This window comes from Podarcis cretensis (assembly GCF_951804945.1).
Source record: "Podarcis cretensis genome assembly, chromosome: 8".
Taxonomy (NCBI): domain Eukaryota; kingdom Metazoa; phylum Chordata; class Lepidosauria; order Squamata; family Lacertidae; genus Podarcis; species Podarcis cretensis.
In genome coordinates this window covers 7,933,274-8,047,311 of record NC_137177.1, presented here as the reverse complement: position 1 = coordinate 8,047,311, position 114,038 = coordinate 7,933,274, and the positions used below count along the sequence as shown (strand labels likewise).

The 114,038-nt window shown below is 49.9% G+C and overlaps 2 protein-coding genes across 5 annotated transcripts; both read right to left on the bottom strand.

Annotated features, from left to right (window-relative positions):
- Positions 1 to 4,473: 4,473 nt before the first annotated feature.
- Positions 4,474 to 37,570, bottom strand: PPP5C (protein phosphatase 5 catalytic subunit). The gene is made up of 13 exons (XM_079985575.1): positions 37,410 to 37,570; positions 30,965 to 31,206; positions 28,953 to 29,100; positions 25,788 to 25,909; positions 22,712 to 22,777; positions 20,882 to 20,980; positions 19,336 to 19,441; positions 15,311 to 15,453; positions 15,128 to 15,215; positions 12,104 to 12,144; positions 11,040 to 11,218; positions 7,676 to 7,757; positions 4,474 to 6,500 (listed from the first exon to the last, which is right to left on the bottom strand). The coding sequence occupies exons 1-13, from the start codon at positions 37,540 to 37,542 to the stop codon at positions 6,438 to 6,440; spliced, it is 1,512 nt and encodes a 503-aa protein (XP_079841701.1). The 5' UTR covers positions 37,543 to 37,570; the 3' UTR covers positions 4,474 to 6,437.
- An 8,818-nt stretch (positions 37,571 to 46,388) lies between these two features.
- HIF3A (hypoxia inducible factor 3 subunit alpha) lies at positions 46,389 to 108,742 on the bottom strand. 4 transcript variants are annotated; one of them, XR_013841314.1, is made up of 16 exons: positions 87,218 to 87,512; positions 82,911 to 83,101; positions 79,096 to 79,241; positions 75,018 to 75,102; positions 73,559 to 73,668; positions 72,488 to 72,702; positions 70,131 to 70,237; positions 67,668 to 67,815; positions 63,843 to 64,003; positions 63,491 to 63,732; positions 60,866 to 60,961; positions 57,519 to 57,901; positions 55,841 to 55,952; positions 54,659 to 54,764; positions 52,443 to 53,379; positions 46,389 to 52,351 (listed from the first exon to the last, which is right to left on the bottom strand). XR_013841314.1 is itself a non-coding variant. In XM_079985405.1 (15 exons), exons 1-15 carry the CDS (start codon positions 108,625 to 108,627, stop codon positions 53,228 to 53,230), a joined length of 2,280 nt encoding a protein of 759 aa, XP_079841531.1. In that variant the 5' UTR covers positions 108,628 to 108,742; the 3' UTR covers positions 46,389 to 53,227. The 4 variants fall into 4 exon arrangements, 3 of the variants coding, with proteins under 3 accessions (XP_079841531.1, XP_079841529.1, XP_079841530.1); XM_079985405.1 differs by lacking the exon at positions 87,218 to 87,512 and adding an exon at positions 108,602 to 108,742 and having other exon boundaries at positions 46,389 to 53,379; XM_079985403.1 differs by having other exon boundaries at positions 46,389 to 53,379.
- Between the last annotated feature and the right edge of the window lie 5,296 nt (positions 108,743 to 114,038).

Below are 114,038 nucleotides of genomic sequence, written 5' to 3'. Positions count from 1 at the left end.
AGGTGTTGTGGCACAAACGGCTGCAAATCCCAGGCAACCAAATGAGGATCCTCCAATTTGTGGGTCAAAGTAAACCTCATAGAATCATAGAATCATAGAGTTGGAAGAGACCACAAGGGCCATCGAGTCCAACCCCCTGCCAAGCAGGAAACACCATCAGAGCACTCCTGACATATGGTTGTCAAGCCTCTGCTTAAAGACCTCCAAAGAAGGAGACTCCACCACACTCCTTGGCAGCAAATTCCACTGTCGAACACCTCTTACTGTCAGGAAGTTCTTCCTAATGTTTAGGTGGAATCTTCTTTCTTGTAGTTTGGAACCATTGCTCCGTGTCCGCTTCTCTGGAGCAGCAGAAAACAACCTTTCTCCCTCCTCTATGTGACATCCTTTTATATATTTGAACATGGCTATCATATCACCCCTTAACCTCCTCTTCTCCAGGCTAAACATGCCCAGCTCCCTTAGCCGTTCCTCACAAGGCATGGTTTCCAGGCCTTTGACCATTTTGGTTGCCCTCCTCTGGACACGTTCCAGTTTGTCCGTGTCCTTCTTGAACTGTGGTGCCCAGAACTGGACACAGTACTCCAGGTGAGGTCTGACCAGAGCAGAATACAGTGGCACTATTACTTCCCTTGATCTAGATGCTATCCTCCTATTGATGCAGCCCAGAATTGCATTGGCTTTTTTAGCTGCCGCGTCACACTGTTGGCTCATGTCAAGTTTGTGGTCAACCAAGACTCCTAGATCCTTTTCACATGTACTGCTCTCAAGCCAGGTGTCACCCATCTTGTATTTGTGCCTCTCATTTTTTTTGCCCAAGTGCAATACTTTACATTTCTCCCTGTTAAAATTCATCTTGTTTGTTTTGGCCCAGTTCTCTAATCTGTCAAGGTCGTTTTGAAGTGTGATCCTGTCCTCTGGGGTGTTAGCCACCCTCCCAGTTTGGTGTCATCTGCAAATTTGATCAGGATGCCCTTGAGTCCATCATCCAAGTCGTTGATAAAGATGTTGAATAAGACCGGGCCCAAGACAGAACCCTGTGGCACCCCACTTGTCACTCTTCTCCTCCCCAGTGGTCTGCTTAACTTTGGCCCACCGTTTTCCCACCATTGCACTCACCTGGTCCATGGGAGATGATGAACTGGGCAGGAGTTTGGGATCCATAATCAGTTAGCTGCATAGACTCAGTATCCGGACACTGTGTATTTTCTCCCAACTTCCACTGATTCCCTCATAGATTTGGGGGCAGCAGTCCACTGGTTTCTCTTCCTCGGCCTTCATTGGTTCATTGGCTGGAATGTCAATTTGCTCAGAGCTCCCCCACTCCACCCCCTTTTAAATACTCCCCCCCCCCGGATGCGAAAGGACAGTAAGGGGAGGGCTATCTCAGCAAGAAGGGGACGCGGGTGGCGCTGTGGGTTAAACCACAGAGCCTAGGGCTTGCCAATCAGAAGGTCGGCGATTCGAATCCCCGCGACGGGGTGAGCTACCGTTGCTCGGTCCCTGCTCCTGCCAACCTAGCAGTTCGAAAGCACGTCAAAGTGCATGTAGATAAATAGGTACCGCTCCGGCGGGAAGGTAAACGGCGTTTCCGTGCGCTGCTCTGGTTCGCCAGAAGCAGTTTAGTCATGCTGGCCACATGACCCAGAAGCTGTATGCCGGCTCCCTCGGCCAATAAAGCGAGATGAGCGTCGCAACCCCTGAGTCGGTCACTACTGGACCTAATGGTCAGGGGTAACCCTTTACCTTTACCTTATCTCAGCAAGAAGTCCCATTCCTTTCAAAGGGAAGCAAAACAACCATCCCAGTTCCAAGGCTTTCTGTGCATACTGGTGGAACCAAAGACCTTTGCCTTCCACCCCTGGCAATCCCCCAGAATAATAATAATAATAATAATAATAATAATAATAATAATACAGTGGTACCTCGGGTTACATACGCTTCAGGTTACAGACTCCGTTAACCCAGAAATAGTGCCTCGGGTTAAGAACTTTGCTTCAGGATGAGAACAGAAATTGTGCTCCAGCGGCGCGGCGGCAGCAGGAAGCCCCATTAGCTAAAGTGGTGCTTCAGGTTAAGAACACTTTCAGGTTAAGAACGGACCTCCGGAACGAATTAAGTACTTAAACCGAGGTACCACTGTAATTTATTATTTATACCCCGCACATCTGGTTGGGCTTCCATATTTGGCTTCCAATCAAATATTAAAATACAGCAATACATCAAACATTAAAAGCTTCCCTAAACAGGGCTGTCTTCAGATGTCTTCTAAAAGTCTGGTAGTTGTTCTTCTCTTTGACATCTGCTGGGAGGGCGTTCCACAGGGCGGGCGCCACTACCGAGAAGGCCCTCTGCCTGGTTCCCTGTAACTTGGCTTCTCGCAGGGAGGGAACTGCCAAGAAGGCACTTGGAGCTGGACCTCAGTGTCCGGTCTGAACGATGGGGCTGGAGACGCTCCTTCAGATATAGTGGACTGAGGCCATGGCTCCTTTATGCCCTCCCTGCAAGCAGGGCAGCCAGAGCAGTTGCCCCTCTTTGCAGGTGAACGTCCCTCTCCTGATAGGCTGGAGGAACCAGATGCTACCTATTTTAAGGCCCACCCTATTCTTCTGACTGTAAACTGTTCTAACTTATTTCAAGGTTGCATTTTTATATTGTTGTAACCTCCCCTCGGACCGCGTGGTGAAGGAAATAAATTTCACAAAGTTTGCCAAAATAGACAAGTCAAAATCCAATCTTTGTTGGAAATGTAAGGAGGTGGAGGGTACTGTGATACACACATGGTGGGGCTGTGGAAGAGTTAAAAATTTGGGGAGTTGCATTCATGAGGAATTTAAAAAGATGCTCAAAATCTCTATAGGAAAAAAACCAGAGGCTTATTTATTGAGTATACAGTGGTGCCCCGCAAGACGAATGCCTCGCAAGACGAAAAACCCGCTAGACGAAAGGGTTTTCGGTTTTGGAGGTGCTTTGCAAGACTAATTTCCCTATGGGCTTGCATTTTCGTCTTGCGAGTTTTTCCGACTTCCCCCCCCTTCCCCCCCCCTTTTTCTAAGCCGCTAAGCCGCTTATCTGCTTATCCGCTAATAGCGCTAATCCGCTAATGGGCTTGCTTTGCAAGACGAAAAAACCGCTAGACGAAGAGACTCGCGGAACGGATTCTTTTCGTCTTGCGAGGCACCACTGTACTGGGCAAGGATATACCACAAGACATGAAAACACTATTTTTATATGCTACTGCCGCAGCAAGGCTCCTACTGGAAAGGAAATCACATCCTCACAAAAAAAGATTGGATAAACAAATTAAAAGAATTTGTCGAAATGGCAAAACTAACCGCAGCAGTAAGATAATCAAACAAACCAGAATTTAAGGCAACGATGGAAATGGTTTGAACACTCTATGAGCAAACAGTGCTCCAAAAACATGCTGCTCTGTTTAGATTAAGTTTGTAAAGTTGATTTAGAAAATAATAATAGTAAAACAAGATGTTTAAGGATCAGAGATAAAAACTGCAGTGTGAATAACAAAATTACAGGCTAAGTGAAAACGAGCACTGGTGGAGGGGAATCACACGGGTGTAGGTAATTTTAATTTTTTGTATGTTTAAGTAGGTTGTTCAATGTTTCTATTATTTTTTTCTTGGTATGTAGTGTTTGTGTGTTCATGTTTGTTTGTATGTAAATAAATGTTTAAAAACAACAACTATGGGTCCCCGGTTCTCGTTTGACTACAACTCCCATCACCCCTGACCACTGGTCCTGCTTGCTAGGGATGATGGGAGTTGTAGTCCAACAACAGCTGGGGGCCAAAGTTTGAGAATCCCTGATTTAGGGGCTGCTGCAGAGAAGGCCCTCTCCCAACCTGCCCCACTGAGCTTCAGAGAGTGGAGGAGCCCTCCTCTGCTGATCTTAACACACCAGAGCACACCTGTGGGGAGGGAGGCCACCTTCCAGATATTTGGAGCCTGTAATGGTTCTAGGGGGTTGCTCATGCGTAAGTTGCCGCCACTCTTGGCTTGGTTGCCTGGTTGAACCCTTTCTGTCTGGACAGCCCTTCACTGTGTGGCTGTCTCAGTCGCTGGCAGAATCCGTCAGTGGGCGTTTCTTAAACTTCTTCCAGCAAAAAAGTTCTTTGACGCCAAGTCTCCTCCTACTCTCCCTGCGCGGAAGTCTTCTGCGCAGGGAGGGTGTGGGCAGCGGAGCACCTGTGCTCTCCCCACTAGTCTCCGTTGAAGAGACCTGGAGCCTTTTCTCCGATTCCCCCATCTGCCCCCCTTCTCTCCTGGTGTTACGTTGATTTCCTTCCCCAGCAGCTGGGCTGCCTCTCTCCCTGCTGGGACCCTCTCCAGCATCGCTCTGGAGCCTTCCCTCCACCTCTGTCTCTGATGGCAGTTCCCTGACAGGGCCCAAGTTGATTGGGGTTTTAAGAATGAAGCGTTTGGGAAAGAAAAAACTGAGGCTGTACCCAACCTGGCAGGTCTTTCAATAGTTACTTTATTTTAACATCTTTTGTTTAATTACAGACAGTAAAATAGCTCAAATAGGTAGGAGGGCGAGTGGAGAGGAAAACCTGGATGTATAAAAACCCTCCATGGTCAGCATGGAAATAAGAACATCCAAAGTGCTTCTGGAATATTCGCTGGTTTCTCTTTTCGGCCACAATAGGGGAAGAAAGCAGCCTCGTTTCAGTTTGGAAAAGCCGAAATGACGATGCCTTGCCAGAGCGGGAGCAAGAAGGGGAGGTCCCAAGAAGGTGTGAGTGTTTTTGGGGGGGCGGGGAGTAGGAGCAACAAAAAACAAACAAACCACCAAATTTTTCCATTTCCCAGTTCTTCAGCCCTTTGGCAAAGCTGGTCCCCTCAGGCCTGATTCCCCCACCCCCAGGCAGTTTTATCCTCTGGCGACGAAAACTTAAAACGCTCAAGCTAGGGGAAGGGAATAAAACCATCCAGGAGGAAACCAGGAAGCACAAGGCAGATTCTGCTCATCTCCACTGAGACTGAGGTCTTTCTCTCTCTCTCTCTCAAGCTTGTGCAATATCAGAATTGGAAGGTCCCACCTAGAGAGAGCACCCTGACCTTCCCGAGATCCCACCAGCAGCGTATCCTGGACTAAAAGAGTGATCCCTCCAAATCAGTCACAGGGAAAAGGCTGAGAAAGATCTCGAGAGGATCAAAGCCCCAGAAGCGGTGTTAAGTCTCCCCAACCCCTGGACAAACGGATCCCCGAAGCCTGCAGATCTCAAGATGGGAGAGTCGTCAAAATGCCCTGATGAATTTTCCCCTCCCCGGAACGCGTAACAATCCCTGCGAGGCTGGAATGAAGGGGGCCCGAAAGCCAAGGGTCAGCCCTACACAATTCCCGAATCCCCTTCCCCAATCCCCTTCCTGTCTCCACCCCAAAATTACCAGAAGCCCCCTCCCCTGCTCCGTACTGAGCTGGGGACGGTGGCCAGTAATAGACCAGCTGAGGCTAATTCACAGCTAGCATCAGGATGGAAAAATTCACACACACAAACATGCAAACAGGCTACACGCTCTCCTGGGGTTTTCGGCTTAGGCTAGCTGGGAACATGATGATAGGACCAACAAAGTACCCAGGAAGAGATTAGAGCTGGCGGGCAGCTAGGCTGAGAAGCCATCCTCGTCCAGAGACGGAAGACCCCTTGTCGCTATGACAAGGCGGCGCAAGAAAGAGGCAGAGGTAACGGAACAGCTCTTCCCCTTGAGCTTTGAGCGCCTGGGCAAACCGAACAGTTTCTCTGCGGCGACGCAAAGCCCACCGGAAAGGTGGAAGGGGTTGGGTGTGTTTGCACACACCTAACAGAGTCAAGCTCTGATCTTCCGGGACAACAGCCATCAGCTGGAGGAGCGGAAGAGGGGAGAGGCTGGCAAAGGCAGCCCTCAACCTCTGCCCCACTCCTCTAGGCTGCTGGGTTGCAGAATCGTGAGTGCTTTCAAGCTGGGAAAAGATGAAGGAGAGTCTGGGGGGTGGGCAGGGGAAAAAAAAAATCAGAGTAGGTAAGGAATAAATACAGTCTTCCAATATATTAAAAAAAAAAATGTCATCTAACGTTCTGGCTGCAGTTTTCTCGTGTTGCCTGTGCGCATTACACAACGCTAGCAAAGGCGAGGGTCGCCCTGGGACAGTATCTGCCTTCTGGGGGTGGGTGGGGGGTATTACAGACACAGTCCTCAGCACACACACACCGAGATGCTCAGGCTTAACCACCAACCCACCTGCCAAAATATCCCTTGCTTTGTAGTGAAGGCTGATGTCGGAAGGAAATGTAACCAAAAAAAAAAAAAAAGGAAGGAAGGAAGGAAGGAAGGAAGGAAGGAAGGAAGGAAGGAAGGGGGATTTGTTGTTTGCCTAGTGCAGGTGTCTCCTGGCAAGAAGGTGGGCGGGGGTGCGAGCTGGCAGAGCTGGAGGGCAGCTTACATCATCCCCATTTGCAGCAGCGAATTGGCATACATCATTGGCTTGACGTTCGGATGAGGCTGGGGAAGGAGGAAGAGAGGTTTGGTTAGCAAAGGTGCACCCCCCCCTTCTAGAGCAGGGGTCCCCAAATCAGGTCCCCGTCCCCTTGGTTCCATAAACTCCTCCCCGGTGCCCCCTGTCCCATCAAAAGCACCACTCAGAATTGTAGCAAATTGTTCCAATTAAAGCTTTTTGGTTTAACTGATTCAGCAAAACCGACGCACTTGATCCAGTGACACTTGCGTGAAAAATATTTTTACACCTTCTTACAAAAAGAAGGGAGAAGGAAACTGATTGCATAAAATGTTTCTACATGACGGCTTCCTGAACATGCACACACGTCTTCACCTACCACAGGTGTTCAGTAAGTACCATATTTTTCGCTCCGTAAGACGCACTTTTCCCCTCCTAAAAAGTAAGGGGAAATGTGTGTGCATCTTATGGAGCGAATGCAGGGGGGAGGCAGGAAGGAAAAGCCCCCAAGAGCTGCACACAAGCTCTGCGCGGCTCTTGCGGGGCTGTTCCCCAGGAGGGAGAAGGGACTGACGCAGCCAGTCAGTCCCTTCTCCCTCCTCGTAGAAAAGCCCGCAGGAGCCGCGCACTCCTTAAAGGGTGTGCGGCTCCTGTGGGCTTTTGCAGGAGGTGGGGGAATTGCCGGAGAGGCTGCGCAAGGCTAAAGAAGCCAAGACAGCGAGCGGGATGGATCCCGCTCGCTGTTTTGGCTTCTTTGCTCTTTGGGACTGGGGGGAGGGGAACCCGGGCTTCCCCTGGCAGCCCCAAGAAGCTCTCTTTGGGGCTGGGGGGGGGGGGAATAATATATTTTTTCTTGATTTCCCCCTCTAAAAACTAGGTGCACTTTATGGTCCGGTGCGCCTTATGGAGCAAAGAATACAGTAATTCATAGGAAAATCAACAGCTCTTGCGAATACGGCTACCTTGTGACTTCTGCCAACTCAGGATTGTGAATACAAACAGACTTAGCCAAATGCAACATCCAGGGTCATCCAGTCAAACTTTCTGCAGGGCAGAAATCTTTTGCCCAATGTGGGACTTGAACCCACAGCCCTGAGATTAAAGGCCTGTTTGCATGGCAAGATCCCAGGAAGGGGGCCGAGTGGGAGTTGGGGCATCGGTGCAGGCGCACTTGAGAGCTGCGTGCGACCACTAAGCGCATCGTTCCAGTGCTGTGACTCACCACTGCTGTGAACTGGTGGAATTCCGGCCGCAAGTCTGAGCCTTGTAAGTGGATGTAGGAACCCTTATTGCCCATCTGGTCACTGGGAAAGAGAAGGTGGGGGGATAGAAGAGGGTTAGGGCAGCATTTTCTCAGGGTTTTCAGAATTCCCCCCCCCCGTCCCCCAGAAAAGGTGGGGAGCACCATCAAGGGAGGGCATGAACAGTTTTTGCACATTATGGGGGCTAACAGGCCGACAAAAGGCACGACAGGAAGACCCAAAGCAGAGGAACGGTGGATCAAAATTTGGGGCAATGCCAAGCTTAAAAGTATGGTTAGGGTTAAGGCATGTGGTCCCTGAAAGGTTGCCCAGAAAGGAACATGGCCCTTTGGCTGAGAAGGATTCTCTATCCTTGATTTAAAGGCTCTCAAGTTAAGGCCTTTCTTTGCCTGAGAGCCTGGAGAGCAGCTGCCTATCAAAGCAGACAGCAGCTGGCTAAGTGTCCCACCGACCTAAGGCGGCTTCCAGGGTCCCTCTCCGAGGAAGGCAGTCTGCTCCCAACCTCTCTCTGTCTGACAGGAGCGAGGCAGCAGAAAACCATAAGAGCTGGAGTTAACTTTTTATCAGCACGAAGAGGATAATAATAATAATTTTTCCCCAGCCACTCTGGGCGGCTTCCAACAAAACATTAAAATACAAAATACAATAACCTATAAAACATTAAAAGCTTCCCTAAACAGGGCTGCCTTTAGATGTCTTCTCAAAGTTTGGTAGTTATTGTTCTCTTTGACATCTGGCGGGAGGGCGTTCCACAGGGCGGGCGCCACTACCGAGAAGGCCCTCTGCCTGGTTCCCTGTAACTTGGCTTCTCGTAGTGAGGGAACCGCCAGAAGGCCCTTGGCGCTGGACCTCAGTGTCCGGGCAGAACAATGGGGGTGGAGACGCTCCTTCAGGTATACTGGGCCTTTGAGGCTGTTTAGGGCTTTAAATGTCAGCACCAACACTGAATTGTGCTCAGAAACGTACTGGGAGCCAGTGTAGGTCTTTCAAGACCAGTGTTATGTGGTCTCGGCGGCCACTCCCAGTCACCAGTCTAGCTGCCGCATTCTGGATTAGTTGTAGTTTCCGGGTCACCTTCAAAGGTAGCCCCACAAAGAGCGCATTGCAGTAGTCCAAGCGGGAGATAACCAGAGCATGCACCACTCTGGCGAGACAGTCCACGGGCAGGTAGGGTCTCAGCCTGCAGACCAGATGGAGCTGATAAACAGCTGCCCTGGACACAGAATTGACGTGCACAGGAGGGTCAGGCCTACATCTCTGGCAGTTCTTGCCCCCACGAAGCAGTTGCTGAGGCTTAAGGTCCCTGCCTCGCCACAGCTGCCTAAGTCCCCTCCACTCCAGGGCCTTCCCAACCGATCTGAGACTACACCTTCGTGATGCTAACTTCTCCGCCACTCTCTTCATGCCTCTGCTGGTTCTGGGAGACAAGGGTGGGGGAGGAGAGTTTGTCACAGCAGGAGGGGGAAAGACCCCCTGGGTCCTTCGCCATTCTGACTCCTCTCTGCCTCTTGGCCTCCTGCTTCAGCTTCTGTTAACCCTCTAGCTGCCAACACTTTCTCCTCCTAGCCTTCTCCCTTGTGACCCTTCGACGTCGTCCCACCACCGCTCCCCAGGCTTCTTTCCTTGGGGGTTCCCCAGCTGGTTCCTGCCCCCATTCCTCTGCATTCAACCAGTCTGCCCTCCGAGCAGCACCCTCTGCTTTCCGGTCAACGGCTGCCATCACCCTCTGTTGGCTAAGTTCCACCTCCACTGTCGGAGGCAGGAAATGCTTCTGAATGCTGGTTGCCAGAAACAGCAGCAGAGATTGGCTCTTGTGCTCAGGCCATGCTTGCGTCTTCTGGTCGGCCGCTGTGAGAACAGGATCCTGGACTAGACAGGCCAGACTGGACCCAGCCGCCAGGCTCTCCACCTGCCCCAGCTGTCCAAGCAGGAATTAGAGCACCACCTACCAGTTAACTCTTTCCCTAGGCTGATGTAATTATATTGCAATTACAACTGAGAGAACGGCTGGAGCGATATGGGACTTTTTGGAATAACTGATTAATATTTGGTAAAGAAAGAAGAAAAAAATACGGACAAATAATTATTACACGTAGCAGGAAGGATATACAGTGGTACCTCTGGTTGTGAACGGGATCCGTTCCGTTTCATGTTTGCAACATGAAAAGAGCGCAACCCACAATTGCGTGGGTTGCAATTCACTGCTTCTGCACATGCGCGTGACGTCATTTTGCACTTCTGCACATGCGGCAAAACCCGGAAGTAACCCTTTCCAGTACTTCCAGGTCGCCGCGGGACATAACCTGAAAGAACGTAACATGAAGCAAACGTAACATGAGGTATGACTGTAGATCTTCACTTGTGGACTAATAAATTGTTGGATGCGTTAATACGAATAGAACTCATAAATATTGCATTTGTTGAATATGGGGCTATTATTATGATTGGAATACAACTAGATTAAGTAAGATTTTGGAAGCAGATTTTTTTAAAAAAAATATTAAACCTGTAATTCTAGTATGTGGCGTGCCACCAAAATTATACAATTGGATATTTGATTAATTGATACAGTCATACCTCGGGTTAAAGACGCTTCAGGTTAAATCCTTAAAGGTTGTGTCCCGCAGTGACCCGGAAGTACCAGATGGGTTACTTCCGGGTTTCGCCACTCGCATATGCGCAGACGCTCAAAAGGACATCACGGGCATGCGCAGAAGTGGCGTATCGTGACCCGCGCACATGGGTTGTGTTCTGCTCAGGTTGCGGACAGGGCTCCGGAACGTATCCTGTTTGCAACCAGAGGTACCACTGTATTTGATTTGGTATTGTGATTTGATATGGATATAACAAGGTGTATTTTGGATTTTTAGGGAAGCGGGTGGCGCTGTGGGTTAAACCACAGAGCCTAGGACTTGCCGATCAGAAGGTCGGCAGTTCAAATCCCCGCGATGAGGTGAGCTCCTGTTGCTCGGTCCCTGCTCCTGCCAACCTAGCAGTTTGAAAGCACGTCAAAGCGCAAGTAGATAAATAGGTACCACTCCAGCGGGAAGGTGAACAGCGTTTCCATGCGCTGCTCTGGTTCGCCAGAAGCGGCTTAGTCCTGCTGGCCACATGACCCGGAAGCTGTACACCGGCTCCCTTGGCCAGTAAAGCGAGATGAGCGCCGCAACCCCAGAGTCGGCCATGACTGGACCTAATGGTCAGGGGTCCCTTTACCTTTACTATTTTGGATTTTTGTAACTGAAAACTAATAAAAAATTGTTTATATATATAAAAATAGGAAGTAGAGCACCACCACAGCAGCGTGCCCCCTCACTCACTCACCAGTAGTTGGGGGCAGAGAAGACAGTGACGCACTTGCCATCGTGAGCCATCTCATACCCTTCCGGCTTGACTTCGTGGCTGCGGATGATGTAATCTAGGTGGTTGCGTTCAAGGAAGCTTTTGGTGACGTCGGGCCCGAACTGGCAGCTCACGCCACGCTTGCTGATGGACCGGCCGTTCTGGGTGGAGGAGAGAAAGACACCCTTGGGTGCAACGGCAGCCTTATAAACATGAGATGGGGGTGGGTGGGTGCCCAGTATGCAGGCGACACCAAGAAATCCACTGGCATCCATCTGTCTCGGGAGACAGAATCAGGCAAAAAGGAGAAGAGCTCTTGATATATACTCTACAGCAGAATTCCCCAAGCTTGGGTCTCTTGCTGTTGTGGAACTACAAGTCCCATCATCCCTAGCTAACAGGACCAGTGGTCAGGGATGATGGGAACTGTAGTCCAAAAGCAGCTGGACCCAAGTTTGGAGAACCCTGCTCTATAAGACAGGATAAGAAGAAGGAGAAGAAGAAGAAGAAGAAGAAGAAGAAGAAGAAGAAGAAGAAGAAGAAGAAGAAGAAGGGGAGGAGTTTGGATTTGATATCCCGCCTTTCACTCCCCTTCAGGAGTCTCAAAGCGGCTAACATTCTCCTTTCCCTTCCTCCCCCACAACAAACGCTCTGTGAGGTGAGTGGGGCTGAGAGACTTCAGAGAAGTGTGACTGGCCCAAAGTCACCCAGCAGCTGCATGTGGAGGAGCGGAGACGCGAACCCGGTTCCCCAGATTACAAGACTACCGCTCTTAACCACTACGCCACACTGGATAGAGAAGGCCGTACTAGCGGTGGTGCCGCTATGTATATCGAAGACAGCACTCAGCCCAGCAAAGGGGCAGACTCCTCCACAGAATCATTGTGGGTGGGGATACCAGGCCCCAAGAGTAATTTAGTCCTGGAGAAATGCCCATGGAGATCTTGAGATGAAGAATGAAATCAAGGAAGCATCCGAAAGAGGAGACGTTGTAGTCATGGAGCAATGGACACACAGCTCATGAGTCTCACCAAAGCAAGACCTACCTGGGGTTGAGGGTCTGACCAGAGTAAGTCGCACATGGGACCTGCAAATGAGAAGGAGGCGAGTTCAATAAATGAGCGGGGAGGAACGCAGGCACAGAAAGTGAGGCCTCTGGCTGGTGGAAACCAATGGTGGCTGCCTGGCTGGCACTGAGTTGTAACAGGGCCTCTCCTGTGGCGGCCCCCCAGTTGTGGAACGACCTCCCTAGAGAGGTGTGCCAGACTCTCCATCACTGTTAACTTTCAGGAGGTATTTGAAAACATTCCTGTTTAATAATAATAATAATAATAATAATAATAATAATAATATCTTTATTGTCATTGCCCCCTCTCAGGGACAACGAAATTTACATGCACCCAGGCATGTGGTGGCTGAAGACTACTGTTCTGGGCAACCCTAAGGTCACTGGGCAGAAGAATGGCTCTTAATTGTAACTGCTTTTAGCTGTTTTTAATTGCAGTCGTTTTGAGAATGCTTTCATCAGTTTTCAAATGTTTGCTTTGGTTTTGTTTTAAATGGTGCTTCCGCTTGCTATCCTGGGCTCTTTGGGGAGTTAAGGGCAGGATATAAATTCAATCAATCCATTAATCAGAGAATTAAACCTGCCTTTGCCAACCGACCTGGTGCTCTCTAGCGATGGTGGACTGGATTCTCCTTTATTGAAGGTTTTTAAGTACAGGTTGGGTGTCCGTCTGCATGGATGCTTGAGATTCCTGCATGGCAGGGGGTTGGACCAGAGGACCTTTGGGGTCCCTTCTAACTCCAACAATTCTATGAGTCAACTCTCAGGCCTTCTGCCCTACCCCTAATCTGCTCAGATCTAGGGTTTACACCTCTTTCTTCTTCTTCTCCTCCAAGCATGGCTTCTCTTTCTTAACAGCAGAAGACTGGCAGCAGTCTTCCCCATCACTTTTTTCTCTATGCCAGGGAAGCTTCACCTGCCAAATTTCTGCTTCTCAAAAACAGGGGAAGCAGTGGTTCCCTGTCTGTAGAATGCTCTCCCCAGGGAAGTTTGCCTGGTGCCTTCACTATACATCTTTAGGCACCAGACAAAAATGTTCCTTTTTAACCAGGCCTTTGCCTGACTTGATCTACATCAAGGGTCAGCAAACTTTTTCAGCAGGGGGCCGGTCCACTGTCCCTTGGACCTTGTGGGGGGCCGGACTATATATTTTTTGGGGGGGGGAATGAATGAATTCCTATGCCCCACAAATAACCCAGAGATGCGTTTTAAATAAAAGCACACATTCTACTCATGTAAAAACACCAGGCAGGCCCCAGAAATAACCCAGAGATGCGTTTTAAATAAAAGCACACATTCTACTCATGTAAAAACACGCCGATTCCCGGGCTGTCTGTGGGCCAGATTGAGAAGGTGATTGGGCCGGATCCGGCCCCTGAGCCTTAGTTTGCCTACCCATGATTCTATATCTTATACCCTTTTTACAATTCTGGCTCTTTTTTTGGGGGGGGGGGTTTGTTTTGATTTTATGTATTTGATATTTTATGTGAACCGCCCTGAAACCTTTGGGTATAGGGCGGTATAGAAATTAAATAAAGAAGAACACCAGGACAGTAGGTGGGTGGGGAAAACAGAAAGACAGCTAAGCCTAAAACTTTTAGATGACTACATCGGTCAGATTCGCCCGTCAATCCCAAAAGGTTTAAGCTAACAAAAAGGTACCCTTAGTGAATTCAGGCAGGAAATTTGTCTTTTCCCCTTCTAAGAAGGGCAACCACAACCTGCTAGGCGGGAAGGAAGTGAAGGGGGGGCAGGGCTGTTCTCCCACACAGGGCGGTAAGTATGTCCTAATTTTCAGAAAGCGTCCTAGTGGAGTTTGTGGGAGAGACAACCCATCCAAGATCCCCTTCTCCACGGCAGGAAAAGCCATCCTTGTTCCCTCCCAATAATTAGCCATAAATTAAGTGCAAGTGGCAAGTGCCATCTTAAAAGAGGTGCTCTTGGAAGAGAAAGGGATGTCTCTTCTCAGACGGTGCATCCTCAAAAAATAGAGAGCTGCTTTTGCTGTGGCTCAGAACTGTTTCCCCCCTCTTAGCTCTGCCAAAAAAGCTGCAAAACATCTTCATGTATGCGACAACAGCCGCAAGAGTTTTAATAGCACAAGGATGGAAGACTGAAGAAACCCCAACTAAAGAATCACGGCAAGAAAAATTGACGGACTATGCAGAACTGGCAAAACTGACAGAAAAGCTACGGGACAAGGATAACTGTGACTTTAAAGGTGAATGGGAACCCTTTACGAAGTATTTGAAGACACAACAAAGCGAACTGGACATCTTGGCTGGCTTTGAATAAACATTCACAAACTTTTTATTGATAATAATCAGCTAAATAGTTTGTGACATGCAGAAAATAGCATTCTTGGAGAAACCAAAGACTGGAACTGAGGGAAGTCGGGGGGTGGGGGTGGGTGGATTTTGTGTGGGAGGGTGGGGGGAGGGAGGGAGGAAAAATGGGGGGGGGGGAATAAGGATGATATGTTTCTGGATAATATGTTTTGTTTTAATTTTGAATAAAAAAAAGAACAGTTTCCCCCTTCTTGTGCAAATTTATGCCCGTTTAAATCGCTTAGTCCACAGTTTCCTAAATGTGGTGGATCTCTGACTGTTTTCGGACTACAATTCCCATCACCTCTGACATGGGTCCTGCTAGCTAGGGATGATGGGAGTTGTAGTCCCAAAACAGCTGGAGACCCAAGTTTGGGAAACCCTGGCTTGGTTGACCAAAACCTGGTGCAATGAATCAACAAGTATTTCCTTTTGTGACTATTCCCTTGCTTGTAGCATTGATAGCCATACCCTCTGGGACACAGCACCAGGAAGGTCCCAGGTTCAGCATCTCCAGGTAGGAGAGCAGCTGCTGCCAGTCAGTGCAAACAATATGGCGCTATATGCACCGATCGTCTGGCTCATTGTAAAGCAGCCTGCTTTGATCCTATGGGTACACAAGGCTACCCAATCCCTACCAGACAAATCATTCCACCCCAGTCCCCGCCACCGCTCACCCGAATCTGGAGGTTGCCGATTCCTCTCGATCTTCCTGATATCGTCTAACGTTATGCCGTCTTCACTGAAGAGGCCACCGTGCATTATCTATCCAAGGGGAGAGAAGAGAAGAAAGAATAGAAAGGGTTAAAAAGAGTGCTCAGCTGAGCTGCAGCCCCCCACCCAAGCAGCCGGCTGCTCACCAAGACTTTGCCGTTGATGCACTGCGCCAGAGGTAGCCACTCAAAGACCTCGCTGAAAAGCTCAAACATCTGGGCTGTGTATTTGGCTTTGACCTCTCCCTCAAACCCATAGATCTGGTTCATATTGTCCGTTTCGTGGTTCCCTAGAGAGGAGGAGGAGTTAAAAGGCCAAAATGAAGGGGGATTTTGGTTCGAGTTTGCAGGAAAGGGCTTCACCCTCCCTCCCTTCCCTAAACTTCCAGGGCTGGGGATATTACAGTCGTACCTCGGAAGTCCGTTCCAGAAGTCCGTTTGAATTCTAAAACGTTCGGAAACCGAAGAGCGGCTTCTGATTGGATACAGGAAGCTCCTGCAGCCAATCGGCAGCCGCGGAAGCCCTGTCGGATGTTTGGCTTCCAAAAGTAGTTTGCAAACCAGAACAGTCACTTCCGGGTTTGCACGTTCGGAGCCAAAACATTCAAGAACTAAGCTGTTCGAAAACCAAAGTATGACTGTACAGTGGTGCCCCGCAAGACGAACGCCTCGCAAGACGGAAAACCCGCTAGACGAAAGGGTTTTCCGTTTTGGAGGTGCTTCGCAAAACAAATTTCCTATGGGCTTGCTTCGCAAGACGAAGATGTCTTGAGAGTTCCTGCGGGTTTTTCCCCCCTCCCCCCCTTTTTCTAAGCCGCTAAGCCACTTAACAGCTGATCCGCTAAGCCGCTTAACAGCTGATCCGCTAAGCCGCTTAACAGCTGATCCGCTAAGCCGCTTAACAGCTGATCCGCTAAGCCACTTAACAGCTGATCCGCTAAGCCGCTTAACAGCTGATCCGCTAAGCCGCTAATCAGCTGATCCGCTAAGCCCCTAAGACGAAGAGACTCGCGAAACGGATTCTTTTCGTCTTGCGAGGCACCACTGTATTATGATTATGATTATCATGCCACTCATCTGATGGGGTTGCACCAGCCACTCTGAGTAGCTTCCAACAAAATATTAGGGGAAAAAATTAAGGATGCTGAGAGTTGTTTGTGTTGGGATACTGCCGGGGAGACAGGGGCATCAGGCAGGCCCCCAGCTGGCTCCAGCTACCGGCCGGCAGCCGGGCGATCACCAGTCTCCCATGGAATAGCATCAAACAGCGACACGAGCCTCAGATACGTTTAGAGACTCGGCACGCTCTAGCAGCAGAGTGAATAAATCTTTTCACAACGGAAGTGGCCGACGGAGAAATGTGTAAGCATATTTACAGCATATTTACATGATAGAATGATCTCGATACGAATCCAAGGCAGACCTTTTAACATCACAGGAATCCAAGTTTATGCACCAACCACTGGTGCTGAAGAAATTGAAATTGACCAATTCTATGAAGACTTACAACACCTTATAGAAATGACACCAAAGAAGGATGTTCTTCTCATTATAGGGGATTGGAATGCTAAAGTAGGGAGTCAAGAGATAAAAGGAACAACTGGCAAGTTTGGCCTTGGAGTTCAAAACGAAGCAGGGCAAAGGCTAATAGAGTTCTGCCAAGAGAACAAGCTGGTCATCACAAACACTCTTTTCCAACAACACAGGAGACGACTCTACACATGGACATCACCAGATGGGCAGCGTCGAAATCAAATTGATTATATTCTCTGCAGCCAAAGATGGAGAAGCTCGATACAGTCAGCAAAAACAAGACCTGGAGCTGACTGTGGCTCAGATCATCAGCTTCTTATAGCAAAATTCAAGCTTAAACTGAAGAAAGTAGGAAAAACCACTGGGCTGGTAAGATACAATCTAAGTCAAATCCCTTATGAATACACAGTGGAAGTGAGAAACAGGTTTAAGGATTTAGATTTGGTGGACAGAGTGCCTGAAGAACTATGGATGGAGGCTCGTAACATTATACAGGAGGCAGCAACTAAAACCATCCCAACGAAAAGGAAATGCAAGAAAGCAAAGTGGCTGTCCAGCGAGGCCTTACAAATAGCAGGAGAGAGAAGGCAAGCAAAATGCGAGGGAGATAGTGAAAGATACAGGAAATTGAATGCAGATTTCCAAAGAATAGCAAGGAGAGACAGGAAGGCCTTCTTAAACGAGCAATGCAAAGAAATAGAGGAAAACAATAGAAAGGGGACGACAGAGGACGAGATGGTTGGACAGTGTTCTCGAAGCTACAAACATGAGTCTGACCAAACTGCGGGAGGCAGTGGAAGACAGGAGTGCCTGGCGTGCTCTGGTCCAGGGGGTCACGAAGAGTCGGACACGACTAAACGACTAAACAACAACAAAATTTACAGCATTTATTCAACATAGTTCAGGAACAAAGGAAAAAACATGTCTGCTTCCCTTCGTGTCCAGCAAACAGCAATACTAGCAAAAGCAATATACAAAATGGAAGTTCCCAGCAGACTGTGCTGGGAGTAAACTGGCATGTGACACACAACAGTCATGCCTGTTCCCTTTTAAGGTGGAACGGAACTACCGTATTGTTCGCTCCATAAGACGCACCTAGTTTTTTAGAGAAGGAAAACAAGAAAGCAACGCAAAGCCTCTTGAGCAAAGAGGGAGGAGCACTGCCGCTGCACTCAAGAGGCTTTGCGTGGCTATCCTTGAAGGTAGAAGAGCAAGAGGGATCGGTGCGCACCAATCCCTCATGCTCTTCTGGCTTCTGGGATAGCTGCGCAGCGTCTTCAGGGCAGCGGGATGAAGGCTCCCCGCTGCCCTGAAGAGGATGTGCATGGCTAAGCCAGAGCTAGAACAGCGAGAGGGAGTGCTGCGCAGCAATCCCTCTTGCTGTTCTGGCTTCTGGGATAGCTGCACAGCCTGCATTCGCTCCAAAAGATGCACACACATTTCCCCTTACTTTTTAGGAGGGAAAAAGTGTGTCTTATAGAGCGAAAAATACGGTATATCCTAACAGTTTGGAGACCCCTTGATTCCCCTCCCAGAACTAACATTCCCAGAGTGGTTAACCATCAATCCCTCTTCACAGGGAACTCTGGGAACTGTAGCTCTGGGAGGGGAACAGGGGGGGTCTCCTAACAACTCTCAGCACCCACAACAATTGACAGCTCCCAGGGGTCTTTGGGGGAAGTCACAGCTGTCTAGAGCGCCAGGGAGGAAAGAGAGTTGATACAAAGTGACTTTTCTGCAACATCTCAGAAGATGGAGCCTGGTGTTTTTTGGGAATGTGTAGTGCAGCAAAATGCGGCAAACCGAAGACCCACCTGCTCTCACATTCTGCTTTTGCAGTAGCCCACCCGATGCATGTGGGAAGCTCGCAAGCAGGTTGAATGAGGGCCATTGGCCTCTCCACCCTACCTGCGTTTCCCCACAGATGGCATTCAGCAGCATGATGCCTTTGGGAGGGAAAAGGGAGCACCAAGGTCCCCCAAGAACGAAACAAAGCTGAGAAGCTAGAGCCACTCCCTTGCCCTGGAGAGACACACAATCTCAAGAGAAAAGCGTCAGGGATGCTCTCAGCAAGCAGCTCAGGAATGCGGGTTCGTTACACTAAAAGCTCATCACGGAAAGCCATAGGGTGGCATGGGAGGAGTGCCAGGCTTTTAAAGTCATATACGTGGGGCAGGGCGAGTGGCAAGAGGTTTCTAAAAGCATTTGATAAAGGCAGGAGGAGGATTCAAATCACAAGAAACAAGATTCTGACTTCTGAATACCAGATGCTGGAAACCACAGCAGAGGAGAAGAAGAGGAGGAGTTTGGATTTGATATCCCGCCTTTCACTCCCCTTCAGGAGTCTCAAAGCGGCTAACATTCTCCTTTCCCTTCCTCCCCCACAACAAACACTCTGTGAGGTGAGTGGGGCTGAGAGACTTCAGAGAAGTGTGACTGGCCCAAGGTCACCCAGCAGCTGCATGTGGAGGAGCGGGGAAGCGAACCCGGTTCACCAGATTACGAGTCCACCGCTCTTAGCCACTACACCACACGGGCTCAAATCCCGCTTGCGGTCATCCGACAGGTATTTGGCTGGGCAGATGCTGGACTAGATGGGCCAATGGCCTGATCCGGCAGGGCTCTTCTGATGCTCTTACCTCGAAGTAGGTGGAAATGATCTGGATATAGCAGCTTAAAACCGAAGAGCGTCAGGATCACCTCCACGGAGAAGGAGCCACGATCAACAAAGTCCCCGTTGAATATCTGTGGTGGGGAAGCAGCTGTGCTCAAGGGAAAAAACCGTAAAAGGCAGCCTTTCCATGGCAGGTACATGTGGATTTCACGCCCCCGCCCTGTGATTCCTTCTTGTCATCTGATGCATCTCTTCCCCCAAAAATGCCAGGCCTTGTCTAGAGTTCTTGGGAGGGCCAGCAAGACAGGTAAACACAAACTCAAGGATAGATTGCCGTGATGGGGGCAGAGGGTGACAATGAAAGCAGGCGTCAAACGTGGCTTCAGAAGAGCTCAGGGAGCAATGACAGAAGCAGGTAAACGTTGCTATGCAAGGATCCTGCCCTCAGAGCAAAAAGACAAAATGAAAGGCAGGGAGGAGAGAGGTTCACCTGGAAGAAGTTCCAGAACATTCCAGCTCCTGTGGTTCTAGGGAGGTTCTGAAAACAAGCTCCGAAAGCATGACCCTAGGCATCTTTACACAGAAGTAAGTCCCATGATGGGACGCAGCTGGCACTGTGGGTTAAACCACAGAACCTAGGGCTTGCCAATCAGAAGGTCGGCGGTTCGAACCCCCGCGACAGGGTGAGCTCCTGTTGTTCGGTCCCTGCTCCTGCCAACCTAGCAGTTCGAAAGCACGTCAAAGTGCAAGTAGATAAATAGGTACCACTCCGGCGGGAAGGTAAATGGCGTTTCCGTGCGCTGCTCTAGTTCGCCAGAAGCGGCTTAGTCATGTTGGCCGCATGACCCGGAAGCTGTACACCGGCTCCCTCGGCCAATAAAGTGAGATGAGCGCCACAACCCCAGAGTGGGTCACGACTGGACCTAATGGTCAGGGGTTCCTTTACCTTTACCTTTACTAAAAGTGGCTTAAAGCAAGTAACAGCCACTGGAATCGGCCTGGCCCTGAAAAAACACAGGCGTCAAAGAGGTGTGTCTTCAGCATCTGCCAAAAGCTATATAGTGAAGATGCCAGACGCGCTTCCAGGGTGGGTGTGTGGGTGGAAGTCACACAACTTAGGGGCTGCTGCAGAGAAGGCCCTCACCTGGGCCACCACACACACGCACACACCCCTTGAAATTTTGGGGGTTTCTGAAAGTTACCAAGATGGCTCCCTCTGCTGATCTTAGCACCCGAGAAAAGGTCTGCAGGGAAAGTGGCAGCCTCCAAGAACTTTTCCCCAGATAAATTCAGGTGCGCAAAGAAGTTCTACAAATTGGCCTACAATTTTCCCGGCTGGAATGAAGTGTTTGCCCCCAGCAGGCCGGGTCCCTCACATCTAGATGTGCGGAGAAGGGGGAATTGCTGGAAGTCCTTGCTCCCCATGTCTCCTGCCATTTCTCCCTTTCTGAAGTCCGTCTATCTGTCCCCTGCCAGGAACCCACCAGCGCAGTTCCCTTTCCACCCAAGGAGGAGGAGAAACAGATGAACAAGGCCTACAGCGGCCCTGGAGGAGCGGCAAGAAAGGATACATATGGATTCGTTTCCGACGGCAGCCCGTTCAATTCAAATATATTCAGGAGGTCGTAATACTGTCCGTGGGTGTCTCCGCAAACAGTTATTTTCTCTGTCTGGAACAAAAATGAAGCAGGGTGGTGGTGGGGAGGCAGAATAAGACAACAGAGGGAAGAGGCGTGAAGCTCAGCCAGATAATGCTTATTTATAACCAACTATTTTGGGATGCTTCTCCTCCTCCCACTCTTTGGATTTCCCCACACAAGACATCACGGTCTATCCCACAAGAAGGAATCTACGCAGGGCGCTATAGGGCTGGCGTGGTGAGCCTGCGCAGAGGTGCCCTGCTCCAGAGGTTGCTGGACTCCGACCATTGGCCATGCTGGCCAGGGCTGAGGAGAGCTGGGAATCCAACAGTGCCTGAAAAGCCCAGGAGACTCCCAGCCCCTGCTTTAAAGGGATGGGTTGTCCGCACAATTTGCAGGCGGTGTACGCCAACCCAGACTCCTTTAACCGTTCTGGCCTCCTTTGCAGAATGACAGCGCTGCAAATCTGCTGGCAAACCCCCAAAAGAGCCCTAGGCTCTCATGATTATTCCCAGTACAGTGGTGCCTCGCAAGACGAAATTAATCCGTTCCACGAGTCTCTTCGTCTTGCGGTTTTTTCGTCTTGCGAAGCACGGCTATTAGCGGCTTAGCGGCTATTAACGGCTTAGCGGCTATTAACGGCTTAGCGGCTTTAAGAAAAAGGAAACAAACTCGCAAGAACTCGCAAGACGTTTCGTCTTGCGAAGCAAGCCCATAGGGAAATTCGTCTTGCGAAGCACCTCAAAAAACGGAAAACTCTTTCGTCTAGCGAGTTTTTCGTCTTGCGAGTTTTTCGTCTCGCGGGGCACCACTGTATCTCCTAGGAAGGAACAGCAGAGGTGACAGCAATAAGCAATCTGAGCCTGTAACGTGGATAAACTTTTGTGCTGCCGTGGTGGCTCATGGGGACAGCAGTCACAAAGCAAGGCATGGCTGCACTCTGTCTGTGTGTGTTTGTGTGTGTGTGTGTGTGTGTGTGTGTGTGTGTGTAGCGAGAGAGATTGAGAGATCACTTGGGGATCCGTGATCTCTCTCAGAATCCCCATACTCTCAAGCTAATGGAACGTTAAAAGTCCTTAAGGATGGCATGCAGCACAAACACTTTTGAAAGAATGACTGTTCAAGGAGTTCTGAAAAACTGGAGATCTATTTGCAGAATGGATCTCCCAGGCCTTGATGGAAAAATAGTAAGACTGCAGGTGATTTTCAGATTATTTTGACTGGTTTTATGTCTTATGCAATGACTGAAGAAGGCATGGTTACTGCCCTGCACATCTACAGAGCAGTATTCTGGAGTGGAGTTTTTTTTGACAGCTCCCTGTCTGAGGAACTTCTTTGGAGATACAGTGGACGCTCAGGTTGCGAACGTGATCCGTGCGGAAGGCACGTTCGCAACCTGCAGCGCCGCATCTGCACACGCGTGGGTTGCAATTTGGTATTCTGCTCATGCGCAAAGCGTGATTTAGTGCTTCTGCGCATGTGCTGAAACCTGGAAGTAACCTATTCTGGTACTTCCGGGTTCAGCGCAGTGCGCAACCTGAAAACACACGACCTGAAGCGTCTGTAACCCAAGGTATGACTGTATTATTCTTTGTATGTTTTCCCTTCTGGTTTGAATTTTTTATGTTATTTAAAAATCAATAAATAACATAAATTGTCCCCCAAATGGGGAGTTCTGAGAAGAAGAAAATTGTCAAGGAGGGAGGCAACAGACCTGCAGCTTTCAATTTAAGTGTTGTGGGAGCACAGAGAGACACGCACCTCTTTTAACGTCGTTTCTACTAGGGTGGGGAGTTTTGATAGCACCTCTTTCACTTGCACCAAGATCTGCAAGGAGGAAGAGAGAAGTCAGTCAGAGAGAGAGAGAGAGAGAGAGAAAGAGAGCAAATAGAGGCACGGTGGCAGAGAAGAAAGATGAATGCAAATTATTATTACACATATATGTCAGCATCGCCCTTGAGCCAGTGCCACCAACTGGACTCATCCCCTTCAGCCCCAACTGGGCTAGGCGAGCTGGGGTAGCACTTCCAGAGACCACCTTCTGCACAGGAACAGATCAAAGTGCTGTGGAGTCACAGCTTAGAGTTGTGAGCACCGGATTCACTTCAACAATAAGACAGTCGTCGCACAGCAGAGTATAGCAGAGCATAAACGACTCGGAGAGCAGCTCTGTAGAATATCTTCTTTATTCTATCTACAACTATAATACACAACTATATGCAGAGCTAAACGAGGTCTAAACGAAAAATGCTGAACTGCAATGAGTGTCTGCGGCTGCTCTTAGCAGCAACCTTATCTATACAGAGATCACACACAGTCTCTCTCTAACACTCAGTCTCTCTCTCTCTCTCATGTGAGGCTGGAACGGAATAAGTAGAGAGCAGAAACCGCCCCCTCCTCTCTGGAGAATCAGCAGAGAACATCAGCAGATTCTTGGATATGGGAGGGGTGAAATCTCCTCAATATACACTACCTTTCTTCCAAGGAGTTCAATCATGCGGCGTACATGATTCTCCCTCTCCACGTTTTATCCAAACGACAGCCCTGTGAGGGTGGCTAGGCTGAGAGGCAGCGACTGACCCAGAGTCATCCAGGGAGCTTCAGGAACAGTGGGGATCTGAACCCTGGTCTCACAAGCCGTCTAACCCAATGGTTCTCAAATGTTTTTCCTCTGGGCCAGAGTGGCTGGGGCAACACAGCCAGATGGGTAGGGTACTACTACTACATAATAAAAGTTTGCTTGCGCCACACTTGCTTGCGGCCTAGGACCCACGTACCTACGGGACCGCCTCTCCTGGTAGGCCCCGCGGAGGACCTTAAGGTCCACAAATGACAACACCTTGGAGGTCCCAAGTCGCAAGGTGGTTAGATTGGTCTCAACTAGGGGCAGGGCCTTTTCAGTACTGGCCCCGACTTGGTGGAACGCTCTGTCACAAGAGACCAGGGCCCTGCGGGACTTGACATCTTTCCGCAGGGCCTGCAAGACAGAGCTGTTCCACCTGGCCTTTGGTTTGGACTCAGTCTGACCCTTATGTTCCCCTCCCCTTATGGTTTTGATCTATGGGCTACTATTAAAATGAGGCTACACTTTAAATTGCATTTTAACCTGTATTTTAAATTGGGGTTTTTCCCCTATTATGTTTTTACTGTAATTTTACTGGTGTTTGCCGCCCTGAGCCCGGCTCTGGGCGGGGAGGGCGGAGTATAAATAATTTTTTATTATTATTAAATCTTAAATTGATAAGAAATACATTGGAGAACAAGAAGAAACAACTCCTAGCAGTGCTCAGTTCTGAAAATATCTCTATCCATATTCTGCAAAAAAATCAAAAAATTACACTATCCTATACTACACTGAAATGTTTAAATGTTTCTTTAGATTGTCCTTGAATCTTCCCACCATCCTCACCTTCCACACCCTTTGAGAACCACTATTCTAACCACTATTCTAACCGTCTAAGGGACGCAGGTGGCGCTAAGGGACGCAGGTGGCGCTGTGGGTTAAAGCCTCAGCGCCTAGGGCTTGCCGATCGAAAGGTCGGCGGTTCGAATCCCTGCGGCGGGGTGCGCTCCCACTGCTCGGTCCCAGCGCCTGCCAACCTAGCAGTTCGAAAGCACCTCCGGGTGCAAGTAGATAAATAGGGACCGCTTACCAGCGGGAAGGTAAACGGCGTTTCCGTGTGCGGCTCTGGCTCTGGCTCTGGCCAGAGCAGCGATGTCACGCTGGCCACGTGACCCGGAAGTGTCTCCGGACAGCGCTGGCCCCTGGCCTCTTAAGTGAGATGGGCGCACAACCCCAGAGTCTGTCAAGACTGGCCCGTACGGGCAGGGGTACCTTTACCTTTTACCTTTATTCTAACCACTACACCAAGGGGGGACGGGATGGGGAAGAAGAGTCGAGGCTTCCAATGGGTATGGCTTGGATTAGCTTAGATCAACCTTTGCCATTCTCTTGCCCTCCAGAGGTTTTGGACTACAACTCCTATCATCCCCGGCCAGGACTGCTGAGAGCTGACCTAGGACAGGGCCTTCTCCGTAGCTGTTCCCCATTGGTAGGATGCCCTCCCTAGTAAGGTGCGCCTGTCTCCCTCATTAATGTCATCCAGGAAGAATCGAAAAACATTTCTGTTCACTCGGGCATTTGTGGGCTGAAAGATACCATTTCTAACCCTGAAATTATTAGCTGGGAGTATATGCGCAACTGTTTTTAAATGTCCTTAATGATTTGAAAAGCCTGTTCTGCTGCCTGCCATCCTGGCCTCCTTTGGAAGAGCAGGGGATGAATTTAAATAAACACGTACTTGGCGGAAACGTCACGTGACTGTGGTCCACAAGTGCCAATGGCCTGCTGCAGTATGTACTGTGCATGAGATATGCCTTCAATAACAGGCAGGTTGCAATGATCCCCTTAGAGCAGGCATGTCCAACTCCCAAGAGATCTACAGTGGTACCTCGGGTTAAGTACTTAATTCGTTCCGGAGGTCTGTTCTTAACTTGAAACTGTTCTTAACCTGAATCACCACTTTAGCTAATGGGGCCTCCTGCTGCCACTGTGCCGCTGGAGCACGATTTCTGTTCTTATCCTGAAGCAAAGTTCTTAACCTGAAGCACTATTTCTGGGTTAGCGGAGTGTGTAACCTGAAGCGTATGTAACCCGAGGTACCACTGTACCAGGATCAGCTGGGGATCTACCACTAGATCGCGATCTACTGGTTGGACATCCCTGCCTTAAACCTCTTGCAGCTCCATGCCATAGCATAGAGAACCCAGCGTTTCTGCAGCCCTGGGCTCTCAAGGGAGGAAGAAGAGGAGGAGGAGGAGGAGGAGGAGGAGTTACCTGATAGGCACATTTCCTGTGGAGCTTCTTTTGATCCTTGTACCACTGCATTAATTCCTTCATGAATGCAAGCGTCACTTTCCCGTTGTCCAGCTTCGGGCCACTGTACTCGTCCTCAATGGCTGGGGAAGCAGGAAGATGGAAGTGAGTGGAGGGGCAGAACACAAACACAAGGCCAGCCTAGCATCACACGGGGGCAGGGGGCATAGCTGTCAAGCGTCCCTTATTTGGCGGGACAGTCCCTTATCCCAGCGCCATGTCCCACTGCTGTCCCTTATTGATGACGTCCCTTAAATAAGCTACTGAAGGTAATGGGGCCCTTTCTATGTCCAGCTGTCCTTTGTCAACAACAAATTGTTGCTGGTTTTTTTGTGTTGAATATATGCCATATGGTAATTTATGGACCTAATAGGTATCTAAAGCCATTTGCACGCAACAAAATCTGTATTTTATCAAAGTAATTGTTGATCCCTTATTTTGGCTGCTGATCCCTTATTTTCGAGGCTGCTGGTCCCTTATTTTCAAATCTGTAAGTTGACAGCTATAGCTGGGGGGGGGGGAGTCCGCCGGCACCCCAAGCGACCACCCAGGTAACACCCACTGCATTACAGGTAAGCAACTGCGGGCTCAATACCTTTCACCCCTTGCCTTTCACTAATGGCTTCATCCCAAGCTGCCCCGGGAGCCTTTTTCCTTCTGGCAGAAGAGATTTTAAAAGTTCCAAGTAGACAAAGCTGGGCACCCCATCGCCCTCCCTCATTGCTTTACCAGTTTTCCAGAGTGTGGGCAGGACACCTGATCCCCAGAAACAACCACAGAAATGTAGAGTTGGAGGGGTCTGTGAGGATCATCTTTTGTCCAAAGCGGGGTTCAAACCCACGACCCTGAAATCATGCTCTACCAACTGTTTGCCCGAGATGGAGGCAGGCAAGTGTCTGCGTGTTCACCTCAGAACAGTACCGTTTCTGCAAAACCAAAGTGTCTTGCCAGGGTTCCCTTCCTGTAATTGAAAAGCCTGCCACTGCCTTTCCGCTAATTGGGCTGAACTGCCAAACTCGAAGGACAGCAATAAGAAATAAGCTTTGAATGCAGAATCCACAGACGTCCAGGATGAAAGCGTGCGGTGGCTTAGTCCAGACAGTGAGATTAAGGGACGCAGCTCGTGCCAGCAGCTGGCCCGCAGAGGAGAAGACCAGTCTATTTATTTTTCCTGATTAAGCCTCTCCACGCCAGGGACCTATTTATGATCAGAGATCTTGATCTATTTCGGGCGCTGGCAGAAAAACCTTGGCGCAGCCTCCCGTGCGAAATGGCATTAGTCACCAGCCTGAGGATGGCAGGGCTCCCTCGGAAAGGAGGGATGCTGGGATGAGGAGGTGGTGCTGCCCGGCGATGGCAGCGGCCCCCAATCCAGACCATAACAAGCAGGGGTCCAAACTAGCTAAAAAGGGGTTCCATCCAACAGAAGCTTGAAGTGGCTGCAAGCAGCAACCTTAGCCTTGCACCAAAGCAGAGACCTCCTCATTGCCTTTGCTTTTTTTACTTCTAACAAGCCTGATCTCTTTCCCTCTGGTCCTTATCTCAAGCCTCTCTTGAAACCTCTTTCAGACAGTGTTCTAGTCCCCAGGATTTCCGAGTGAAAAGATCAGTAATGGCAGATTCTTTGGCCAGTACGTTTCCGAGCACAATTCAAAGTGTTGGTGCTGACCTTTAAAGCCCTAAACGGTCTCGGTCCAGTATACCTGAAGGTGCGTCTCCACCTCCATCGTTCTGCCCGGAAACCGAGGTCCAGCGCCGAGGGCCTTCTGGCGGTTCCCTCACTACAAAAAGCCAAGTTACAGGGAACCAGGCAGAGGGCTTTCTCGGTAGTGGCGCCCGCCCTGTGGAACGCCCTCCCACCAGATGTCAAAGAGAAAAATAACTACCAAACTTTTAGAAGACATCTGAAGGCAGCCCTGTTTAGGGAAGCTTTTAATGTTTAATAGGTTATTATATTTTAGTGTTCTGTTGGAAGCCGCCCAGAGTGGCTGGGGAAACCCAGCCAGATGGGCAGGGTATAAATAATAAATTTATTATTATTATTATTATTATTATTATTATTATTATTATTATTACTACTATATTTGGCCTGCCATAACCTATTTTTTCTCCTGCAGTTTCTGCCAGGGGTGAAGGCAGTGGGCCTCTTCTCAAGCACATCCACTATTTACTCGAGGTGTCAGGGACTGAGTGGAGGAGGAGGAGCGGTTGGAGGCACCAGCAGGAAAACCCCCAAGGGAAATTCCAGAGGAGGATGGCTCAGAGCCTTGGGATACTGAAGAAACAACAGGGTTTAGTGAGCAGGAGGAACCCGTGACAGGGAGCAGTTCAGACTCTGAGGCTGAAGCAGAGGAGAGGGGGTCAAGAGGCTGCTGGAGAATTCAGGGAGTCTCCCCCTCCTGCTGCGACAAGAATGCACAGAATAATGAAGAGGACAGAAGAGAGATCAGAGGTGCGCAGACACAGTTTGAGACTGCTTGGGAAACGTCCGGGAGAGGAGGAGCCTTAGAGTGGGTGGAAGGCAGGAACCTTCAGAGCAGTTGCCAGGACTGAAGGTTCCTGCCTTCCACCCACTCTAAGCACCTCTGATTTTGTGCATAGCAGATATGCAGAGACTCCCGAGCACAGGAAGTTTGAGAACCACTGGGCTCGAGTCCAGCAGTTAAAAGATCTACTCTAGCACACAGCCTTGGGAAGAAACTGGAGACAAGCAATTAAGAACAGGGAGCACAGGAGACGATGCATACGGTCATGAGCCGTGCCCCAAATCAGAGACTACACAAAGCATGCTGGGTAATTGGGCCCTGTGGCACATCTTTCAGGCCATCAGAGGGCTTGTTCCTGCCTCTTCCAGCCCTCTCTTGGCCTGTGATCATTACTATGAGGGTTTGGTCTCCGCACAGAGCATGTTAAAAGACCTGTCAGAACGGCTGATGCCTGAAACTTTAGCAATGGGGTACTGATTAGAGCCTCGCTGAAGATGTCTCATGTGGATTAGCAGGAAGCTTGGAAATTCCCCTCTGTGTTTCAGCTGCACTTCGAGCACCTTGCCCCAGTCAGGTCGCAGTCAACCCCCCCAGTATCCACTGTAACAGCTTCCCCCTGCCACATCCTCTATGAACTCACTCATGTTCTCTATGTCCAGGGAGTCAACCACAGACCGCTTGTGCTCATCACTGGCGATGGCCCGCTCAAAAGCCTTTTGCTTCACAATCTTATTGCACTCCTGATACTTCATCTTAGCATCCTTGTCGTTTGGCTTCACCTTGACAACCTGTGGGCAGAGGAGGGAATTTATATATATTCATCATCTACAAGTTGGGAATCTCGTAAATTCAGGCCTGAGCCTTTGTGTGCAACACCAATTTCTCAAAATGCGGTTTTAAGCGGATAACAATTTTATTATGCTGTATTACAATTATTACTGTGTATTTACAAGATATTGTAAACTGTCCTGAAATGTGGCCTATGAAGTCAGGTAATAAACAAGCTACTTTGACATGTTTCTCTCCTCTTTTTGCTCTCCATCACAAAAAACCTACAATGTCCTCACATGCACTATGTTGGCACACGGAGCTGTATCCATTTTTTGCCGCATCTGCTCCATTTCTTGCCGAAACCTTTCCAACCAACAACACGCAGCTCCCCTTGCCCATAGGCCTTGTCTGCCACACACTCTTAAAAACTTATGAGCAAATATAATGCTTATGAACATTCCTGAGCCACTGAGCTACTGGATAAAGGTAAAGGTAAAGAGACCCCTGACCATTAGGTCCAGTCGTGGCCGACTCTGGGGTTGTGGCGCTCATCTCCCTTTATTGGCCAAGGGAGCCGGCATACAGCTTCCGGGTCTTGTGGCCAGCATGACTAAGCCGCTTCTGGCGATCCAGAGCAGCGCACGGAAACACCGTTGACCTTCCCGCCGGAGTGATACCTATTTATCTACTTGCACTTTGACGTGCTTTTGAACGGCTAGGTTGGCAGGAGCAGGAACCGAGCAACAGGAGCTCACCCTGTCACGGGGATTTGAACCACCGACCGTCTGATCGGCAAGTCCGCGTCCCCCGAGCTACTGGATAGGGTGGGCTTATATCACTCTGCTGAAACTGGAAGCCATCTACATTTACCTCGGGGTTTTGCCTCTCCCCACTCTTAGCACCTCTGAGGGGATAAATTGACAGAGCATTCCCCACCCCAAAACCCCTGCATATTCTGTCCTTAACCTGATATTCCTTTCGTCTCTGACCACTGTCAAGGCTGGGGACACGGGTGGCGCTGTGGTCTAAACCACTGAGCCTCTTGGGCTTGCCGATCAGAAGGTCGGTGGTTTGAATCCCCGCAATGGGATGAGCTCCCATTGCTCTGTCCCAGCTCTTGCCAACCTAGCAGTTTGAAAGCATGCCAATGCAAGTAGATAAATAGGTACTGCTGCAGCGGGAAGGTAAACAACGTTTCCGTGTGCTCTGGTTTCCATCACGGTGTTCCGTTGCACCAGAAGCGGTTTAGTCCTGCTGGCCACATGACCCAGAAAGCTATTTGTGGACAAATGCTGGCTCCCTCGGCCTGAAAGTGAGATGAGCGCCGCAACCACATAGTCGCCTCTGACTGAACTTAACTGTCCAGGGGTCTTTTACCTTTTATTGTCAGAGCTCCACAAAGCCAATTGCTGGGTGGCCAATCGCAATCACCCTTCCCCATCTTGCCCAGAACAATAATGCCATCCGAAATGAAGGGGTGTGTGTGTGTGTGTGTGTGTGTGTGTTTGGACATGTGTCTTCTCTAACTCTGTCCTGGAGCTTGGAGAACATGGAACATCAGGAATCTGCTATGTTGCTCAAAAGAGGTTCCTTTGTTACTTTGCCACACTCTCGTGCGAATGAGAGAAGGACACACTCCTCCCACAAGTCTTCTGTCTGAGTAACGGGACTGGGGAGAGGAACAGGGTCGTGGTGGTGATGGTCTGGCATCGTCCACAAATAATGGCTGGCTAGAAAGCCGAGCCAAGATTTGTGGACTTCTGAGGAATTATTCAAAGCTGACGCTGGCTTCGCAATCTTAGCCCAGTGTGAAGCAACACCCCCCCCCGCCATTGCGCCAACCCTAGATGCTCAAGAGGAGAAAGCCGCCACCCTGCTTACCGTCTCATAGTCCCGCAAGGCTGCCTTGAACTTGCCCAGGGCCATGTTGCTGGTGGCCCGCCTGTAATAGCCTTTGATGTACTTCTTGTCCAGCTCGATGGACTTGGTGGCATCGGCCAGGGCGTAGCCATAGCATTCCGTCCGCAAGTAGGCCAGGCTCCGGTTGCCATAGTAGATGGCGTTGCTGGGGTTCAGTTCAATGGCCTGGGTGTAATACTTCACGGCGTTCTCATAGTCCTTTGCTGGGAGAAGAGGGGAGGACAGGCAGGAAACGGCTGTTATTAGGGAGCCATTGCATGCTGCCAGAAGCACCCCTTTGGCTACGGAGCCCGGAGGTGCAACTAAACAGACGCCAAGCTTTTATTAGTTCATTAAATTTCCAATACTGCCATGACAGGGCGCTTTAAAATATAAAAGCACCAAAATGCACAACAAAGCAACAAACAAAAACTGTTATTCACACAAGGAAGAGAAGGAAGGCGAGGTGTGAGAAGCTAATCCGTGGAAGGCTCACCTGTGCCGTTTACACGCAGGAGTGGGCTATGCACAAAATCAGAGAGCTGAAAGGGACCTTGAGGGTCATCTAGTCCAACCCCCTGCAATGCAGGGATCTCAACCGTACCGGACCCTGCTTTGCTTTGCATGAGTATGTCTAAACTGCTTTTAAAGTCATCAGAGTTGGCATGAAGAGGACAAAGAGACTGGGGAAAAGCAGGTCGGGATATCCCAGAGTTCTCCTCTCTTCTGTCAAGAGGAAGCAACATTCCTCCATGACAGGAAGAGGCACCCTGGGAAGGGGGACCTAACTCTGGTGCAATTCACTTAAATGTTCAAGCAGAAAGGCACACAGTGCATATAGCTCAGTCGGTAGAGCCTGAGACTCTCAGGGCTGTGGGTTCGAGCCCCACGTTGGGCAAAAGATTTTTGCATCGCAGGGGGTTAGACTAGACTAGACTAGACGGTTCCTTCCAATTCTATGATTCTTCTATAAAGAAGAATCCACATTTTAGCTCCCTTCTGGTGTTACCTTCTTGGCCAGCGAAAGACATTGACCTCAGCCTGAACATGACCCAAGGTCACCTCTAGATGATACGTTAATAGCTTAGACCAGCTTCCTCCAAGCTGCTGGCCTCCAGATGGGAGTATCAGGTTGGTGGAAGCTGGTTTAGACCAAGATGATAGCTGTATGGTAAGCAGACACATGTCTGTGCAGCCGCTTCCTTTCCTACACAAGCCCCGAGGCACCTATGAACAACAACAACCACCCTGTTCCTTATTGCCTAAGAATCAGAAACACAAATGCAGATCCACAGGTGCTCCATTCATCATGTGTTTCCGCTGTTCCTATTATGTCCACCCCACAGACTTTCCCTCCCCACACTGCAATGCTGGTAAGATGGACTATTGGCTACTCCCAAAGTGCAGAGGTGGGTGGGTCTTTGGGGGGAGCATTCCCCAATTCAGCTTCACTATAAACCTCCACAGCTTCAGCCCCTCCCTCTTGCATGAATGTAACCTCAGTTTCTTTGCCCTCGCCCATCTCAAAGCAGCCCCCAGACATGGTTTTAGGGTTCCCACAACCCGATCTGAGATGGACAAGAAAGGCATAGCTGCGTGTTATCGGCACGCTGGTGAAATGGAAGCCCAAACCTTTGGATGACTCCCCTCTGTGGTTCCATGTAGATGTCAGAGCGCGGGGGACGATACAGACCCCCTGGAACGCTGTAAGCTAAGGGGCAAAAAGCAGGAGCTCTCCCTCACAATCATCTGGGCATGCCCGTCCAGGAAGGAGCAAAACCACCAAAGAGCCTCTGAAGTCTAGCCAGAACAGACAATCCAGGCAGATACCAACGATAGTGGTATCAAAAGGAGCTGAGGTTCAGGAAAATTAACAGAGCAGCACTCCTCACTCCATCCTCCTGGCCCACTCTCAGGTGTAAAGTCATCCGCTGGCAAAGTAAGCCTTCTTCTGTCTCATAACTGGGCCTGAAGCCAGACTGCAAAGGATCCAGGTCATCAGTGCCCTCTTAAGGCTGAACAACCGTCCTCAGGCCCCCTCCAGACAGAAAGGGGGATGAGACTGATCCACCACGTCTAAGCCACAAACCTGGGGAGCTGTAAAACGCCAACGGATGCAGAGCTTTGGACAGCACCGCAAGCAGCGTACCAACTTCCTGTGCCCAAAACACGCTAGTTAAAAGCATCTCCTTGCTTTGCTTTTCCGCTTACAGCCTGGAAAGGTCTTCAGCTGGGCACTCCATACAGAGGGGCGCTGGTTCCCCTTCCTCAAACAGGTCTCAACGTAGGGTGGGACAGCCTTTTCTATTGCTCTCTCCATCGCAAAGGCAACCAGGACCCAATCCTGCCCCCAGAGCTTATTTTTCCTTTAAAATCTTTTTTAACCATGCACACGAATACCTAGGAGCAAGTCCCACTGGGTGCATGCGTAGGAAGGAGCTGTTAAACAGACCTTGGAGGCCCAATGAAATTATGGAAGGATCATAGAATCATAGAATCATAGAGTTGGAAGAGACCACAAGGGCCATCGAGTCCAACCCCCTGCCAAGCAGGAAACACCATCAGAGCACTCCTGACATATGGTTGTCAAGCCTCTGCTTAAAGACCTCCAAAGAAGGAGACTCCACCACACTTCTTGGCAGCAAATTCCACTGTCGAACAGCTCTTACTGTCAGGAAGTTCTTCCTAATGTTTAGGTGGAATCTTTTTTCTTGTAGTTTGGAACCATTGCTCCGTGTCCGCTTCTCTGGAGCAGCAGAAAACAACCTTTCTCCCTCCTCTATGTGACATCCTTTTATATATTTGAACATGGCTATCATATCACCCCTTAACCTCCTCTTCTCCAGGCTAAACCTGCCCAGCTCCCTTAGCCGTTCCTCATAAGGCATCGTTTCCAGGCCTTTGACCATTTTGGTTGCCCTCCTCTGGACACGTTCCAGTTTGTCCGTGTCCTTCTTGAACTGTGGTGCCCAGAACTGGACACAGGACTCCAGGTGAGGTCTGACCAGAGCAGAATACAGTGGCACTATTACTTCCCTTGATCTAGATGCTATACTCCTATTGATGCAGCCCAGAATTGCATTGGCTTTTTTAGCTGCCGCGTCACACTGTGAAAGGAAATGACTCCTGTCTCTTGGGGCAGCTAGGAGAGGACATTCTCATTGACAATAATACTCCTCTTTAAATAAGCTCTTCTGCTTACTTGCTTAAGAATGCTGGAGAGACCAGCCAATAGTCAATATCAATAGTCAAGATGCCATCGAGAAATCTCAATGTGGTCACAAATAGACCCATGCAAGCCACAAAATGAACCTAGAGCCCAGCTAATTTCTAACACTGCCAATGCGGTTTACTTCTGAGTAGACAGGACTGTGCCATTAAACAACTTTCTGTACCCAGAATCAGGGTGATAGAGTGACAAAATGGAAAGGTTCCTGTAAACCTTTAACAGATATTTTAGCAAGAAGCAAAGATTCTGATTTGCCTTAAGGATTTAAAGTTAGAACTTGGGTAGAAATAACGCTAGACTGACGACACAATCAAATTTCCCCCAACAAATTACAAGATATGCGTTTTATGTATGCAATGCCAGTGAGGACAGAAACCAAGAGTACATTATGGCTCTGCTGAACTGAAATAACCAAACATGTGAATGTGGGGCAAGTTACCGCAACTTATTTGACAAAATATAAAGAGACAGAATTACTCCAGAAAATAGAGAGAAATGTGCACATTTCCATATATGTGAAGCTGCCCTCATTTGTCTCCATGGATCCGTAGACGCCAGAATTACGAGGCTATAAAAACATCTTGTTTCAGGGCATGAGTCAACATCACAGGGGATTAAAGGAGAAACATGTTCTGAAAGTTGGCAGAGGTTCTACCAAATGCAACAGAGTCCAAGAGGCCTGGATTGTTTAATTACAGAGTTGGTCATCATGTGACCCGAGGGCACAACGAAAGGTTAAGCATCAAGGCAGAAAAGCCTCCCAAATCCATCTTTAAGAGCCTGGTGTCAAGGAAGGTGTTGGAGGCTTAAGAACAAGAGCTGATAGAGGCCTACTTGAAGGAAACCCCATTCTGCCATATCCCAAAATGGGAAGATGGACCAAGTCAGATCATTGGTCTATGTAGCCCAGTCTTGGTTGGCAATGGCAATCCAGGATTTCAGGCAGGAGACATTCCCAGACTCACCTGGATTTAACCTGGCAGCTTCTGCATGCCAAGCAGATGTTCTACACCTGAGCTATCACACTTGCTCGAATAATCTGGGTCACTCCTTTACACTCTCCTAAACAGCACACCTCCACCACTTACTCAGCCAAAATTTCCCCATTCATCTTAGATTCAACCCTCCTAAGAAAGTTATTGGGGAGAAAAGCTCTTCAACAAGGCCATCTACTTCCTCACTGGGTGCTGTGGATCCAGCCTGCTGTTCAGCAATGCAAAAACTCTGCAAATCTGCTGCCACCTCCAGAGATTAGGATCCCTTTGAATGCTAATCCTGCAAATTGATCACAATGCTTCCCACCCCTGAATAGATCATTCTAGTGGACAGACCGTGTGTCATGGGATGGAAAGTAGAAAGTCTACTTGCTTGCAACTAATAGCTTTAATGTAACAGGGAGGAAGGAAGACCATTAACCTGTAATTCGCCTGGCGTTTTTTCTACCTAGGAGACATCAATAACCCAAGTATGGCTAATTTCACACGTTCAAGTCACAGAGAGTTATTTGTTCCCTTGCGGGAAGCAAGGGAAGTGGTGGCTGCCCAGCTGTCCAGCACATCTCACCTTTAACTCCCCATGTGAAGCACATACTTCTGCACATGTTTCTCCAATATGACATGGTCCCCTCAACTACCCTTCTTCTCCCCCATGGAACCACAGATAACCCACCAACAACCCTAAAAAAAAAACCTTCCAAGAAACCCACTGTAGGCAGAGCTGTGTTCCCATAAGTCACTCTGCTCCAAGAGGACTCTTCTTCCTTCCAAGCCAAAATTAAGTCCTTTGCTTTGCTGCAATATCCAATGGGTTCCAATTACAAACATGGTTGACTCCAACTGAAGACTGGAAAGCGCCATTTGACAGCAGGAGCTTATTCCACAGCAGAATAATGTACTTCAGAAGGTGATAGGCTCCCTTTTACTGCAAGTTTCTAAGGCAGGAGCTGTCTGGCTTCCTATCAGGGGCAGCCGAATTCGCCGCTCAGCCAAAGGGGTTGAGCTGGATGACCTTTGGGATCCTTCCCAATACAGTGGTGCCCCGCAAGACGAATGCCTCGCTAGACGAAAGGGTTTTCCGTTTTGGAGGTGCTTCGCCTTCAGATGTCTTCTAAATGTCAGGTAGTTGTTTTTCTCTTTGACATCTGGTGGGAGGGCGTTCCACAGGGCGGGCGCCACTACTGAGAAGGCCCTCTGCCTGGTTCCCTGTAACTTGGCTTCTCGCAGGGAGGGAACTGCCAGAAGGCTCTCGGCGCTGGATCTCAGTGTCCGGGCAGAACGCTGGGGGTGGATACACTCCTTCAGAGCAGAGGCACTCAGATTATGAGCTCTGGACTAGGACCAGGGTTCAAATCCCCATTTGGTCAGGAAGCTCACTGGGTATGACCTTGGGGTCCAGTGGCAGCCTCTCAGCCTGACCTACCTAACAGAGTTGTTGTTGGGGTTCAACGGAAAGTGTGGCAGGGTGAAGGGGAGGAGCCATGCAGATTACTTTGAGCTCTTTGGAGAAGGCAGGAAATTAATGCAATAAACAAATAATATTTTTGTTATTATTAATGCTCCCCCTCATTAGTCCTCTCTCATGCAACAAGCCCCCATGGGTGGCACAGGAGGCCCCTCCCTCACTCCACCCCCCCATCTCTTTCCCCACATTGTTGTTGTTGTTGAGTCGTTTAGTCGTGTCCGACTCTTTGTGACCCCCTGGACCAGAGCACACCAGGCCCTCCTGTCTTCCACTGCCTCCCGCAGTTTGGTCAAACTCATGCTGGCAGCTTCGAGAACACTGTCCACCCATCTCGTCCTCTGTGGTCCCCTTCTCCTTGTGCCCTCCATCTTTCCCAACATCAGGGTCTTTTCCAGGGAGTCTTCTCTTCTCATGAGGTGGCCAAAGTCTTGGAGCCTCAGCTTCAGGATCTGTCCTTCCAGTGAGCACTCAGGGCTGATTTCCTTCAGAATGGTTTGATTTCCCCACATTGGGACCCCCTGACTCTAATCAAAAAGCCCCCTCCCCACAAGCAGCCCAGCCCTCCCACTGGCCACCTCTTCACTCAGATGCCCCTCATTAGCTCCTCCCCTCTGACAAACCCCGCCCCCTTTCCACGGCTCCTCCCCTCCTGACTCCGCCCCATTTCCTCCCGGCTCCTCCCCCTCCAGGTGCCCCGCCCCCTTCCCCTCACGGCTCCTCCTCCCTGCCGGCCGCTACCTTTGAAGAAGTCGTTGGCCTGCGTCTTGAGGGCCTCGGCCCGCTCCAGCGCCCCCGGCTCGCCCTCCTGAGGCGGCCGCCCGGAGCTCCCGCCGCCGCCGCCGCCGTTCTCCGCCCGCTCTCCCTCCGCCATCGCCGCCGGGCCGTAAAGCGAGCCGCCCTGACAACCAGCGAGCAAAGGGAGGAGGGGGAGAGAGAGCCCACCAGCCGTCAAGCGCGGCGGTCGCAAACAGGCACCTAGAGGGAAAAGAGCGCGGAGCGGGGGGCGGAGCTGACGGGGACGTCACTTGACTGACGTGCGGAGGAAAAGGTTCGGCGCCCATGCGCAGAACCGAAGTTGGGAGGAATCCTGGTGGTTTCCCTTCTCTCGCGCCGAGGAGGCGGGGCCTGAGCGACCACAGAGAGGGGAGCGGAGGGGATTCCTGCCTCATACCCCGGCCTAGAGCGTCCTCCAGGGCGAATGGAGGCGGAGCCAGCGCCGTGATAGGCCGGCAGCCTAAGGAGGCGTTATGCGATTGGCTGCGGCGGTGCCCGGCGAGCCACGATTGGTTGCTTTGTTAGGATAGGCCGGCTTCGAGAGCGAGGCGGAATATCATTGGCCCATGCCTATTCGCAGCTGGCAGGGGACGGCCTGTCGTCCTCTGAGCGCGTCACATGCGTTGGAACACAGCGGAGGGGGAGGATCAGTGCAAAGAGGGAGATCCTGCGGAACGACGTTGATGCATGCGGGGGAATCTAAATCATAAATCGGACTCTGTTTTTTTATTGGAGAAAACCTTCGTCCTAAAGGATTCCACAGCAGCGTACAAAATATGTATTGTGTTGCTTTATTGTTATAGCAATATATTCAGATCATTTTTAATACTATATATTAATATCTATTAGGCATATATCTATTATTATATTCGATAGCAATATCTATATATTATAAAGATATAGATATCTATATAATATATATATATTTTTCCCAGTAGTGATGTATGGAAGTGAGAGCTGGACCATAAAGAAGGCCAATCGCCGAAGAATGGATGCTTTTGAATTCTGGTGCTGGAGGAGACTTGAGAGTCCCATGGACTGCAAGAAGATCAAACCTCTCCATTCTGAAGGAAATCAGCCCTGAGTGCTCACTGGAAGGACAGATCCTGAAGCTGAGGCTCCAATACTTTGGCCACCTCATGAGAAGAGAACACTCCCTGGAGAATACCCTGATGTTGGGAAAGATGGAGGGCACAAGGAGAAGGGGACGACAGGACGAGATGGTGGGACAGTGTTCTTGAAGCTAGCAGCATGAGTTTGACCAAACTGCGGGAGGCAGTGGAAGACAGGAGTGCCTGGAGTGCTCCGGTCCAGGGGGGTCACGAAGAGTCAGACATGACTAAGCAACTAAACAACAACAATAGATATCTAATATATATTAAGTATATCGCTATAATAACAGTAAAGCAACACAATGTGATTAAAATGTAGTAAGAACAGCACCTCCACTGTTTGTCCAAGTTGGTGGCCGTCACAAGTTCATTCTGTTGATGAAGTATGTGTTCTGTGACACATACATTTATTTCCACAGCTGTTAAATCATGCGAGGGGGGAAACCGAACGGTAAAAATACATAAAAGTAGGGCAGATCTTGTAGCCTCCAGGACTCAAGGTGAAAATTGCAAACTAATTAAGTTCTGCCAAGTATTAAGCTCCACCTAAGGCTGCGTACACCCCAAATATATGAAGCACATGGCCTCCCCCAAAGAATCCTGGAAACTACAATTCCCAGCTCCATTAACAAACGATAGTGTAGGCAGCCTTATCCAGGATGGAGAATGACCGGTTCTGCTGTTTGTAAGGGCAGAGGAATGTGGTCAGCTGCAAGAATGGACTAACGACAAGTGAAGAATCAACTGGACATTCAGTAAGAGATGATGCGGCTATGGAAGGAAATGATTGACATGTTTGCAACAGAAGCGGGAAACCTGATTTTAAGAAATTGTATTAAAGTAATCCCAAACAGGAATTAAGATTGCCAGAAGAAATATCAACAACCTCAGATATGCAGATGACACAACCTTGATGGCAGAAAGTGAGGAGGAATTAAACAAAAGTGAGGAGAGTGAGGAGGAGGACTAAACATCAGGAAGAACGTTCTGACAGTAAGAGCTGTTTGACAGTGGAAAAGTCTCCCTCGGGAAGGTTGTGAACTGTCCTTCCTTGCAGGTTTTTGAGCAGAGGTTGGGTGGCCATCTGTCCTGGCTGCTTTAGCTGGGATTCCTGCATTACAGGGGGTTGGACTAGATGACCCTTAGGGGTCCCTTCCAACTCTACAATTCTATGGTTCCTTAGAAGAACCTGTTTCAAAAGAGCACTGGCTGGGTTGTATGCTGCAGCCAGACACTCTCAAGGCCAGGATCAACCCCCCAGCCCCCACTGCATTCAATGACAGTTGCTCTGGTTCAGTTTCTAATGACCCAGTGACTCATTTCCCTTCCTCTGCCTTCCCAAAGCAGGATTTAGATCTGAGCCAGACATGAACCGTGCAGTTACAGAATGTCAAAGCAGACTTCCAGAGTCCCGCACACCAGCCCCACCCCAAAGGGCTGGCGACAGCTTCTGCATCTGTTTATGGTGACGTCATACTTGGAAAATTATGCATCATACTGCTAGCATGTGCTGTTTTGAAAACTGTGGTGGAATATGGGATAGACGGTGAGAATGCCATGTGTTTAACCACAAATCCTACCCCTGCCCCACCCCGTGGTATGCAGGCTGAGACCCTACCTGCCTGCAGACTGTCTCGCCAGAGTGGTGCATGCTCTAGTTATCTCCCGCTTGGACTACTGCAATGCGCTCTACATGGGGCTACCTTTGAAGGTGACCCGGAAACTGCAATTAATCCAGAATGTGGCAGCTAGACTGGTGACTGGGAGTGACCGCTGAGACCACATAACACCGGTCCTAAAAGACCTTCATTGGCTCCCAGTACATTTCTGAGCACAATTCAAAGTGTTGGTGCTGACCTCTAAAGCCCTCAACGGCCTCGGTCCTGTATACCTGAAGGAGTGTCTCCACCCCCATCATTCTGCCCAGACGCTGAGGTCCAGCGCCGAGGGCCTTCTGGCGGTTCCCTCGCTGCGAGAAGCAAGGTTACAGGGAACCAAGTAGAGGGCCTTCTCGGTAGTGGCGCCTGCCCTGTGGAATGCCCTCCCACCAGATGTCAAGGCAATAAACAACTACAGTGGTACCTCGGGTTACATACGCTTCAGGTTACAGACTCCGGAAACCCAGAAATATTACCTCGGGTTAAGAACTTTATTTCAGAATAAGAACAGAAATCGTGCTCCAGTGGCGCGGCAGCAGCGGGAGGCCCCATTAGCTTGTTTTTCCCTTGTTTTTCAGCGTTTTGTTTTGTTTTTTATTATTTTTACTTGTTCTGAGTATGTCTGGTCGGGCAAGAAAGATTTACAGCAGGCAGGAACTTCTGAAGGTCGGGTTACAGTGTGTACAAGCTGTAAGAGCTGATTATTTAGATCTATCATCTATCAACTGTCATCAACTGTCAGCCAAGATGGCGGTGCGCACAGACGCTGTGGCTTAGTGCTCTCCCTTTGTTTTTCAGCGTTTTGTTTTTGTTTATTTTTACTTGTTCTGAGTATGTCTGGCCGGGCAAGAAAGATTTACAGCAGGCAGGAACTTCTGAAGGTCGGGTTACAGTGTGAACAAGCTGTAAGAGCTGATTATTTTCGCCCAGATACCGTTCCTGTGGGAGTAGCCAGGCCACCGGGCTCTCCATGGATTACTATGCCTCCAGGGAGGAGGCGAAGGCGGCGTAGAGACAGGAGGCAAAGGAGGGGTTGTCGGGCCGGCGTCCTGGTAAGATTGCAGAGGAGTCCATCTAAACCACCACTCCCTAGCATATTTCTTGCTAATGTGAGATCTCTTGCCAACAAAATGGATGAATTGAGGCTGCAGGCAGCAAAGAACAGCCTTGTAAAAGATTGCTGCGTTTTATTTGTCATTGAAACATGGCTTCAACCGTCCATACCAGACATAGCTATTCAGTTGGAAGGCTGTGCGGTACATCGTCATGACCGAAGCATGGACTTCGGAAAAACCAAAGGAGGGGGGCTGTGTGTATATGTGAACAAGTGCTGGTCTAAAAATTCTAAGACTGTGGGCAGTCACTGTTCACCAGATTTGGAATTTGTAGCTGTTAAATGTAGACCAGCCTATCTCCCTAGGGAGTTCACAGCTGTTATGCTAACTGGTGTGTACGTGCCACCAGATGCTAATGCCAACTTGGCTTTGGGATGCCTGCAGAGCCTTATCAGCAGCCAGCAAGACAAGTATCCTGAAGCTGTGCACATCATTGCGGGAGACTTCAACCATGTTGAACTTAAAACAGTGCTCCCAACGCTCTATCAGCATGTGAAATGTCCCACAAGAGGGGACAAGACACTGGATAAAGTTTATTCGAATGTAAATCACGGCTATAGGGCTTTACAGTTGCCACATTTGGGCCAGTCCGACCATATGTCTCTGTTCCTGGTACCAGCATATATCCCACTCAGGAAACGGGCTCCCACAATATCAAGGACTGTTAAAATCTGGCCTGAAGGTGCTATTCACCAGCTGCAGGACTGTTTTGAGAGAACCAATTGGGATATTTTCGATCGTTCAGACCTGGAGGAGCACACGGCGGCAGTTCTGTGCTATATCAATCACTGCACAGACACTGTCACAGTAAATAAATCCATCCGGTTTTACCCCAATCAGAAACCCTGGATGAATAGAGAGGTCCAATGCCTGTTGCGGGAAAGAAACAGGGCTTTCAGGTCGGGCGAGGTGCAGCTTTACAGTGTGGCAAGAGCAAACTTGAAGAGGGGTATTCGACGGGCGAAACTGGATTATAGACAGAGGATTGAGGATAATTTAAGGAGCAACAACACAAGACAGATGTGGCAGGGGATTCAGCATATTACCAACTATAAACCTAACCTTGGTGCTGTCGACGGTGACCCTTTGCTGGCGGAGGAGCTTAACCTCTTCTTTGCTCGCTTCGAGAGGGAGCCACCTGAGACGTCGGTATTACAGCCACCAGCCCATAGGGGCCCCTCATTCACTGTAGAGGAGCACGAGGTGAGACAGGTATTGAGGATGGTGAATCCGAGGAAGGCTGCTGGACCTGATGGCATCACTGGAAAGGTGTTGAAGGGCTGTGCGGATCAGCTGGCGAGGGTCTTTACTAAGATCTTCAACAAGTCCTTACACCAGTCAATTGTCCCACCCTGCCTGAAGTCGTCAACTATTGTTCCTCTGCCTAAAAAACCCACAATCAGTAGTTTGAATGACTACAGACCAGTTGCACTGACTCCAATCATCATGAAGTGCTTTGAGAAACTGGTGCGCCGTCACATTATTTCCTGTCTTCCACCAATTTTTGACAACTACCAGTTTGCATACAGGGCAAATAGATCCACAGAAGACGCTATCACCACCACTCTCCATGCTGCTCTGTCCCATCTGGAGCAGCCGGGGAGTTATGTGAGGCTGCTGTTTGTGGATTTTAGCTCTGCTTTTAACACTATCCTCCCCCATAGACTGGTGTCCAAGCTAGAGGCGATTGGACTCTCCAACTCCACCTGTCTCTGGGTTTTGGATTTTTTGTCAGAACGTTCTCAGAGGGTTAGAGTAGGGTCACATATGTCCAAAGCCCTTAGCCTTAACACCGGCTCACCACAGGGTTGTGTGTTGAGTCCCCTGCTCTTTACTCTCTATACGTATGACTGTACAGCCATCTATTCCAGCAACAAAATCATCAAGTTTGCTGATGACACTACGGTGGTGGGGCTCATTTCAGGAGGGGATGAGTCCGCCTATCGGGACGAGGTGGAGCGGCTCTGTGTTTGGTGTGGAGAGAACAATCTGGCTCTTAATACAGCTAAGACCAAGGAATTGGTGATGGATTACAGGACAAAAAAGGCGGTCATTCAGCCCTTGTATATCAACGGGGAACGGGTGGAGAGGGTGGCGGAATTCAGGTTTTTGGGAGTGACTATCGATCAGGGCATGACTTGGAGCGCAAATACCACTGCTCTGGTGAAGAAGGCTCAGCAGAGAATTTATTTCCTCAGACTTTTAAAGAAGAACAATCTGAGTGAGAAACTGCTGGTGTCCTTCTACCGAGGCTCCATAGAGAGCATTCTCACATACTGTATTTGTGCTTGGTTCTCCAGTTGTACAGCTAGGGAGAAGAAGGTGCTCCAGAAGGTCATAACCACAGCCCAAAGGATTATTGGTCATCCTCTCCCATCTTTGGAAGAACTGTACGGTTCCCGTTGTCTTAGGAAAGCAAACAACATCCTGCAGGATGCATCTCACCCGGGATACAGTCTGTTTGCACTACTGCCTTCTGGCAGGAGATATAGAAACATCAAGTCAAGGACAAATAGACTGAAAAATAGTTTCTATCCAAGAGCTGTGGCCTTTTTGAATGCTGTAACTCGATAGTGTGACCTGGGAGTTTGATGGGTGTGGGTGTGGGTGTGGCTGGAATGTGGTTTGTTTGGTTGTTGTTGCTGTTTTGCTTTTGTTGTTTTTTTTTTTTTTTAAGGGATGACATCCAATTTCGTTGCACTGTGCAATGTTGCACTTGTGTAATGACAATAAAGAATCTATCTATCTATCTATCTATCTAGCTAAAGTGGTGCTTCAGGTTAACAAGTTTCAGGTTAAGAACGGACCTCCGGAACGAATTAAGTACTTAACCCAAGGAACCACTGTATTTTACTTTTAAAAGACAACTGAAGGTGGCCCTGTTTAGGGAAGTTTTTAATGTCTGATGCTGTATTGTTTTTAATATTTGGTTGGAAGCCACCCAGAGTGGCTGGGGAAACCCAGCCAGATGGGTGGGGCATAAATAAATTATTATTATTATTATTATTATTATTATTATAGCTATCCATGTTAATGCTTATCTATTTTGTGAATTTAAATCAGAGATTGGCAAACTGGCTCCTGTATCCATCTCTCTATCCACACACACACACGTATGTATCCAGTCCTCCTAGAAAGTTATGGAGCAAAATGTGCCGGCAGCTTTTAAGTGATTTCGGTGAACTGCAAGTGTATTTTTGGTACTCTTTCTGTGCTGAGGAATGTTTCCTGTTGCTACTAGACGGCAAAACCTTTAATGTGTGCACATAAAACCAATATTGTGTGGCCCCAGGTTCCACACAGTCAGGATCAGGAGGGCACAGTTGACTTCTCGTGGTAAGCGTGTTACCAGGGATGGTTCTCCCTTAATTTTGTGTTATGCCCACATACGCAACCAGCAGCCACAGTATGTTATGCCTCATCCCCATGGCAGCAATTTTGTGACTGGCACCCCCAGAACTCTCAAAGTGTGCCCAAAGGTTGGTCAACCTCCATTTCTACGATCCGGCCTTTCGATCAAACAATCTCTAAGGCACTTGCAACAGATTATATGCAGTACTAAACAATCAACTCGTATCTTGCTTGCTATTAGTGCAGAATTTGAGAAAAAGCAAGCAAATGAATTCTTTAGTTTTACGCCGTTAAAATGTTGAAAAAGTTAAAACGATTTTATTCTTCTTTCACTTTTTATGATTCAATGCACACAGTGACTTGCGATCTCGATCACACGCAGTCTGTAGTCCGCTGGCAGTAGGAGTACAATATGGGCACATCTTTAAGTTAACATCTTACATTAAAAACCTGACAGTACCAAACTATCGAAGGCTCTTCATCAAAGCCAGACTAAACGTCTTTCCTTCTGCAGTGTTGGATGGCAGGTTAAGAGGAGTTCCCTACCAGGACAGACTTTGCTCGTGCGCTCAAGACATCGATTCCATAAAGCATATTTTGTTGCACTGTGCAAAATATGAGCAAGCCAGAGCTGAACTGATGCTACCCTTCCTGGTACCATTCCCGGGAAAATCAGAGGCTCACTATGTCAGGTTCCTATTGGAAGACCGGACAAATGCTAGAACATTAGCAGTAGCAAAGTTTTTTATTGGTGGTTGCAAGAACCAATGAGCCCTATATTCTGAACAAAATGCTTGTTTAACCTGGAGGTAGGCTGTATGAATTGTGTATTGCTTTGTAACGATTTATTGGGTCTCTGGACCGTAATAAAGATTGTTCTTGTCGTTTTATGATTCATATCATATATTACTTCTTGCAAGCTATTAAAAACTGCAAGACTGACGCTCTGATCGTTTGTTTTCACAGCACATGTACCTGTTCAGAAATGCTGAATTTAGCCACAAGACAGAGCGTCCTTAGCCGGCAACAACTTGAAATCACGAAAGTGAACTGCTCAATTGTAATTCATGAAAACTAAGGGTAAACGCTATCAATTGCAGATTGAACCAGGATAACTGATTCTTATCACACTCCCATGGCTTAATTGGCTTGCCAATGCTAAGATGGCTGTGTTATCAAAGAATGATCGCTATCTAAATGTACTTTCTGCATTTCATTTCACTCCCTCGCCATTCCCAATCCACACCTGCCCAAAAAACGATGTGTATGCCAGCAGGCCAGGATAATGCTGATGTACTGTAGTCTACAAAAGCTCGTACCATAACAAAGAAATCTTTTAAAGCAGAGCTACATTCTTGGCTGTCCCCCCCCCCCCTTGAAATAGAGACACCGCCCCCCCTGGAAATAGTTTAAAGAGGTCATCATAATTATGAAAGAAGTATCTGAAGTATAAATATGGGAAGTTGTTTAGCACACGTCTAAAATGATATTTTTTTAAAATGCTAATCCTAATTTTCCCGTGTGGTTGGTTGCAAAGTTTTGGGATTTTATGGGCCAATTCTTTAATGGGTCGTGACCCAGACCCATCACTCTCAACCTGCCCCCCTCCTCCTTGAAGCGGCTTGCTGAACGGGCACTCGTCCCTTATCATTCGGTAAACCTTTTTTTTTTTGGGGGGGGGGGGAAAGACACACAGAGACTGTCCTGTATGTTACCAGACGTATTTTATGTTTCACAACAGCGATAGATACAGACGAGGCAGGGGGCAAATCTGATCCCGCCACAGAGAGGGGAAAAATTAACCACACACAAGGGTAGAGGGAACAATATATAGATTTCTTCTTTTCTTAAAAAAAAAATTATATATAAACAAATCCCCAAAGCCTTTACAGACGCTGAAGCCTGCTACAATGTGCTGCCCTCTGAAGGACTCCTTCCTACGCCGCTTGTCATAGCCAGTCAGCACTTCCGGCAATAGGCTTGAGTACCGATTTCATGGCCCATGCAGACTGACCTGCCAGCCAGCTGCGGGTTCCTTCTGGGTTATCACCGTGCCTTGAAAATTGCCAGACCGACCGCTTCCCGCCCAAGAGCAGCAGGGACTCATTGGGAGTGGCACCGCTCAGTTCTCCTCTGGGCCTAGGAAACGTGGCCTTGGTTTTGGCGTAAAGTCAAAGCTTGCTGGCATTCTGGATGCGTTTTGAAGCCGGCTTAAGTTCTACTAAATGGACGGGCCCGAGTACGGTTAACAACAGATGCAATACCAGATAAAGGAGTTTTAAGCACCGTGGGCCTCAGTTTTCAAGTCTGCAAGGCCCTGACCTTATCAAAGATTTCAGTTCTGCGATTCCCCTCACCACCACCCGAAAGCTCTCTTCCTTCAGGGAATCCTCTCCACGTCGCCCGCGATTCTGGTTCTACGTCCCAAGGCATGCGACCAACGCCACGCACGGCCCCGATCAGAACTCGTGGGCCTCGTTATCACCGCTGAACCCAGTGTGCCTCAGAAGAGGCGCGCTATGCGCTACTGGTGCAGGGGGGCGGTCAGAACTGGCAGGCAGGTTTTCATTCAGGAATGCTTGTCCTCTTATTATCGCTCTCTCTGAGGGGCCTTTCAGAAGGCGGTTCCTCAGGAGACAGTTTGAACGCCACTGAATTTTCCATTCCGTGCTGGCCGGCCATGACAAACGCTGGGGCAGGGAGCAATGCGCGTGTGTAGGCATGGGGAGGGGAGGCGGTTGTGTCTCTTGCAGAAGTGTGCATTGTGCGCTGCGGCAAAACCCGGCGGGTTCTCCTTCGAGGGTTTCCCGGCAAGATGGCTGGGCCCACGCACGCCACGACTGGCCACGGGGAGGGCACCATTGTGCGGCCCGGTAACCAGCGCAACAGTTCCAGGGAGGGAGGGAAGGGGGCCACAGCCTCTGAGCGGCCCAGCCGCCCCTTCCGCGAACCGGAGGGGTGGAGCACCGGGGCCTCTCCAGCGGTTCTGCAGCTGCCGCTGGAGACAGGGCGTGGCGGTCTTTGGGTACGGGGTGGCCTTCATCGAGCTGCACAGCGGCAGCGATGGACGATTCGGCGAGGGCACACCTTTCCTGGCTGAGGGATGGCCAGGCCTGGACCCTGAAAAGGCGCTCGTGGCGTTGAGTTACACAGAAGGCAGAATTCAAGCACGAGCCGCCTCTTTCTGTCCCAGCCCTGTGATCGCAGTTGAGTTACAGGGCATCATACGAAGCTGCCCTAGCGTTACCAACACTGGCTGGCAGCTTCCTCCTGCATGCAGTTTCCCCATGCTGCAACCTGCAGGCACGTCTCTGGCGACCTGCCGAAATTCTGCCTTCTGCACGGGCTTTAAAGCCTCGCCGGCTCTTTGGCTGGCAGCTGCCTGGCGAAACCCCCTTGAGTGTGCGTGCGTGAGACACAGACGGAGGGACAAGGAAGTGAGCTGAGCACCACGGCAATTGGGTATGGCTACCCGTTGCCAATACGAGGTCAGAGAGCTGAGTGAGGGCGGAGGAGCCGGGTTTGCAGCCATCGCAGGTGGAAGGGAGGCGTGAAGAGAGAGCACCACGGCCACAGCGTGGCCTTCAAAGAAGCGCCGCCGGGGACGGGACGTCACAGCTTTTGCGTGTATAGTTTAGCACCTCATGCGTGGTCCGCATGGCACGTCCCCGGGGAAGCAAGGCGTGGCCCGGGTTTGCCGCGCCAGGAATGCCACTGAGCGGGCGAGAGAAGGCGCCCTGTAGGAAAACGACAGCGGATTGGGGATTGAGGTTTTGAGGAACAAGTGCTGGCCACAGGAACGAAAGACACACAACCCCTCTTGCCCTCCTTTCTTTTCCCCCCCTTCCCTCTACAAAAGTAGCAGGGCTTGTTAAAATTCGAAGGAGGGGGCGGCAGAGGGCGCAGCGCCAGGCTTTGGGGGCAGACGAGGAAACAAACAAAAAAAAAAGCTACAACCCTACCAGAACGACAACATTAATCATAATAAAAAGGGTGGAGCCATAGTCGTTTCACCAAAGTCTCTTGGAAAAAAGGAACACAACGAAAACAGGTTAAGGGAGGGAGGGGAAAACGACGACGGGTCAGGAATCAGAAGAACAACAATTAGAACCATCGCAATAATTAAAAGGAGAAAAGATAGACGCAACATCCTGTGTTCTTCACCCGGCTTGGGAGTTCTATTGTTCTGTGCGTGTGGTCAACTGCGGCTTTCGGAGAAAAGAGCTGCCTGGGCCAAACACGGCCCGTCGTTGTGAGATTGCGCGTGCTTGTGTGCAGGTATCGGTGCGTTTTGTGTCTCTCTACACGTGTGTGTATATGCGATATCTATGTATATACGTGTGCGTGTGTGTCTCTGTGTGTGCGTTTTGCTCGCAATGAAATTGAACAGTCTGCATTGCTAGATCTCGGTGCCTTACGTCTGCAACTCCTACCGACCTCTCCACTCCCACGCCAACCTCCCTGCTTGGAAGTTGGCGTGAGGTTTGTACGCAGGGAGAGGAAGGGGTGTTTGGGAACAGGGAGGCAGTTGCGTAGGGGGCGGTTTCCTCCCCAACCGCCTCTTTCCCCTTGCTCGGGGGGCAGGGGTGGGGGGCAGACCCGGGGAAAACGGCAGCCCGTTTCCCTCCACCCCCCCATTCTCCCCGTGCCACTCACGATTGCCCTCACCAACGCGGGAGATATCGGAGAGGGTTGGGTGTTTTGTTTCTTCCCTCTCCCCACCCCCGTATGATGTGTGTGTTTATCTACGTATAGGACGCTCGCTCTCTTTTTTGGTGCTGGTGTAACGAGAAGGCACAGGTGAATGGCGGACGAGGCAAAAGTGGTTTCAAGGGCAGCTATTCGTCCCTCTCAGACTGCAATTCTCAATGCGGCTCGTCAAGAAAAGAAAGAGAGAGAGAAAGAGAGAAAGAGAGAGAGAGAGAGCGCACTCTTTTGACTCCCCACCCGCCTCGGTGACAAGGGTCCCGATCCTGGCATCGCAGGCGTTCTTGCAAAACGGGCATCACCCCAGCAGGGGTCCCCGCCCAGATACTTGCCAGATTCTCTGTCTATATCAAACTTTCTGAATTAACCCCTACCCCTCCGTCTCTTCCTGGGGTGGGTCAGTGCGAGATCTGTATACAGAGGTTCACCCCGGAGGACCCGCAATGTCCCAAATCTCCTTTTCCTCTCTGTAGGGCAGGGGTCGGCAAGGTGAACCTTGCCTGGGCCGGTTCACTCCAGCGGAGATCCCTCCATGGGCTGGATCGCGCTCGCGATTTCCACCATCTGTTTCTGCGCATATGCGATTTCCAGCGTCTGTGCATGCGCAGACGTGATTTCCGGGGCGCCGCAAAAGCAAGTCTCTGTGGCGCGCCGGTTTAGCACAGCGCACAGGGATTCGCCGAGTGGGCAGCTTGGTTCGTGGGCCGGTTAAACGATCCCCGTGGGCTGCTTGTGGCCCACGGGCCTTAGGTTACCGACCCCTGCTATAGGGCCTCCAACCCACTCCTACCTCTGAGTGGGCTCCCAGGATTTGCTCTGGAATCTTGGGGGAGTGAGGCATGCAGCAGAAAGAGAAGGGAAAGCTTTTTTTTGGGGGGGGGGTGTTGAGAGAGTGGCTCTCTCCCTGGAAAACTGCTACGCCCTCAGCTGAGTCAGGCTCTGAGCCTGGCTGGCATACACAAACACACACGTACAGACACAGACGGCCGTGCGAAACACTGACTTGCACGGTCTCCTACGCTCCTGTTTTCACATCCGAGGGCTCTGGACTGCAGGGACGGGGGAAGTGAGCTGCAGTGATTAAGCCTGGCTTGGGACCGGGGTCTAAAACCCAATTAAAATAAAAAACAGACACGGAACTCCTAAATGTTGTGGTTAAAGTAACGGCGTCAAGGGCTAAGCAACTAAATTGTCAGGGGGGGTTTTAAAAGAAAAAAGAAAGAAGGAAAAGAGAAAGAGGTTTTTGTTTGTAAATTGGAGACTACTGGGAAAATTTTCCCACCACACGGGCTTTCAACTAGGCGGCCGCCAGCATTCCTGTGGGAAAAGGGTTCCTGTGATTTTAAGAATGGTGTCGATGGGGGGAATCCTAGCCAGTGAGGCCTCCCCAACCGGTTAAGGGTTGAAGAAGCTGCACCTGCCAATATTCTCTTTTCTGGGTAATAATTAAAGAGGCAGAGGAAGCCCCATCTCTCCTAAAATGTTTAGCAACCCTACTATGAGCGCCAGCTAACACTACGGTGGCCTTTTATACCAAAAGGGTATAAAAGAGGTAAGGCAATTCAATCTTAGGCGACGTTTGCTAGTGCAGGAATTATGCAAGGTTTCGAGTTACACTGAACTCTTCCTCTTTGGGCAGAATGGAAAAGTAGCTCATTTTTAAGCACGAAAACAGAAAAATTGGTGGCGAATGCGAACGTTTGCGTCGCTTCAAGTCACGGGGTTTTGCAAGTCTTACCGCAAAACTTCTGCCTTTTATTTTTTGCAGGAGCCAAGAATGACCAACCTTTCCATGCTGACAGCGCATGATGCAACTAAGCTGCAATCCTAGGCATGCTAACCCAGAAGCAAAGTAAGCCCAGTGAGCACCATGGGGGCTTACTTCTGAGTAAACGTGCAAGATCAGGCTGTTTTTTTTAAAAAAAGCAAGAGTGAAGGGTGGAATCTCAATCCTGTACACAGCTACTCAGAAGTTAAGTCTTAACGTGTAAACGCGTTCAGGATCAGGGCGCCAAAAAACACGAGAAAGAGGGAGGTTTCCTCTTTCAAATGTCCTTTTTCCTCCCTGTTTTAAGTAGAACTTATTGGCAAAAATGCCATTTCCTGGCAACCTATATTTAGGCTGATTGCAGTTCAAATTTACTTTGTTTAAGAACCAATGGGATCTTTGTGGCGAGATCCCAATCCTATTTTTTTAAAAAATAGGTCAGCCTCCCCACCCCATTTCAAAGTCATGAACTTTCTAAAGATTGTCTTTAAAAGTTTCAAGATTGTGAAAGCAACATCTAGGCTCCTTAAACTTTCCTTTTAGAATTTCAAAATCACCATCCACTGCCCAGCTACCTGTGGCTATTGTCAGGTTAAAAACCTACCTTTTTCGGTGCCAAGGTTTGTGAGAGTGGGGTGGGGGTGGGGAGGGGAGGGGAGTGGCCTGCACCAATCTCACCCATTTTTAGGATTCAACAAATTTCCTCCCCACCCAAAAAAGCAACCCAACCACCCCTAAGTAGTGACAAAGTGCGGGGGGGGGGGGGGAGGAAGGACTTCTTAAAAATTAGAAATATATCTGGTGAGGCAGGAGCAAGATATAGAATCCCATCTCTTTTTTGAAAAAAAAAATAACAGGGTTTTTTTTTTGTTTTTAAGAAGAAAATATTTCTCTGCTCCCTGTACAATACGTTCAAGTTTTTAGACCTTTTAAAACTTGTGGTCGCTCGACCACCAGAAACATTTCGGCCTCTTTTTATAAGCGTAAACAGACCTTAAAAGTGGGTCGAAAAATTCGGCCACAGCACCATGGTTACCTTCCAATGGTTACCTTCCCTCTCCTCTGGGAGATATCCATTTCCATCTCTTTTTAAGTTTTGGGCCACTTCCAGGGGGGAAATTGGTCCGGACGATCGAGAACAAGGGGGCCAGGGGTGCTTGAATAACACCCAAAACTTTCTTCCCCATAAGTGATCCTCCCGGATCTCTTTCACGAGGCAAGAGCTATGGGGAGGTAAATGACTAGGGCGCTGTCGCCAAAGAGGCTCCCCTGAAGGATTCTGGGACGTCAGAGAGGCAAGAGCAGTGATTCACCTGCTCCCTCCCTAAGTCTTGGCGGTGCAAGAGCAAGCCCAGTGTCGCCCAACCCTCCAGTGTTTGGGTGGTCCCAGTTCCTTCTGGAATGGGTGAACTCGTGGTGGAAGCCAGCAGAAGGGTCACAGCGGAGGGGCGGCTTCCTTCACATTCAGGCATCGCCCTGCCTCCCTCGTTTCTCAGGGGAGAGTGACACCCCCGTCTCCAACCCCTGACCATCCCTTCGCCCCGACTCTCCTCTCAATTTTGGGGATTTGACAGAACGGAGTCTTGCCGTGTGTAGGGCCCCCCCAACTCCTTTCCTTCCACCCCACTTCTGATTTCCATCTCAGGAGAAGAGGATACATAAGCACCAATACTTTTTTGGGGGGGGGAGAGCTGGTTTGGAGTGGGGGGGGACAGTCCCTATGAACGCAGGATCCTAAATTCGGCTAAGCCTTCCTCCCTCGCCATCTCCGGAGGGGAGAGGCTGCCCGATGAGGACAGGACTGAGGTAGGAAGAGTTCAAAGGACGCCGGCGGAGATTTGGGGGTGGGGGGAGGCAAAGAGAGAGAGAGAGAGCGAGAGCAGGGTGTTTGGGTGGGGTGGGGGGACGGTTGGAAGAGGAGGAGGGGAGGGAAAGGAGGGCCCCCCCTCGCCTCCTCTGCCTCTCATGGGTGATTTCGGGTGGGGTTTGGTTCTGTTTTTGTCCCATCTGCGGAGAAGGAGTGCGGCGTGAAGGTTTTGCGGCGGCGATGGCAGTTGGGGGGGCCACCACCTCAGGTGGCCTGGTCCAGTTCCACCAAGAGCTCCTCCCCCAGCTGGAAATGCTGCCCACTCTGCACGGAGGCCTCGTCCTCGCCGTCAAACAGGGCCAGCTGAGAGAGGGCTGGTCCGTCCACCACAAATGGCAGCATGTCCCCCAGGAGGCCTGGAGAGAAAGGAGGGAGACCCAGACAGGGAGAGAGAAAAGGCCAGGAGTCAGGAGAGAGGAGGGAGGTTTTTGTCTGTTTGGGGGGCACCTGGCCCACGCGCCCCCCCCCCCCAGCGCAAGGGTATCCACTCACCAAACTCCCCCCTCCTCCCCTTCCCACATCTGCTCTGTAGGGTTGGAGGAACCCCAAGAACAGATTTGGGGGGGCTTTAGGGGGGAGAAGAGAGAAAGCCACGCTGTACAAGCGGAAATCCTACCAATGATACAACCCATTGCTGTTTGTTTAAAAAAGATGGGGTCTTCAGAAGGTATTGGGGTGCTGACTTGAATGAAATAATAATAATAATAATAATAATAATAATAATAATAATAATACAGTGGTGCCTCGCAAGACGAAAATAATCCGTTCCGCGAGTCTCTTCGTCTAGCGGTTTTTTCGTCTTGCGAAGCAAGCCCATTGACGGCTTAGCGGATTAGCGCTATTAGCGGCTTAGCGGCTTTTAGCGGCTTATCAGCTTAGCGGATCAGCTGATAAGCGGCTTAGCGGCTTAGAAAAAAGGGGGGGGAAGGAAAAAAAAGTCGGAAAAACTCGCAAGACATTTCGTCTTGCGAAGCAAGCCCATAGAGAAATTCGTTTTGCGAAGCGCCTCCAAAACGGAAAACCCTTTCGTCTAGCGGGTTTTGCATCTTGCGAGGCGTTCATCTTGCGGGGCACCACTGTAATAATAAATTTTATTTATATCCCGCTCTCCCCAGCCGAAGCCAGGCTCAGGGCGGCTAACAACAATAAAATAGTACAACATTCTAAAATCATTTCATTATAAAATTAATTCAACTCAAATTGATGGCAACCGTTAGGCTAAAGTTCTGTGAAGATTGCCAAAGGAGGGAGTCAGGCTGTGCCCTGACCAAAGGCCTGGTGGAAAAGCTCTGTCTTGCAGGTCCTGCGGAAAGATGTCAAGTCCCGCAGGGCCCTGGTCTCTTGTGACAGAGCGTTCCACCAGATCGGGGCCACAACCGAAAAAGCCCTGGCTCTAGTTGAGGCCAGCCTAACCTCTCTGTGGCCCGGGACCTTCAGGATGTTTTTGTTTGAAGACCGTAAGTTCCTCTTGGGGACATACATATTGGGGGGCCCAAGTAAGCGCCACCCACGTAATCGACTGCAGGACGTGGCATGCACACATCATTTGAATGGCAGTGCCTGTCAACTTTGGGAGAGCCCGGCCCCCCTCAAATATTTTATTGCTTCACCCCATCAGAACTGCACAATACTCACCCATCGGCTCCTCCAGCGACAGAAGCTTCTTGCCCAGGGACACAGTGCCTCCAAAACCCCGCTCGGACCTGGCATCCAAACATTCTTCCACACTCAGCAGGAAACCCTGGGGGAGGGGGGGCATAGGAAGTTTAGGTCAAGCCGGGCCACCGGGCCATCTGGGTAGGCAGGCAGGCGGGCGGTCCGCCTGCCGACCACATGGTGTTACCGTGGCATTATGTAAAAAGTGCTTTGAAATCCCAGAGTTGGGTCTTCAAAGCACCTTGAAAGGGAACGGTTCTTCCACCAACTTTAGCAGAGGGGACCATGGATCCCCTTTGCTGAAACAGTGGTGTAAAAATCCTCTGTTTCAGCTGGAGGTTCTGATGCACCCCTGATTTTGAGAGGAGTGTGTCTCAGAATTGCATGCACAAAGGGAGTATTTTCCCAACCCCATCTACTTAACAAGGGATCCTATACAGCTGATAAATGAGGGTCAAATCCTGCTCGGTCTGACTGCGCGCTGCCGTTAACTGGTGGGACCAGAGGCCCACAGCCAACACAAGATTTAACCCTGCCATAACACCTAATGGAGGGGACGCGGGTGGCGCTGTGGGTTAAACCACAGAGCCTAGGGCTTGCCGATCAGAAGGTCGGCGGTTCGAATCCCCGCGACGGGGCGAGCTCCCGTTGCTCGGTCCCTGCTCATGCCAACCTAGCAGTTCAAAAGCATCTCCAAGTGCAAGTAGATAAATAGGTACCGCTCTGGTGGGAAGGTAAAAGGCGTTTCCGTGCACTGCTCTGGTTCGCCAGAAGCGGCTTAGTCATGCTGGCCACATGACCTGGAAGCTGTACGCCGGCTCCCTCGGCCAATAAAGCGAGATGAGCGCCGCAACCCCAGAGTCAGCCACGACTGGACCTAACTGTCAGGGGTCCCTTTACCTTTAGACACCTAATGGACAAGGTCAAAAGTGACTCTTCTGGGGTTTCAGGCAGTGGATCTCTCCCAGCCCCACCTGGAGAGGCCGGGAGTTGAACCAAGAAACTTCTGAATGCCAAGCAGGCGCCCTCCCACCGAGCCACAGAAAGGAAAGAGGTTCCTCGCAAAGGAACCTTCTGTGATCTGGGCAGGAGGGAGCTTTGGCGGAAATGGATTGGAAGAGGCTTCCCTCCCTCCTACGGACGGGTAATTTCAGCACCTACCAGGCTAAGGGAGGGCATCAGAAAGCCATCGGGCTCCAGGCCACGGGTGCGCTTAGGGAGCCCTGCCTCCAGGAAGACATCTCTCTCTTCCTCCACACTCAGCTCCCGGGCCCTGTTGGGTGAAAAATGGAAGGAGGTGGGAGAAAGAAGATAATATGAGATGATGCCCAGACAAAGTTACCTATGTGTTTATTTATTCATTTATACCCCACCTTTTTTTATGGGACACAGGTGGCGCTGTGGGTTAAACCACAGAGCCTAGGACTTGACGATCAGAAGGTCGGCGGTTTGAATCCCCACGACGGGGTGAGCTCCCGTTGCTCAGTCCCAGCTCCTGCCAACCTAGCAGTTCAAAAGCACGTCAAAGTGCAAGTAGATAAATAGGTACTGCTCCGGCGGGAAGGTAAACAGTGTTTCCGTGCGCTGCTCTGATTCGCCAGAAGCAGCTTAGTCATGCTGGCCACATGATCCGGAAGCTGTACGCCGGCTCCCTCAGCCAATAAAGCGAGATGAGCGCCGCAAACCCAGAGTCGGCCACGACTAGACTTAAATGGTCAGGGGTCCTTTACCTTTACCCCACCTTTTTCCCTGGCGGAACTCAAGGTGGCTCACATATAAAAACAGGATGTAGCGCGGGCACAAAGAACAGGACTTTAAAACTATAATCCAACATCTTCCCCCCCCCGCTTTTTTACGTAATTTTTTATTTATGTAAAAACGAGGTGGTCAGTTAAGTATTAATGCTAAAACACTGCCAGAAACTGAGGCTACATTTAAAGCACTATGACACCACTCTAAACAGGCATGGCTTTCCCCCAAAGAATTCTGGGAGCTGTAGTTTGTTAAGGATGCGGGAACTCCCATTTGGATTGAATTTACGTGGAATATATTAGGTTACCGACAATTATGTGTGTATTAGAATCATACAAATATACACATCTGTATATTCACGCATGGTAATGTATTTTTCCTTTCAGTCTCACTTTTTTCTTTCTCCCCCCCCCCAATCTTTTCATAAATGAAATTCTCTTAATAAAATACTAAAATAAAATAAAAAATATGTTTTTTTTAAAAAAGAGGGGGATGTGCAAAGTTGTCAAAGTGGTTTAACAATCAACCCCTCTTCACAGTGAACTCTAGTTCTGAGAGTGGAGTAAGGGTGTTGGTTTTATTATTTCTGCTCCAATTTACCATTTCACTTGCAAGCCACCGGGGGGGGGGCAGGGGGGAGCATAACACATTTTATTTAAAAATTGCTATATAAAAGCCAACCCTCCCTTTATCTCATGGGTAGGCAAATTAAGGCCCAGGGGCCAGATGTGGCTTAATCGCCTTCTAAATCCGGCCCGCGGTCCAGGAATCAGCGTGTTTTTACATGAGTAGAATGTGTCCTTTTCTTAAAAATGTATCTCTGGGTTATTTGTGGGGCCTGCCTGGTGTTTTTACATGGGTAGAATGTGTGCTTTTATTTAAAATGCATCTCTGGGTCAGTTGTGGGGCCTGCCTGATGTTTTCACATGAGTAGAATGTGTCCTTTTATTTAAAATGCATCTCTGGGTCAGTTGTGGGGCATAGGAACTCGTTCATTCCCCCCAAAAATATAGTCCGCCCCCCCCACAAGGTCTGAGGGACAGTAGATCGGCCCCCTGCTGAAAAAGTTTGCTGACCCCTGCCTTACCTCTTCCTCCCACCCACGGAGGCCGCCTGGCCATTTTGACCGCTCCCGTCCTGCACAGCCTGGATCTTGACAGACGCCACCATCTCCACCACTTGCTCTGTCCCGCATGGGGGGCTCCCTGGGGGCTGGGCAGGGCGGGGGTGGCTGAGGCTGGTGTCGCTGCCCCAGCGGGGGAGAGTGGCCTGCTCGGGCGGGCGGGGGGAGACTCCGTGGAAGCTTCTCGAGCGAGGCCGCGGGGGCGGCGAGGTTGGCCGGGTCCCCGGCCCTGGGACCCCGCCCCGTTTCTCGGCCAGCCAGGGCGGGTGGTCGGTGCTGCTGAGCTGAAAATCGTCGTCCATCGAGATGTACGGAGCCAGCATCTCCAGGTCCAGGCCTTCGTAGTCCTGCAGGGGGCGGCAGAGAGCTGTCATCGGCAATGGGAACGTTTGCGGGGGACGGGTTGGGAACAAGCTCAGGAGAGGCTTGCGGAAATTCACATTCTCAAGAGGCGAAATGTCCTTTGATGAGCTCCCTGCTTCGCCAGCAGACAGTGTCAGGCTTACTTGGCGACAGGCAGACACAGATATGCCAAGGGCATTGCGGGGAGTTTAATGGCGGCTAGACCAAGGTTGTCCATTGCTGCTCACAACACCAGATAATAATAAAATAACAGCAATAGTAAACTCAGGACAAGCATCAGTGGGGGCCAGTGAGCATCAGCTTGTCAAGGACGCCAAATGATGGTGCCGGCCTCATAGATTCCATTTTTTTTTTAAAGAAAACACAACATTCCTAAATTGACAGGTACTATAGAATTTAGGGGAGCAGGGAGAACAAATATTCTAAAAACAAAACAAAACACATGTTAGTGTTTTTTTTATAATTGTTTAGGGATAATTTTACAAGAAAAAAATGTATTTTGTACAGTACAGTCATACCTCATGTTACGTTGGGTTCAAGTTGCGTCTTTTTGGCTTGCAAACGCGGCAAACCTGGAAGGATATACACTTCCAGGTTTCGCTGCACATACGTGCGATAAACGTTCTGCGCGCTTTGCACATGCCCAGAAGCGCTCTATCGCGCCACATGTGTGCCCAGAAGCGGCACTCTAGTTACAGACTTTTCGGGGTGCGAATGGCACCCCCCGAACAGATCGAGTCCGTAACTAGAGGTACCACTGTACATAAAAATTGTACAGATTTTATATTTGCTATATTGCATTCTTTTTTGTAAGCGGCTTAGAGACTTTGTAATTGTTAAGAGGGATATAAATATATAAGGTTTTTTAAAGTAAGTCCTGTGACACCTTTAAAGGCCAACTGGTTGAGGCGGCAAACCTCTGTCCGACCTTCGCCATCTGATGCCCTCCAGTTGTTTTGGACTACAACTCCCATCAGCCCTCAGCTGACCTAAAGCATGGCTTCAATGTCAGTGAATGAACCGCACCTCTTCTCCATTTGTATCCTCAAGAGGAGGGGAGTTTCCCTTTCAAGTGCAAACTTGGGGAACTGAAATTCATGCTAATTCTAGTTAGTGAAAACAAACCAGGATAATCAAACCGTAAGCCGATATCTTGGGTTTGTTTCCTCCCACTAAATCACAGTTCCCCGGGTTCATACGTAGCAAAAAGCTGTGGTTTTCGTCAGAAGTGGAACCGGAAGCTTTCACAATCCTTCTCTCGCTCACGAAGGGAGGAGAGGGAAGGGGCACAGAACAAGTTCGAGACTCCAGATCCCACCAGCATGGCGAGCAGTCAGGAGTGATGGGAGCTGCGGCCCAACATCCCTGGCACCCATCTAAGTCATGTTTTAAGTCACCTAAGCATAAGGGACGTGGGTGGCGCTGTGGGTTAAACCACAGAGCCTAGGACTTGCCGATCAGAAGGTCGGCGGTTCGAATCCCCGCAACGGGGTGAGCTTCCGTTGCTCAGTCCCAGCTCCTGCCAACCTAGCAGTTTGAAAGCACGTCAAAGTGCAAGTAGATAAATAGGCCCCACTCCGGCGGGAAGGTAAATGGCGTTTCCGTGCGCTGCTCTGGTTCGCCAGAAGCGGCGTAGTCATGCTGGCCACATGACCCGGAAGCTATACACCGGCTCCCTCGGCCAATAAAGCGAGATGAGCACCGCAACCCCAGAGTTGGCCACGACTGGACCTAATGGTCAGGGGTCCCTTTACCTTTACCTTTAAGCATAAAGGAAGCCATTTCTATGTTCCGTGCACATGCTGTTGGCACTGAACCGATGCTGAAATACTTGAAGTGTGTGGCACTCGGGACCCTGCGTACCTTGAATGTGACTTCCGCTACCTGGTTACATGCTTTTTCTTCTCGCTGCTTTGCAGCAACTGCTTTATTGTGTTGGCTCCTGGAAGCCTGCTCCCTCTCTGATGACTTAAGGCTCCTACTTGTGACATTTCTATAACTTTAAGGGCTAGAAACTTGGCTTGTGAAAACAAAATGAACGCTGGCATTTGAAGCTCAATGAGTTCAGTGCCAAACTGAATGAACACGCATGGGAATGGACCTGAGTACTCGGTTGGTCGCCGTTGAGGGGCCTGGTAGGAATTTTTCCACTTGGCAAATTGGCACCAGCCACTTGGTTTTTGCCTACCTCGTAGCAAATCGTCACAACTTTCTTGGTATTGGCGGTTAGGCATTGGTATTGTTCTGTAGACGGAAGAGGGGAGGTAGCGCCATCACCTGCCCTGCATATTGAAGTGTATTCCGGTAAAGGATTCCAGGGGCCTGGCCCTGTCCGAAGCCTGGGGAGGTGAGGGCCTAAGGCACGCCCCCTACTGGTGACCCCGGGGGGGGGTTCCTAGTTAATGTGCATCAGCAGGACTCCCCCTACTGGTGGTTAACTCTTCCCAGACTTCAAGCGGACGGGCTGAAGTCGGATGTAGTCGGTTAGGACCAATGCCTAAGCCAATACCGCTCATCACCTGTAACCAATAAAGTTGCGGCCTTTTTTAGCCCATTAACATTAATAATTGTGTCATGTGTCATTATTTCCACGGGGCGGTGGGGGGTGGGAACTCGCCACGCAATGGAGCTGAGGCCTCTTCATCCGAGGCTGGGAGCCCCCAAAGCAGAGGAGGAGTTTGGATTTGATATTCCGCTTTATCACTCCCCTTCAGGAGTCTCAAAGCGGCTAACATTCTCCTTTCCCTTCCTCCCTGCAAAACAAACACTCTGTGGGGTGAGTGGGGCTGAGAGACTTCAGAGAAGTGTGACTGGCCCAAGGTCGCCCAGCAGCTGCATGTGGAGGAGCGGAGACGCGAACCCGGTTCCCCAGATTACGAGTCTACTGCTCTTAACCACTACACCACCCTGGCTCTCACTGGCAGAGAGCCTTCCCTGCCCAAAGATACCTGCAGGGCCGTCTCCATTGACTGAGTCTCCTTGCTGGAAGCAAAGAGCTTCTGCACGTTCTCCATGTCAAAAAGCAGCTCTTCTGGCAGCTCGACCTGGAGGGGGAAACAAAAGCAAAACATGGGCGAAGATGCTCTCGCTTTGCCAGTGCTCCTAGGATCAAGCCTTCAACAGCTCCAAGCGTGGATCTCAAGCAGAGCCCTATTTCTTATGAGGGAAACCTGATCTGTTGTCTTCCCATCTGTCTTGAGACACACAATGCAGTGTGCCTCTGGGGGTGAGGTCACAGCACAGGGTTAAAGCGACCTCCCTGGGAAACCTGGGCAGGCTGTCGGGAGACCCTGGACTGCCCAGATGACAAGACCCTCCTCTCAGCCTCGCTGGGTTGGTCCAAAGCAGCGGTTCTCAACCTGTGGGTCCCCAGATGTTGTTGGACTACAACTCCCATCATCCCTGAGCTCTGGCCTTGCTAGTTAGGGGTGATGGGAGTTGTAGTTCAGCAACATCTGGGGACCAACAGCTTGAAAAAGGCTGGAACAAAGGAATGTGGAGCAAGGCATTTGGCAACAGCTTGGCTACAGGAGTTTCCGGAAGGCGGCATACAAGGCACTCTCCAAGCATCTTAGCGACTCTGGAAACCTGATCACAAGGTTAGGAACGCACTGCGGGCGCTCTGCTTACAGGGACCTGGTTGGCCACTGCAAGAACAAGATGCTGGTCTAAAAGGGATTTTGGTCTGATCCTGCCAGGGACCGGACTGAGGATGAATGGTGGAGACCGCCTCCCCCTTCTCCCATACCTTCCCGAGAAGAGGAGGACAGTATAGATTTACAACGGTGGTTTGCAGAGGGTCACAGCTCACAGAGTGAAGAGGGGCAAAACTGGGAAATAACAGGAGGAGCAGAGCAGCAACAGCTGGCTGACCATTAGAGAGCATCCCAGACCCCGCTTCTCCCAGAAACCAGCGAGCAGCGAAAGTAGGAGAGCAGAGAGCGAAGAGACAATTGACCCTAAGCAGCCACCATAAGCAGGGTGGTGCTGTTGACAACTGAAACTGGAAGGGCAGAGATTATTTGGAGCAACGCCATTACTCCAAGAGGCAGCATTTCTACGCCTCTCTCTGTGAATATGGAATAAAAGGCACTGGTAAGAGCTTCTCGTCTTTCTATTACTGGCAGCATGCTGTGAGGGAGGGTGATCCGATTCCCTGAAGCCTGACAGATCCAGGGCCATTCCGACATTCTTAAATGCACAGGCCTGGTCACCCTTGTCATTTGCACAGTGATACATCCCCATTAGGGACATGGGTGGCACTGTGGGTTAAACCACAGAGCCTAGGACTTGCCGATCAGAAGGTCGGCGGTTCGAATCCCCGCGACGGGGTGAGCTCCCACTGCTCGGTCCCTGCTCATGCCCACCTAGCAGTTCGAAAGCACGTCAAAGTGCAAGTAGATAAATAGGTACCACTCTGGCGGGAAGGTAAACGGCATTTCCGTGCGCTGCTCTGGTTCGCCAGAAGCAGCTTAGTCATGCTGGCCACATGACTCGGAAGCTGTACGCCGGCTCCCTCGGCCAATAAAGCGAGATGAGCGCCGCAACCCCAGAGTCGGCCACGACTGGACCTAATGGTCAGGGGTCCCTTCACCTAAACACTCTCATCACCCTTAACAACTACCGTATTTTTCGCTCCATTGGACGCACCGGATCATAGGACGCACAGGACCATAGGAGGGGGAGAACAGGGGGAAAAAAATTTTCTTGTTCTCCCCCTCTAAAACAAGGTGCGTTCAAGGTACATTCACCAGAGCTTGTGGGGCTGGCGGTGGGGGGAAGCGCTACTTTCCACCACCGCCAGCCTCAAAGATCCCTGAAGCCTTTGGAGCGCAGCGCCCCGCTGCCCTGCAGAGGCTTTGCGCGGAGCCGTCCCCAAGCTAGAGCAGCGAGACGGAGCCCTCCGTCTCGCTGTTCTGGCTTTGGAACAGCCTTGCTAGCTTCTGCAGGACAGCGGGGTGAAGGCACCCCGCTGCCCTGGAGAGGCTGTGCGCGCAGCCGTCCCCAAGCTAGAGCAGCGAGACGGAGCCCTCCGTCTCGCTCTTCTGGCTCGGGAACAGCTTTGCTAGCTTCTGCAGGACAGCAGGGTGAAGGCACCCCGCTGCCCTGGAGAGGCTGTGCGCGCAGCCATCCCCAAGCTAGAGCAGCGAGATGGAGCGCTCCGCAGTGCTCCGTCTTCCTGTTCTGGCTTTGGGCTTAGCGGCGCAGCCTGCATTCGCTCTATAGGACGCACACACATTTCCCTTTAATTTTTGGAGGGGAAAATGTGCGTCCTATAGAACGAAAAATACGGTAAATACAGCTCCCAGAATTCTTTTGGGGAAGTCAGGACTGTGTCAAGATGTAATGCCTTAAATCGTCCGCGACTGGACCTAATGGTCAGGGGTCCCTTTACCTTTACATCTCCATTCCTTCACCAAATAACCTTCCTCTTCTCCCCCTCCGTGCAGGTGACCCTGTCTCTGCAACACAGCCTCAGAGGCACCAAATCCCCCAGGCAGGCCATCCGCCTGCACTCTAAATTCAACTCATATGGAGAAGGACTCCCTTCCCAAAGTCCACAACCTCCTTACTGGGTTCACTGGGCTCCTGCCTCCAGAAGTGTTCTTGGCAACCGGAGCAGGCTTGGGCGGTGCGGCCGGAGGCCTTGCCCGCAGGGTCCCTGGCGCTTGGCTCTGGGCCCCGGGGGGGTCGAAGATGGGGCCCAGCAGCTTCTGGAGGTCGGGGCTGCAGAAGCGCTTGGGGTCCAGCTGCAGCTCCTCTTCGCTGATGTTGGCGGGGCGCAGGAAGGCCAGGACTTTGGGGCCGCGCAGCTCTGGGGAGAGGAAAGAGGGAGCGGCGGCATCACAGGCGAGGGTCCGGCTTGGTTCCCGACCTCCCTGTCCCGCAGAAAACCTCCCGCCCATGACTCCTGCCACTCCATACCAAAGCTGAGGTTGATGATGGTATCTCCCCCGTTGGCGTCCAGGTCGTCAAGGGCCCCGTCGGAGTCCAGCCCCTCGAGGGAGGGCGGGGGCAACCGACGGTGCTCCCCCTGCCGCTCGGTCTGCTCCAAGGAGAGTACCAGGCCCATCTCTTCCACCTGGCTGTAAAAAGGGCGTCGAGGCAAGGAGGTTGTGAACCTAAGGATACCAGATGTCCCCGTTTCCCAGGGACAGTCCCCGGATTTACAAATCAATCCCCATACAAAATCCATTGTAGTTGAAAAATGTCCCCGGATTCATTGAAAAAATCTGGTAACCTTATGTTAACCAATGCAACTGGCAGTCACAGACACCTGAGTGGGCAGGGAGGGTGTGGTTGCCAATATTTTACATCTCTTTTTTTTCTTCTCTCTCTGTGTGTACCCACGTACCTATGGGACCGCCTCTCCTGGTATGCCCCGCGGAGGACCTTAAGGTCCACAAATGACAACATTTTGAAGGTCCCAGGTTGCAAGGTGGTCAGATTGGTCTCAACCAGAGTCAGGGCCTTTTCAGTACTGGCCCCGACTTTGTGGTACGCTCTGTCACAAGAGACTAGGGCCCTGCGGGACTTGACATCTTTCCGCAGGGCCTGCAAGACAGAGCTATTCCACCAGGCCTTTGGTTTGGACTCAGTCTGACCCTTATGTTTCCCTCCCCTTATGGTTTTGATCTATCGACTACTTTTAAAATGAGGCTGCATTTTAAATTGCATTTTAACCTGTATTTTAAATTGGTCCCCCCCCCCATTATGTTTTTATTGTAATTTTACTGGTGTTACCCCCCTGAGCCTGGATCTGGCTGGGGAGGGTGGGGTATAAATAAAAAATATTATTATTATTATTATTATTATTATTATTATTATTATTATTATACACACACACACACACACACACACACACGCACTATTCATATTCATTTAGAATAAAATAAACTAATGCAGAGGCATGACTTGCTACCAAGCAATGTGGGCGCCTAGCTCTTTGTCTTCTTGCCTTGAGAAGGCCTCTGATGCATAAAGTGGCAGCGGGTGCAGATTACCGTATTTTTTGCCCTATAGGGAACACCGGCCCATAGGACGCACTTATTTTGGGGGGGGGAGGGAATAAAGGGGAAAAAAATATTTCCCCCCCCCCGAGCCCCAAAGAGCAAAGAAGCCAGGACAGCGAGCGGGATGAATCCCGCTCGCTGTCCTGGCTTCGTTTTTAGCCACGGGGCTGGGGGTCCGGGAGCGAAGGCGAGGTTGCGCAACCTCGCCATCGCTCCCGGAGCTGGGGGGATAGCTTCCTGAAGCCTGGAGAGCGAGAGGGGTCGGTGCGCACCGACCCCTCTTGCTCTCCAGGCTTCAGCGAAAGCCTGCATTCGCCCCATAGGACGCACACACATTTCCCCTTCATTTTTGGAGGGGGAAAAGTGCGTCCTATAGAGCGAAAAATACGGTAATTCTACTCCCGGGCGGAAGAATAAAAAAAGGGAATGCAGTTGGCATCAAATCAATGACTGGGAAAGCTCCAAACCTCTGCTTTTGCTGAGTAAGCGCTCCCAGAGCTATCCAGTGATGAGGACGCAGCTATGACGTGTTTTGGGGAGCTTTGATTTGCAGTTCTGAGGCTGTCGTGTTAAACTACAGGTAACTCCCCACTTACGTGGAGTTTACGTTCCGAAGCACCGCGCATTTATGTGAAATCGCGCACACTGGGAATGACACAGAAAAAGTCAGCAAGCTACACCTCTGGAAACTCTTGGAAAACCCTTTCAGAAATAGCAAAAATCCACAGAACTTCATCACAATCGCTCCCTCCGAACTTCCTCGCTCAAACTCCAACTCTCCACAGGTCTCAAAGTCAGTGCAAGGGGTCCTGGGATTGCACTTGCAAAGGTGTCAGGGAACTGACATCGGAGCCAAAAGTGGAGGCAGGGCTCCCAAGCGATGCCGGAGCAGGGCCAAGCAGGGAGAGAGGGAACTCATCGGCTGGGGAAGGAAATCAGCGTAACACCAGGGATAAAGGGGGGCGGTTGGGGGAATCGGAGAGGGGTCTCCAGGACTCTTCGCTGGAGACCAGCGGGGAGAGCACAGGTCCTCCTCTGCCCACACCCTCCCTGCGCAGAAAACTTCCGCGCAGGGAAAGTAGGCGTAGACTTGGCGTCAAAGAGCTTTTGTGCTGGAAGAAGTTTAAGAAACACCCACTGACAGATTCTGCTAGCGACTGAACAGCCACAAAGTGAAGGGCTGTCCAGTCAGGAAAGGTTTAAGCAGGCTACCTAGCCAGGTGTGGTGGCAACTTACGCACGAGCAACCCCCATACATTCATTAATTACAAAAGGCTTGTGGGATTGTTTTCTCACATTTTCCCCCTGTTTTAGGGCCATTCTTGCCCCTTTTCGTGCCACACATGCACGTTCACATGTGCCTTGAATGTGCGTAAATGGGGAGTTGCCTGTATTAACTAGCCAGATGCAGTTACATAATAATAATAATAATAATAATAATAATAATAATAATAATAATTTATTTATACCCTGCCCATCTGGCTGGGTTTCCCCAGCCACTCTGGGCAGCTTTCAACAATTAAAATACAATAATCCATTAAACATTAAAAGCTTCCCTAAACTGGACTGCCTTAAGAGGTCTTCTGAAAGTATGGTAGTTGTTTTTCTCTTTGACATCTGGACACAAGATGAGCACTTTTGGATCCACCTATTCCACTCTCCCTGTTTCCTAAAGTGGCCAGAGACAGAATGTGCACAGAAAACCCGGAAGTGATTGTTCCAGTTTTGCAAACGTTCTTTTGGAACCTGAGCGTCCAATCAGAAGCCGTGATTTGGTTTTTGAACGTTTTGGAAGCTGAATGGACTTCCGGGACGGATTCCGTCCGACTTCCGAGGTACAACTGTACTTAAAAACTGAACTCAGTGTTGCCCAACACTACTGTTCAGACTGAAAATACAAAACTTCCCTGTCTAGAGTTGTTGACAAGATCTCCAGGCTACTTCCCCAAAACCAAATTAGGAACAAGGGGGATTCCTCATGGCTGGCAGCTGATGATAAGCCCCTGGCTTTCTTTCCTCCGAAGAAACGTAACAACTGCCACTCAGTAACTTAAAAACAGCACAATCCCCCAAACCTGAGGTTTCACGTTTCTCAGAAGCTTTGCCACAAGATCAGTTCCAAAAATGGTAAAAATCTGACAGTCGCACGGCGTTGCGTAGTTTCTTTTGTTCATATGCTTTCTATCGGGCCTAGGCAAACTCCGACCCTCCAGATGTTTGGGACTACTATTCCCATCATCCCTAGCTAACAGGACCAACGGTCAGGGATGATGGGAATTGTAGTCCCAAACATCTGGAGGGTCGGAGTTTTGCCTATGCCTGCTCTATATGCTAAATCTCTGAGGAAAGCCCGAGTGCTAGCTGACAGTTTGTTGTTCCTTCTGAGCAGTATTATCAGTCAGTTTACATTTTTGGTTCCTTTGTTTTCCTTCTGTATTTCTCTACACTTAAAATTAATTAAAAAACACTCTGCGGGAAAGGGAATGTAAGTGGTAAAGGACTCCACAGTGGGAATGTTGTCAGTTTAGAGAACGTAATGACGAGACCATAGTCATTTTATTGCCAGAAAATTTAAGTCGCTCTTGTCACCACCACGCTAGCAAACTAAACAAAAAACCTTTAGGGCATCTCTATATAACATTCACCGTTCCTACAAGCCACCCAGTCCAGGATTGTTCATTTATCTGGGGGGGGGGGGGACACACAAGAGACACACCACCCCTTCCCCGACTCTGACCTCAAGATGAAGTGTACACAGACGATGCTCTCGGGCTGGGAGTTCTTGCTGCTGGAGATGACCGTGGCTTGAGTCTGGGTCCACAGGTAGCCGCCGTTCCTGGCCAGGAAACGGTACTGCCCGGTTACTGCCTGCCCCTTGCTCAGCACTACCAGAAGGAAGTGAAACACAGACAGTCTAGAACAGACAGACAAACGGATAAGCTGGGAGGTGGAGGCGGCGAGACAGGAAGGCGGAACAGGCGGCTGCCGCACTTGTTTACAGGCTACTTGCTTACGGAACTGGAAATCCCCAACCAAGGCAGATTTTGTCCCTCTTGACGCAGAGCGTCCCACTCATTTTTAAATGCCTGCAAGGCCCTTTTCGCCGCACTGGTGCCCTCCTGATGCGTTGGGCTAGGGCTGCATCCACATTTAAGGCATTGAAACTTTACACAGTCCTGGCTTCCCCAAAAGAATTATGGGAGCTGTGTTTAGTTGTTAAGGGTGATGAGAGTGTTTAGGTGAAGGGACCCCTGACCGTTAGGTCCAGTCGCAAACGACTCTGGGGTTGCGGCGCTCATCTCATTTTATTGGCCGAGGGAGCCGGCGTCCAGCTTCTGGGTCATGTGGCCAGCATGACTAAGCCGCTTCTGGCGAACCAGAGCAGCGCAAGGAAATGCCGTTTACCTTCCCCCCAGAGTGGTACCTATTTATCTACTTGCACTTTGACGTGCTTTCGAACTCCTAGCTTGGCAGGAGCAATGGGAGCTCACCCTGTTGCGGGGATTCGAACTGCCGACCTTCTGATTGGCAAGCCCTAGGCTCTGTGGTTTAACCCACAGTGCCACCCGCATTTAGGGTGTTTAAGAGTGTTTAGGGGAGCCCTATTCCCCTCACAGAACTACAGTTCCCAGGGTGGTTTAGCAATCAACCCCTCTTGATGCTGATAACTGCAGCTCTGGGAGGGATACTGGGGTCTCAAAGCAATTCTCAGCACACTTAACAAACTGCAGGCCCCAAAATTCCTTGCGGCAAGCCAGGACTGCTTAGTGTGAACGTGGCCTACAATTCTGACCAGCTCCAGCCAGCGGGGCTATCTTGGACTACAACTCCCATGAGCCTCAGCCAGCTTGGCCATGTTGGGCGACAACTCAGATGAGCCCCAGCCAGCAGGAACAGGTTTTCTGGAGCTCATGGGAGCTGTAATCCAAAATACCTCAGGAAACACCAGGTTGACAAAGACCTGCTCTTATCTGCAGCAGAAATTGGAGAGATTGTGTCCACTCTTCCCTCACTAAGTCACCCCCTTTTGAAGGAACCACACAGGAGTTTTTGCCCCGCCTTGCCTGTGGCTTGTTGAAAGCAGTGCACATGAACGGTCCACTCTGCCAGAAACATTTCATGTTGGCTCAACCACCTCAGAATCCACCCTACATTCAGTGCCAGCAACAAGGGAAAGAAAGGAAACTGAGGAGTTTGTTGGGAATTTTTGGGGGAAATGTACAGTGACAGGGACTTTGAATGACAGCGTATGCGGGGAAGCAAGAAAAACTGGGAGCCGCGAGGAAGGCACCAGGCAACTCTGTGGATTTCGGCTTCCCAGTTTTTGCCTTTAAAATAATGAGGACTAGGAACTTGCTTTTTAAAATAGAGACAGGCAACGTTGCAAAGAAATCGGCTTCTCTGTATTACGATGCCCGATTAACAGAAGGAACTGGCCCAGGACACAGCAGCTGTCCTGTTGGTTCTCTTTGGTTCCATATTGTGTGTGCTTAAATGTGTGTAAAAAATATACATTTAAGCAGACACGAAAAGCTGAATCCAGAAGCCTGCATGAATCATGCAAATGAAATTAGCATTTATCTGATCATTTGGCCTTTCGTTTACCCTGCTTCCACCAGCCACAGAGAAACAGGCAAAGAATAAGGCAGACCAAGCAGTCCCCAGATGTCTCTGTATTCAGAGGTTCTACCCAACACCTCTTCAAGTTTAAGGACTAGAAACTTAGTTTAGGAGAAGTGAGAGCCATGGCGAGCAAGGTGGTAAGCTTTGATTCCTGATACTATGTTCTGAACCCTGTGCCAAGCCGGCAATAAAGCAAACTGGAGTAAGGCCACATCTGCACACATTTAAAGTGCAATGATACCACTTTAAACAGCCATGGTTTCCCCCAAAGGATTCTGGGAGCTGCGGTTGTTAGGACACCCCATTGCTCTCCCAGAACTACAGTTCCCATAATCCCCTGGGCAGAAGGATGGATTATTAAATCACTCAGGGAACTGTAGCTCTGGGACCAGAGGGGCCTCCTAACAACTCTCATCTCCCAGAATTCTCTGGGAGAAGCCATGACTCTTTAAAGTATGGTGCACGAATGCAGTCAAAGTTTTTCTCTTTTCCATTTTTGCTGCAGGGAACGGTTTTCCCCAGATCAGGATCCCACTCCATGTGTATGCGTGTGACACTCAGGGAAGGTGTAACTTACGGGTGTTGACGCTCTTGCTGACAGAATCAGAGTCCAGGGCGTGGATATACTCGTAAATGGAGCAGCCCAGCAAGTCTTGAGGCGTGTAACCAGCCACCTCTGCAATCCTGCCCGGGGAGATGTCACATGAGAGAGGCAGAGTGGAAGATCTCTACCCAAGGGTGGAGGCAACTCTTCCAGTTCACATGTACCTTTACAAAACCACCACATCAATGGCCTAAGGGCTCAGATACCAAAAAAACAACTCCCTTATTTTATTTTATTTATTTCCAGTATTTATATATCGCTTTTCAGACAGACTTTGCAAAGCGGTTTTTGCGTAAGATCATGACTACAGGAACCACTATGGGCTCTGAATGTCCCTCATGCTTCTTTCTTCACTGCCCTCAAGGCAAGATGGCAGAAAAATCCCGCCCCCCCCCCCCCGATGTCAGAGAAGTCCTGCCACCGTCAATATCTCCATCTTGTCAATCACTTCCTCCTGTAGAATCATAGAATCATAGAGTTGGAAGAGACCACAAGGGCCATCGAGTCCAACCCCCTGCCAAGCAGGAAACACCATCAGAGCACTCCTGACATATGGTTGTCAAGCCTCTGCTTAAAGACCTCCAAAGAAGGAGACTCCACCACACTCCTTGGCAGCAAATTCCACTGTCAAACAGCTCTTACTGTCAGGAAGTTCTTCCTAATGTTTAGGTGGAATCTTCTTTCTTGTAGTTTGGAACCATTGCTCTGTGTCCGCTTCTCTGGAGCAGCAGAAAACAACCTTTCTCCTCCTCTATGTGACATCCTTTTATATATTTGAACATGGCTATCATATCACCCCTTAACCTCCTCTTCTCCAGGCTAAACATGCCCAGCTCCCTTAGCCGTTCCTCATAAGGCATCGTTTCCAGGCCTTTGACCATTTTGGTTGCCCTCCTCTGGACACGTTCCAGTTTGTCAGTGTCCTTCTTGAACTGTGGTGCCCAGAACTGGACACAGTACTCCAGGTGAGGTCTGACCAGAGCAGAATACAGTGGCACTATTACTTCCCTTGATCTAGATGCTATACTCCTATTGATGCAGCCCAGAATTGCATTGGCTTTTTTAGCTGCCGCGTCACACTGTTGGCTCATGTCAAGTTTGTGGTCAACCAAGACTCCTAGATCCTTTTCACATGTACTGCTCTCAAGCCAGGTGTCACCCATTTTGTATTTGTGCCTGTAACTTTGGGGGGGGGGTCCTCAATAACTGCCAGGGCAAAGTAGGGTGGGAAAGACACCCAGCGGAGCCACAAAAGAGATCCTAATTCTCAAGCAGGAGGCGGGCGCTGCATTGCCCATCACCGGAAAGTGCCGGAACATGGTATCCCCAGGCTCCCCACCAACTGCCTCCAACGGACCGCCTCAGCTTATGGCCTGATCCCGGCTTTTGTCAGCCTGGTGTCTTCCAGATGCTATGGACAACAACTCCCATCAGTTCAATGTCAAGGACCCTAAGTTAATTCTGCTACAGTCATACCTCATGTTACGTTTTTTCATGGTACGTCCTGCGGCGACCCAGAAGTACCGGAAAGGGTTACTTCCGGGTTTCACCGCTCGTGCATGCGCAGACGCCCAAATGACGTCATGCGCATGCACAGAAGCAATGAATCACAACCTGCACGTGTGTAGACGTGCCACTGCAGGTTGCATTCCTTTCATGTTGCGAACAGGCCTCCAGAACAGATCCTGTTCGCAACCAGAGGTACCACTGTATTTGTCCAGCTGACTGCAGACTGACAGTCAGCTGGAAATTCGCTGTCAGTGAGGAAGACCGTTCAGATTTGACCGTTGGAGGAGTTGGAGGGGAAAGCCCTTCTGAAGTAAGTTTACCTCAGAAAGCGTGGCTGAACATGTCCCCCGGCCCTCAACTTGGCCTGTAAATCCAATCCTCCTCAAGTTATATACAGTGGTACCTCGGGTTAAGTACTTAATTTGTTCCGGAAGTCTGTTCTTAACCTGAAACTGTTCTTAACCTGAAGCACCACTTTAGCTAATGGGGCCTCCCGCTGCTGCCGTGCCGCCACCATGCGATTTCTGTTCTCATCCTGAAGCAAAGTTCTTAACCCGAGGCACTATTTCTGGGTTAGCGGAGTCTGTAACCTGAAGTGTCTGTAACCTGAAGCGTATGTAAGCCGAGGTACCACTGTCCTGTTCTTGTTCCGTTTGCCATCGAGTGAAGTATTAGAAGTTTCCTTTCTCTCTGGGCTCCGTCTGCTTTACTCCAGTCACTCTGCTTGCCCTGCGAGCGCCAGCCACCATGGCCGTTTTGGATGGCAATTCCCATCAGCCCCACCCGGCGCAATTTTCCAGCCCTCCGTGCCCCAGGCTCACCTCTCATCGCAATAGGTAAACTTCATGTCCATGGTGTGGCGGCTGAGGAAGGTGCCGCTGTCCAGCGGGGTCTCGATGTTAGCGGGGTGCGGGATGGCCTCGCAGATCAACACCAAACAGCGCAAAGGGGGCTCCACAAAGCCGCCTTCTGCCTCCTTCCCCCCTGCTGGCTTGGCAGGCGCATAGGACCGCATATGGCCGGAGCAATGGAGCACCTGCGAGAGGAGAAGAAGAATTGGGGCAGTTCCAAGCCACCAATTCATTCACAGACCCTCCTCCAGAAGCAGTTCTAAGATGGCACTGCCTCTCAGAAACATCCTTACATTTTCATTCATGCTGCTTGGGTTTTTAAGACTTTAATTTTCAGATTTAAAGGTAAAGGGACCCCTGACCATTAGGTTCAGTTGTGACCGATTCTGGGGTTGCGGTGCTCATCTCACTTTATTGGCCGAGGGAGCCGGCGTCCAGCTTCCGGGTCATGTGCCAGAATGACTACGCCGCTTCTGGCGAACCAGAGCAGCGCACGGAAACGCCGTTTACCTTCTCGCCAGAGTGGTACCTATTTATCTACTTGCACTTTGAGGTGCTTTCAAACTGCTAGGTTGGCAGGAGCAGGGACCGAGCAACGGGAGCTCACCCCGTCGCGGGGATTCGAACCGCCGACCTTCTGACCGGCAAGTCCTAGGCTCTGTGGTTTAACCCACAGCACCACCCACGTCTCTCTTTATCTGAACCCTTTTCAGGAAAAAAACAACAACCTATTACTCCATGCCCCCCTGGAAAGCTACATTCTTTAAGAAAACAAACAGAAAGATGTAGGGACAAATTTGTTTTCTTTTATGCATGTATGTTTCTTTACCGCCCCCATTATTTTTATTCAATGCTCCTTCCCTGCCCCCCGCCCCCCCCCGGCCTTGCAACTGAGGCTACTACCCCTCCTCTGGATTGTTCCAGCGCCCCCCCAAGGGGGCCATATTGCCCCACTTTGGGGAAAGAGCCCTCTTTCCCCCATACTCCCAACACAAAACCCATTTGGTTCCATGCACACCCTCTTAAGACGCATTCGCTCACTTTCCAGGTGGCGGACTTGAGGTTGACGGTGCGCCCTCTGGTCGTGAGGGTGCTCTTCATGCGCAAGGAGAAGCTACGTTCCGTCTTCACCTCCTTCTTCTTTGAGAAACCTGGGGGTGGGGGGCGGAATTAGAGATGGAAAAGCCTGTCAAGATCTGGGGCGCACGAGTGGAAACGCCGGTGCAGGAAGGGAGCAGGAATTGGGAGTCTGGGGAGGGAGGGAGAACGTGCTTCTTCTGTGGCAGGAAGGGGAAATCTAGTTCTGGACGCACATTTTAATCATAATAAAATGTAGGGAGGGCAGTGTCGTGTGGCAGACGAGGACCTGGGAGAAGAGGGTTCAGATCCCACCCCTCAGCCATGAAGCTCCATGGGTGGCCTCCGTCTGGTCACTGTCTCTCAACCTAGCCTACCTCACAGGGCTGTTTTTAGGATAGCATAGGGAGGGAGAGAGCAGCATACACTTACCCAAGCTGGTGGGTGACCTCGGGCAAGCCGCAATCTCTCAACCTGAGCCACCTCGCAGGGCCCTTGTGAGGATATTCCGTTCCATTGCATTCCACCCTATTTTTTGCTGTTTCTCCGCACCAAAAGCCACACATTCCATGCCCACTGCGAGGATGCGCACCAAGCAGTTTTTCAGGCCTCCCCAACTCTATTAAAGTTCACCCTCCACCCATTTCTTAAAAAAGCGTTTTTGTACAGTGGTACCTCTGGATGCGAACAGGATCCATTCCGGAGCCCTGTTCGCATCCTGAGCAGAACGCAACACGTGACTGCACGTCTGCGGGTCACGTTTCGCCGTTTCCGTGCATGCGTGTGACGTCATTTTGAGCTTCTGCGCATGCGGCGAAACCTGGAAGTAATGCGTTCCATTACTTCCTGGTCGCCGCGGAGTGTAACCTATAAACGCTCAACCTGAAGCATATCTAACCCGAGGTATGACTGTACTTCTGTTACTCCTGAGAGTCTGCCGACACCTCCCTGGTTGTTTTCATGACAGTGGGAGAATAAGGCCACCTCTACAACATACATAAACAGACATGGCTTCTCCCCAAGAACCCTGGGAGTTGTAGTTTGTTTTGGGTGCTGAGAGTCATTAGGAGACTCTTAATTCTCCTCCGGGAACTACAGTTCCCATAGTTCCCTGGGAAGAGGGGTTGACTGTTAAGCCACTCTGGGAACTGTAGCTCTGGAAGGAGCCCCCGAACAGCTCTCAGCCCCCTCCCCTTAACAAACCACACTTCCCAGAATCCTTTGGGGGAAGCCACGATTGCTTAAAGCGGCAATGTTCCTGCTTCAAACGCACAGTGCAGATGGGGGGGTCCACGTCTGCTATTAGCACACCACGAGGAGTCTGTGAGATAAAGACGCTCTTGTTTGTGTGTGGGTCATGAGGAGGAACATTTCTCAAGGCCCAACGGGCATGCATGGGAGAGGATGGGGGAGAGGCACTCACCTTGCCTTGGGCTCAATACATCTTGCAGTTCTTCTTGATCACAGGGATGAATGAAGTCAAAGACGCTGTGACCAATGAGCTCCAGCTAGCGGAAGGAAAGAGAATCGGGGACATCAGAAAGCAACGCACGGGGCGGGGGGAGGTCGGAGCCAGCACACTGCCTCCGCTAAGCCTAGCAGGTCACCATATGCTAGGAGTGCATGCAAAGGAGCCGAGATCCGCTAGAAAGCAGCCAGTTGGTCTGGGCTCTCTGGAGCCAGCCAATCAGAAATCCCACCCACTTCCTGTGTTCCCTTTCACTCTCCCACGTACGCCAGCAATTCAATAAAGCCGCATCACATATCGCGAAGGGCACATTTCCACCAAACGCCTCTGTTTTGCTTTTAGGTTGCTTTCGAGTCTCATGCAAAAAACTTCTGCAGCCGTTTCAGAGCAGGCGCTTCGCAGGAGAAAACCACCGGCCTCAGTACAACCGGCACCGTCAGAGGGGAAGGCGAATTTTGCCCATGTCAAGAATTCTGGTTGCTTGGGGATAAAGAAACGCATTGGTTCAACTTGGTTTTCAGCAACTTGAGTGCATTCTGTTTCCAAGAGGAAAGTTAAAGAGGAAAGAAAAAACCCCAGCATGATTTGAAAATATATTTTGGAAAAAATGTAATAATTCTCTCTCTGGATTAAGAAGAAAAGCAAGATTTTGGAAGCGAAAACTGGAAAATGCTATTTTCTAGCAACCCTTTCCTGAGGGCAAGATCTCCACTCCCAAAATCACAGGGCTGAGTGAAACGTCAAAGGCATCATCATGCTGTAACTACTTCAATAAAATAAAACAATCCATTCAACAATCAATCTGCCACAGGGGATTTTTTTTCCACCTTAAAAAATGCCCAGAGGAATGCCAACACTGAGTGCGAATCAGCAAGCCTGAAAGAAAAGCGTTGTCCTTAATTTTCCAGTGCACACAAAATAAAGACAATATAAAGCCTTTGTTTCCGGACTGCCAAGTTGCACAAGTAATTTCAAAGTGCATAGCAACCACTTCCACAATGAACACTCTCTTTCAAAAGGTCACAGGCTCTCGCCCCAAACATTGATCTTCATCGGGCTGCCCTGTTAATATTCTGGGCTGCTGCCTTCCTGTTCAGGCCCACCCATACCCCTTTGCCCTCAGGGTCTTGGTTAGGAAGCAGCTGCCTGGAAGCAAAATCTTGGGATGACCTCCTCAACCTGAAAGTAACAGGGGAGTTTGCCATCTTCCTATTACAGATCATGGTTGCCAGAAGCAGTAAACCTCTGTATGCCAGCTGCCAGGAATCACAAGCAAGGAAGAGCACTGTTGGGCTCATGTCCTCCTGGTGATTTTCCCACTGGTTGGCCACTGGAAGAAGAGGATGCTGGACTTTGGCTGAATCCAGCAGGGCCCATCTTAAGCTCCTATGCTGCCCACGGCAGAAATGTCGAGTACAGTGGTGCCTCGCAAGACGAAAAGAATCCGTTCCGCGAGTCTCTTCGTCTTGCGGTTTTTTCGTCTTGCGAAGCAAGCCCATTAGCAGCTTAGCGGATTAGCGCTATTAGCGGCTTAGGGGCTTAGCGGATCAGCTGATAAGCAGCTTAGCGGATCAGCTGTTAAGCGGCTTAGCGGATCAGCTGATAAGCGGCTTAGCGGCTTAGAAAAAGGGGGGGAAAGGGAAAAAAACCCCGCAGGAACTCGCAAGACATTTTCGTCTTGCGAAGCAAGCCCATAGGAAATTCGTTTTGCGAAGCACCTCCAAAACGGAAAACCCTTTCGTCTAGCAGGTTTTCCGTCTTGCGAGGCATTCGTCTTGCGGGGCACCACTGTAAAAAGAATTTGCCAAGTCCCCCATTAGAGAGGGCGTGATCTGTGGGGAGCTTCAGGCACTAGGCAGAACAAATCTGCGTTATGTCTGCAAACATGATGCGAAAGGCCTGGAGCAGTCAGTCAGGTTGTGCATCTACAGCAGTGACCAGAGGGGGGATAACCACTGAGAGGAGCGCAGAGAGAATACCATATTTTTCACTTCATAATGTGGGAATGTTCAGATTTGCAGGAGAGGATATATTGTCTGATTATATCCTTATCCAACTTGTGTTAACAAGTTCCCCAATTTCAGCAGAGTAACACATTCCCCTTTATTTTAAGTTTGCAACGGCTGTGTTTGCTCAGGCTCACTAAAGCCTCTATAATAACTGTTCTGGTATTTCCCCCTTATTCCCTCATAAAATAGAAGAGACGACGCAGTCTTTTACAAAAGTATAAAAAGAGTTTACTCACATTCTGTTCACAATCAGATCCCAGGAGGCAGACTTATCTTAATGAAGTAACATACACTTGGAATCTATCTTATAAGAAGACAGTCCCTTTGTCCTCTCTTGGCTGGAAGCCAAGAGGGAATCTTTGGCTCAGTAGATGTTGTGTCTTTGATGCATGTGGTGAAAGAGAGAGAGATGGCTGCCCTGCCCTGTGCTTTTGTCGTTACCTGCACAGGTGAGGCCACACCCACCTCTAGTCACATGCAGAGGAAGTCTGTCCCAGCCCAGAAGGAAACAGGAAGTTTACCTGCTGGCTGGACAAACATCCCTCCCCATGTGTAAACATGTTCACTCTAGGAATGTTGTATTTGACTGCTCTTGTGTTTCACATCCCACACATGAGACACCCTTTTTTTCCTCTTACAAAGCAAGGGGAAATGTCTGTGCGTCTTATGGAGCGAATGTGTGGTCCCTGGAGCCAAATTGCCGGAGTGCGGCACACTCCTGAGCAGCTCTTTGGTGGCGGTGTGGAGCCGCACTGCTCTACCGGCAGCCTCTGCTTCCCCCTGCAGCCCCGGGAAGGTTTGGGAGCAGCGGGCAGGCTGCGCGCAGGTGCCCCACACTCCTGAGCTGCTCTTTGGGGGTGGGGAGCCGCGCTGCTCTGTTCCTCCTGCTTCACTGAAGAGACTTTGCGCAGCTACCCCTGAAGCCAGCACAGCAAGAGGGATTGCTGCGCAAGGGATTGCACAGCAAGAGGGATTGCTGCCGGCTTCAGGGATAGCTGCGCAAAGTCTCTTCAGCGACACGGGAGCATTCCTCCTCCTGCTTCACTGAAGAGGCTTTGCGCGTCGCTCCTCTGCTGAACCCAGCACAGCAAGAGGGAGAGCTGCACAGCGCCTCTTGTTGTAATGCCATAGCCTGATCCTCCCTCCTCCTCCTTCCCCTTCAACGACATTTGATTCAGAGTATTTTTTTTCTTGTTTTCCTCCTCTAAAAACTAGGTGCGTCTTATGGTTGGGTGCGTCTTACAGAGCGAAAAATATGGTGAATGCCAGGGTGCATCTGCAGCAGCACAACCGGACGCCTTCCTCTGCCCCAGCTGCAACAAAACATGTCTCTCCTGCATCGGTCTCTACGGCCACAGCAGGCGCTGTAATTCTCCAATAGTTTGGCTTCTCCCCCCAAACTGCACTCTTCCTTTGTCTCTCAAGACAGACGGATGTGAACCAACCACTGGTCTCTCTTTCTGCAGAATTGCTGGGAACCCGCTTGTGGCAAATGAATGTGTTTGTGTCCCAAGACAGACAGATGTGAACCAACCACCAGTCTCTCTTTCTGCAGAGAGTTGCTGGGAACCCGCTTGTGGCAAATGAATGTGTTTGTGTGTGGTTTTAGTTCAGCTGCCCTCAGAGCCACATAAGACGTCCCTTCCCCTCCCCAGCGCCCGAAATAAAATCAAGGAAGTTCTTGGCTGCGGGAGAATCAGAGCAGGTTCATCTCCCACCACCAAAAGAGGCCTGGACAGAAAGATGCGACTGGGAACATAACCAAGTGCACAAAGGTAGGAGTCATGCCCATCGCCCCGCCCTCTTTCCCACCTGGCCTCGCACATTTTTGGCATGTGGTCCCTGGAAGGGAATCTGGCTTTCAAGCTGAGAAAGGTTCCCCGCCCTTGTTAACCTGTCCAGGCAAAATACCTCCTGCCAGTTTTGTGGAACTGCAGAACAGCACCCCCCTGACTTCTGTAAGTCCCCCACCTCATCAACCTGCACAGGTGTCCTCTGGTCCTGGCCAGGTGGCAGCGCCTCACCTGACTGAGGCCCAGGTGCTTGTTGACGTTCTCGGAGAGGTAGATCATGTCCCCTTCCTCGGTCAGGACCATGAGGAAGCCATCCAGGGCCTTCAGGTAATACGCGTCCACCTGCTCCTCTGCCTCCACCTCATCTCTCCATTCTCCTGGTTTTAAAGGAAGCAGAAAAAGAGTTGCTTCAGGGCAAAGCTCGCTCAGGTACGTGCCATGGCACAGAGGCAGGACCCGCAACTCTGGGGCAGCCTAGATGGCACATATACAAGGCTTCTTGTTGGAAGTTCAAAGCTCCTGCTGAGAATACCCCTTTCAAGCCTCTTTGCCACTCACTCTTTGGAACTTGTGGGGTGATCAAACTGCAGCTTTCTGACCTAAGGAACGTCTTACAATGATCCTGGGCTGCAGTGAGAACTCCTTGGGCCCAGAAATGGAAGACGCTACAAACGTTAAACCTCCCGCTGTGGTACAACATTATGTGGGCTTTGGCTACTGCAGAGAAAATAACTCACAAAACCCAGAACGTTTCTTATGTGTCGAATTTCGATATGCAGAACTTTCTTCCCTCATCCTAATGTGAAATTTGGTTCCTCTATGTGTTTGGATGCTTTCATTTTTCAACATTATCTGCTCCCTATTTATTCATTCTGTGAACCACCCTGATATCCTGTGATGAAAGGAGGTACATCAATTTAATAAGCGAATTTTATTTTTTTTTGAAAATACAGTCGATGTACTGCTCCTTTGTTTTGTAAATTTGATTATGGTTTTTTGATTTTGATTTTACATTAATAGAAACACACACACACACACACACACACACACATATACAGCACTCCCGGAGCAAGAACAGCATAACAACCAATCCCTCTTCTCAGGGAATTGTAGCTCTAAGATGGCAACAGTGAGGTCTTCCAACAACTCTTGAGTGCCCTTAATAAACTACAGCTCCCAGGATTCTTTGGGGGAAGCGATGACTGTTTAAAGTGGAATCAATGCGCTTTAAATGTATGGTTTGAATGGGGCCAATGTTGCTTTACATCCAAAACTTTCAAAGCAAAATCCTTCAGGAAACATGACACAGTAGGCACAGTACATATTTTAACACCCAGAAATTGACGAAAGCCACAGCTGAGATCACCAGTCAGGGAAGAGTTGTTAATTTAAAAGGCTTTCAATGGATGCTGAAAGGCCAGTACGGTTGGCGCCTGTCTAATTCGTACAGGGAGAGGACTCCATGAAAAAAGGGATGCAGTGTTAGGATGTCACAGGGCAGGAATCGGGTATCTTCAGCAACTATCACACCACCTGCCAATGAGTACACAACCCGAACAGGTATCTAGGGAACAAGAAGATCTTTCAAGTAACACAATCCCTGTGTTGTCGAGTACCTTGTATACAAGTACCAAAATTGTTGGGCCACGGGCACACTGGCAGCCAAGGGAAGCTGTCTCAACAGTCCACCCAGAACTCACTGTAATAATTCAGCCCTGAAGTTATAAACACCTGGACAGATGTACGTTTGCCTCCAGGAAATACCTGTAGCTCCCTTACTATCAGGAAGCTGGCAAAAAGCCCTTCAAGCAGCAAAGGGCAGGGGGTCAGCTTGCAACCCAACAAAACTTTTGAAAGGCAGGCTTAGGTCTTGAAAGACCTACATTGAAAGACCTACACCGGTCTTGAAAGACCTACATTGGCTCCCAATACGTTTCCGAGCACAATTCAAAGTGTTGGTGCTGACCTTTCAAGCCTTAAACAGCCTCAAAGGCCCAGTATACCTGAAGGAGCATCTCCACCCCCATCGTTCTGCCCGGACGCTGAGGTCCAGCGCCGAGGTCCTTCTGGCGGTTCCCTCATTGCGAGAAGCAAAGCTACAGGGAACCAGGCAGAGGGCCTTCTCGGTAGTGGCACCTGCCCTGTGGAACGCCCTCCCATCAGATGTCAAAGCGATAAATAACTACCTGATATTCAGAAGATATCTTAAGGCAGCCCTGTTCAGGGAAGTTTTTAATCTGTGATATTTTAATGTATTTTTGGTTTCTATGGAAGCCGCCCAGAGTGGCTGGGGAAACCCAGCCAGATGGGCGGGGTACAAATAATAAATTATTATTATTATTATTATTATTATTATTATTATTATTATTATTATTAGGAACCGTGGAATTTAGTACAGATAACAAAAATGGATAATCCCAGCTCCACACAGCCCAGCCACTAGGATGCTCAGGTAACCTCTAGGTTAGATTACTGCAATGAACGTAGAGCTGCCTCTGAAGACATTCGGAAGCTTGAGCTGGTGCAGGTTGGTGACGGGGGCAAGGCAGTTTGAGCATATTACACCGATCCTGGCCTGACTGCACCAGCTGCCAATTAGTTTCCGGGCCCAATTCAATGTGCTGGTTTTGGCCTATAAAGCCTTAAACGACTTAGGAGCGCAATACGTCAAAGACCTCTTTCCATATGAACCTCCCCAGACCCTGAGATCATCACTGAAGGTCCTTACTCGTGTCCCTCCCCCACAAGAGGTCCGGAGGGTGGCAACCAGAGAATGGGGCCTTTTTGGTGGTGGCTCCATTTGTGGAGTGCTCTCCCCAGGAAAGTTCGCCTGGCACCTTCGTTATACACCTTTAGGCGCCAAGTGAAAACATTCATCTTCAACCAAGCCTTTGGCTGGTTAACATCCTATACCCTTTTAAATGTGTTTGTGGGAATCAGGGGGAGGTTCTTGTTTTGTTTTGTTCTTGTTTTTATTATGTACTTTGTATTCTTTTATCTTGTATTTTAATTTTGCGAATCACCCTGAGATCTATGAATGAAGGGTGGTATACAAATTTTAATTATTATAATCATTATTTATTTTTTTGCACCCTGCCCATCTGACTGGGTTTCCCGCGCCGCTCCGGGCAGCTTCCAACAGAATATACAAAAACACAACAGAACATCACACGTTAATAGCTTCCTGATATAGGGCTGCATTCAGATGTCTACAGAAGGTCAGATAATTATTTACTTCCTTGACATCTGATGGGATGGCACCACTACCAAGACGGCCCTCAAGCCTGGTTCTCTGTAACATCGCTTCTTGCATCGAGGGGCCCACCAGAAGGCCCTTGGAGCTGGACCTCATTGCTTTCAGACAGCCAGACCACTAGGCATCCTTGCCCCACTCCCCAGTTTCAAAACCACCACCAGAGCTAGCCCCGGTTTCTGCCTCAGTGACACCCAAGTCCCGAGATCAGAACTGCCTGTCGCATTTCCAAGCTGCCACAAACAGGACTAGAAACTTGCTTTTTTTTGAGCTTCAAAGGAAGGCGGGGAGTCTCGGGTTCAAGGCTGCTGCCGGTTTGGTCCAACAGCGGTCCTTTTGTCGGGCGTCGGCGGGCAAGCACTCCTCCCCATCGGACAATGCCTGTCCACTGAGCATCCCTCTGCGGCAGCCGCTACACGGGTCTACTAGTGGGAGCGGAAAGGAGGAGGAGATTCTAGAAGTCGCTTAGCAACGGGGTCCATGGCGGGCAATAATATAAATGTGGAGGAGGCTCTAAGGGGCAGGTGGCAATGCTTTTGATCTCCCGCCTACCACTTTTCCCCACAAGTTTGGGGTTCTAGCTAGCATTTGCTCGGCTGCGGCTCAGATGTCGAATCCCAGCATTGAGGCGTCTGCCAGGCAGAACACAGCGCACTGAGACGGCACGTAGCATGATCCAGAACCCCCTCGAGGAGCCGGGGGGGGGCCTCAGGACTGCCAGCAGAGCAGGATTGGGGCATTGGGGGGTGGTGCAAGGAAGAGGGGAACCCCGAGAGAACGTGGCAGCCCTCACCTGAATTCAGTAGCTTGTGCATCCGCAGGTAACTGATGGTCAGCCGCATGATGGAGGCCTTGTCCAGGTGGGCACTGACCCCCCGGGCGAAGGGCAGGGTGTGCGCCAGCTGGTAGAAAACCTCCGTCTCCTTGCTGCGGCGGCATCGCGCCGCGTCCCTCGATTTCTCCTTCCGGATTTCTGTGGTGGACCTGCAGGGAAAGGAAGGACGGTCAGGGGTTTGTATGTGTGTGTTTTTTGAGCAAGAGAACTGAGCTCCCTTACCTTTCTAAAATTAAATAATTGCCGTATTTTTCCGTCTATAAGACGCCCCCTATTTTGGGAGATTCAGATTTAAGAAAATGGGTGGAGGCGTAGGCGTGTATAAGATGCCCCCTAATTTTTGACATTCTTTTTTAAGGGGGAAAAACCTAGTCTTATACACGGAAAAATACAGTACTTTTTTTTTTTCGTCAGGGTGAGCCAAAAATCCACCTCTACCTGTAACCCATAAAATCGTAGCTATTTCGAATCCAGATCTTTGTTCAGTTGAGTTTATTAATCACATCTTGCATTTAGCCGCTGCCCAGGGGCGGGGGGCCATTTCAACTGGGCCCACAATAAACAAACAAACAAACAAACAAACAAACAAACATGCACACACCTTTTTTTCCAGAAAAAGCACTGAAACATCAGGGTAAAGCAGCACTTTTGAGGTAGGCCTCCAGGCAGGGCTATTATGGGATATCTGCTTGTGTCATGTTGTTCATGTTAGACAAGGAGGACTGAGGAGACACGAGTTCAAATCTTCGCTCGACCGCAATGGAGCTCCCTAGGTGACTTTAGGCCTGTGAGCCTAGCCTACCTCTCAGGGTTGCTGTAAGGATTGGGGAAAGGAACGACGCATGCTAAGCTGAGCTTCTTGGAGGAAAAGCAAGATATCAATGGAATATAGAAAACAAATAAGAAAATTGTCTCAGGACTCCCATTTACAGAAGCTGTTGTTCTGAGTTCTATTCCCAGGTCAAGGGATGAGGATGTGACCGGTCAAATAACATTTTTGTTACGGATTTATGTTATGAGAAGAGCAGAAGACAATAGTCAACAGGTCTGACAAGCCACGGACAAAACAAAGGGGGGGGGATCAGAAGTCCTTGTTTCACAAGATAGCCATTAGCATCTTTAAAAGCACACCTGATTTTATTTATTTGCACAGGGAGACCTATGTTGTCCTTTCCACCTTCACAACAACCCTGTGAGGTAGGTTAGGCTGAGATTTAGGAACCAGCCACTGTGAGAAGAGGATGGGTCTTTGATCTGAACTTGGAGGTGAGTTCACATATACCAGGGAAAGCTTTGCTGAGATTTGCTGCGGCTTTAGGGAGGAAGGCAGACCTCGCTCTTGCCCCTTGCTTACAAAATAACGCTCTAAGGAATTCTAAAAGAAAAATCAGGGAAGGGAAAAAAGTTGCCATCTACCAAGTGGACTTCTTGAAATGTCTGTAAAAGGTAAAGGTAAAGGGGCCCCTGACCATTAGGTCCAGTCGTGGCCGACTCTGGGGTTGTGGCGCTCATCTCGCTTTATTGGCCGAGGGAGCCGGCGTACAGCTTCCGGGTCATGTGGCCAGCATGACTAAGCCGCTTCTGGAGAACCAGAACAGCGCACGGAAACACCGTTTACCTTCCCTATTTATCTACTTGCACTTTTGACGTGCTTTCGAACTGCTAGGTTGGCAGGAGCAGGGACCGAGCAATGGGAGCTCACACCATCGCGGGGATTCGAACTGCCGACCTTCTGATCGGCAAGTCCTAGGCTCTGTGGTTTAACCCACAGCGCCACCCGCGTCCCCCACAGTCAAATAATGGGTGGCCAAGCTGACAATATTTGGGGTGTGTGCCAACCCTACCCAGGCCCAATAAACAGAGATCAGCTCTGCAACCTGGGCATTTATTTCCAGGATAACCTACCAAAGGAGGGGGCAACTCTCCCTCCAAAACACCTGACTCCTGCAACTTCCACTTACAGAATCATAGAATTGGAGAGTTGGAAGGGAACCCCCGGGGTCATCTAGTCCAACCCGCTCCAATGCAGGAACTCAAAGCAGAAGAAAAGAAGAAGATAAAAGATTTGATGACCATTAAAGACGGATGCACTCATTTGGAAGAAACAAGAAGGGATAGTTCTCCTGGGAACATGGGTCAGAATATGGGTAGGGGGAGGCGGAGTCTGAAAGTTAGATCTCTCCCTGCTTGTGGATATCTAGCACCTCAAGGGTAAAGGTTCGACAACAGGCTCACGCGATCTTCAAACACAAGATAAAGCAATGCAACCCTGTGATTTGTCACCCACGTCAGGGTACCAACCCACGCAGGCACACCATGTTCCAGAACAGCAAAGCCACAGATTACATGGAACAACACACCCAACAATCACAATCCCATTTATCACCCATTCTTCTCTGAGGAGTTCACTAAGCCGATTTTTATCCTCCCGATAACCTTGCAAGGTAGGCTATGCCATGAGTAACGTTGCTCAAGGCAAGCTTCCTGGCTCAGGTTTCCCACAGTCCATTACATCATACTCTAGGCCAGCGTTTCCCAACCTTGGGCCTCCAGCTGTTTTTGGACTACGACTCCCATCATCCTTAGCTAGCAAGACCAGTGGTCAGGGATGATGGGAATTGTAGTCTGAAAACAGCTGGAAGCCCAAGGTTGGGAAACACTACTCTAGGCCGACTGAAGAGGCAAGGAGCTCAAGCTGAGATACCCTGGACAGCGTGTGGTGCTGAGAACGCAAAGGTTGCAGGTTCGATTCCCAAATGGGATAGCTGCGAATCCCTGCACTGCATGGGATTGTACTAGATGACTCTCAAGGGCCCCTCAACTCTACGATTCTAGGATTTCCCCATTAGACTTGAAGGCTTGCTTCGATCAAGCTCTTACGATTTCTAATTATTCGCTGTGGCTTCTGAGGAGAGCCCCCCAACAACTGCCCCGTCCAAACCAAACAAACACATAACATACCCTCAGATCTTCTCAGTGCCCGCCAAAATTGCTGCAAATGGCACGTCTAAGGCAAGTTTCTTTCTCCAAGCACAACTGTACACACAAAGGCACAAGCCAAGCCGACACAGGGCCAAGTGCCACCCCCGAGCCTCCCTCAAACCCACAACCCATCCCACAACGGAAGCACCCTTAAAATGGGAAGTCTGTATTCTATGTTGTTGTTTTCGTGGGATTTCCTCACAAAGAAAGATGCATGCAGATTCTGGGGCGTGTGGCGGGCTGGCGAGTGGGGATGGCAAGGCCCCTCTCTCAGAAGCTGAAAAACAGCAACACGCCTTCCTAGGATTCTGACCAACACCTCAAAAAAAGAAGCGTTCACCCCAATATTGAGACCTAGGGCCCACATGCACCTCCAAATTGCACAGTTTCTCATATGACCCAGAATTCCGCTTGTCTCGACGTTGCTCACCTGGAAACACACCAATCTAGGCCTCATTGCATTGCACACCCCCCCCCCAAAAAAAACCAATTCCCGTCCAGTTCCTATTGGTGTCTGGAATCCTATTCTCTTAACAAACCCCCACAAAGTGCCCCATTTTGTTCCAGCCAGTCATTTCGGTGGCTTTCATTGGACGTTCTTCCCCGCCCAAAATACACCTTTGCATTGTAGCATCTACCCCAAAGTCTCACAGATCTAGAATGATCTCCAAGCACCAAAGACACCCAGAACCACATTCCCTGAGCTTGCCTGCAGATATCAGTGTCTGAAAGCCCAGGCACCCCAAGCTCTGGGCAATGGGAAGTATCCTGAGATCCACAAACGCCCCCAAACAGGGAACCGCATAAAACTTATTTGTCCAGGTTGGCTCCCACAAAAAAAAACCCCTCACACCATCAAGAAGCTTACAGTTCCTCGGGATATCGAAGAAAGAAACGCCCTTGTAAGCTCCAGGGGGGAAAACCACGCCGTTCAGAGATTCCCGAGGCAAACATTTTTAATTTCGTTTGTTGTTACGATTACGTCCCCACATTCCTCTTAAAAAAACAAACATGCAAGCAGCAAAGGCAGGCGGGAGACTGTAGTCCCTGACCCAGAAAACCTCCACCGTGACCCTGTGGAAACCCACCAAAAGACCCTCCTTGGCCCACGAAGGAGACCCCACACAATACCTGGGAGCCCGGAGATCTTTGAAGAATCCTGCAGAACAAGCCCCAGGGATCTGTGGGAAGCCACAAAGCCACGCCGCTTTGGAGCATGAAAGAACCACACCAGCAGCAGACCACAAAACTCTTCCACCTCGAAAGCAGGATGGGGGCCTCACCTGTACCAGCTCCTGCACCTCAGCCTCTTCCGGCGCCGCCGCATCGCCGGGTGACTGGCTCTCCGTTCAGCTCCCTGAGTCGAATAAAGCCAGGCTTTGATATCCCCAGTCCACCTCTTCTTGCCACCCGTCCCTCCCAGGTCCCATCCAGGGTACAGACTGTTCCATTCCTGTCCCCTGGCACAGCGCCACTCACTCCCGGGTTGCGCAGAGCAAGCAGCGTTTTGCCGTGAGGGATGAAGGCGAGCGTCTTATCTGTGGCTGCTCTCGGCTTACTCTCCAGCAAGCGGGTTCACCCCGGGGGCCTGGCCAGTGGCCAGGTGGGCCAACGGGTCACCAGACAGGGCTGGCAGCAGGCAGGAGGGAAGCGGGGAATCCTCATGCGCAGCCACGTGCCTGAGACAAGCATGGGTGCGCATGGGCAAGGGGGGCGTGAACGCAGCGAAGGATCACAAGAACACACCGGCCGGGCGAATGGGAGGGACGAATGCAATACAACTCTTCCCCCCCCCCAAAAAAAACTCCAACAACCCAGAGAAATGCATTGTGGGGGCGATGTTGCGCCAGAATATGAAATCCCCGGCAGAATTTGCAAGGGAGAGTTCAGATCAGGCAGTGGTTGATTTTTAGAAAGAGGACAACGAGCCTCGTGCATTTTTGGAAATTATATGCTTTGCCTCGGAAGCGGTTCTCGCTATTCCTGGATATGTCCAAAACATACTCCGGTTAGCAGCTGGCATCAGTATTGAAGCCCCATGCCACCTTTCTTTAAATTGTAAAACTTTTTAGGAACACTGGACGCAGCCATCCCATCGAGTTTAGAAATGCTATCTGGCAGCAGATCCCTTGGGTCACAGGCCTTAACTCTTCGACTTGGAGGTGCCAGGAATTGAACTCAAGACCCTTTGCAGGGGGGGCATGTGCTACACCACTGAGCTATGGAATTTCGCCAAAGGAGAGAAACGACTCTTTGGAGAGGGCGATTGAGAGGGAAGGGGCAATTCTTAAAACTCTCCCCCTGCTCTAAATATTTCCAAGTGACTCGCTCTCTTGCATGTGACCCAGAATGGAATGTCAGCGTGCTCCAGCGTTAAGGAAGTCTGCACGTGAACAGAGGCACTCTTTGTCGGAGATTCTAAAGCTGGGCCACTCACTTTAAAACGTCTTAAAGGACGGGATCTAGACATTTTAAAGAGACTTGTTTTCTGGCCCATTTTTGGCTCACCTAACTTTGCTGCCAATTTGACGTTCCCACCCACCCCAGGAAGGATTTTCCATTCCACTAATAAAACTGATCCAATTTAATCAGTCCTGCTGACTTGGACCAAAGGTCCAGTCCCCATTTCCCAGAATGCTCAGCGAGATGCTCCATCTGGGAAGCTGACAAGCAGACAGGATGAAGGCATTTGCCTCCAGCAGTTGTCATTCGGGGAGCTGCTGACATTCGCTAGCAGGGCTAATGGTGATTTATTGGGCAAACTAGTTCTGTAGTCATAACATCAGGGCACCACAAAACTTGGGTTCAGGCACAGAACCTCCGCTTGCTTTGCTGCTTTTCTAAATCAGCAGTTTCTTCTAGACTTCCACGTTTCTCTTTGTCCCTTTCATCCAACAGACCCTCTCGTATTTCCCCCTTTCCATATCCGCTTCCTTCCCCACACCTAACGGTGTTGACCCTCCTTCAAAGATAATCACGGAAATGAAAGGAATAGGGCAAAAACTAAGATCAAATAATCTTCACATAAATAACAAGATAGAAAGAAGAGGGCGGGTCACATTCCACTCCGTATTATGTGCCTTCCAAGTCGCCAGATGGGCGCCAGACGTTGCTCAGCAAACAGTTACAAGCACCTAGTCCTCAAGGATGCAAAAGGCAGTTTTGGAAGCCCCCCCCCCCCAAATTACCATAGAGTTGTAAAGTTAGAAGGGTCATATTGTCCAACCCCCCCGCAATACAGGAATGCCTTAGCCTTGGGAAATTGTTTGGGTATGCATAGTCTCGCCACCCACCCCACTTTTAAATTTATTTGTGACTTAAGGGGGGGGGAGAGAAGAAAAGAGAGGTCTGCAAAACCACGGCAAGCAGGTTAGAAGTTGGTCAGAGGGAGAGGGCATCAATATACCCTGCAAAGTCACCTGCTGTAGAAATGCTTTGCTGTGTGCAATGTGGAACAGAGCCCCTGTTTGTCAAGGCACGATCCTGGAAGGCGCCAGACCCAAGCGCCCTCCCTGCAGGAGCTGATTCTGCTGCACTACGGCACGGCTCGATAACAGCTGCCTACGCAAAGCTCGCATGCATCTCTGATGCCTTCTGCTCAGATCAAGCATCTCTGACGTCAAACTTCCTTCCTCCACTGAGAATATCTCAGCTCTGCACATGCAGAGCGTTGCCAGCCGGCTACTTTGCACACAAACCGTTTCTTCCTTATTAGCGCAAAATTGGAAAAGTTTGGGGGAGGGGGTGGAGAGTGACAGAGTTGGGCAGGAAAAACAACCCCCCCTGCACCCCCAACATCCAGCTCCACAGCACCACAAACTTCCCCCAAGGCACTGCTCAGCTGTGCTGGAGCGACCCCTTTCAATCAGGACAGCCAAATCGATTCTGACGAATTTCCAGCAGACCCATCATTTGGTATTTCCATCGATCCGATCCATGCATATGGATGCCCAGAGACAAGCAAAGAGATACTGAACATCTGAAGAGGCTCGTACATTCAATAAGTTAGCTTCTCCCCACCCACAAACCTTTGTCTGAGGACAAATTCACAGAGGAGAGGGCTGTCGATGGCTACTAGCCATGGCAGTCAGAGGCAGAAATGCTTCCGAAAACTAATTGCTGGAAAGCTCAAGAGGGGACAGGGATTTTGTGCTCAGATTCTGGTTCCCCCCAGGCCTCTGTGGAGATGCTGGACAAGTCACCAGACTCACCCAGCAAACTCTTCTTCTGTTCTTAAGTGGAGACAGTATGGACCAGCACAAATGGATGGCCCAGTGGTTTGACCAGCCACGGCCTGACAGGGCATCACATCTGAACTCTAGATCGGAATTTACCCTCCCTTAAAGATCAGGTTGGCTTGCAGCCCTAATGGGTGGGCTGTTTTGCCCTGCAGAGACAGATACTGGCTCACTTCCACCTTGCTTCTGCACCCTGCGACTGGCACAGCGTAGCAGCAGGCAGGTCGGACTCATTGACCTCTGGACCCCTTCCAAGGCTAGCTACGGCCAGCCTGTTTTACAGTACCCGGTTCTATTTATGTGTGTGTGTGTGTGCGCGTCCCAGCCATGCTTGCAATTCTGCTTAATAAGCACGGCTCATGCAGTCTTTGGATTTCCAAGGTGAGAGGTTCAAGGGCTCACTTCTGTTCCGTTTCCTGCCCTCTATTATCCTCCACCCCTTTCAGACCCTCCCCACATGTGCAAGAGAAAGGAACTACAAAACACTGTCCCCTCCAGGACTTCCTGCATTCCAGGGCTAAGTTATGGAACTGGGGGAAACACACACACACACCCCACGAAACAACAGCTCAAATCAACCCTTGGCTTGCTCCTAATCTCCTCCTTTTAAAACATCTCCCCAAATCCCTACTCCTACAAAATTATCCGGTCAGACTCTGTAGGAAGCCGTCTTATACTCCCAGTCAGACCGCTGGCCCATCTAGATTGGTACTGCCAACACGGACCGGCAGCAGCTCCCCCCCCCCGCAAGGCTCTCTCTGCTGGGGGAGTTCTGTGTGCCAAGCGGATGCCCTGCCACCACTGAGCGAAGGCCCTTCCCACTTAGCCTTGCATAGCCAGCTGCAAGCAGGCAGGCCCTCCCCTCTCCCCGCCCACCCCGGCAGGGATCCAAGCCCCTTAATCACTGCACTCTCTTCAACAACTCGCCCCCTCCTCCTTCCACCAAACAGGAATCCTGTTGCACGTGCTCTTGGCAGTGCCTTTAGCTGTTCTGTCCACGTCTGCCCGGGACTTTGTGTACTGTAGACGGGGACCAATGCCAAGTACTCATCATGGCTGCGGGGGGGGGGTGTTGGGGAGGAGGGGGGAGGAGAGGAAAGGTTGTGGGTGGGAGGAAAGATGACGCTGCTGGAGGAAGAGGAAAAGATCTGCAAGCAGTGCAGCTAGCTTCCCGTAAATCATCAGCGTCACTGCTAAAAACAGAGGAGCTTTCACCCCTTAAATTAGGGGGTGCAGAGCTGTGTATGTAAAATAGGGTGAATGGGGTGCTAGGGGGGAGGGTAGTACCTCTGGCGGGGGACACATCATGCTCCTTCTGGGGTAGTTTGTCCACCTTGGGTCCCTATCCTGCACTCAGCTCTTACCTGGGGCTCCTAGAAGCTGTCAGCGGGCGACAGCTGCCAAGAATGGCTTCGATTGGCCGGCTAAACCAGGTGAGGGTGGCTAAGGGGTCTCAAACCCTCGTTTGGGTTGGGGACTTTGCCTGCATGCAAAGGCAGGCTCTGGTGGGTTGAGCAGATGAGACCAAGAGGGGGACCAATGGTCAAGAAAGCGGTTTCTGCACCTGCTGTACAGAGGAGGAAAGGGCAAGTGGGGTTCGTCCACCTGGGAAGGGAGCCCATCTAGAAGAAGGGAAGCTCTACAGCAGGGGTCAGCAATCTTTTTCAGCTGTGGGCTGGTCCACCGTCCCTCAGACCATGTGGTGGGCCGGACTATTGGGGGGGGGGATGAATTCCTATACCCCACAAATAACCCAGAGATGCATTTTAAATACAGTGGTACCTCGGGAGCCCCATTCACATCCCGAATAGAACATCTGCAGGTCGTGTTTTGCCGCTTCCGCGCATGCGCGTGACGTCATTTTGAGCGTCTGCGCATGCACAAGCGGCGAAACCCGGAAGTAACGCGCTCCGTTACTTCCGGGTTGCCGTGGAGCGCAACCCGAAAGCACTCAACCTGAAGCACATTCAATCCAAGGTATGACTGTAAAAGCACACATTCTACTCATGTAAAAACACCAGGCAGGCCTCACAAGTGACCCAGAGATGCGTTTTAAATAAAAGCACACCTTCTACTCATATAAAAACACCAGGCAGGCCCCACAAATAACCCAGAGATGCATTTTAAATAAAAGCACACATTCTACTCATGTAAAAACACCAGGAAGGCCCCACAAATAACCCAGAGATGCATTTTAAATAAAAGCACACCTTCTACTCATGTAAAAACACCAGGCAGGCCTCACAATTAACCCAGAGATGCATTTTAAATAAAAGGACACATTCTAGTCATGTAAAAACATGCTGATTCCCGGACCGTCTGCGGGCTGGATTGAGAAGGCAATTGGGCCGCATCTGGCCCCTGGGCCTTAGGTTGCCTACCCCTGTTCTACAGGAACAATGCAACACTTCAGCCAGCAACCAAACTCCTGGAATTGTCACCATGGGGGGGTCATACAGGCCAACCCCCCGCAAAGCAGGAATACGGGGATCGAACCTGCAGCCTTGGGTGTTATCAGCACCGCACACTAACCAACAGTCAGGATGGGAGAGGAATTTGATTCTGTGTGCAGGAAAGGGGGTAGAAGGTGGGGGGCAGAAATAAGAGAAGGCTTTTATATCAGGCCATTTCCTTCTCCCCAAAACTGAACCAGGAGTGCCTGCAAAGCCAGCCCCTGCCCCGCTCCTCACACCCCCACAAGGGCCTCTTCCCTCTGGGTTGGGTGGGAACGCAATGTTCTTGGCAAGGCCCAGGCCTCCCCACCCCATAGCTTTTCCATCTGGAGTGTGTTTGTGTTCATAAGGGAGGGGTGAGCTACCTTTTACCTGAACTAACACAGAGCTGCAGGGCTGGGCAAGGCTGAGCTCGCAGGAGAACAGCATGCCACTCTCGGCTTCCAGAGCCCATCTGCTAGGATCTCCCAGCCTTTGCATTTATTAAAGGGCTATTGACATCCGCAAAACCGCCGCTTGTTATTTCTATTTCGCAGGTCAAGAACCGCGGCCAGCAGAGCGAGGACTTGGTCCGGGGCCCACGGAGAAGCTAGAATTTAATCCTAAAACTTGCGGGGCCTTCAGCCAAACCTCTATGCGCACACACAAGACCTTATCCCCTTTCGCACTCACAATTGCTTTGTGCAAATTTAGCTTCCTCTTGCTTATTTATTTCACAGCCAGACGGGCCAGGCCAAGGGATGACGACACCCAGAGTGGCAAAGAGCGCTCTGCCTTGCCATTCGCCAACGCCACCCGCAAGGCGAGGCAGGAGGGAAAGTGAGAGGGGCTGTGTTTGAAATATGTGGCTCCCCCCCCCCAGGAATTCTGGGAACTGTAGTCTGTAAAGGACGCTTGGGAGTTGGAGCTTCATGGTGGGTAAACTACAATTCCCAGGATTCTTTGGGATGGGGGGAAGTGCTTTAAATGTATGGTGAGTGCACACAGACTGGCTGATTCCCTACCATTATCAGCTGATGATACCGTATTTTTCGCTCCATAAGACACACTTTTTTCTTCCTGAAAAGTAAGGGGAAATGTCTATGCGTCTTATGGAGCGAATGCATGGTCCCTGGAGCCGAACTGTCCAGGGGCGAAAAGCAGATCATGCAATGGCGCAAAAATGTGGTTACAAAGCACGGATAAACATGGATTCTCAGGATTTTTGCATTGGGCTACACCAAACTCACCATCAAATCACATGTCTGTGGTCACAACATGAACCACAAAAATCATACATCTGCTGTTTCGTTCTGAATATATTTTTTTCTTGTTTTCCTCCTCTAATAACTAGTTGTGTCTTATGGTCAGGTGCATCTTATGGTAGTAATCATTCATATTACGGAAACATGTGGACCACCCTGAGATCCATGGATAAAGGGCAGTACGCAAACAAACAAACAAACAAACAAACAAACAAAGTCAACAGAATTAGCTGGTCATACACATTGAAAACAGCATCAGCATCCCGCAATGCAGCTGAGAAATCACAAATGTTTGTTGCTTCCTCTCCCTGAACTTTCCCATCCTGATCATAAGTAACTGAAAACTTGGACTTGAGTTTGCTTATGTCCTCATCCTTCCCAATCCGTTTGTCCTTTTGTGTTGTGTCTTTTCAGATTATAAACCTGAAGGTAGCGGCTATTTTTTTTTTTTTAGACTCAGGAGACAGATTTTTAAAAAGTCTCTGAATAAATGATACACACAAACAAACAAACAAGTTTTCCCCACACACTGAGATTCCTTGAAAGCTAAATGCAGCTACTTCTGAAACAGGAGCAGCCATTTATACAGTGGTACCTCAGGTTACATATGCTTCAGGTTACAGACTCCGCTAACCCAGAAATATTACCTTGGCTTAAGTACTTTGCTTCAGGATGAGAATAGAAATCGTGCTCCGGCAGACCGGCAGCAGCAGGAGGCCCCATGAGCTAAAGTGGTGCTTCAGGTTAAGAACAGTTTCAGGTTAAGTACGGACCTCCGGAACAAATTAAGTACTTAACCTGAGGTACCACTGTACTGCCATCGTCCAGCACCTTCCTCTCCACCTGCAAGCTGAGATGCAACAGGGAAAGCACAGCTTCCCACGGCACGAGGGGGCCGCTCACCCACCCGGCGCCATTCCCCCGGCTGTGCAAGAGAATCTCAAGCTCCTGAGACAAGCCGGGAAAGGCCAGGGAACCTCTGGCATTCCTGGGGGGTGGAGAGGCTCTGCAAACTGCCGGCAAGGCAGCCGAATTCCCTTGGCCCCCTTCCACGGCCTGTTCTCTGGCTGAGCCAGCGGTGGAAGCCAAGAACATACACAGCGTGTGAATAAACAGAGGAGGCCGGAACAGGACCTGCTCCCAGCCAAGCCAGATACGGAGCCAAGGCTTAGGACACCGGGCCTCGCAGATTCACCTACTGCCCTACAAAGTGCAAAAATAGAACCCAGGTGTCCGGGCGCTCTGCTGCGACTGCTATGCCCCACTACCCTCGCATAGTGAGAATCAGAGTTCAGCGGCTCAGATTCCTTGCTCCGCCTCTCTTCAACCCAAAAGGCTACAGATGATTCCCAGTGAAAAGGAACCACAAACCTCAACTCCCCTGGCCGAAACTTAGTACTCTAGCCACTAGGCTCCAAAGCCACCCCAAAGCTGAGAAAATAACCCAGATTCCCAGGGGTTCCCCCCCCCGCTCTGTGCTGAACGCCAACCCCAAATCCTGTACCTTAACAAGGGCAGTTCCATCTCTTTGCAGAACATAAAAGCAAGTTTCAGCTAATTCAGGGCAGTTATTTATTTATTGGCCAAGGATTGAAAAGAGCTGAGTTCATATTATTTCCCCTGCAGCTCAGCAAATAACTCCTTGGGTGACCTTATGCCTCTTCCTCACGACCTACCTCACTTTGCACGATTATTGTGAAGATAACTTTGGGGTGGGGAGACCCCACGCACCACCCTTGGAGGCCAGGTGGGATAAAGATGCAATTAAATAAATTTTGCTGCTATCAATGTCCCGCAAGATATCATGCACGTATCTTTCAAAGAGTATATTTGCATTAACCAAAGGCTGTAAAAAAAAAAAACTAATTGCAATTCGCCAAACTGCAAACAACAACATACAGCAGACAGCAATTGCAAAAGACAAAGCATCAAAGATCTTTTTTCATTCCTGCATGGTAAGGGGTTGGACTAGATAACCCTCAGGGGTCCCTTCCATCTTGACGATTCTACAAAAGAAAGGGAGTCACATAATCTGAGAGTTTGTACCTAGATTAACTTCTGCCAGACCCCCTGATATCCAGCGCAACTTAATGCAATATCGCCTAGCTCTCTCTTTCTAACCTTCCTTGACGCCAGAGCACAAAAGCGCCGTTTTAAGTGTCATAAATCAGTTCGCGGCACACGCCAAAAAAAGAAAAGGGCAAATAGTTTCTGCCGTAGCAAGCCTGCTTCCAGGAATTAGCAAAATCGATCACTTAAAGGGCAGGTTAACAAGTCATGTGTGATGTTGTCCTATAGCAGCCATCCAAGACACCCAGAATCTAAGCTCCATAAAGCCTGGATAGCTCCGTTAGTTAGCGTGTGGCGCTGATAACGCCAAGGTTGCAGGTCCCGATCCCCGTATGGGGCAGCTGAATATCCCTGCATTGGGCTAGATCAGCCATAGGCAAACTCGGACCTCCAGAGCTTTTTTTGGGACTACAACTCCCATCATCCCTAGCTAACAGGACCAGTGGTCAGGGATGATGGGAATTGTAGTCCCAAAACATTGGCGGGGCCGGAGTTTGCCTATGCCTGGGCTAGATAAGAGCCAGGGTGCCTTCCAGCTCTAGGATTCTAGGATTTAAGGCAGCAGGCATTGAACATCTCTCTCTCTGGAGCGGCAGGGAGAGGAGAAAGCAAAGGGCCACATGGATCAATCTGTGCCCGCGAGCTGTTTCCAAACAGAGAACGAAAAATAAAACACACACACACACGGAGGGAGAAAATGCAGCCATTAGGCTGCCCCGAGCCTGATAAACAGTGCTATTTGCAGCCTTTCTCAGTTAGCAAAGCTCGGCCGGGCAGCTGCTGTGCACAAGCAAGGCTGACAACCGAGAAGGGGGTCTGCCTGGGTGCTGCCATCCCCCCGGCGGAGAGGCACCGCTGCAAGGGCAGGCCCAGTCCCCCGGGCACCGGGCGGGCCTTGACTTGACGCGAGCTGCGCCGAGGCCTCTGGGGCCTGGGGCCTTGGCGAGGCCAAGCTGCTCTCTCTCGGTGCCTCTCCAGCCTCGCCCCCCCCCCCACCGCTTGGAAAGCAGCCCAGAGGCCCCTCGCTCAGGCCAGGCCTACGTGAGCCGAGCGACGGGCGGGGGCCCGGGCTAGGCCAGGAGCAGCCAACCAGCGCCCGGCCTCCTTTCCTGTTTGCCTGCTAATTTCGGCTGGGAACACTGCGCTGCCATTGGGCGCCCGGCTTGAATGCGCAGAGCCCGGGCCGTTTGCCAGATGGGCTGGCGCTGGCAGGGCCGCCAGGCTGCTCTCGTCTCGGGGAGAGCTGGACACAGGGCAAATGGAGGAGCCCCCAAGAAGGAAAAACAACCGCGTGCAATAGGGGAGAGGGGACTGCATGCTCAAAAAAGCCTCACAAGGATCTTTCGCAGGCACCTCGAATCCTGCTTGCAACTGTGAAAAAAATATATATATATACCATGCCAGATCGCGGTCAGCAAAAGTAACTCAGAGCGCCCTGTGCATTTTTAGAAACAGAACCGAGGCTGCAGATTCTGTTTCCTGCACTTAGGGTTAAAATAATAAAAGAGACATTATCTCCCCCCCCCGCCCCCCACACACAATCCTCTTTCAAAAGTAATTTGGAAATTAACCAAGGCCTGTTTTAACGCACACAAAACAACAACAACAAAAATGGCTTCACATAAAATAAGATGTGCCAAGGACTAAAGGAAAATGGTATTTTTACACCTTATTTGCACACGCAAGCTTGTATTGGAGACACGCTGGTATATATGTTTATTACTCTCTTCTCATCATTCCTGACAGATATACAAGTTTGCGCCGACGTAATCTGCACTGAGTAACCCTGTGGTAACTACCACCTTGAGTAACCCTGTGGTAACTACCACCTTTCGTTCTGCACTCCTGACCACCAAGCTGCGCCCCCCCCCCCCCCGCCTTTTGCCTGTAAGCATATAATAATGCAAGGGGGTGAATTGGGGTAATGTACCCATTTATCATGCTTTAATACACATTTGAGTGCAGTAAACTAAGTCATGGTAATCAGCCTGTGTTAATTACCAAGCCCTCTTGAGTATGCGCTTAGGGTCATTCGGCACTTTTGCCTTAGGTTTCGTATCAGATATTTTGCTTAAAATAAAAATAACTTCTTATTTATATGCCGCCTATCTGACTGGGTTGCCCCCAGCCACACTGGGCAGCTCCCAACAAAAACAGTAAAAAATAAAATAAGTAATTAAAGTTATTTAATAGGGATTAAATAACGGAGTAGCGATTTGAACCCTGGTCTCCCAGGTCCTAGTCTGAAGCCCTAACCATTGCTGGATAGGAGGCAGGATTGTAGGGCCAGGATTGTAGGGGAGAGAGGGAATCTTTCCCCCATTAAGCTCATACCCTCCTCCAAACCGGGCAGGGACTCAAAAATCTGCGAGGCTCCACTCTTTCACAGGTCAAATCCCACCAACTTAACCAGGCATTTGTAAAATCACGTGTTGAAAGTACCCAGTGGCTCTTGGAGGGCAACGAAGGTGCAAAAATAATTCCCCCCCCCTCCATTTTCAATGAGGGAAAACCAACTGACCAAGAATCATGTGTTTTCATTTATTCTCCTTTTGGTGAGAATCGGGTTTAATGCAAATCTCTGAAGCCACCATGTTCAGTAGGGCCCACCAGATCGTGTTATTTGGACTGAGGCACAGTGGTGCCTCGCAAGACAAAATTAATTCGTTTTGCGAGTTTCTTCGTCTTGCGGATTTTTCGTCTTGCGAAGCACGGATGCACCCTGGTATTAACGGTTGTAAGAAAAAGGAAACAAACTCGCAAGACGTTTCGTCTTGCGAAGCAAGCCCATAGGGAAAATCGTCTTGCGAAGCAACTCAAAAAACGAAAAACTCTTTCGTCTTGCGCGTTTTTCGTCTTACGAGGCATTCGTCTTGCGAGGTACCACTGTATCTGCACCACACATTTAAGGTGCTACGATACCACTTTAAGCAGCCAAACCATTCTGGGAGTTGTAGTTTGTTTGGGGTCCTCTATTCCCCTCACAGAGCTACAATTCCCGGGGCTGCCTGCGAAGAAGAGGGCCTGACAAACCACTCTGGGAACTGTAGTTCCCTGAGGAGAACAGGGAGGTCTCCAAACAACTCTCCGCACCCTTTGCAAACTACAACTCCCAGAATTCAATGGGGGAAGCCATGGCGGGACTTTAAACGTACGACGTGGCCATGACCCAAAACTACTTTCCCATCTGAACGACTTCAAAACCCCTCTGCAGGGGGACTCTCCCCTCACAGGGTGAAAAGTTCAGGTCCAGCAGTTTGCACCGACTGCAAAATTTCCGAGGCATCATTACGGGGGTTCAGAAATGAACGTTTTCCAGGAAGCACGAGTGCACTGAAACCTGCCTCGAGGGCATCTGTGCAAGAGAGCCTGTGCATAGGGACTGTGACGTTTTGGCTTAGCCGTAGCAGAAGTAAGGATTTTGGGACAGGAGGACGTCCTCTTCTGGTTTTCAAGGAAGGAGAAGCTGGTTCAAGAGATAGCGAGATGTGGGGCACAAGACAGGCCTCCAAAGAAAGGAACGCTTATGGGGCTATTTCAGCATCTGCCGCCCCAGGCAGCAACCTCAATCTGTCAAACGGTGGGGCCGGCCCTGGGTTTTCATGCAGTCACGAAGATGCATTGGATCACAGGCAATGGCGAAAAGCAAAGCCTCTCTTGAACCACATCCAACTCTCTGGAAAAGACAACTGTCCCCCCAATTTTAGCCACAAGTTTATTTTCCACTTCTAGAGCAAAAGAGAGGAAGGGAGCAAAGGCACAACGTCACCATGCGATCGCCAGCTGCTGCTCCCTAGACCCTACAAAAAACACTGGAGTGATTCTGACTTAGTCACAAACCATGGTTTCCCACTGTGGCAAGAAGCCAGGGGGGGAAACTTCGGCTCAGTAGCTCCAAACACCCCCCCCTTCTTCCATTCCCGCTTTGAGGCAAACCCTCGCTTGCCGCTGTTCCATACAGCTTGCGCTGAAAACCAGGAACAAACCATGGTGTGCAACCATGGTTAGCAGGGCAGGTGCACTCCCGAACAGGCTATGGTTTGTCTCAAGCCAGGATCGGACGGTGGGTGGGGGCTCATAGCTCACGAAGGGAGGAAGCAGCCCCCGTTTTCCTTGCTGTTCCATCTGAACGGACTCCCGATCACGCCGATGAAATCTTCAGGTGGTGGCGGCAAGCGAAAAGCAATTATTTGGGCAATACTGAAGTTCTGAGCACTGAAAATTCTCAAAAATAGACTCCAGACACATTTCACATAGAGCAAGAAAAATGTATAACCGCCCCCCCCCAAGAAACTCCCCCCCCCGAATCAAGGCACTTCTTAGGCCAGATGCAAATGCCGGTTCCCCTTCAAAGGAAGGGGAGGGAAGCTTAATGATCTATAATGGGACGAGGGTGTCGAGAGAAGCGCAATTCGTCTTCAGATGCGAAACACGGGATATCAGTTTCAGCTAAGGGACCTGCAAGCCATGATTCTAATACAGGGGTCAACAAACGTTTTCGGCGGGGGGCCGGCCCACTGTCCCTCAGACCTTGTGGGGGGCCAGACTATATGGGGGGGGGAATGAACAAATTCCTATGCCCCACAAATAACCCAGAGATGCATTTTAAATAAAAGCACACATTCTACTCATGTAAAAACACCAGGCAGGCCCCACAAATAACCCAGAGATGCATTTTAAATAAAAGCACACATTCTACTCGTGTAAAAACATGCTGATTCCTGGACAGTCCGCAGGCCGGATTTAGAAGGTGATTGGGCCTGATCCGGCCCCCAGGCCTTAGGTTGCCTACCCATGTTCTAATATTTCATTTCCTAACACTGTTTTTTTTATTGTTACTCAGACTCCAGAGAGGGGGGTTGAAAGGCAGGATCTCTAGTTCTGGAAGGCAAGCGTAGTGGTTAGAGCTTGAGAAAACGGCAGGTACACAATTTCTACTCCAGATGAATTAATTCACAACAGCTGCCACCCGCAAGTTCCTCACCCACTAATCGCTCAAGCCCCTTTTCCTAATTTCAGGTGTGCGTTGGCAGCGTTTCTGCACCAAGAATAAGAAGAAATAAACTTTGCCCGCTCTCAAGGAATGTTACCTTCATTATTAAAAAGCATCTGCATTTTTATTTGTTTGAAATGTATTTGCATGGTCAATTAGGCTACAAGAGACTAGTAGCCTTGAAACTGGAGGCGGAACTAAAAGAAAATTACAGTCATGTGGACTAGAATCTCTGTTCCACTCATAAGCATGCATTGAAAAAAACCACACACTTTTACCACCCTATCTGCAGGTAGAAACTGTGCTGGAAAGTTAAAGGGCAATTCCTATGTATTATCTGGACCTGAATGCCACCCCCCACCCCAAGGTCACTGAGCCCTGTCTCCAGCTCTTGGAAGTATATAGGAGAAGACTTCTGCAGACTTGACTTTATTTTGCAATTATGAATAAACAACCTGTGCAGGTTTCGTTGCACAGACTCCTGGACGCACAAATCAATTCCTATGTTCCCACAACCACAACCTGGTACAATTGCCAGAAAAGCAAGAGGCAACAAACAAAGTGAGACGTCCAGTGTGGCTGGAGCAGAAAGAGGTTATCCATAAATGCCCAGGGTCACATCCGTGGGCTGGTAGCAAATACAGTGATACCTCGGGTTAAGAACTTAATTCGTTCTGGAGGTCCGTTCTTAACCTGAAACTGTTCTTAACCTGAAGCACCACTTTAGCTAATGGGGCCTCCTGCTGCTGCTGTTGCTGCGCCGCCCGAGCACGATTTCTGTTCTCATCCGGAGCAAAGTTCTTAACCCAAGGTAATATTTCTGGGTTAGCGGAGTCTGTAACCTGAAGCGTATGTTACCCGAGGTACCACTGTACTAGCCTGGCCACACTGAACCTGGAACTTCAAATCACCCCTGACTATTTCCTCAAGGGAATGTGGTCTAGTAGTACATACAGCGGCCTTTACCAAAAGGCCGCCCTCCAGAAGTTCGGACTCCAACTCCCATCAGCCCTGGGGCAACAGGTTGTTGAACAAAGAGAGAGCAGGTTTGGATCGCGTGGGTCATGGCATTCAAATCCCCTTTTGACCATAAAGCCCAATGGGGAGGAGGCAGAGATGGCGACAGGAGCAGTCCTTCCCAGGTCCTGTTTAGTCAAAGGCATGCAAAATGAAATGAGATTTTTTTTAATAATAAAAAAACAGTGCCTCTGAGAGCGTACAAAGGCTTCTCTCTCAATGCTCCACAATTCCAGCCAACCTTGGCACATCAGAGATTAGGGGAAAGGGTCTTGCTTCCTAGCACTGACTCTTTCCCCGCGGCGGGGTGCGCTCCCATCGTTCGGTCCCAGAGCCTGCCAACCTAGCAGTTCGAAAGCACCCCCGGGTGCAAGTAGATAAATAGGGACCGCTTACTAGTGGGAAGGTAAACGGCGTTTCCGTGTGCGGCTCTGGCTCGCCAGAGCAGCGATGTCACGCTGGCCACGTGACCCGGAAGTGTCTCCAGACAGCGTTGGCCCCCGGCCTCTTGAGTGAGATGGGCGCACAACCCCAGAGTCTGTCAAGACTGGCCCGTACGGGCAGGGGTACCTTTACCTTTACCTTTAACCCTGTGCATACCATTCTGAGGTGCTTGCAGGAAGGCTGGAATATAAAGTCAGTAGCCTGAGGTTACAATGGGATGTAAGGAAGGAATTTGTCTATGCACAGGGGCCAGGGCAGAGATGTTCAAAGAAGAAAATTATCAAGGATGCTCAACGCAGAAAGTGGCTTCCATGCAATCATCCCATCCGTCCCGTAAGGCTCATCAAAAAAATTTCTGTGTTTTAGGGACTGGGAATCCATATCAACAGGATGTTACCCAAAAGACTGCATGCATCTGTATCAACTCACCTGAGCCTTCAGGTGTACTTCTGAAGCCCTGCTCAGGCATCCACCTGGTAAGGTAAGTTAGGGTGACAGACACAAGGGCGAGGGCTTTTTGGCAAGGGCCCCACAACTGTGGAATCTGAACCCACGTGGTATCAGACAAGCACCGTATCTAAGGACTTCTGGCAGTTTTGCATGAAGCTAAACGACTATTCTGCTTTTCGGTGGCTTTGAACGTTTCAATGTAACAAAGTTTGCAATAATTATTTTTTTTAATGATTTTGAATTTTATATTGTATTGTGCATCACTTGTGAACCACTTTGGGAAGCTTTTCTTTTTCCCTTGAAGAGCAGTTTGCACACTTGTTAAATAATAAATAACCAGAAGTAAGAGGGAGAAGTGTTCCCCATGTTAGATTCCTGCAGCACCACCCCAGAATACAATGTCACCCTCTGCCTCCTGGAACGCTGCTCTGGTGCTCAGAGGGGCGAGATTTCAGACAGGCCTCAGCCATAGAGCCAGTCTTCTCAGCCTTCTGAGCATGCACAAAGTACATTTACCTCCCAAGGGTGCAATAGCAGCCAGAAACTTGCAGGCCGGAAGGGCATGACCCTCTTATTAGGCTACCAGGAGCCCAGGTGCTCATTTTAGGAAAATAATCGCTGGGTGCCTGGCGATCACAACCTCTGAAACACAGTGCAGGTGGGCAAGAATTCCTGCAATGAGGAGTCCCCAAAGTCTAAAATGAGCAGGACGGGAGTATTAAAAACATCTTTAAACAACTTACAACCACAAAAATAAGGCGGGTCTTGAAAAGTATGCATCTCAAACATCAAAAGAGGGAGGGAGTTTCACAGGCCAGCGGCTGCAGCAGAGGGCGCTCTCTCCCAGGCCACTGCCCCACAAGCTTCTGAGACTAGTGGAACAACACAGAGGGTCCCTTTCACTGATCTTAGCACCCGAGAGGGTCTACAGAGATGGAAGCAGTCTTTCAAGTATTTGGGGCCCGAGTCATTTAGGGCTTTAAGCGTTAAAGGAGAAAACAGCAACACAATTCGTATGTCCCGGAGGACCAAATACCTCCATCTTTTCCAGCACCCCCTTCTGGCCATTCACAGTCGCCACATGTTCCCGAGTCACAGTCCCCGACATCCCATCATTAGTTCCCTCTGGAACCCACAAAGCGATGCATAAAAATAGCACCAGGTCGGGAAGTTAGGTTGGAAGAGGCGGAAACTGAGGCACGTCCTCAAAGCTGATGGTGGAGATCTAGCTCGCTGCAGGACTCGTGGCGAGGACTCCACGGTCCTGGATCCCAAGGCTCCTTCCTCAGAAATTCCGGGCGTCACATATTCCAAGTCTAAGCTCCAGCCTTGGAGCAGCCGCTGCTACCGCCCCTTCCAAAATGGCGAAAGAACAAAAACGCAAAACAAGCCCTTAACTCCTGACTCCTAGTCCACTCTTATCAAATTATCTCTCTTGCCAATCAACCCCCGTCCCCATCAACAGAAGAAATAAACAACAACAAAAACCCACCACAACCACATCATTCAGATTCCGTTAATCAAAATGCAGGTCACAAGTAAGGTGAGAAAACATCTCACCCCAAGGTTCAAGATTCACGAACATCAGCCAAAGCAGTTCTCTGATTTAGCGCCAAGACGTTTTTTCCGACGCCAATTTTTGCGGCGCCAGATTTCTCCCGCCGCTGATTGTCCTCGTCCAAGCCAAGACTGGCTTGGGAACCCCAACAAAGCCTGGGTCAGGCAGGCCTAGGGGGCCATAGACACCCCTGTCCCGCCCCCAAAAAGTAAACCCTTCATTGGAGAAGAGCCATTTCAGCCTGGATTGGGAGAAGGCGCAACAGGGAGATCGAAAGGAAAATAACAGAACGGTTCCCGAATTTTCGAAAACGCAAGGAAGGCAAACTGGATTTTTTTTATTTAAAAAGGACATGTGGATGAGAAGAGAAGGGGAAAGGAAAGGCCGACAGGGAACTCGAGGGAAGAAGAGAAAGGCAAAATGCACAAAAATAAAAAGAAAGTGAGTCGAACTGTAATTGAGGAGATAACCACAAATTTGGAACGCGAACAGGAAAAACAGAAAAACATGCCCCCCCCCCCAACCAAAGGGCAGAGAAAACGGAGAACAGGAGAAAATTCAGTAGCTCAAAGGAAGGAAAGAAGGGGTCTGTGTGAATGAGAAAACACAAAGGACAGGAGAGGAGGAGGAGAAATCCACGTGAATGGGAAAGTAACAGAACAGACAAGAGGACGGCTGGGGAAGGAGGGCATAAGAAAGTCAAGGGACAGAGGAGAGAGATTGTGTCAAGACGAAAGGGGCGCAGAACGAGGAGCAGGAAGAGATAGCCAGAAGGAAAAGTGAAAAGAGAGAGAGAAAAGAGAGAACAGGGAGAGGAGCCAAGCCAGGCGCACATCTGCTGCCGCTGCCTTTTGCCCCTGGCAGTGCCACACTCACCCTCCGAAGGAGCCCTGCCCGCGGGCGACGTGCCTCCTGGGCCCTCTTCCTGCCCTGTTGCCCCGCCGTCCCCTATCGCCCACTGACCGCCGCTGCCAGCCCCAAGCCGAGAGCACTGCTATCCCCAAATAGGAACTGCCCCCTACCTCCGCCCCCCGCGTCACAGCCTGGCACGGGGCCGGGAGCACGTGATGTACACAAGAGCCGTCATGCGCCCGCCGTCCGGCACACGAGGTCCACCGGCTTTTCCTGCCCGGAGGAGAACAGCCAGCAGCCGAGACTGCAGAGGAAGGACATGTGTGAGGAGGAGGAGGAGGAGGAGGCTGGGTTGGGACGGGTGCCAGTCCATTCCGCCTGCGAGAGGAGACACTCCGGAGGGAAAAGCAGAGAGTGAGCGAGTTCCGGGGATGCCACAAGGGGGCGCCGGAGGAGGGCAGGGGGGAAACCAGGCCGGATCTGTGCCAGGGGAATCACATGGAGGCGGAAGGAGACCCAATTCAGCAGAGAGCTTCTTGGAACGGAAAGGGTTCAATTGCCGGCAGAGCTGGGAGAGAGTCCTGCCTGAATCACTGGAGAGCCAGTGCTGTCGGTCACTGAAATAGATAACACTGGGTGAAATGGACCAATGTATTGGGCAGATTCCTATGTTCCCAAAGGCAAGGTCATGATGGGCTGGTGCCACAAACCCAGGCACAGCGATACAGGACAGATAAGCACTCAAAACCAGATTCCACGGGTGGATTTTCCTTATCAAAAGTTCAGGGCCCGCAGCGCCAGCTTTGCAGGATCTCTGCCTTAAAGGAGAAAGACTTAAAAAAAAATAAAATCGCCAGCAGCAGCCCCTACCCCAGCCAGCAGGGGGCAAGAATGGCTCGGTGGGCAGGAAAGACAAACCAACTGAGCAGGAGCTGGGAATTGCAAAGAGGTGCTCTCTGGCTTTAAATAGGGCTGTTGGAGCGGGGGGGGGGGCCCTAAGTGCTGGCGCTTGACAGACCAGGGTCCTCAGTCCAGCTCTCCCAAAGGAGCGGCGACCAGTGACTTCTTTTAAAAGGCTATTCCAAGAAATTCAAAGGAGAGTTGAGTTCTTATTTTCTCCCTTACTTTGACAGGACTTTATTCGGGGGGAATTTTTTTTTTGGGGGGGGGGGAATTACATCTGCACCCTGGCAAGCTCCCTCTCCGTCCCTGGTTTACCAACAGTTAACCTACGAGGCAAAAAAAAAAAGGGGGTTGTTTGTTTTTTGGTTTTTTAAAAGGATAAAAACACACACACACAATTAAGTCCACGTTGGCTTCCTGCCCTCAGTGGCACAGTGCCAGTTTGTGTCCTCCCCAGCAACAGGCTCCAAGATCGTCCACGGGACGTCTAGCGGAGCTACTTGCGCAGCCCAGAAACCAAGCGGAGCGGACAGTCACGACACACCCACCCGGGCACGTCGGCGCTGCCATGGCCACACGCCCTTGCTCACTCCGGTTGAATTTGCCCAACGGAGTCCGCATCCAGACCCAGACACCAGCGCTGACTGCCAACTTCCAAAGACCTACTTTTCACGAAGCTGAAAAACACACGTCACACACCTGTGCCCCCCCCCATATAATATATGCATCTCTCTCTCTGTCACCCTGTTCATTCTTGCCTTAACCCAATTCTGAGATGATCTCCACGGAATTGACCTACATCTGTAATGACGCTTTGGCTGGCTGGCTGGCATACCTGCTCCAATCCAGCAGCCACTGCCTAATTTTAAATGCCCCTTTGAAACACCAAAACTTCATGCTTTTTCCTGGCCAACCAACAGCTGCCGCCCCCCTTGCCCCTTTCTCTCTCCCCCTCAAAACTTCGTGGGCGATTTAAACTGCCTAGGCGAGCCGCCTCTCTCCACCACAGTACCAAAAGCTTCCACAATCTCCAAAATCCAACATGTTTTTTTGAAAGCCAAGTTTTCCGAGTTACAAAGGACCTTATAAATAATCGTAAATAACAATGGTAAATATTCTTAAGCGACCGGGTGTGTATTTCACCGTCCAGGCACGTTCCCTTTCAGGGATTGCTCTCCTTCGCTACTGTACGGAGATTCCTGCCAACTCACTTCTGGCAAAGGCTGCCAGATTTACAGGCAGAGCTTTGCGAGAATGCACCTTGCAGCTTTCATCCATTTAAACGGGTAATCAAAATCGGGGAATGGTGCAAAAGTAATAAAAGTGCAGGAGTTTCCCAGAATATTTGTCAGGAAAGCAACAACAAAAAAACCCCTTTTCCTCACCCTGTTCCATATGCACAAACCGTCCGATCGCGTATGCTTGCATTTCTGAACTGGGGTCTAAAGGCAGCCAGCAGAGAGAGAGGGAGAGAGAGGCCATGATAAAAAGATTGCAGCACTGTAAACAAGGTATGCGGGGAGATTAAGCGGCAGATCCACAAGCAGGAGGAGAGAGACATCACACAGCCTGTGTTGTCGCTTTCTTGGGCCTGTTCCATGATATTCAGCTCGCTGGCTAGGGTCGATGACCAGACTTGTGGTTGGCTACAGAACCCTGCGCTCCCTCCTTTGCTGGTTTACATTTGGCACATATCTCCACTGTAATCTACTAGATCTCCTTGCGGCCAAGAGAACACCCCCCCCTTCCTTCTTTCCAGCTCTGCAGGATTACTGCACATCTCAGGCTCCCCATGTCGTCCTCCTGCAGCCGTCGGGTGACATTGACCAGCAAGATGCAAATAAAATGAAAATAAAACAAGCTGGCCTTTTCACTAATTAAAAAATAAAAATAATGAGAATAACAAGGTCACACACAACCCCCTCCCTCCACAAACACACACACACACACCCCATGGCGCCAGAAAAAGCTGTCCACAAGAATGGCACCCTTTAACATACTACTGAAGACCTAGATCTAGAAGTTTTTTTGGGGGGTGGGGAAGGGATTGGGACGTTCTCAGGGCTGCGCAAGGAAGGAAAGGAATGGAGGGCTCCAACCAGCCCTTTCCATGGAACCCCAAAACTCAGGCGCGCACAGAGGTTGCGTGTTTTAAAATACACACAGCCCCACTTTGGAATCTGATGAGTCCGCAGATTTCCCCCCCCCCCCGCCCCACATATAGATAAATCGTCCAGGAGGGGAGGGGGTGGCGCGCGCAAACCATTGCAAGATATCTATAGATCAGGGGCGCAGTTTGCGCAAGCCCCTCTCCAAATCGGGGAACTGGGTTGCAGATTTCTCGCGCACCCGGGAAGAGTTGGATCGCGGTGCAACACCCCCCCAAAAAAAAAACTGGGGAGGGGGGCTTCGTGCAACCCCCCCCCCACCTTTCCTTGCTTTTACCTTGGACACTGCAATCCATTCTCCATGGCTGGCTTTCCTGCGCCTCCTGCCCGGGTCCAGCCGCCTCGCCTCGCTCCGCGCGCTCCGCTCTCCCCTCCTGCCTCTCCGCCTGCGCTCCTTTGCCTCTCTCGCCCCCCTTCTCCCCCTCCCCGAAGCCCACTCCCCTTCAGGCTACACCCACCGCCCCTCCCCCATCCGTGCCATTGGCTCCCCCTCCCACCCCAAGGTGCCCCCCCCTACGCCCGGCGCGCGCGCGCGCGCGCCCTCGCAGCCTTGCAGATCCAAGGCGCTTTTGGCACGCCTCCTTCTGCTGCTGGTGCGCGCGCCGATTGGGCGCCGGGGATGCCAGTCCGAGACCCATGGGGGGGGGTCTTCCCCACCTACCCAACCCCCCACCCCCACCCCACTTTCTGTGTTGGCAGCTGGCAGGCGCGAGGGGGCTCCGCTGCGGCTGCGGAGGGGCAGGGATCGCAGCGCGCAGGGTGCTCCGGCCGGCGGAGCGCTCCTCCGGGCTAGCGTTAATCCAGAGTCACACTGGATCCGGATTCGTTCTGCAAGATTAAGGTGGCCATCGCAGCGTCTTGACCCGGGACGTGCAAATCAGCTGGGCGCCCTACCTGTGTGCTCGGCACAAAGGGAAGTGACTCCGGATTAAAGCTGCAGGACTGTGTGCACGCTTAATTGGTAGTAGACTCCACTGAAGCTCGGGGCGGGGGGGCTTTTGATTCGGAAGCAAGCCTTCAGCTCAATGCAAAAGAATGGTGCGAGTTCCCCGCCCCTACCCCTCCAAGGGCCTTGTGTGGGAAAGGGAGTGACTCCTATTCTCGGAGTCAATTCGGATTTAGAAAATGCAGCGCGGCGCCGTTCGTTCCCTCTCCGCTCGGTATTCAGTGATGGAGATGGGTTTACTCTCGTGTGCGTCCATGTAATAAATCTCTCTCACCGATCACCTTGCTTTTGGGCATTCAAATCCAGTTTACACGCTCATTTTGAGTCGATGTAAGCGGTGCAACGCTTTCTGAATATGTCTGCTCAGAAATCCCTCCCAGTTGAATTCATTGTGACTCCCTGCATCGAGCCCGGAATTGAACAGGTTTGGCCCGCGAAGCCCCCGCCAATTCAGCGACTCCACACCCAGACATAGTGGATCCAGATATATAGGATCGCAGCCTTTAAAACAGTTGCCTGGAGATGTTAAAACGGTTGTATAAATGCGCCCCCGTGTGGTGAGAGAAAGCTCCAGCAGCCTTTTCTTTGCATTTAAGCATATCCAGCGTCTGAAATGTGCAGTTCCTACACACCAGGGATGCATAGTATGCAATGTTATGATATAATTTTGAATGTATTTATATATTGGCTTGATTTGAAGCACTTATTTGCTGCTCTTCAGCCAAAGATCTCCAAGTGGCTTACAATACAATACAATACAATACAATACAATACAATACAATACAATACAATACAATACAATACAATACAATGGGGTGATAAAATCTCTATAAAAGGTTTCTGTGTGTGTGCAGACTTCATGCTTCTTTAGGGGAATCTTAATTGAGGTCTGCTTGTGTTTTTTTTTAATAAAGTAAAGTAAAGGTAAAGGTACCCCTGCCCGTACGGGCCAGTCTTGACAGACTCTGGGGTTGTGCGCCCATCTCACTTAAGAGGCCAGGGGCCAGCGCTGTCCGGAGACACTTCCGGGTCACGTGGCCAGCGTGACATCGCTGCTCTGGCGAGCCAGAGCCGCACACGGAAACACCGTTTACCTTCCCGCTGGTAAGCGGTCCCTATTTATCTACTTGCACCCGGAGGTGCTTTCGAACTGCTAGGTTGGCAGGCGCTGGGACCGAGCAGCGGGAGCGCACCCCGCCGCAGGGATTCGAACCGCCGACCTTTCGATCGGCAAGTCCTAGGCGCTGAGGCTTTAACCCACAGCGCCACCTGCGTCCCTTTTTTTAATAGAGCCCCTCTATTTCATGCACGGGTGAATTGAATCTGAGAGGAAGGGACTTGCCTAGACAGACAGAATTCTTTTTTCAAATAATTTTAATTACGTTTTCCGTTAAACAATCCAATCATATCACATTAATTATTCCAAATTATACCAATACAAATCATAACATCCGAATATTTTGCCAAATTATAAATTTTGTTGGGGGTTCCCATGCTTGGAGTTCAGTAAGGGTCCAGTCATCTCATATTTGTGCTGCTTTTAATGTTCACCAGTCCCATCTTCCAATCTTCTTGATGTTATCCTTTTTCTTCTTAATAGCCTCTGAGTTGTTTCCACAGGTGAGTTAAAATATTATACTTCTGTGTGAATTTTGTAAGGCTCTCCCTTTTTTAAAAAAACTGGTAGGTCTTTTGTTTGCAGTAAATCTTAATGTGCTAATCCAAAAGTCTTCTTCGAGTGGCAGATGCCATTTTTTCCAGCTCCGATGAAATAGAATCTAGGCGTTTGCTCATTAATTTTACCAGACAAGTTGCACCATAAATTAGCCTTTCCAGAGGAGATGTGCCAGGAATCTTAGAGTACAAACATAGTAACAGAGTAAAAGAGTGCCTCCCCTATTGCTATTAATCAGGCTCTCCAAATCCCAAATCAACCCTTTCCCCACTGGCTTCACCCAGAAAAAATCCCTGGACCAAGGTGAGAACACGAAATACATTCTTCTCCACCAATTGCTGCCCCCCTCCCTTAAAAAACACGCCTGAAGTTAAGCGAGGGTGTAGCCTTCCCAGATGAATGCTGTAAATGGTGCTTTACCACAAGTGTCCACTTGTTAGGATGTTTGTCTTGTTTAAATTATTATTATTGACCTTTAAAGCCCTAAACGGCCTCGGACCAGTATACCTGAAGGAGCGTCTCCACCCCCATCATTCTGCCCGGACGCTGAGGTCCAGCGCCGAGGGCCTTCTGGCGGTTCCCTCATTGCGAGAAGCCAAGTTACAGGGAACCAGGCAGAGGGCCTTCTTGGTAGTGGCGCCCTCCCTGTGGAACGCCCTTCCAGCAGATGTCAAAGCAATAAACAACTACCTGACATTCAGAAGACATTCAGAAGACATCTTAAGGCAGCCCTGTTCAGGGAAGTTTTTAACGTGTGATATTTTACTGTATTTTTGGTTTCTATGGAAGCCGCCCAGAGTGGCTGGGGAGGCCCAGCCAGATGGGCAGGGTATAAATAATAAATTATTATTATTATTAAAAATCACAGAGTTGGAAAGGACACTGAGGATCATCCAGTCCAGGCATGGGCAAACTTTGCCCTCTAGATGTTTTGGGACTACAACTCCCATCATCCCTAGCTAACAGGACCAGTGGTCAGGGATGACGGGAATTGTAGTCCCAAAACATCTGGAGGGCCAAGTTTGGCCATGCCTGATCTAGTCCAACCCTCTGCAATGCAGCTGTATTTGTCCTTTTTGAGTTTTTTTGTGCGGCAGGGCCTAAATCATGGGTAGGCAAACTAAGGCCCGGGGGCTGGATCTGGCCCAATCGCTTTCTAAATCAGGCCCATGGACAGTCTGGGAATCAGTGTGTTTTTACATGAGTAGAATGTGTCCTTTTATTTAAAATGCATCTCTGGGTTATTTGTGGGGCATAGGAATTCGTTCTTTTCCCCCCTTCAAAATATTGTCTGGCCCTCCACAAGGTCTGAGGGACAGTGGACCGGCCCCCCACTGAAAAAGTTTGCTGACCCCTGGCCTAAACACTGGAACTCCCTGTCTATTTATTAATAACAGGCAGAAACCTTCCCTCTTTCCAGCTCCTGTGGGCTTATTTATATGAAAGAGGAGTGTGCTAGTTGAAATAATAATTTATATGTACGAGATGCCTGAAAAGGTTGTAAAGGATTTTTTGTGGAAGAGTTGTTCTGGGTGTTTTAATGGCTCCAGGTATATAAATGCCTTTCCCAACCCCACAGCATCAGAGTCCAGACACTGCAGATGTTTCATTTTGGAATACAGACAGGGGCTATTGCTACGTTTCCCATCTGAATGCACCCACTTAAATTAATGAGTGTGGCTAGCTTCAGGCTATTAATTTCAGCAAGTCCACTCTGAGCAAAATTCATTGAATACCACCAAAAGTACTTAAAAAATCGGAACATGGGCCCACAGACAGAAATTTGCATGTGATTTTCATGTGCCCGGTTATAGACGTAAGATGCAAATTCAGAATTAAAGTGTCGCAGAAGGCTCATTTCCCATCCAAATAACCCTCAAATAAATGATTCACTGACTCCGCTGCAGATCACCCAAAGCAATTCCTCCTCTTTGGTTCTTTTATCCCACAAATTCCTGCACCATATAAATTGCTTCCCCTTTCAATTACCCCTATTAATTGCCTCCAAACAATCTCTAGATGAGGTCATTTTAAATTACGTTTTTCTTCAAAAATTGATATCCTTCCAGTAACCCAGGATCACACCCCCCCCCCCAATTTGTACCTTATTCAGAAATTATTGGAATACTCAATAAAAGACTTTTGAGCAGCACTTTTGAGTAAGGAGCGGCACAAACGTCTTCCTCTGATGTATACAGTATATATTTCAGAGACAGGAAAGAACTGCCAATAAACAACATTTTTCCCATTGTCCACCAGAGGGCACTGTTGGCTCACAATCAAGGTTCCTTGCCAGTTGGTTGCCTTATTGGTTATTAAAACCAGAGAAAAGGGACCTGATCCAACAGTGTAGCTGAAATTCCATTGTAATGATTCCCTTTTCCACAACAGGAAGAAATGTACCAATACTGAAGTGCAGCCTTTGCTAACCTGATGCCCTCCAGATGTGGGTGATGGAAGTTGTAACACAAAAAACATCTGCAGGGCATCATGTTGACAAAGGCGGCTGCAGTTTTGTCGTCCACACATTTGATTTTTGCCCGGAACCAAGCAGGGATTATGGTAAGTCACAGTGTTTTCCCGTCTTCAAAATAATATTTTTCAGTCCTTTTCAATATATTTTCTTAAGAAGCCGGTACAGTATAAGCTTTTGCTCTAACGCAGCGACTTTTGTCAGATCAAATTATCCACACAACTCTCGATCGTGTTAATATTTGCACAATCACATTATTGCACACCGTTTTTTGAATAATGTAATAAAAGGCTGCCATGTTGCCATTAAAGTATCTGAGTTTAACACTCCTCTTTATTAACGTTTGAATGATTACCTCTTTGCAGGAAACAATAAATGTTTCTAGCACACAACTGAAAGAGGGATTTTGTAAAACCACAAATGCCAGTGAGATAAAAACTGGCGCGCAGTTATCATGTTGCAATGCTCATTTAGTACATTCAGATTAATGGCCGTGATAAAATTAGGGAAAGAGGGCAAAACTATTGAGCCATAGAAAACTGGGGGAGGTTTATCCAGTACAGTATTGCAAGAGAAGCAGTTTGTATGGAAATGTGGACTCAGAGATTGCCACTGTAAAA

Coding starts and splice junctions, on each gene's coding strand:
- HIF3A (XM_079985403.1), bottom strand. CDS start 87,261: ATGCGGCGGCGCCGGAAGAGGCTGAGGTGCAGGAGCTGGTACAG. Junction 79,242..82,910: donor GCACAAGCTACTGAATTCAG/GTGAGGGCTGCC, acceptor CTTTAAAACCAG/GAGAATGGAGAGATGAGGTG. Junction 64,004..67,667: donor TGTGTACACTTCATCTTGAG/GTCAGAGTCGGG, acceptor CCCTTTTTACAG/CCAGGTGGAAGAGATGGGCC.
- PPP5C (XM_079985575.1), bottom strand. CDS start 37,542: ATGGCGGAGGGAGAGCGGGCGGAGAACGGCGGCGGCGGCGGCGGGAGC. Junction 20,981..22,711: donor TAGAAACGACGTTAAAAGAG/GTGCGTGTCTCT, acceptor TTTTTGTTCCAG/ACAGAGAAAATAACTGTTTG. Junction 11,219..12,103: donor GGTCAGACCCTCAACCCCAG/GTAGGTCTTGCT, acceptor TCCTCCACCCAG/AACGGCCGGTCCATCAGCAA.